Source organism: Brachyhypopomus gauderio, chromosome 5, assembly GCF_052324685.1.
Source record: "Brachyhypopomus gauderio isolate BG-103 chromosome 5, BGAUD_0.2, whole genome shotgun sequence".
In the NCBI taxonomy this organism is placed as follows: Eukaryota; Metazoa; Chordata; class Actinopteri; order Gymnotiformes; family Hypopomidae; genus Brachyhypopomus; species Brachyhypopomus gauderio.
Window position 1 is genome coordinate 171,671 of NC_135215.1, and position 133,863 is coordinate 305,533.

Sequence of the window (133,863 nt, forward strand, 5' to 3'; positions counted from 1 at the left end):
GTGACAAACTCTGGAAGTCTCTGATCGAGAATCCTGAATTTGAACAAATTGTTTTCTATCAGCAAGATAGGAGACAAACCATTGATATACAGTGCCACAGAGGCCAATACCAGCCAGCCGATCCAAAAGAAGCTGATGTGATATTGTATCAAAGGCTGAACTGAGGTCGAGAAGAATTAAAATTGAAACCAAGCCTGAATCAGCAGCACGGAGAAGGTCATTAGTGATTTTGACCATAGCTGTCTCTGTACTGTGTTTAGGACGAAAACCAGATTGAAACTGTTCAAAAAGATTATTGTCATCAAGGTAAGCTTGAAGTTGAGCTGCAACTACCTTCTCAAGAATTTTAGAAATAAATGGTAGGTTCGAAATAGGGCGATAATTATTTAAATCATTGGGCTCCAAACCAGGTTTTTTTTTAAATTGGTCGAATCATAGCAACTTTCAGTGCAGGCGGAACTATAGCTGCAGTCAAGGAAGAATTAATAATTAAGGTTATCAGAGAAACAATAGAAGGTAAACAAGCTTTAACTAAAGTTGTGGGAATAGGATCCAGGTTGCATGTGGAGTTATTTGATTTTGAAATAAGTTCATAGATGTGACTTTCGGTTGGAAGACAGAAATCACACAGAACAGTTGATGGAGACAGATTCATAACACTCACTAGTGGTGAACTAGACTGCATACCATTATCAGAAATTAGCTGCTTATGGATTTCAGCAATTTTAGAATTAAAAAACTTAAAAAAAACAGAACATTGTTCAGTTGAGTTATTACTGCTCATATTTATATCGGAAGGTTTGAGTAATCTTTTCACTGTGCGGAAAAGAGTTTTAGTGTTCCCTGCATTTATGCCGATAATGTTCGCATAATAATTCGTTTTTGCTGTTAAGAGTGCATTCTTATAATGGAGTACATGATCAAAATACATTTGTTTATGAATTAAAAGTCCAGTCTTAGAGTATAGTCTCTCTAGTTGTCGACCTTTTGTTTTTAGCTGATGTAGCTCTGAGGTGTACCATGGAGCACTATGTGTAAATGAAACAACCCGCGTTTTCAACGGAGCTACAGCGTCCAATGCAAGGGATAGACTATTGTTATAATAGTCCACTAGATCAGTAGGTGAGACAGTAGATGGATAAGAGGATTCTGAGCCAATGAAACTTAAAAGATCTTCAGGATTAACATGACGAATGTTGCGATAGGATATTGTACGGTTCACCCTTGATTTACCAGATATTAAGTTGATGTTAAATAGCACAACTTTATGGTCCGAAATGGGTAATTCAGTAGAAGTTATATTATATGGTATGATGCCAGAACAACAGACCAAGTCAAGTATATGTCCCTTATTGTGAGTACAAAAATTGATATACTGTGTTAAGCCAAAACAGTCTAACATTGCTTTAAAATCTTTAGTAAGCATAAGATCAGCATCATCGAAATGAACATTAAAATCTCCAGTTGGGTGATTAGGGGTGGGAATGTCTTTTTTCTATTGTGCAGCACTTTGTTTTAAACGTGCTATATAAATAAAATTTTACTTACTTTACTTACAGTTAAAATGACATTAGGAGATAATGCACTAAGTGTAGTTAAAACAATGATCTAGTGAAAAACTATTTTTTTTTTTGTAATCTGTATTTCAGCAAGACTAACATTAATATCACATATTTTGGAACTCCACATAAAAAAATTGTGTAACTGTGTGTGTGAGTGCACTGGGTCCAACCTTTAAATTTGTGCTAATAATTTTACCTGAATATTTAAATTAACATCATGGGCAGTGTTGTATACAGCTCCAGTCATCTTTCCACATAAATATCAGTGCATTTTTTATTCATGAATTTACGTTTGTTATACTACTAGCAGATTTAATGTCAGTGTCCAGTTGTCGATAGAATTCATTTTTCAAAGCCAAGTTTGACAGCTGTCCACAGAATGTGATTTTGCATACATTAGCTGTCTTTGATTTAAAAAAATCTGACTGGGTTTAAGCAATTTGACTGAGAGATATCTTATGCAGAAAAATGTTGGATGTGGGAATTCTAGACGTGGGAATCAAACCTCCAACGTCTACATGCCTTGCTTGTTATGGGAAGCTGGCTCAACATGTTGAGCTAATGGAGATGACCCAATCACAGTATCAACTCAATCACGTGGCAGACAGAGGGAAGTATGGTTATAGACAAGCAGGGAACAACCAGACACGTGGAGCAGGGAAACCGGAGTGACAGCTAGGAGAGGGGGGCGTAGCCCTACGTGACAGCTAGGAGAGAGGGGCGTAGCCCTACGTGAAACCTAGGCCAGATTTTGGATGGTGCCCCCTGCATCATCAATCATCGGGTTGATTGTATCAGTATTAAAGAAACAAAAAAAAAGCTAATTAATTATAAATATTAGCATATAACAAGAAATAAATATAAAGGTCTTGCACAAAAAATATTTTTAAACTATTTTAAATTAACAACTTTTAAATATTAGTAATAAAAAATAAAAATAAAAACTACCACTAACTACCACTAGTACAAATCAGTGTTTGCCTATTGCAACATTGTTATTATTTCAAAAGTGCATCTGAAATGAACAGAGGTGTGTGTGTTTCAATATATATTTATTTTAAAAAGCTTGCTGAGCTAATCTAATAATAGCACCTACTAGGATTGGGCAGTATGATGACCATGGACGTAATTTTGATTTCAAAATTCAAAACCGTAAAAACTGGAGGGGACTTTTGTCCCCCCCCCCCAAATTACGTCCGTGATGATGACAGTATTCCTCTGTGGCAGTATATTAACCACGTGACGTGACGCAACGTGCCAAATCTGTTCTTTGAAAAATGGGGCATTTAAGACATTTTGCGCATTTATTAAAAAGATCTGTGGGCGGGGTCAGCAATTGGAGCTCACTGGTTGGTTATGGAGTGGCGATGTTTACTAATATAGGGTCTGTCTCAAAACCTAGTGAGCTCTCTACGTAGGCATTGACTATGTAGAGAGCTGTCTAACTAGACAACGATCTAACCGCCATCCAGCCTCATAAGGCACATTATTGGGATGCTCTAGTTAGACAGCGACTGCGTCACGACTTGGCCCCGCCCACAGCACGCGCCCGCTGTTTACTCACCTCAACTGCGGTAAACACCTCGGGTAATCGCTATACCGGCATTATGGACGAACCTGTTGCAGTTTTTATTGCAATTTTAATTGTTTTTGCGCTGGAGGAAGAGCGACGGAGACGTGAAAGCCGACGTGCTGCAGCCAGACGCCGAAATTTAAGAAGACGAGCGCTGATTTCTGTCCTTGAACGGGTAAGATCTGCTCAGATTTTCTCGGAGGTAAAAACTTTCCTCCTGTACTTGATTTCAACAATTAATCCCCCCCTATTATAATGCTGTCTTTTAAGCATAAAAGGTATGTTTTTAAAGGATAAAACTCATCTGCAAATACGCATTTTATACATTTTATTTTATGCAAAGTGATACAAATATACATATGTAGACAATTCATTTTAAATAAATAAATAAATAGATTGATCAAATTAGAACCTGTGTGAACAGTTAATTTACAAAACAGATAAGTGATTTACTTCGTGTTTAAAGAATATCACTTATCTGTTTTGTAAATTAACTGTTTCGGAAAATAACTTCACACACACACACTAAAAGTTATTTTCCCATTTCTTGCAGGGAGAAAGACCTACAAGATACTGTGCTCTGAACACAAGTGTACCACTTCTGAGAATATTACTGGACGACACCCAAATCAAATCAAAGTTTATTTGTATAGCGCTTTTCACAACACATGTCACAAAGCGCTTTACAGGATTTAAAAGGTTAACAATACTATGGGTCCAGAACCCTAATGAGCAAGCCAAAATACCCAAGACACCAAGCATGACTTTCGCCTGAACCGTGAATCCCTGAAAGTGCTTTTACAACTCATCAACCATGAGAGCACCCATGGTTGGGGGGGGAGCCATCAAAGTGTTGGTTTCTTTGTTGGTTGGCCTGTGGCACATCATACCGCATTGTATCCCGTGCTTTTTCTATGCCCCGTTCTACAGTGCACCATGTAATTCACAGAGTGGCCAATGAAATGCGGCGAATCCTTCTGAAAGTTATCCGGCACCCAAAACCAGAAGAACTGCAGAGCATCTCTGATGGCTTTGTGAGGCTGGGAAACCATGGAGCTTTCCACTCTGTAGTTGGTGCAATAGATGGGTGCCATGTGCGAATCAAAGCCCCTGCCTGTGTCACTCTGCACAACATCTGCTTGGGAGCAGGAGATGTTGTTCAGCCTGAGGAGGAAGCAGATGAAGATGAAGCTGATATGCAGGAAGACGACGACATTACAGCTGTCAGTGGCCACCAATTACGGGAGCAACTTTGTGCCAACATTGCTGGTGTCCAGTGATTTTATTAAACCAGTAACAAATAAATCAGTTTTGTTTTCATTAAATGTTATACATTTGCACTGCCAGCATTAAGATGCTTTATAATTCAGGAAAATACAACATTTTAACCTCAGTGTTCTACACAAACGCCTCGAGTGTAATCAAACATTTTGCAATATCTACCTAATTTTAAATAGTTTAGAAAGATGCCTAAATGCATGAATATTAAGCAATTATTAGCTTAATGTTAGCTTATACTGTAACTGACAATGCATTAGTTACGTATTAACTATTTAGTTTTCTAAAGCAGGTTTTCTATCAACTTATTTGCCACAAACCTATCATTTTATTCGAGCCTTTATAAAGGCTTCGATTGCTGATCTGGTCCCTAAGAGTGGAAATCATTTGTATATCTGAACACTGGCTATCACTTTAAAAAGCCCACATACATGTCCTATTAACCCAGCAGGGCTAACAAACTATACAAGAAAGGAATAACTAAGATAACTAATAAAATATTACAGTGACTGATAAAAAACGCTTTTAGATGGGCTGTTAGCATCAGCTGTTAGCATCAGCGCATTCCATGACGTAAGATGCTGTCTATGTAGAGAGCTCACTAGGTTTTGAGACAGACCCATAGAGAATGTTCCTCGGCCACCCCTCCTGGCCCACTGCTTCTCCCTTTATGACGCCTCGTCATCCAGCTCGTATGAGCTGATTCAGGCTGGTCCCTTAGTCCTTCCCAGCTGGTCAACCAGCTATGTCAAGATGGGCCATCTTAAAATCCAAAAAACAAGCAACCTGCTCTCTCTTACTTTGAGGTTATATAATAAATGTTGTTGTTCACACCTCATCTGGGTCTCACGAACGTGGAAATCACTCACACCAAACCAATAGGAAGTTTTGGCCACTAAATGAAAGTCTAGCCAGTGTTGCCAGATTGTGCGGTTACCCGCCAAATTGGACGGATTTTGTTTCAAGTTGGTAGGGAAACTATGCTTTGGCGGGTGAACAAAACTTGGTTTGATTTGTAATTGCAGTTTAAAATACACTTACAAACGGTTTCTGTTCACGTTATGCTCTCACAAAGTGGACAACTAAAAACAAGGTTACCATAAAGAGTGGAAGTTTGGCCCACTAAAGATACTACCCCACACTGCAAACCAGAGGTGTGGGCGTTGCAAAAGGTTACTCCTATTGGTCGAAAAGTTGTTAAATGTTACTCGTATAGGTTGACAATGCTGTCAATCACACAGGGAGACAAAAAGGGGTCTGGTGTAAAAAGAAGGAATTGTGATTTGCAGTATTATTGCAGTATCTTGTAAGAGCTAGCGTTAAATAGCTGTCGAGATACTATCAAAACGCCCAAGTTTTAACACACACACTGTCCTTTCGATATGGCCTCTACTCTGACCTAAGGAAACTAAGGCACACTACAAGATAGGGTCGTGTGTCGCAACAAAAAACGCATTAATAATTTCATACTCTGAAAACATGCAAATATATATGTTTGGGAGATTTTAATGTGTATAGATTTTTGTGCATTTTGAAACACGTTTTGGCTGGAAAGCTCTGCAGTAATCTGGCAACCCGGAGGTTACCATTCACGGACATTGTAGCTACCGTCATTCCCAAAGCAGTATAAACCAGTTAAACATTCAGGCAAGTCAGGAGACACGGGGGACATTAAGACCACATGTGAAAATGTTGGCTATAAAACGGTAGAAATTAATGTTCCTGAATTTGGCTGAGCTCGCTTCATGTACACAGTGCGTGTAGCTAGCTAGATCCTTAACGGTTCTGGTAGAATGACGAATTGTTTCTGGAAGAAACTGGCTTTACAACGACATGGCATGAACCATCTCGCGTTTCTGTTTGCAGGTCGATGAGCACCGCGATCAAACAATTCCCCTTACTTTCGATTAAGCCGACGAGGGGGCTTGTGGATGAGAAACTTCAAATCGTGGTGAAGAATTTAAGACCAAAACAAGAGGTGACACTTCACTCACGGCATCAGTCAGAAGACAAGGATTTTTGGGAAGCTTTCGGACATTATGTCAGCGACGCAAACGGAACAGTATCCGGTGAATACATTTTTAATAGTAAACATTTTTGCTTGATTCAGACAAGGTTACATATCTACATAAACATTTGAGGTTATTTAAAAAAGCGTTTAAAGTGAATGCTTTAAAAAAGGGAATAGATATTCCATTCCCCGCGAAACATGTTGATTTGGGGCATTGTCATATAGCGGGGGTCAGAAATGACTACGGATGACTGCTACTTCTTAATTAGGTTCATGAACAGGGTTGAGCACATTTATGAATTGGTGCATGTGTGCACGCAGTGGTAAAGGACGCTAGTGTGAGCGGCACCTATGTAGGTGTGGAGTCCATGGGACTGATGTGGAGTCTTCGGCCAGTGCCAGGGAGCCGAACAGGACTAAGGTAATACCTACTGGACTACACCTACGTATTAGACAGGTGTTTCATTAGCCTTTAATAAACAGGGTCGTTATTTATAATGTAGTCTACTCATAAAGCAACAGGTTGAAAGCTTGACACTTGTATTTATATGATTAATCATAAGTGTTTTGAAACTATGAATAGTCTTTTTGTTACCTGCTTTCTTTCTCTCTTTTCTCCCCTTTGTCTATTCATTCATGTATTTACACTCAATATAATTTAGGTTACGAAAGAAAGATGTCCTCTCACCACGGGTATTCCACATTTCTGTGTATGACGGACATGTTTCTCAGGGTTTTGCCCAGCTCACAGCATTAGTGAGCCTGGTCATAGAGCGATGGTACATGGCTCCAGGTGTACGAAGAGTGGATATCCGGGAGAAAGGTGTTAGAGGAACTTTGTTCATCCCTCCAGGTACAAACCCAAACCTACAAACACACTCTGTGATAACCTGACGTCTCCACCTTATAGACATCAATGGGCACTTAAAGGGGAGAACAGCCAACCTTGAAGTGCTGATAGATGAAAAGACTGAGTGGTAGCGTCATACTGCTTAAAGAGTATACTGCTTGTTCCTCTTCGTTTGGGAATGTTTGCACAGTAATAAATCAAAACTAGGACCTACGGGGCGGGAGATATGGACCAAAACGCAAAATGCTGCGCTATAGCGCCACCATCAGGCCCATGTGGGTGTCTGTACTTTAGCACGGTCCTGCAAACAGACTACACCATTCTGCCAAGTTTGGTCTCCCTGGGCCTTACGGTCTAGACTGCAGTATGCGTTTTATCCGGAGAAAAATAATAAGAAGAAGAAGAAAAAGAAAAATCCCAGCAATTACAATAGGGTTCCCACACTATGTGTGTGAACCCTAATAAGGGGTCCTAATGATCTAATGCACATGGACATGGTTGACGTCTGTCTGTCCAATAAACCCAGCCTACTCTATCACTGAAGCAGAATGTTGCGTATTGCCTCAAGGGAGAATCAAAATGATGATTGTGTGTGTGTGTGTGTGTGTGTGTGTGTGTGTGTGTGTGTCTAGGCCCTGGCCCATTCCCTGGAGTGCTGGATATGTGGGGAGGGGGGGGAGGGTTGGTGGAGTATCGATCTGCCCTCCTGGCATCACACGGCTTCACTTCTATGGCACTGGAGTATCTGTTTCCAGGGGAATTAAGGAAAATAAAGGCTGACATGAATTACTTTGAGGTAAATCATTTTGTTCTTTTTCCATGACACATTCACACACCTTTATGCCTGTGCTACAGGCCTATAAGTATGGAAGCAAGCTGTTGCTCTGGACTGAACAGAATTGGTCCTAATTTCACACACTTTAAAAATATTGCCATAACTATTCATATAGGAGAGTACTGCAGTTCTGAAAACAAATAGGAACATAGTTAGGAACATGTGTTAGGAACATAGAGCTAACAACAAAATCAATTTGTGTTGTCATTGTTTCTTCTGCGTGCTGAAGTGCACTGTGGTAGTCTCTGTAGAGATTTGTACACATGTGTTACGTGATCAGCATAGTGGCTTCCATATGAATGAGTTGTAAAAGGACTGTAGTAAACCACTAGCAGGCAGAGTTCACCCACTAACCCTTCACCTCAGTGTAAAGTGTGGTATGCATGCACGTGTGTCTGCCTGTGAGCACAAACAGACATTTGCCCCCTAAGAGTAGCACATGGACAAAGTGTTTCTGGATAATGTACATTTAAATGCAGTCATCTTTACAGATGAATAGGCTGATACTGTTAACTCAGTATTTGTCATTTCGAATAAAGTTTGGTTGTGTGTGTGTGTAGATGGCATATCAGATCCTGCAGAATCATGCCATGGTGCGGAGAGACAGATTGGCTCTGTTTGGTCTCTCGTTTGGTGCGTCTGTCACCTTCACCATGGCCGCCAACTCCAAAGTCATCAAAGTGAGTTTCCCTTAAACACACGCTTTATCTTTTGTTTCATGTACTACCACCAAATAAGCATAAATAATACAACCACAGATGCACAAATTGTAATACTAAAAATTGTAATTGTAATATGTGTGTGTGTGTGTGTGCATGTACATGGGTGTTTGTGCATTTGTGTTTGTGTGTAGCCCCAGTGTTGTGTGTGCATCAATGGCAGTCATATTCCAGTAGTCACAAAGTCATTGGATGAAACCTTTGACGACGTAACCAAGTAAGCACTCAGATTATTTCTTATTATGGAATAGATTTATATATTAGAATGTGAGGGAGGGCTAAATCACAGCTATGATGTAATTCATGACACATGACCACATGTGTACTGTTGCTTTTACACAACAGTTCTACAAAATAAAAAATAAAGCTCAAAAGAGATTTTTAGTATGTTTTAATATTGTAATTTCTGTCCTACAAAATGTACTTCTACAATGAATAAATTAAGTTACCGTACTTTCCGGACTATAAGCCGCTACTTTTTCCCCCATGATTTGAATCATGCAGCTTATAATGAGGAGCAGCTTTTCTGTAGATGTTTCTTCACCTGTCAGGGGGCGGAGCAGAAAGTGAATCAGGTGGTAGGTCAAAGGTGGTAGGTCAAAGTTGTAAATCAAAGAAGAAAGTGCTCAATTTCATTTAGCATATGCAAACAGCAGGCACGACGGAGAAATTTTTTCAAACCAAAGTGTTGTGCCAAATTCCGAGTCCCCTCGTTTGCACACACATAAAGACGCTACAGATGATATTAGGCAGTTACAGTGACTATAACTTTGTTCATTGAGCACTCTAGTTTTGTCTCAGAGGAAGCCCATGCAGATATGAGGAGATCTCCACCCACCCACTCCACCCACATGGGGATTTAATCCCACAAATAGGAGAGGGAAATGAAATGCCCCTCCACCCTTTTATCATAGTCTGGGTCTGAGCCTAAATGTTTCCATGAAACTAAAAACATATAAGGACTGAATAAAACAAAAGGCAAAACTGCAATTAAAATACATATGATGTAGTGCACATGAAACATAACTCCACATACTGGTTATTTTGAATTACATTGGTTACAGTCTGTACCAATGTAATTCAAGCAGGCTTTAGAACACTTTGTAGTGATTTTGCACATAAACACAAACATTTTTAGTATGTTTTTAATATTGTCATTTCTGTCCTACAAAATGTACTTCCACAATGAATAAATTGTTATATTTATATTAGTGGTGGGCCGTTAACGGCGGTCGTTAATTTGATACTCTTATTGGGCGATATAAAAATTATCACCGTTAATCTATTCTTAAATTTGGGTTGGGAACTGGGTCAAAATGGGTAAACAAACTAGGATGACTTTCAACTTGATAGTTTAGCTCGGCTGTATTCCTAACCAAATTGCACAGTATGGGCGAGAACGAGTTTTTAAACCTGTGAATTACAAATCGTACGTGTTTTTACATGAATGCAGCCACGAAGTCGCCAGGTTTGCTTCATGGAAAATTCATTTTTAGGAACGTAAAGTGTTACCGGAGTGGAGCTCGGAGCGGTCGTTTTCTGCATGGTCCCAGCGCTAGATTCGTCCGTGAGGTTAAATGTACTAAATGTTGGCTTACATTTCAAATATCATGTTTAGCTGAATAAACATGTTATTTAATGTACAGTATGAAGGCTTACAAATTCATGTTTAACTGAATAAACCGTTGAACACGAGTAGCCTACATTTTATTGAGCATGTTTTTTTTTTCTTCAAGTATCAAAGTAGAACAGCTTCCTCAAGCAGTCATTGATGCATTTTGGAAACAGGAGATGAGCCCCTGGTCTAATGCACCCTCTGTATTAAGAAACCCTATCTCAAAAACTGACTTTTAGTCATTACTTGGGTAGCACGCATATGAGCCATTTTAATATAGATTAATCTAGATTAATTTCAAGATTTCAGTGAGATTAATCTAGATTTAAAAAATTAATCTATGCCCACCCCTAATTTATATTGAACCTTTTGAGATACCCAAAGTCACTTTACAATTAACACAAACACATCTTTTATATCCAGTCAAAAGCTGGTGAGAAGCAGAAGACAACTTTACACAGCATGCTCTCAACCAAATGCCACAGCACCCTGGGGGACTGAATAAGGTGAAGGGAGGGGAGAGAGGGCAACACCCAGAGCACCATCCACCACTGGGCATGCAGACACAGTCACACACACACACACACACACACACATACAACTTTTAATTAGACATGCAGAAACAATCATTCAAACACATTCAGACCAGGACAATTTGGGGTAGCTGGTTTACCTAAGCTCCATGTTTTTGGATGAAACCAGAGACTTCAGAGGAAGCCCATGCAGATATGAGGAGATCTTCAGCCACCCACCCACTCTACCCACATGGGGATTTAATCCCACAAATAGGAGAGGGTCTGAGCCTAGATCTCCACCTTCAGAGTCACTAGCAATCCGAAAAACATCCCAAATTTATTAAAAGGTGCAACATCTTTCCAGTGCCTTCTTTAATGTTTATTACTGTCTCCAAGAAAGCAATCAAATAAAATGACATACTACAATGATGTGAAACTTATCTTAAAATTAGGGGTGGGCATAGATACATTTTTTAAATCTAGATTAATCTCACTGAAATCTTGAAATTAATCTAGATTAAAATGGCTCATTCAGAATATGCGTGCTACCCAAGTAATGATTAAAAGTCAGTCTTTGAGATAGGGTTTCTTAATACAGAGGGTGCATTAGATCAGGGTCTCATCTCCTGTTTCCAAAATGCATTGATCACTGCTTGAGAAAGCGGTTCTACTTTGATACTTGAAGAAAAAAAAAAACATGCTCAGTAAAATGTAGGCTACTTGTGTTCAACGGTTTATTCAGTTAAACATGAAAATAGTACTGTAAGTCTACATAAGAGGGCATATTCAGTCAAACATGAATTTGTAAGCCTACATACTGTACATTAAAAGGGGTTGATAACATGTTTATTCAGTTTAACAGGAGATTTGAAATGTAAGCCAACATTTAGTACATTTAACCTGTTTTCGGCGGTGGTGACTCTTCCCCTGGGCTGCATCAGTGTTTGACCCAGTGTCAGCAGCATTAGCAAACGGATGCTTCACGTTTAAATGATACTTCAGACTGGTAGAACTCCTACAATAAACTAATTCCACGTTGCATAAGGTGCAAACAACTTTAGTCTTGTCAATGTCTCCATTAGGAAGCTTCCTAAAAATGAATTTTTCATGAAGCAAACCTGGCGGCTTCGTGGCTGTATCCATGTAAGCACACGTGTGATTTATTGTGGTCTTGGTAATTCACAGGTTTGAAAACTCGTTCTCGCCCCCTACTGCGCAATTAGGTTAGGGATACACCTGAGCTAAACTATCAAGGTGAAAGTCATCATAGTTTGCTTAAGCCCCCCGCACACAGCGAGTGCATGCCCGTTTGCTCAGCTAGTTGCTCGCTGTGTGCGGGGGGCTTTACCTATTTTGACCCAGTTCCCAACCCAACTTTAAGAATAGATTAATGGCGATATTTTTTATATCGCCCGATAAGAGTATCACATTATCGAACGCCGTTAACGGCCCACCACTACGTTAAAATTAGGCCTGTCACGATAACAAAATTTTCATAACGATATATTGTCCCAGAAATTATCGCGATAAACGATAATATCGCAGTGGCTCCGCCCGTGCACGAGGGCGTCACATGCTGTCGATTCGCGAGGTCGTGCATCTCCAGAGTTGCCAGAGTTGCAATCCCCCCCCCCCCCCCACCCGTCAACAACTTTGGGCTTTGGGCTAGTTTAGGCTTCTGAGGGGCAGGTTTTACACTGACTTTGTGAGGGAAATTTTTGTAGGACCTGGCAACCCTGTGCACCTCTCAAATTTTGTTACTTCGCACGCGCCACGCCTCAGCGCAATGAACAAAGTCATGTTTGCAGGATTCATACACGTTTAAAAGGTGGAATTCAAGCACTTGTACGTCACTTTAAAGGTCCATTTCAATAATACCCAGCACGTTAAACTTAAGTTAAATCTTTATATATATATATATATATATATATATATATATATATATATATATATATATATACTCGAAATAATTTGCTTTTTATCACATTATTTAATGGATGTTTATTTTCAAAACGCCCAATCTTAACGTCTTCACGTTCTCTCATGTTTTGTCCTCGAATTACAAGAGGCTCGTATTTGTTAACGTAATACGAGAAAACTGTTCAGTCAGACAGATATTTGTTGTGAAACGAACAAATTCCAGCACTTTTCAAACCTGAAACACAAAAGCAACATTAAAGTTTGTCAGGTAAATGTTAATTCCCCTGTTTTTGAGGGGTGTTTCTTATACTACCACATATTGTTTCGAACAACACTGCAAAGAAAAGCAAGTATAAACGCTTCCACCGTTCGCGGAGGTAGGCGACGGTCACTATAATAAACAACCACTAAATAATGTGATAATAAGCAAATTGTTTCGAATCATTTCGAGTCCTATTAGCCTCGAATACGTTCGCCAACACGTCTCCGTGTGTGTGTGTGTGTGTGTGTGTGTGTGTGTGTGTGTGGAGGCACTGTTATTGACGCATGCGCTCTCCGTGTACTGCACTCATTTCCTAACCTCTAGATGTCGCTCTCTGATCACAGATTCGTCTTCCCTTAAGGGGGGAGGGTGCGAGAGAGCAGCACTACGTGCCTTTCTGAAATCTAGCGTAGTTGCGGTTTACTCTCGTGTAAACAAATGTGCGCGGATCCCCAATGGCCAAATATCGACATCAGCAAAAATGATCGCGGTAAAAAAAATTATCGTACGATAAGTCGATAATGTAATTATCGCGACAGGCCTACTTAAAATACATAATATTACTCTTGTTGTCAATTCATACCATGTTCTGAGCAAGGTATAAATGGTGGACAGATTATATATAGCAAGTAACATTACAACACTACAAGTAACATTCACACCACTACAAGTAACATTAATCTTACAATAAAAAAAAAAGAGGGAAGCAAAAATAAGTGAAAGAGAAAAACTGAAAGTTACATTTAAGAATGAAAACAATTTAGCTAGGGTTTTTTTCATTATCTGTACACATTCATCTGTACATGTCAGATCACTTTGCAGTTGCAAGACGTGATTTATGCATCGATTTGTATTATGTTTTGTAGTTGTATGGTTTTTTGCTTTGCTTCTTTTTTAAGAAATTCTGACATTTTTCCTGACTTTTAGATATGTAAATAAAATTCGGGTAGAGAATAATCAGATCATCTGGAGAGACATTATCCTGCCAATCCCAACAGATCCCAGTTTGAAAGTGGATGTAAGTTACATGATGATAATTAAAAAGGTCCTATAATAATGTAAAATGTATTTTTTTACTATATTGTGCTTTAGTGTAGTTTGTTTTACTGCAGAATATTGTTAATGACGAATGGGTGTGTATGATATTTTGTGTGTATCTGAATGTGTACAGGTTGAATGTGTTTGTATCTTTTGCCCATAATGAAGTACAGTATAACACACAGGTTGGCCAGATAACTTGTCCAGTGCTGTTGGTGGTTGGTGGTGATGATCAGAACTGGCCCACTCTGGAATCTGCTGAAGATGTAAGATGATACCCGTGTGCCATAATATACATACATAACCTATAGTACACAGTATAATGTTTTATTTGTTCTAGTAATACTGATGTATTTTATGTTGCATAGTGACCACTGACTCATGTCACTGTTAGTACACATCAGGCCAACAAAAAGAAATTTGGGTCCCCTATTAAATAAATAATGAATGTCATTAACCTTCCATTTCCAAACAGGACTATAACAAGATAAAACGATTTTATGTTCTAAAAATGTGATCTAGGTTGATTTTCACATCAGAGTAGCCTACTGGCAAAAAATATAATGAGTTATGATAGCTTGTGTGTTAGCTGGTTTATAAATACATTCACATTAAGAATCGACAAAGTGATTATCTGGGATTTTCTCAATGTCATGCAAAGTAGGTTTGAGGGCACTTTGTGTCTTTTGTTAACTTACCCAGCTAGCTACCACACAGAGAGCCCTCTTGCAGGTACAGTACAACAATGGGAATCAGTCCTTATGTCAGTGGGTGCATAGGTCAGTTGGCAGTCTGGTAGTCAACCAGCTGCTTGGTGAATACTCGATGTTCTAAGTAATCGTGTTGGCGACTAGAATAATGAAGTGAGATGTCATTCCATTCAACTGTGTAATGAAAAGAAAACTTAGCACATTTACAGTGGGTGGTTGACTTGAATTGTCTGCATCCTTCACAACAAAAAAATTAGGCCACCAGACCCCAAGAATCCCTGCATGTATATTGTAACACGTGCAATGTCCCATGGGTAATGAAGTCCATTTTAAGTCCATTTCCTATGTATTCCCGAATAAACTGAATTACAGTCTACTTTTAATCTATTAACATATCTGACACATGAACTGTTAATCTTAACACCAACTTGTGAATTAATTAACTTATTAATGTTGCTTTTAACTATTATTTTTTAATCATGTGATTTAAATAAATTATCTTCCTAACAAATAAATTCTCAACACTCAACAGCCACTTTATAACACTCAATATAGAAACTCTTGTAAGTCTACAATTAAAGTCTGTACTCCTTCTGCTGTGATTCAGAATGTGTGTCATGCTTTAGCCCTTTCTGGCCACAGTTTTTGACCACAGAACCCCTGATGGCTAGGTATTTTTCCATGGTGAACCACTCTTAATTCAATGGTGGACCACCCAAATAATTTCGACTGTTATAAGAGGCTGACAGGATGTGCATATCGTACAGGGTAGTTGTCCATGACAAGACAAATCTGTATATCTGTGTTAATGTTCATATAAAGTGGTGAAGAGGGCTGTAGATTTAAATGTTCAGTATTTATATATTGGTCAAATTCTTCCCAGATTAGACATTTCATTGTTCATGTGCAAAATCACTACAAAGTGTTCTAAAGCCTGCTTGAATTACATTGGTACAGACTGTAACCAATGTAATTCAAAATAACCAGTATGTGGAGTTATGTTTCATGTGCACTACATCATATGTATTTTAATTGAAGTTTTTCCTTTTGTTTTATTCAGTCAGTCCTTATATGTTTTTAGTTTCATGGAAAACTACTAGGCTAACCTTTGTTGTTACACCTTCTTCCACAACTGCTAAGAATGCTAGATAAACAGTAGTATATTGACAGCTTACTGGTAGTCCAAGTGTTTTGCCATGTCTGAGAGTGATATGTTTACACTCAAACCTTGTATCACTACTACTACCAACACAGGAATTAAAACCTGTACCAAGAAGCACAAATAACCATAGACAGAAACATACAATTTAAGAACAAGGACAGCAAGTGCTATCTGCTGAGTTAGTGCTCATTTAAGTACTCAACAAACAGATGAGTCTTCAGTCTACGTTTGAAGACAAGAGACTCTGCAGTCCAAGCAGCTAGTGGAAGATAGTTCCACCATCTTGGAAATAGGACAGAGAATAGTCTTGAGATTTGTGTTCCCTTAGACTTTAAGCAGGTGTTTGGAGTTGAGCTATAACCCATTGTTTGTTTAGCACCATCTATTGTCCACTTCCCTTAGATTCAACAGATAATGGAAAAGGCAGGAAATCGTCATCTGCTCCAAGTCCTCATCTACCCTGAGGCAGGTCACCTGATTGAGCCACCATACACACCACACCACCGGGCCACCAACTTCATAGTACAAGAAAGCAAAGAAAAAGGTACGTGTACATGTGATCTTGCACTTGTACCCTGATATTGTTATGATGTGTATATGCCCAGATCTTGTGTGTGTGTGATTTATAGTGGTCCTGCTCTGGGGTGGACAGACCAAACCACATGCAGATGCCCAAGAGGACTCGTGGGAAAAAATTCTGGCCTTTCTACAGCAACATCTCTATCACACGACCCCACAAGCAAAACTGTAGTGGTGTATCATTTGTAAGGAGGAGTATTTGAATAAAGAAAACCTCAAATAATTTTATAAGTAGAAGCATGATTAACAACGGGAGATGAAGGAGACCTAAAGGGAGGTTGTCCACTCTGGAAGAAAGGAGATCCCCTTATGGGGGGTCTGAGGCAGCTGTGTCTGAGTAATCATCATTCAAGTCTGCTACCTGTAGGAGAGCTGGTAGGCTATACCCACAGCATTCTCAGTTTTGGTGTCTGTATTGTAAGAAGCCATATTAAGTTGTGTTGTTTGGTTCTCACCAAGTAAGTTATAAGGTTGTGATGGCCTACCATCGATCCTGTCATGTGTGGCTAATGTGATAAGAAAACATTCTGCTGATGGTTTTCGACTACAGTTCTTGAAGTTAACTACAAGTTAGTGAAGCATCCAGCTGTAGCTTTATGCCAGTTCCTGATGGTTCTATGCTATAAATTTTTTCTTGCACTAAGTGAAGCAACACTTCATAGTACATATTGTAAATATATGGCTATAGGACTTTGAAATATCAGAATTTAAGCCTTAACTTTATCTACCAAGATTGTTGTTGCCTTCTTCCATATCTTTTGGCTTGGGGTCCTTCACCAGCACCACCTTCCATTGCACCAATAACACAGGGCTGCTCACAGACTTCAATCAATCAATCAAATTTTATTTATATAGCGCTTTTTACAACAGTTGTTGTCACAAAGCAGCTTTACAAGTGCCGAGTCCTAGCCCCCAGTGAGCAAGCCAAAGGCGACAGTGGCAAGGAAAAACTCCCTAGTTTTTGCATGAGGAAGAAACCTTGAGAGGAACCAAGACTCAGGGGGGGAGCCCATCCTCCTCTGGCCGACACCGGTCACCATGACAACAACAACAATATAGACAGAATGTAGACAGAATGTAAAAGATGCAATAATGTCCATTTAGACAGAATATAAAAGATGTAATAATGTCCATCATGGTGTAGGCATCCGGTTAGGCAGGAGGTGGCCGGCCCAGGATGGATCGCTTGTCTCTCCTCATCTCATTATTCCTCAAGCAGGCGGGCAGCCATGTGGAGAAATGAAACAGGGAAAATTAGCTCTGTATGAGGACATATACAGGACAGGTAAAATTATAAACATTTCTGGAGTGTGGCAGCAACTCCGGCACTAAGTTAAATTATTACAGCCTAGCTTAAAAAGGCAGAACCAGAAGGTAACATAGGCTTGGGGGCATTCTGAGACAATGGCATCCGTCCACTGCACTGTCAACAAACTTGAGTGACCACGAGCAGTGACAGGATGACAGCACCAGCACCCCAGTCTACCATAAAACCCTTCGTCTATGAACCCCTGGATCTGTACCTTTATTTGAGGGGGATATTAATTATCAAATGCTAGACTAAATAAGTGGATTTTCAACCTAGATTTAAAGATTGTGACTGTGTCAGAGTCCCGGACACATTTAGGAAGATTATTCCAAAGCTGGGGGGCCTTATAAGAAAAGGCTCTTCCCCCTGCTGTTACCTTGTTAATTTGTGGAACTAATAACAGACTAGCACCCTGTGATCTTAGTTGACGTGGGGGTTCATAGTAGGAAATAAGTTCCTGGAGGTATTCAGGAGCAAGCCCGTGTAGTGCTTTATATGCTAATAATAGAATTTTAAAATCAATACGAAATTTAACTGGGAGCCAATGCAGGGTTGATAGGACTGGTCTAATATGCTGAAATTTTCTAGTTCTGGTCAGAACTCTAGCTGCGGCATTTTGAACTATTTGAAGTTTATTTAGATTCCTATTTGAACATCCTGACAGTAGTGAATTGCAGTAGTCTAGTCTAGAGCTAACAAAGGCGTGCACCAATTTTTCTGCATCATCCTGTGATAATGCATTTCTTAATTTGGCAATGTTGCGGAGATGTAGAAAAGCTATCCTAGTAGTATTATCTATATATTTATCAAATGATAGGTCGGAGTCCAGTATGACGCCTAGGTTTTTGGCTACTGTGCCAGGTGTAATGGCATAGTCTGCAAGATTAAGCATTAAATTTGGAATTTTCTGTCTTGCGGCCTTAGGGCCCACAAGGAGAACTTCTGTTTTGTCTTCATTTAATTGTAGGAAGTTTAGAGACATCCAGCATTTAATATCTCTTACACAGGCCTCAATTTTTCCTAAACTGAGTTTGTCATCGGGTTTGGCTGATATGTAAAGTTGAGTGTCATCCGCATAGCAGTGAAAATTGACAGCATGTTTGTTTATAACTGTGCCCAATGGTAGCATATATAATGTAAATAATAGTGGTCCTAAGATGGAGCCTTGCGGGACCCCATATTTAACCATTGTACGTTTGGATGAAATATTATTGAGCTCCACAAACTGATAGCGATTTGTTAAGTAAGACTGAAACCATGAAAGGGCTGTGCCAGAGACTCCAACCCAGAGACTTGCCTGACTTTTAATCGGCGCTACTAAACACGGATATCAGCCGATGCAGTTACATTATAAATGGCAAATATTGGTCGATATATATTGGCCGCCTTTTAATGCGTGTGATTATATATATATATATATATTTTTTTTTTTTTTCAGGGTCTACAGCAGCTTATGTTGATGGAGCAATTTAAAGTTTTAAGGCTGTCCCATTAAACATCTATGGTGGGATCATATGGGAATCCATAAGACACAGGAGAAGATAGAGGCACAATTATTGGCCCAAAAGGCATAAGATTGTGGTGGCCTACTGTCGATCCAGCCATGTTTAGCCTGAAAATCAGACCATGTTCTCAAAAGGTACCTTTGAAGCCAAGAGAAGCAAGCATTTGTTCTTGACACTACTGGACATGACTCAGGTGTTCTTGTATGATTGTGTCCAGCTTTACTTCATATTTTTTAAACCCAGAAGGTAATATAGATCTGGCACAATAACTGTTCCTGATACAGATCCATTACTGATATCTTGCATTTGAATGTTGCCAAATATTGTTTCATTAAAAAAACCACCATGGAGCTGTAGTTTAGTTAGTTGGGGATTTGTGTTGTGTGAAATGTATTTTATATAAACATACCATGGACTTATAGTTTAGTTAGTTGGGGAATTAGTTGGATAAAAGAGATAGAATAAATAAAAATGTAAAACATTTTGTTCCTTCCATTGACTTAGAATCAGTGTTTCAGTAAAATTGTATCTGCTGCCTTGGTCACCTGCTTGATTCTCACCCTCAATCACAATCACTCCTCCCTCTCTGGATGTCTCTGCTCAGTACAGCTGCCTCACTCACTCCCACCTGAAATTTTAAAATGTAGTTCATCTGCATTTTTACACACACAACCATTGTCAAAATTATGGCAGTGGAAATCACTTGAGTGCATGCATTTGCATTTTAAAATAATCTACAAATATTAATATTCATTAATGTGAAGAAAACGTAAACTCTTCAGCAGTGTGTAAAACTGGGCTCAAACATGGCAAACTTATCATGTTTATTTATGATGGAATCGATTCGTTTCCTGAAACAGTTTCCTTACCAATTTCTTCACTGTAGCACTAAATGTGCAAACAATAACATGGGGCAGTTACAGATGAACAGACACGACAACTGAAATGACAATACAAGCACACGGAACACCAAAACTTAATATGGCCTGGCCTATGGTGTCATTTCCGAGCCAAAACTAGGGGGCGTAAAAACACAGGGCAAAAAACATAATTGTGCACGTTTAAATATTTCGCGAGTGTAAATATTCAACTCGTGAGCATAAATGTGAAAGTGTGTGTTTATGTTAGTGCGGGCACTCAAACCGTCATTTCACAGTATTTTTTTCCCTTCTCGATTTTATGACGTTGTCGCTCGACACATTTGCTTCGGCTTTTTTTGCGCGAGTTTTGACAAGGGGCATTTTTGGCGGTTTGGGGGCGGGATCATGGACAGTTTTTGGCACCTTGAGGGTCATGGGGGAGTTTCTTTCAGTGAATGCTAGTATAGAGCATGGGAATCCAAGTCTGGTCAGCTCTGATGCCCTGTTAGAGTCCTTCTCCCCAATTGGTCGTGAGGAGCTTATTTCACTGGTGGAATCTGCTAAACCTTCCACATGCATACTAGATGCCGTGCCAACCTGTGGCGTGCACACATAGACATCAGGTGCTAAAGCACCATCAACTCTGTCCTTAATGAACGAAAGTGCCCTTTTGAAACTTTTTCAAGGTTTTTTTTTTTGTTTTTTTTTTTATCATTTTACTGAGGTCGGTTTGAAATTATCTTTTGAAAACCTGAGCGATTAAAAACAATGCCCTAAAATGCGCCACCATCTCACACACACCCGAGCTCTCTCCTCCTTTGTCACACCAGATGCGCTGCAGCAGCAGTTCAGTTCAGCGAGTGGAAGGAAGCGTCTTCAGCACAGCACGCACGGTCACAGATAGACTTCTTCTCCCGTGCCCCACCAGCCAGGTCACATACACATCAAGTAAAATCGTACCGTTTGCCCTCTAAGCCCAACGTGAAATCACTTTCTCATACGGTAGTGGTCTGCACTCCCGCGGTAATCCCGCGGGTCCCGACAGAATATCTTGCGGCGCGGGACAGAATTTAATTGTTATTGGCGGGAGCGGGAGTTGAATTAGTCCAGGCGATGCAGGAGCGGGACCACATATACATGTAGAAAAATCCCGCAAATTAATAGTCTAGAAAATTATAATAATAACAATGCAATGATTTCCATGCATAAGGAACAGGACAAAAACAACTAATCATTCAGTACATAAGCAATAAACTAATTCAAAATATTGGCTAAGCAACTGATCACGTGAACATGAAGTGTGCGTCATTTTGTCATTTTAATACAGAAATGGCAGAGACTGTAGACCAGGGGTCGGCAACCTTTGAGACATGGAGTGCCAACTTTAACATGTCCAGTCAATGAGTGTGCCACTATGGCGGCGAGTTTAAATTGTTGACCGAGGAGAGGAGGGAGGGGGGGTGTGTAAATGGACACAAATTAAGTATTATATCGCGATTGATCGCCAAGTATAAACACCTCCGCCGTTCGCGCGAGATGTGCGTGCGGAGTCGCACGCTACGGTCACTCGCGAAAGTATAATCCATTAATATAATAATTTATTAAATTATATATATTTTTGCTGATGCTGGTCCAGCGTGTCGCGTGCCAGTGACTATGCCTCAGCGTGCCAATGGTGGCACGCGTGCCATAGGTTGCAGACCCCTGCTGTAGACAGTCAACCAGTTTCAGCTGTGGAAAATTCTATTAAAACAGGCGAATACACCACAATTAAGCCAACTACAGGAAAGTCTGATGTATGGAAGTCATATTCCATTGTAATTAATGGAGAGGGAAATCGGCTTGTTGTGATTGATATCAGAAAGTGTTGGTGTACGTCACCTGACGGCATGTGTTTGGACTGTGGTAAGAAATGGGACAGCGCGATCCATCGCTATATTACTGTTTTAATAAATACTGTGAGAGAAATTATTGATTATTGACTAATCATTGATTAGATCATGTTTAGTTATTATAAGAGATCATTATGAACTTTATGATTTAGTACATGTCCATTCTGACTAAGCAGAAGGACTACAATAATGAAGTAGTGTGATTCAGTGTAACCATGTTTAGTTCATATTATGCATGTGTGCTATACGTGACCCAGGTCAGGGAGAGTGCTGAGGGTAAGAGCACTCTGTTAACTGGTAGTCACTAGGCTACTAGTCTTGGGTCATTTAGCTTTCTCTGTGTTCAACTGATACATCAGTTGCTTCCGCTAACTCTAGGGAAGTCCATATTAGGAGATACACACGTGAGACAAAGTAGCCTGCTGGACGCTTATGTTTTGGAACATGCTGTGCTAAAGATAACCTGCTCTTAGAACTGCTGAATTGTGTTTAAGATTGTATATAAGCAGGGGGACTGCCCCCCTGTCTTCAGAGTTGTCATGCTTGAATGAGACTCATGTCTGTATCTGTCTTTGTCCTATTATATATATATATATATATATATATATATATATATATATATATATATATATATATATATATATATATATATATATTTGTAATAAATTAATCATTTAACCACGTCTGGGTCCTCATCCATTTATTAGAAAATTTCCACGACAATTTGGCGTCACGAACGGGTCAGCGAGAGGCACCCCGGAAAGGCGGTGACTGATCTTCGAGGACGCTCCCCGGGGGATGAGATCCCTGGCTGGGCTGGGCAAAGTGGGAACCCCACGAGCAAAGGGAAAGTACCTATCCAGGGAGTGATGTCACCGCCAGTCTCCGGTGGTGTTCTCCGCCCGATCTAACGAAAACCGCAGTAAGTTGGAATTCTGTTTCATTTTTAGTTTATAAAATTCTAGGAATTTTTTTTTGTTTTTAAGTGTTAAATATCCGCCAGTGTCCGCCCGCCGGATGATCTCTGTTATATGATAGGGATATGGCATATCGCCTACAGGGATACAGAGAGGTATCGCCTGAAAATATAAAGTCTATACGGTGGGGATACTGCGATATCGCCCATGCGGGATATGTTGGCTAGCTCCGGAGCGGCAGAGATATCCGATAGGGGCGGGTGGAACTGTTTGTTACGTTGGTATGCAGTAGCGGATCTAAATTTTGAGGACTTTTTCTGACGTGTTTAATTGATTTGGGATTTTTTATTTTTTTTTGGACCCCTCACAAAAAAAAAAAAAAAAATGTGAAGGGTCATCTCTGGGATTGTCTAGAATTATGAGTAAACATCATTTGGGTAAAAGTGGTAAAATACATAGTAAGAGTAAAGCATCAGAGGCTCCTATTATAATCATAATAATAATAATAATAACTATACGTGTAATTTACCAAATGACCAGAGATTATTTAGAAGATGTAACTCGACATGTGGGTTTTTGGGCTAAGCATTATGGGTTTGGTTCAAAGGAAACACTGAGTGTAGACTATCTGCGCCGACTAGTTGAGAGAGTAAAAACAGAGCCCAAGGGCGCAGATAGAAAAACACGAAAGTATTTTGTTAAACATAAAGCAGATATGGAAGAAAAAGCAAAATGTTGGCTTGAAGACGCCGAGAAAAGGCAAGCACGACAGGTAGGGATTAAAAAGTGTACTAACAAAAGTCTCTCAGTGTGTTGTAGCCGATCCAGACCTCGATGCTGCCCCGCCAAGATCTGCGCCAGCCATCCCGGCTCAGCAGCCGCACTCTCAGGTGCACCCACAGCCGCTACCCCTGCCTCCCCCACCTCCACCACCAGTTCACCCACAGCCGCTACCCCTGCCTCCCCCACCTCCACCACCAGTTCACCCACAGCCGCTACCCCTGCCTCCCCCACCTCCACCACCAGTTCACCCACAGCCGCTACCCCTGCCTCCCCCACCTCCACCACCAGTTCACCCACAGCCACTACCCCTGCCTCCCGCACCTCCACCACCAGTTCACCCACAGCCGCTACCCCTGCCTCCCCCACCTCCACCACCAGTTCACCCACAGCCGCTACCCCTGCCTCCCCCACCTCCACCACCAGTTCACCCACAGCCGCTACCCCTGCCTCCCGCACCTCCACCACCAGTTCACCCACAGCCGCTACCCCTGCCTCCCGCACCTCCACCACCAGTTCACCCACAGCTGCTACCCCTGCCTCCCGCACCTCCACCACCAGTTCACCCACAGCTGCTACCCCTGCCTCCCCCACCTCCACCACCAGTTCACCCACAGCCGCTACCCCTGCCTCCCGCACCTCCACCGCCAGTTCCAGCGCCACCAGCTCTGGCGCCACCACGACAGCAAACTCTGTCTGCCACACTTGCACTGCGAGCTCCAGTGCCATCAGTTCCGGTATCACAACCACAACCTCTGCCTCCTTCACTCCCACCAGCCTAACAGCTCCCGCTGCACCCAGGGCCGCTAGTCCCGTATGATGACGCCCGCCAGGCGATGGAATGCGCCAGCCGGACGATGGGAAGCGCCACCTCCCCAACGCCACCACCACCCCCGCCGCCAGCTTCACCCGTGGCAGCACACACAAGAAGCAGTGCCACAGAAAGAAAGGGTCAGGTGTTGCTTGAACTGACCACCCCAGGGTGCGCAACGACCTTCCCAATGGTCAAGGTTGCAGGCCCTGACGGAGACATCATGGTCCACCGTCACTGGACAGGAGATGACATCATGAAGGCGGCGGTGGGCCTGGGTAAACCGACAGAGATGGGAGGTAAGCGCTTCGGTGAAGAACTAACAGATTTTGTTCAGTCTTGTCATCCAGTCAAACAAGATAGACCGAGACCAGACACCAGGAGACGTCCATCTCCACAACACTGAGTGGGAACCGCCAGCAGCTGGACAGGAGGATCCAAACGGGCCCTACAGAGAGATTGTAGGACGCCTGGTCGCGAGGCTGGAAGCTGCACATCCAGCCACTATCAACACGTCCAAAATAGCTGCATGTAAACAAGAAGACGGAGGAAGAGGAAGAAGACGAGGTGGAGGGGGACGAGAGAATTACCCCAGAGGAGAGGTGGTGAATGTGACAACTGTGGAAAACTAGGACACTTTGCAAGAGATTGTCCTGAAAATGAAGAAAATGCTGAACAGAGAAACAGAACTTTCAGAGATTGACGGGCAGCGGAGAGGCTGGACGGTACAGGACCACTGGAAGACGACAAAAGGAAAGTAACTGGTTAAAATGATCATTTAATTTATCAATGCTTGCAGAAGATTAGTGAAGGGCCACAGGGCCTGCCTAAAATAAAAGTAATTGTAAATGGTTTTGGTTTAAAAAATAAAAAAAAAAAAAGTTTTTGGTTTATAGTGGTGCCACCCATTCAAAGAAAAAATAATAATAAAAAAAGAGCCTCTCCGATGTAAATGAAATAATACATTTGAACATGAATTTTTAATTTAATTTAATTTAACTGCTATGGGTTGTGACAATGTGTAAATTGGGCCTGAGTAGCAGGCCTGAGGGGTTGTTTATGGAGTGGGAGTTAGCTGTGTTGGGGTTCAGTTATCAGCAGGAGTTCCACTGTCTGCTTATGAGCTGCAGAGTGCAGGAGGAGAGAGTTGGGAGCACTTCATGTGTGAAGTGTGTAGTTTGTTGCCAGGTGATTTGATGTTGAGACCGTAGGGGTCACTGCACTGCACACTGCATGTGAGTGAGGGCCTCAATAGAGGTTTTGAGGATAAATTTAAAGTTTGAAAACATGATTGTTTGGTTGTCACTGCTATTGTGTGGGATTGCGTGTGGGCTGCGGCAATGGTGCAAACCACATTAGAACAGGAAGACCTGTTCTCATTTCCTCGATCTAAACCACACGTGTCACTAGCAAACGTGTGCGAGGAGCAACAATGGCAGGACGTCAGTGAATGGATGACAGAGATGTCTGACATTACTGATTGGGAGAGAGTTCCTGGCAGGAACACCATGTTTAGCCTTAGCAGGAGGCGTGGATGCAGCCGTGCTGGCTCCCCTGCAGGCGGGGAGTGGAACTGATTAACCCCCTTGGAATTTTTTTAGCTGCCTCCCTTACCCTCTCAGAGAAGAAAAACAAGTGAGAGGAAGGGGAACTCAGAACTGTTCCTGCAGCATTATGGGCACAAGGTAAGAGCGATGTTGGGGCTCATACGGGGGGTGTGAGCCCATACACATCACCCCAAAATCTGACTATAGGCCAAAACAACATCAATACCCTTTGAAGCTTGAGGCGCTCAAAGGAAATTAGGCCAGTTTTTCCAATCACTTAGGCAAGCTGGAGTGATCGTACCGTGCCCTGACTCACCCGTGCGCACTCCAATTTTTCCAGTTAAGAAACCAGGGCTGGAAGAATGGCGATTTGTGCAGGATTTGCTGGCTGTCAATGCAGCAGTACACGTTAGAGCCCCAAAAGTGCCAAATCCTCACAATATTCTTTCCCAGATTCCCCCAGATAGCCAGTGGTTCAGTGTAGTGGTCCTAGCAAATGCATTTTCAGTGCATCCAGATAGCCAGTACTGGTCTGCATTTTCCTTCGAAGTTAAAAAAAACATACACATCACCCACCATTTACAATGCAGTGCTGCGAGACAGTCTGGCCTCTCTGAAACTTCCAGAGGGCATTGCACTGTTGCACTACGTAGATGTTCTGATACTGTGTAAACACATGAGAAGTATGCAAAGAGAGCCATAGTGGCATTGCTACATCACCTAGCAAGGGAAGGCCACAAGGTCCCTAAGCAAAATTGCAATATTGCTGACAAAAAGTGCACTTCCTGGGTCATGACCTAGTATGTACTGAAATTCTGACACAGAGATAAAAATAACATTTGTTAAAGAGAATAAGCCCGTTTGAACAAATGAGTCTTAAGAACAGTTTTGAATTCTGAAATAAAAGTTCAGAATTTATGTGTGTGTAGTCAGTGTTTGTATGTGTGTGGGGAGTGTTGACGTTAAAGGACCAGTGTTTTGACTCAAGCCCACAGTGACAGACAGAGGCCAGTAGCCTACTTTTCAGGAAAACTAGACCCCGGGGCAGCTGGGGTGCAGGCACTGGTAGCATTCAGAGATATAGTGGGGTACGCTCAACTCGCCCTTTGGGTCAAACATTTTTAAGGACCAGAGAAAAAAAAAAGCACATTTATCCACACAAGAGGTTTTGGAAACAATATCACTCCCGCCACATTATTCTGCCCAAGCAGCTGAGCTCACCATTCCTTACCAGCTCAAGGTCAAAGATAAAGCACCAACTAATCTCACAACTGCAATCAAATGTGCCGCGCACACCAGAACAGGCGACACAGTAGCAAAAGGCAATGCCTTCACAGACTCCACAGCCCAACATACAGTTTTGCAGGCACCAAACACACAAATGATGCTAACGGATCACAGTAACAGAGAAGACACACCCTTAACAACCAGAGCAATACGAACACAAGCCACAATGTAAGACAAACAGAGATGGGCAAAGGGGGGGTGCAAAACAATGGGGGGAGTCTGGACACACACACGGAGACAGGTAAGAGTGGAGTCACAATGAGCAAAGGGGGGATAGTGGCATGCACTAGCATGCACTAAGAATAACCACACTCACCCAAAATTTTTGTTCACATTGTCTGGTATCCCACCACAGGGGTATAACAGACCTAAACATGCACCCGCCGGACACCTGCCGCCGACTGAACCCTTTCAACACTGGCAAATTGATCTTGTTGAACTAACACCTGCTGAAATACAGGCTTGTGTGTATGTATGTCTAGCAAATGGACGGAGGCCTTCCCCACCACAAAGCAGAATTCAGATACGGTGGCAAAGATGACTTAATAATAATCCCACGATGGGGGTTACCCAGGAGGGTGTCGAGTGACAACGGCACTCCCTTTGTACACGAAGGGCTAAATGAGCTAAATTAACTAAATTTTAAAGGAAATTAACTCAGGAAACAGGATTGAAATGTCTGCCTCTGGTTTTGTGGCAGAGCAGCACTCTGCCCCAAGCTCGCACAGGCTTATCAGCCTTTGAGATTGTGTTTGGAAGGCCTCCAAACATGGGAGTAGTGCCACCGGAATGGGACACACACACACATACACACACTTGTTGAGCCATTAATATGTTATCCTGCACAAGTTTGTCTCTATTTTGTCTGAGCAGGTCAAAGCTGTCAGAGGTGTCAGAGAATCCACTGCACGAGTTCCAGCCGGGAGACTGGGTGCTGATCAGAGATCCACGTGCTGCTAACAACCAACACAGCTGTGAAGACCAGCGGCCGAGCCACGTGGACACACCACACCCACTGCAAAAGAGCTCCAGAGCAGCCGCCGGAATGAATGTTATGCTGTTGTTTTTTACATGATGCTTTTCTCAACAGGAGGGGCAACTGTCATCTCCCCCACACCGGAGGAGAGGTGTGAGGGAAAGAAAGCATGTGTAATGTCCAATGTCACTGCTACTGCAGTGAAACCAAACCAGCCCTGTCTGGTTTGCCATCCTTTCCACATGCCGTGAACACCAACACCACTCACTTATGAAATGGCTACAATGTTAATTAACAGACCCATATGCGAGATTGATAACAGGTCAATTCTACAACATGTCTCACGCCATCATTCACAGTGGTAAGGTTCCTGATTGGGTAGGCGATGATGTTGCAAGTATGGATCATAGGAAATAAACGACTGCGACTCAAATGACGAGGTGTCACGAGCCGGCATTCGCAACATGACGTTTGACACCACCCCTGTTGAGGGAGAGTGGTGTCTATGCTCAGAGGGGGCCTTGAAGGCCATCTTTGGATAGGGCACACCAAGTGCCAGGTTGATCTGGTAGCAACAGCCAGAGATGGATCAACATGCACCATTAGACTAAATAACTCCTCTGCAAAATGGAGTTTCACCTCCTGTCATGGCATTGTGAACCCAGTAACAGAAGGGGCGATGATGTGGGCATGCAGAGAGAAAACCTACTCTGCTCTACCTGAGAGATCATACAACGGGGGTCAGTGTTCCTCGGAGGAGGAACTGCAGCAACAATGAATAAGATCAATGGACTTGCATGGCAAGTTCTGACTTTGGCTTCTCGTACTGAGACTGCCCTGGACATATTAAACAAGAAGTGAAAGAAATTAGACAAGTATAGGTCCAAAATAGACTAGCTTTAGACCTCCTCCTCACAAAAGAAGGAGATGTGTGTAAGAAAATCAATGTTTCATGTTGTTTCAGCATTCCAGATTACTATGATAATATTACTGATTTAATTGATCACATGAAGGCCGAGGTTCAAGAACCTGGTTTGGGTGGATCACTTCATGGCTAGGCCCATGGGGACATTGGATGCTGACTATGATTTTACCAATTGTAATAATCATTTAGTTGTTGTTGTGTTTAGTGCCTTGTATTTTGTCTTGCTGTTCGTCGTGGCTTACTGGCCTTATGCGTCAGTATTTTCAGCTGGCCTTGCACGACGACTTAAAGGAGCCTGAGATAGCAGACTCCTTGGGACATCTGTTTAACGAAGACGTCTGGGACGACCTGGCAACTGGCTGGGTTGTGCCCAATGGCCCTGAGCAGCTTAACTGACTCTAGAGCCTGACTTAAGTTGACGATTTATGATAGACTTAATGATTTATTCTCTCCTTTTTAATGATTACACAGAATCAAAGGGGGGGGGGGGGGGGGGAGTGTGAGAGAAATTATTGATTATTGACTAATCATTGATTAGATCATGTTTAGTTACTATAAGAGATCATTATGAACTTTATGATTTAGTACATGTCCATTTTGACTAAGCAGAAGGACTACAATAATGAAGTAGTGTGATTCAGTGTAACCATGTTTAGTTCATATTATGCATGTGTGCTATACGTGACCCAGGTCAGGGAGAGTGCTGAGGGTAAGAGCACTCTGTTAACTGGTAGTCACTAGGCTACTAGTCTTGGGTCATTTAGCTTTCTCTGCGTTCAACTGATACATCAGTTGCTTCCGCTAACTCTAGGGAAGTCCATATTAGGAGATACACACGTGAGACAAAGTAGCCTGCTGGACGCTTATGTTTTGGAACATGCTGTGGTAAAGATAACCTGCTGTTAGAACTGCTGAATTCTAACAGCAGGATGCTCTAATTGGATGCTCTAAACCAGTGGTTCTCAAACTTTTTACACAAAGTACCACCAACTGTCAAACGAAAAACCTCCACGTACCACCCCCCCCCCCCCCCCCCCCCCAAAAAAAAAAAGAAAAAGCTGTTTGGCGAGTTTAAGTTGTTGACGGGGGGTTAGCGAACGTAAATTGTTACCGGGAGGATGTAAAATGGACACAAGATAAGTATTATATCGCGGTGGTTGGTGCCAGAGCGAACTAGTAACTCATTGAATCATAGATGTGGATCAGAGGTAAATAAACTAGATTTTTTTTGTCGGCGTGAGAAATCGGATGTGTGGCGTGTGAAGACGGTCAAATGCGTGTGTCTCACGCTCAATGCGTGAAAGTTGGCAACCCTGCTCATTACACACATATGTTATAATGTAGTTCTCCTGTAGTTCGTGTTGGTAGGGGTTTACAGCACAAAAAGTCTTCGTGCGACATGTCCTCATACTCATATCGCACGGAAACAAGCAAGTTGGCTAAATCTGCGACATCTATGGATTCATCTAACTGCAGTGAGAAGCATTTACTCATTTTAATTCTCTCGGTCAATGTTTGTCTGACGTTGTTCGCCATTTCATCAATTCTGCGAGTGACTGTGTCGTTTGAAAGATGCACCAGATCGAGCTGTTTAGCGACATTTTCTCCGCAAATAATACGAGTCATCCCTTTTAGTTTCTGAATTTCAGGACTTGTCATAATTCTGTTTTAATAAAAAAATGTGTTGTGTAAAAAAAAAAAAAAAAAACTCAAAGCATCTTTTATTTTCCGAGCTCATCTGGCGTACCACCGCGGGGTGCTCTGCGTACCACCAGTGGTACGCGTACCACAGTTTGAGAACCACTGCTCTAAACAGTCCATAAAGAAGCTACAACTTGTACAAAATGCTGCAGCTAGAGTCCTAACCAAGGCCAGGAAATTCGATCATATTAGTCCTACTCTCGCGGCATTACACTGGCTTCCGATTAAATATCGCATTGAATTTAAATTTCTTCTGTTAACCTATAAGGCGTTAAATGGTCTTGCCCCACAATATCTGAGTGAACTCATTGCTTACTACTACCCATCTCGCCCTTTGTGCTCCCAAAATGCTGGATTTCTCCTAGTTCCAAAATTTGTAATACTACAGCCGGGGGCAGAGCTTTCTCCTTTAAAGCCCCTCAATCCGAGATTCTGACACAGTTTCAATCTTTAAATCTAGACTTAAGACTCACCTATTTAATAAAGCCTTCAGCTAAAAATCCCCTTGTCAGACGTTGAGATTTCTGGTAATCTGAGATGTTGATGCTGTCATCCAGCTGTGTCATGACTTGACTGGAAAGCAACGTCTCAGTGAGCCCTCATGCCTATGGTCACGTCTGAACCCCTCCTTTTAGTTATGCTGCTATAGATTAGCCTGCCGGAGCCACATGCTGATCACTGGCATGTGAGCTATGTACATTTAAATCTATGGTGGTTTAAATTGATGTCCACTCAGTCTGTATTGTCTATCTTTTTGCATGCCTCTACCCAAGACTATTGGATACAGGCACCTGCAGGCACCTGGGGGATGGTCTGGCTTGCCGGTGGATGTACTAAATGCCGGGGTTGGATATGCCATTGCCACGGAGGGTCGTGCTGGTGCTGGTTCCTGCCTGAGGCCCATCGCCTGCACCGAGGGTACTGAGGCTGCTTGGCCGGGGAACAGGAGCCTTGACTGTTGCTGTGAAACCACCCTGCGACCACGGACTTGTGCTAACAGGCCACCCTTGAAAAAAAGTCTAGCTCCACCACTGAGTACACAGTTGAGAAGATGGTGGAGCATGGTGAACGAAGAAAGGCAGAGTTGTATAATCCAGGTTCAGAAAGTAAAAGTCCTCACCAGGATTTTGCTCAAGCTTGCTAGATTTCTAATTAGTGCAATCCAGGTAAAATTAGTGGAATCAACACAATCCAGGAAGCCTGAGCAAAATCCTGGTGAGGACTTTTACTTTCTGAACCTGGATTATACAACTCTGAAGAAAGGTGAGTTAGCTACCCATCTAGGTTAAAAGTAAAATTTGGGTTGATCTAACTTATAAATATAATTTAATTTAATTTAGACAGTCTTAACACGTAATACCCATGATAAGTTTTACTCACGTGGTCATGGAGTTTTGTACTGATGCGTTAAATTGTTGGAAAATTAAGCTAGCTGGTTTAGTTAGATATCTGGTTATAAGACTCAGCACCCTCGTCGTGTTGTCACATTATGGCCCCCGACCCCTCCCTTTTGGGCGTGTGTTTACATTGTCTACGTCTAGTCGTCTGCATCTGTGGATCTCCGTGGGTTCGGTTACGTCGTGTTAATCCGTCTCACCTGTGGCTCGTCTCGTCATCACTTGGGGTTTATGTGGTTTGTCTATTTAATGTGCGTTCGCGCAGTGTCCTGTGCTCGTCGTTGTTTGAGTCAGTAGATGTTATATGTTCTCATGTTATACGTGCGCTGTCTGCGCTTTAGTTGTGTGAAAATAAGTGACGTTAGCCGTACAAGGTCGAACTCATGCCTCGTCCTTCCAGCCGAGCTCAACGTGACACGTGTCACGCGGCCTCTTCTCGCGCGCTGTACGACTTTGTTTTGAAAACATACAATTCACTTCTATATCGCTAAAAATTATGAGATAAAAATATTGTTTCAGTCAACAGTGATTGAGCTCTTTTCTGAAAATCAGCGATTTCTATGTTATTTTAAATATCTTGGTAATGAAGCAAATGACAAGCGTCCAGAAATCAACCCGGGTAGTAAAAAGTTAAGTGGTCATGCAGTTCAGAATTGGTATCTGTTGAGATTGGTGCCTTTATTGATTGGAGACAGGATAAAGAATCCTTTGGAAAGTAGAGTATGGAAGTTGATTTTACTCCTCAGAGAGGTGGTTGGTTATGTGTGTGCACCGAAGATAACTGTTGATCAGCTTACTTATTTGAATGTCCTCATTGAAGAATATATTCAATCTAGATTCGAGCTATTTCCTGCACACACCCTTAAGCCGAAACATCATTATCTCTCCCACTATCCTGAGCTCATACTTAAATTTGGACCTCTCATTCATCTTTGGACATTGAGATTTAAAAGTATCAAATCAAAAATTATTTATATAGCACCTTCCATCAGTGCCTTGCATTGCAAGTGCTTAACAAAACAAATAAAACAATATAATAGCAACCATTCAAAATAAAAGTAGAAGTAATTTAAAGTGTCAAGAATTATATGTCAAAGGCCTTTTTGAATAAGAAGGTCTTAAGTTTGGCCTTAAACAGAACCAGGTCAGAGATGGAACGTAACTCTAAGGGAAGACAATTCCAGGCAATTGGATCAGCAACAGAAAAGGAGAGATCCCCCCAGTGCTTGCATCTAGATTCAGGCCCTTTAAGGAGGTATTGGCCAGCTGACCATAGGGCTCTGCTGGGCTGATGGATTTGTTCAAGTTCTGTGATGGTCATTCAAAGTTTTAAAAACAAAGACCAGCAGTTTAATCTGTATTCTAAACTGAACCGGGAGCCAGTGCAAAGATGAAAGAACAGGTGTACTGTGCTCAGATTTACGTGCGCTGGTCAACAAACGAGCAGCAGAGTTTTGAACAAGCTGTAAACGAAGCTGTAAACGAATTAATTCCAACATGTAAAGTGTTACAATAGTCGAGTCTAGAGCTCACAAATGCATGGATGGCTTTCTCCAAATCAATACGGCTGAGGAAAGGCTTTACTTTAGAGAGCAAACGGAGCTGAAAGAAGCTTGTTTTCACAACTGAATCAATCTGTTTATCAAGATTTAAATTACTGTCAAGCTTCACTCCTAGGTTTTTTACCACCCGGTTAAGGTGGGGGAGCGAAAAACTTCAACTGAAAGAATTGTTACATGGATTCCTGTTAGTGTGAAACAAAATCCATTCAGTTTTGTCATTGTTCAAATGGAGAAAATTGAGACAGCCAATGCTTAATGTCATTTAAGCAGCTGATAACAGAATTAAAATTGAGTGCAAATTTTGCAGCAACAGGCAGATGGATTTGTAAATTATATGCATACAAATGGAAAGACAGATTATGACGTGCAATGATAGGTCCTAGTGGCAGCATGTAAAGTGAATCGAGTACAGGCCCCAGAATGGATCCCTGCGGAACACCAGAGGTCAAAGGAGTCGCCGAAGTGGAAGACATCACCTATCATTACAGAGAAAGTTCTGTCGGTTAGATAGGACTTAAACCACTTAAAAACCACTCCCTGGAGACTGATATGGTGAGCCAGATGAGTAATAATCTGATGGTCCACAGTGTCAAAGCTGCTGAGAGGTTTAACATGACCAGCATAACTGGTTTTTGGCATCAAGGGACAAAACAACATCATTTTGTACTTTACGTAGTACAGATTCTACACTATGACGAGATCTAAAACCAGATTGGAATTTTTCAAACAAGTTATGATATTCTAGAAAAGACTGCAACTGAATAAAAACAAGCCTTTACAGAACTTTTCCAGAGATTTGCCTGAAGTTAGAAAGAACTTTAGGATCTAGATCTGTTTTTTTAAGGAGTGGCCTGACCACAGCGTGCTTAAAGACGGACGGGACAAAACCTGAACTTTGACAGTGTGCTGTCTTTTGAAATTTATTAATAGCTGTCTAAGCACTGCTTGAACATCTTGGAAGGAATGATGTCCAGAGGTCAGTTTGTGGATTTCATATGTTCATCTGAGCCATTTAGTAGGAACAGGAAGCTGGGAACAAATTATGGAGTTAAGGGAATATTGAGATGAGGACAGCTCAAACTGTGTCCACAATGGACAGTCAATGGAAGATTTACCCACATTTCAATAGATTATTTTATGGATATTGCAACCCAATTGTAATGCCGAAAATTAGGTAAGGCCAATCCCCCCAATCAGTCTTCCGAAGCTGAAGCGATGCCCCTTTCAGACGGGCAGGTTTGTTAAACCAAATAAAGGGAGTCAGTACACCATCAAGTTTATTTAAAAATGCTTTGTTTCCAGCACTCAATAGCAAAATTAAAGGAGTCCAGTATGAGAGGCCCTACCAAATCCCAAAGATCAAGGTATAGGGGGATCACGTGACCTCTCGGCCGCGATGCACGAAAAGTTTTGAGCTCTGCTTATAAACCCATAATTTTTCATCTATCCTGACATATACTGGACTTGCTTTCACTCAGTGCCTTGCTGATATCAATCTCCACATGGAGCACCGAAAAAGAGAAAGTGAGCATTCGCCATTAAAGAAAAAATTCAAGGATCATTCTCTCTCTAAAGAGGAGCTGGATGAAGCTATTGCTAACGGCATTAGGCTAGCCCTTAAAGAGCAACAGGCTACCTTGGATTCTGCCGTCGCTGCGGCGGTACGAGAGGCTGTGGACTCGATTCTGACTCCTAGGTTTCGTGATATCCAAGTTAGTTTGCAGAAAAACAACGAAGCCATTCAGAACCTGAGCTCTGAACTCGAACTACAGGCGAAAGCGGTTAAACAAACCCGCGATAGAGTGGACTCCATGCAGGCCGCGGTAAGGGAAGATAGGCGTGCAGCTGCAGACCTCAAAAGTCACGTCGATAAACTTACCGACAAAATTACAGACTTGGAGGACAGAAGCAGGAGGAATAACATAAGACTGGTTGGGCTACCAGAATTGGCCGAAGGGTCAGACGCAGCAGGTTTTCTTCGCGCTAACATCTCTAAATGGATCCCTGCATTAAAGGGGAGAGACATTGAGATCGACCGCGCACACCGCGTTTACAGCGGTAAAGAGAACGACACCGGCCGGCCACGTACTCTGATCTTTAGGGTTCTAAGATGGCAAGACAGTCACTATCCTCAACGGAGCTCGGAAAGCTTATCCGGTGAAGCACGCACAAAACACATTATTGGTTTTCCCTGATTTTAGTCCAGCTACAACCGCAAGACGAAAAAGCTTCAAACCAGTCATGAAAAAAATGAGCGCAATGGGTTTACAGCCTTTTCTCCTCTATCCTGCAACGATTAAACTGCAACATCATGGGAAAATGGTAACGTTTGATGATCCTCAAAAAGCAGAGAACTTCGTTCAATCACTGTCCCAGCACTCTATCAACGAAGAACAGAGTACATCAGAACCGCGAGTAGTTGCTGGTGCCCATGTGGGAGATATGGATGAAAGTTAAGTGACCACTAGGCTGTAATGCTTATTCAAACACGAACTATAAAGGCACACTTGGGCTATTTGAATACATATTGGTTTACAATGGGAGTAAGACCAGTTATTAATATTGACACTTCTTTTTGATGGGTTATATGGGTTGATCTCGGTTGTCGTGGGTTGCAGCGGTCATGCCACGGATCAACAGCTGTTTTTGTTTCTTACAGACCTATAGAATTTATATCTGTGCGGTCTCTGCTTTTCTTGTATATAGTTTTCTTATTTCCCCTAGCGACAGACTACAAACTGTATTACTGTGGGTACATCGCTACTACTTTTGCATATGTGCATGTATGTGTACGTATATATCTATATGTGTATATTTTGCTTTATTTGAAGGACCGGTCTCCACCACCCATTCTATTATACATTCAAGGACAATTTGATATAGATTATGGCAACAATACCCCTGAATATATTAACACAATGTAAATGGGCTTAATTCAGCAGTAAAACGAACACGAGTTCTGGAGTACCTCCATCGGAAATCTGTCTCGATAGCTTTGATACAGGAAACACACCTTAAACAATGTGATATCCATCGCTTCCAAAATAAGTGTTATAAAATTGTTGTGTCCTCGTCCGCTCCTAATAAAACTAAGGGTGTTGCTATATTGGTTCAAAGGAGACTACCCATCACCATTGACCATGTAGAAAATGACCAAGAGGGTAGATATGCTTTTATTAAAGTAAGACTAGGCACAACTCGACTTGCCTTAGTTTCAGTATACTGTCCCAATGAATTGGATAGAACATTTTTAAGTGGGCTCTGCAACAAACTGCTGGAATTATCAGACTCTCATTTGCTGGTCGGTGGTGATTTCAATGCTGTGATAGATCCTGTAATCGATAAGTCCTGTCCTGATAGCTCTATCATTAAATTCCAAACTTCTAAATACATTTATTAAAGAGCTTGATATTATTGATTTATGGCGTTTTAAAAATAATGCAACTAAAGCATATACATTTTACTCACATAGACACAAGTCTTTTTCTAGGATCGATTATATTTTTGCTAGTCCTCCCCTTGTTTCAGCAGAAACGTCCATCACTATTTTACCTATGTTGTTATCTGATCATTCAGCTGTTTTTGTAGTTTTCTCCTTCCAGAAATAACCAAAGCCCCCAGGTGGAGGTTCAATAGCTCACTCTTGACTAACTCAAATTTTCTTAGTTCAATTAAAACGGAGTTACGTATCTTTATTTCCACTAATAGTTCTCACAGTTGTAACCCTCAAATCCTGTGGGAGGCAACAAAGTGCTTTATAAGGGGGTTTTGTATATCATTCTCTTCAACTCTCTCCAAATCACAAAGACAAACACTTAATGATTTAGAAAATAATATAGAATTTTTAGAAACCCTGCAAAAACAATGTTTTTCTGAAGATCGAATGGTCAACCTAAGATCCTTAAAGGAACAACAAACTTCTTTCAATTGCTAAGGCTGAGTTTATTTTACATAGAACCAGATATAAATACTATGTTGATGCAGAAAGGCCCAGTCACTTGTTGGCTCTCAGACTGAAGGAATGTGAAGCTAAAGCCTACATAAACGGAATTACAAACTCGAATGATCAACTAATCACTGATCCTCCAGCTATCAATGATGTTTTCAAAACGTTCTATACAAATCTATATAAATCAGAGATAGCTTATGATGCCACTCAATGTCAGAAATTCCTGGGTGGGTTAAAGCTTCCAGTCCTTTCACAATTGGATAGAGATCTCCTTGATGCTCCTATAAAATTGGAAGAACTTCACAAGGCTATTAAAGACCTTCAGAAGAACAAATCACCAGGCTTAGATGGGTTGCCACCTGAGCTATACCTTGATCTTTGGGATTTGGTAGGGCCTCTCATACTGGACTCCTTTAATTTTGCTATTGAGTCTGGAAGTTTTCACAGGGATCAGAAAACTGCGTTAATATCCCTTTTACTGAAAAAAGGAAAGGACCCGTTACAATGCTCAAGTTACAGACCCATATCACTTATTTGCAGTGATGTGAAATTATTCGCCAAAGTTCTTGCCTTACGTTTAGAAACTGTGATATCTACATTAATTAACGAAGATCAGGCTGGGTTCATTAAGGGACGTCTTGCCTCAGATAACATTCGCAGGCTGTTCCATATTTTAGATGCTGCACACGTTCTCTAGCCCCTGTGCTGTTTTCTCTTTAGATGCAGAGAAAGCTTTTGATAGGGTTGAATGGAGTTATATGTGGGCTGTCCTTGAACACTTTGGTTTTGTACAATTCACCTTTGGCATCTGTACTAACTAACAATATCATATCACCTGCATTTCAACTTGAGCGTGGAACTAGGCAAGGATGCCCAATCTCTCCCCATATTTTCTGTTTATCCTTGGAACCTTTAGCGCAAGCCATTAGACAGTCCTCAATATCTCCCATCAATATTCGAGGTCATAGCAATTTTATATCACTTTACGCTGATGACATTCTCCTATATTTAGACAACTTGGGCACTTCTATACAAATTGCAATGAAAATATTTGACAACTTCAACAGTTTATCAGGGTATAAGATTAATTGGTCCAAATCAGTTCTAATGCCGATAAATGACCTATGCAGAAATGTTACTATCCCTTCAATAATTCCGATTAAGCAGTCATTCACCTATCTTGGCATTGTTGTACATCTTGACATTCACAAATCAACAAAGGAAAATTTTATGACTACGCTGGATAGACTTAAACATGATCTGGAAAGGTGGAATAGTCTTAAGATCTCCCTGCAAGGAAGAATTGCGACAATCAAGATGAATGTACTGCCTCGACTCAACTTCCTATTCTTTATGCTACCACTCCCACCTCCTCTAAAATATTTTACTGAGATTGACTATTGTTTCAAAATTCTTGTGGAACAATAAACGACCTAGAATCCGGCTGACAACATTACAGCTGCTGAAGTCCATGGGAGGTTTAGCTGTACCAAATTTCAAAGTGTACTTTCTGTCCTTTCAGTTAAGAGTTTTACGTGCTTGGCTCGACCCAGAGTGCAAAACCACATGGGGGGCTATCGAATCTGCCCTTGTAAGGCCACATCGTTTACAGGATCTGTTATTTACAGGTACTGGCTCTAAAAATACCCACCTGAAATTTGGTTGTATTATTGCTCATTCCCTCAAGATCTGGTTCCATGTAGAAAAACTAATTGGGGGACCCTTTAAAATCTGCTTTTCCACTCCGTTATGGCACAATTACAAGCTCTTGAGAGGCACACAACCCTTTGTAGAACCCTCTTGGTCTTCTAAGGGTATCAACATCTGTGGCGACCTCTATCATAACAGAGGCTTCCACTCTTTTCAATCACTAAAGGTTACTTTTGATTTACCAGCATCTACTTATTTTGTGTATTTACAACTGAGATCAGCACTCAGGGCCTATGGAGTCCCCTGGGACTCTTGTATACCCAGTCACCCAGTGGTGAACTGGATACAACCTCACTTACCTTCAAGAGGTTGTGTTGCTAGGATCTATCGCAATCTAATTGAAGTCTCCATAAAACCTCTTTCTGTTACAACATTATGGGACAGGGAACTCGCCACCTTAGGTTGTACTCCAGAATGGGATACTATTTGGTCCAATCTTAGCAGGACATAAAAAAAGTAGCACATCAGCTCATTCACTTTAAACTTATTCATAGAGCATACCTTACACCATACAGAAGATTTAAAATGAACATTCAAGCCGACTATTACTGTCATATATGCAACACATCTGCCCCTGGTACATTTCTGCATATGTTTTGGGAGTGTGTGAACTCAGGGCTGCGTGATATCTTAGACATAGAATACAATTGGGATCCATGTTTATGTCTCCTGAATGACACTTCCAATTTGGAGCTGAAGATGCTACACTGTAAACTATTGTTCTCTGGATTTACTGCTGCTAAAAAGACAATCCTACAAAACTGGATTACGCCTGGACTTCACATGGAATCATACTGGGTAATGAATCTATTAAATATCGCAAAACTTGAAAGTACTGCTGCCCGACTTCATAATGCTAAACCCAAGACAGTTGAAACTTGGCAAATCTTTGTGTTGAGTATTCTGGACTTTCTGCAAAATATACATTGAATATAGATACTTCCTTCTATTTATCCTTTTTATTTATTTATTTTTTTTTCTGTGTTTCTGAAGCTGAATGTACCATTCAAATATGTAAAACTTTCTTTCTCTTACAATTGTACTGTTTGTCTGTCGCTCCCCACCCCTCTGTTATTGGAATGTTGTGTGAAAAATAAAAAAATTTGATCAAAAAAAATAAATAAAAATGCTTTGTTGATTAAGGAATTGATTCTGGATTTCAGGAATCTGTGTGGAGAGGGTCAGCTCCATCAGGTTCCTGGGTAACAACAGTGGTGAAGAAAGACCAGCAGCGACTCCACTTTTTGAGGGTTCTCAAGAGGAACAAGATGGAGGAGAAACTGTTGGTGCTCTTTTATAGATCCATCATTGAGAGCATCCTTATGTATTGCATCACGGCATGGTACGGTGGGTGCTCAGTAGCAGACAGAAAAGCGCTGCAGAGGGTGATCAACATGGCCCAGGGGATCACTGGTTTCTCCCTGCCCCGCCTGGAGGACATTGCCACCTCTTGCTACCTCAGAAAGGCGGTCAGCATCACCAAGGATGCATCCCACCCCAGCAATCACCTATTTGACCTGTTACCCTCAGGCAGACGATACAGGTTGCTCAAAACTCATACAAGTAGGCTCAGGGACAGCTTTTACCCAAGAGCCATCACTGCACTGAACAACATGTAAATAACAGCAATAATGTAAATTCCCAACCCATGTAAAATACTTCCCACATGCAATAGTATGTAACATACACTGTAAATAGCTTGTGCAATATTCAACATATCACGGAAACAATCTACTGAACCATTTGTAAATGTGACACTACTTTTAACTTGTCGTTTTATGTCATTGTGTGTATTTATTGTCCCATCAAGCACCTTGGAGTAGAATCAAATTTCATTGTAATGCAAATTGACAATAAAGGCGATTCTGATTCTGAAGATAGGGATATGCTGAAATAAGTATAAATTGTAGCTCATTCATTTTAATTAAATAAATACGGCCAATCAGTGATAAGGGTAATGATGCCTATCTATCCAGGTCTGATATAGTTTTGTCAAGTAGAGGAATAAAATTTTCTCCCAGTAAATCATTAAATGAGTGCATAAATGTAATGCCCAAATATCTAAATTTTCTATGAGTGACCCTAAAAGGAAAGGAGGATAAGAGAAGCGACTGAGCAGCTGAATTGACCAAAAATAACTCACTTTTCTGGAGATTCAATTTATAACCTGACACACTACCAAAAAAGGGAGGAGCTGGGGTTAGAAACATATAAAAGATCATCAGCATATAAAGAGACTTTATGCACAGAATTGGAGCATGAGATTCCTTCAAAACCCTGATGTTCACGCAGCCATATAGCCAGGGGTTCCAAAGCCAAATTGAACAGTAAAGGTGAAAGAGGACAGCCCTGACATGTTCCACGCTGGAGAGGAAAGGAGGGAGAGATAGTGCCGTTAGTAAGAACAGAAGCGGTTGGAGCCGCAAACAAAAGACGGATCCAAGAGACAAACCTAGAGCAGCTAAATAGTGCTATTCCACCCTATCAAAGACCTTCTCTGCATCGAGAGAGATGATATCCTCTGGAGAGTCAGAAGGATGAGAGTATAAAATATTTGCCAGTCTTCTAGTGTTAAAGAGTGAATGTCTACCCTGCATGAAACCAGTTTGGTCCTGAGCAATTAAGTCAGGTAGAACCCGCTGAAGATGAGAGGCAAGAACCTTGGCCAGGATCTTAAAGTCCACATTAAGAAGAGATATCAGTCTGTAGCTAGCGCAGAGGATGGGGTCTTTGTCATTTTTGAGTAGAAGTGAAATGGTGGCATGAGACATGAATGTGGGTAGAAGACCAATGAGAAGTGAGTTATTATATACCCTGGCCAAAACAGGAGCGAGAAAGGAGGAAAATTCATTATAAAATTATATTGTAAACCCATCTGGGTCAGGAGATTTTTTCAGAATTCAAAGACTTTATAGCTTATAAAGTCTATCTCTTTAGAAGAAAAATCTCCTGTGCTTTTGCTACTGGTTGTTCCCAATGCATTTTTTTCCCCACACTTTTTTTTATAATAAACTGCTTACATTTTAAAATACATTGTCAGTTATATTGTAATTTTTAAGTTACTGACCATGCAAGTATGAAATAACCATATGTAGAAATAATTTTGATGAGCTGTATGTAGCCTCCGAGTATGAACATCAAGATACACATGCATATCTGAGCGTGTAGTGTGCTTGAGTCATAGACAGTGATGTCAGTAACGCGTTACTTAGTAACGCGTTACTCTAATCTTACCACTTTTTTCGGTAACGAGTAATATAACGCGCTACTATTTCCAGTCCAGTAATCAGATTAAAGTTACTTATCCAAATAACTGTGCGTTACTATTTATATTTTCCCTAGTAAAATATATATTTTTGCTTTCTTCTTGGCTCAGTTCTACTTTTGCGTCTGACCGTAGCGCTCGACCCTGTGAGAGCGCGAGCACGTTTTACAAGTCATTCTGTGCAGTGTCCTCCCGTAACGATATGTGGTAGTATAAAGAAACACCCCTCAAAAACGGGAAGGAACATTTGCCTGACCAATTTTAATGTTGCTTTGTGTTCCACGTTTGAAAAGTGCTGGAATTTTGACTAACGTCGCCTACTTTAAAATGCTTGAAATTGTAATGGTATTTCGTTTCACAAGCTGTCTGACTGAACTGGGGTGGGTTTCCCGAAACGTTCGTAGCGCTAAGTACTTCTTAACCTCGTACGTTTCACAGTTATTTGGATAAGTAACTTTAATCTGATTACTGGACTGGAAATAGAAGCGCGTTATATTACTCGTTACCGAAAAAAGTGGTAAGATTAGAGTAACGCGTTACTGACATCACTGTATATAACTAATACACTACTCAATAGACTACTAATTAACTCATTGATTATAATTCCCTTTATGGGCATCCTGCTGTACATAAAGCAGGACTGGATTTTAATAAAACAATATTTAGATAATAGTTGAACCAAAGTTGATCAACTGTCCAGTGTCAACCGGTTTTCAACGTTGATTCAACGTAGAACCGTATGTGCACTTTAGCGTTGAATCAACGTCACATTTCAACGTTGATTCAACATTTCTACGTTGAGCAAGACAACGGTGAATCAACGTTGAATCAACGTTCTTTTGCTATCTGGGAAGTTGTAAAGTATCTAGTCCCACCACTAGGCCACTATATGAAAGTCTAGCTAGTGTTGCCAGATTGTGCAGTTAACCGCCAAATTATACGGATGTTGTTTGAAGTTGGTAGGGAAACTATATGCTTTCCAAACTAAGGCACACTACAAGATAGGGTCGTGTGTCGCAACACAAAAACGCATTAATAATTTCATACTCTGAAAACATGCAAATATATATGTTTGGAAGATTTTCATGTGTATTGATTTTCGTGCATTTTGAAACACGTTTGTTTTGGCTGGAAAACACTGCAGTAATCTGGCAACCCGGAGGTTACCATTCACGGACATTGTAGCTACCGTCATTCCCAAAGCAGTATAAAACCAGTTAAAGTAGAAACATTCAGGTAAGTCAGGAGACACGGGGGACATTAAGACCACATGTGAAAATGTTGGCTATAAAACGGTAGAAATTAATGTTCTTGAATTTGGCTGAGCTCGCTTCATGTACACAGTGCGTGTAGCTAGCTAGATCCTTAACGGTTCTGGTAGAATGACGAATTGTTTCTTAAAGAAACTGGCTTTACAACGACATGGCATGAACCATCTCGCGTTTCTGTTTGCAGGTCGATGAGCACCGCGATCAAACAATTCCCCTTACTTTCGATTAAGCCGACGAGGGGGCTTGTGGATGAGAAACTTCAAATCGTGGTGAAGAATTTAAGACCAAAACAAGAGGTGACACTTCACTCACTGCATCAGTCAGAAGACAATGATTTTTGGGAAGCTTTCGGACATTATGTCAGCGACGCAAACGGAACAGTGCCCGGTGAATACATTTTTAATAGTAAACATTTTTTGCTTGATTCAGACAAGGTATCTAGATAAATATTTATTTGAGGTTTAAAAAGCTTTGACTACCGATGACTGCTACTTCTTAATTACGTTCATGAACAGGGTTGAGCACATTTATGAATTGGTGCATGTGTGCACGCAGTGGTAAAGGACGCTAGTGTGAGCGGCACCTATGTAGGTGTGGAGTCCATGGGACTGATGTGGAGTCTTCGGCCAGTACCAGGGAGCCGAACAGGAGTAAGGTAATACCTACTGGACTACACCGACGTATGAGAAGGTGTTTCAGTAGTCTTTAATACACATGGTCGTTATTTATAATGTTGTAGTCTACTCCATAAAGCAACAGGTTTATTTGCAGGAGCACCACTAACACAGCAGGAATCCAACGGTTGCAACATAGAAATAAATTAGACGAAATCCTTCCTCAGCCTCTAGGGCAGGGGTACTCAACTGGCGGACCGCGGTCCGGATCCGGACTCGAACGCAGTCCTGTCCGGACCCAATCTCATTCCTGATTAACTGGATACGGACCAAAACAAAACCGTAGCATTTATTTCAGGGCTATTGAAAAAAATACTCCGTCACGAGTGTTACGTTCGCACCGCTCACAACAACTTACGTTCGCCGCCAACATCACCCCCCCCCCCGCGCTCAACAATTTACGTTCGCCACATCCCCCCCCCACCCCCACCCCCGCTCAACAACTTACGTTCGCCACCCCCGCCCGCACCGGACCTCGGGTCACAGGTATCTGCCAAAATTGGACCGCGGACAAATTTAGTTGAGTACGCCTGCTCTAGGGCATATTCATTTTAATAAACAAACTGCTCTAACTGCCATCACGTTGGGAGAGGGCCAAGAGAGAGAATCAAGTGCAGTACATTCGTATATATATATATATATATATATATAAATAAAAGGGTAGGGGCGAGAACGAGTTTTCAAACCTGTGAATTACAAATCGTACGTGTGTTTACATGGATGCAGCTTCATGGAAAATTCATGTGTAGGAACGTAAAGTGTTACTGGAGCGGAGCTCCTAGCGCTAGATTTGTCGTTTTTAAATATTTCTTTTTAACCGTTAAAACTGCAGAGGACCAAAACCGGCTTTTGAAAAAGTCCCCCCCGAATTACGTCCGTGAGGTTAAATGTACTAAATGTTGGCTTACATTTCAAATATCATGTTTAGCTGAATAAACATGTTATCAACCCCTTTTAATGTACAGTATGTAGGCTTACAAATTCATGTTTAACTGAATAAACCGTTGAACACGAGTAGCCTACATTTTATTGAGCATGTTTTTTTTTCTTCAAGTATCAAAGTAGAACAGCTTTCTCAAGCAGTCATTGATGCATTTTGGAAACAGGAGATGAGCCCCTGGTCTAATGCACCCTCTGTATTAAGAAACCCTATCTCAAAAACTGACTTTTAGTCATTACTTGGGTAGCACGCATATGAGCCATTTTAATATAGATTAATTTCAAGATTTCAGCAAGATTAATCTAGATAAAAAAAAATAATCTATGCCCACCCCTAATATATATATATATATGTATATATGTATATGTATGTATGGGGTGTGACGTCACCAGTCATATTACAACCATCAAATTGATAACTCCCCCTTGTGGTGTGAACAGATATACATTACAGAATACATCACATGTCAATCATACACATGTCTCAACACTCCCACTTATGAGTGACTTGTATCCTGTACAGTTTTTAACAATCAGGAAAAACCCAGAAAGAAATCAAACATTTACAGTACATACAATACTTAACATACAATTCATCAAACACTTGCACCAAACATAACTCCCGAGAATTTCATCAATGTAACCTTTGAGACAGGCTTGGTCACAGAATCTGCTATCATTTCATCTGTAGGACAGTAAACAAGTGTCATCTTTCCTTCTTTAATGGTTGACCTTATGAAATGATACTTGATGTCCACATGTTTACACCTTTGTCTGCACACAGGGTTCTTCACAAGTGCAATAGTGCCCTGGTTATCCTCATGAACAACAGTTTGAACATGTTCATAGGAATCCATACCCTTCAGTAATTGCTCTAAATAGATACACTCCTGTATTGTTAGAGCTAAAGCCATGCATTCGGCTTTGCATGTCGATAACACTAGTGTGGGTTGCTTTTTGCTTCTCCAAGATACCAGTGAGCTGCCTTTGCTCATGCTCACACAGTAGCCAGACGTGCTCCGTCTGTCACTTGTGTCTGCCCCCCAATCTGCGTCACTGTATGCGCGGAGGCCTAAACCATCGCTGCTTTTCCTGAAAGTCAGCTGCTTGTCTGTGGTACCTCTTAGGTTACACAGTACAGTACATGTTTTACTGTAATCCAGTTTTCCTCTGTGGGATTTGCAAAATGTTGTAATAATTTACCTACCGCAAAACATAGATCAGGTCTCGTACAAGTAGCTAAGTAGATGAGACTACCTACAGCTTCCCTGTATTTCCTTACATCAGCCATCTTAGATGCATCATCAGTGTAGTCAACCTTTTGTTCACATGGTGTCTCGTGTGTTCTGCACTCCTGCATCTCAAATCGGTTGAGAATCCTTTCAAAATACCTCTGTTGTGACATTGTTATACAATCATCAGATTGGCTGAAGTCTCAAACGAAACCAAGGACACCAGCAGAAGTAACTGGCAAAAAACGCTGCAGCAAAATAAAACCCTTCCCAAAAATAAAGGCAAAACGGATAGGAAGACATACAGGATTGGGAAAACTTGAGATGGGTCAGGAAGCGACGCATGAGATACTCGAATAAGTAAAGAGAAAGCATAACGGAGAGAGGTGGCGAGACACCATTAAACGATAAGCAATCACAGAGAAAGCAGAGACTGGCTGAGAACGTACGGTTACGCCGGTTTAGTCTGGGACTGACTGGTGCCCCTAGCGACGGCTGGGGGAACTGCATCTGAGCCAGCCCTGACAGCTCGCAAAATGAAGCTCAAGAATTTTGGTAACAACAAAAACCATTTTATTTTACCAAAGCACTTAATTTTTGTTAATTAAATGTGAAAGACACTTAGTTTTCTGTATTTATTGTTCTGTCTTGCAAAGTAGACTGTAGTAGATCATGCAGATTTTATAGACTGAAGCAGACATTTTTATAAATCAAATAGTGTTTTGAATCGAAAATCGATTTTTGAATTGAATTGTGGCCCCCAAAATTGGAATCGAATCGAATCGTGAGATAGTAAACAATTCCCACCCCTATTGTAAATTGTTTACGGGGGGAGGGTGTTGAGTGTAGATTGTTGACGGGGGGGGGGTTTTAATGGGCAAAAAATAAGTGTGTGTGTGTGTGTGTGTGTATGTATATATATGTGTATATATATATATATATATATGTGTATATATATCTATCTATCTCTCGATCGATCACCAGTAGTTGGCGAATTAGTAACTCGTGTGAGCCGCAGGTTGGCCACTACTGTTCTAGGGCATATTCATTTTAATAAACAAACTGCTCTAACTGCCATCATGTTGGGAGAGGGCCAAGAGAGAGAATCAAGTGCAGTACATTCATGTGTGTGTGTGTGTGTGTGTGTGTGTGTGTGTGTGTGTGTGTGTGTGTGTGTACACACATGTGTAATGTATGTATGTATATATATATATATATTAGTGGTGGGACTTTAACGCTTTAATTTCGATTAATTAATTACAGGGAAAATAACGAACTAAAAAAATTTACGCATTTAACGTATGAGAAACTTGCACCATGGAATGTTTCTCAGTGCACAAGTTCCAGACATACAGATTATATGGATGCACAATAAGATGAGCATGATGGAGATGACTGAAGAGGCTTTGCTGGTGGATGGGAAATTTAAATATAAGAAACTTCCAGATGGAAGTACAAACAAAAATAGTGTTATTTGCACTTTATTTAGGAAGGAGTTCGCTTATCATAGGAGCACTTCCACCCTTCGTTACTACCTCAATGCAAAACATGTTGGGGCTAACGCGAAGGTCAGTAATAACTTGGCTGTTAAATGTATTCCTAGTACGAGCAAACAGTGTTGCCAGTCAACACTCGACCACATGTCGGGGTTCAAATTAAGAAACAAAATGTTAAAGTCCACGTCAAATTGACCAATTCACTGCACTCATCTATTGGTCTGTGTAGTAGACTGGTGGAAAAATAAACAATATGTTGAAGTTTATGATTATGTTCCCTGATTCATTCATCATTCAAACTTAAATTAATATTTCTCATGTTAAATACTGAAATGCGATAAAAATGCGATAAATACGATTAATTTATTACAAAGCTACTAATAAATTTTTTTAATCGCGTCCCACCCCTAATATATATATATATATATATATATATATATATATATATATATATATATATATATATATATGTATATATATATATATATATATATATATATATATATATATATATATATATATATATATATATATATGTAATATATATTAGTGCTGTCAATTCCAGGTGCCGCAATTAAAAGTCCTCACCAGGATTTTGCTCAAGCTTGCTAGACAGCACTAATATATGTGTATATATATATATATGTGTGTGTGTGTGTGTGTATGTGTGTATGTATATATATATGTGTGTGTGTGTGTGTGTGTATATATATATATATATAGGCTATATTACACATACACACCACCGTTCAAAAGTTTGGGGTCACATTGAAATGTCCTTATTTTTGAAGGAAAAGCACTGTACTTTTCAATGAAGATAACTTTAAACTAGTCCTAACTTTAAACAAATACACTCTATACATTGCTAATGTGGTACATGACTATTTTAGCTGAAAATGTCTGTTTTTTGCTGCAATATCTACATAGGTGTATAGAGACCCATTTCCAGCAACGATCACTCCAGTGTTCTAATGGTACAATGTGTTTGCTCATTGGCTCAGAAGGCTAATTGATTATTAGAAAACCCTTGTGCAATCATGTTCACCTGAAAACAGTCTAGCTCATTACAGAAGCTACAAAACTGACCTTCCTTTGAGCAGATTGAGTTTCTGGAGCATCACATTTGTGGGGTCAATTAAACGCTCAAAATGGCCAGAAAAAGAGAACTTTCATCTGAAACTCGACAGTCTATTCTTGTTCTTAGAAATGAAGGCTATTCCATGCGAGAAATTGCTAAGAAATTGAAGATTTCATATTCATTTATATGGTTAATCATGAGTGTTTTAAAACTATGAAGTCTTTTTGTTAGCTGCTTTCTTTCTCTTTTCTCCCTCTCTGTTGTCTATTCATTCATGTATTTACACTCTATGTAATTTAGGTTACGAAAGAAAGATGTCCTCTCGCCACGGGTATTCCACATTTCTGTGTATGACGGACATGTTTCTCAGGGTTTTGCCCAGCTCACAGCGTTAGCGAGCCTGGTCATAGAGCGCTGGTACATGGCTCCAGGTGTACGAAGAGTGGATATCCGGGAGAAAGGTGTTAGAGGAACTTTGTTCATCCCTCCAGGTACAAACCCAAACCTACAAACACACTCTGTGATAACCTGACGTCTCCACCTTATAGACATCAATGGGCACTTAAAGGGGAGAACAGCCAACCTTGAAGTGCTGATAGATGAAAAGACTGAGTGGTAGCGTCATACTGCTTAAAGAGTATACTGCTTGTTCCTCTTCGTTTGGAAACGTTTGCACAGTAATACATCAAAATAAGGGGTACCTAATGATCTAATGCACATTGACGTCTGTCTGTCCAATAAACGTATTGCCTCAAGGGAGAATCAAAATGATGTGTGTGTGTGTGTGTGTGTCCAGGCCCTGGCCCATTCCCTGGAGTGCTGGATATGTGGGGAGGGGGGGGAGGGTTGGTGGAGTATCGATCTGCCCTCCTGGCATCACACGGCTTCACTTCTATGGCGCTGGAGTATCTGTCTCCAAGGAAATTAAATAAAACAAAGGCTGACATCAATTACTTTGAGGTAAATAATTTTGTTCTTTTTCCATGACACTTTCACACACCTTTATGCCTGCGCTACAGGCCTATAAGTATGGAAGCAAGCTGTTGCTCTGGACTGAACAGAATTGGTCCTAATTTGACACACTTTAAAAATATTGCCATAACTATTCATATAGGAGAGTACTGCAGTTCTGAAAACAAACACTAGGAACATAGAGCTTCTTCTTATCAGTTTGAGTTGGCCGAGTTACAGAACTGTGATGTTCTGAAAGACATGTTCAAGCCCAACAGTCTTATTGACTTCTATGCCGCACTCCCAAACGACACGTACCCTAACATAAAAAAACACGCAATGAAGATGTCCACACTTTTTGGAAGCACGTATATCTGCGAACAAACATTTTCGCACATGAAACTCCTGAAAACTTCGCTGAGATCAAGATTGACAGATGAACATCTGCATCAGTGTTTGAGACTGGCTGTGACTAGAATGGAACCTGACATTCAACTTCTCACCAGCCAAATGCAGGCCCACAGTTCACACTGATGAACATACATAGGTAAGCTCACTTTTCTGACTTGAATGAGTCATTCTGAGTATAAACAAATATGATCATAAAATCTACTGGGATAAAATGCATAAAAAATGTATTGTGCTGTGTAGGTCACAAGGAAGTTGATGAGAGAGAAAGGTATCTACAAGCCTTCTAGAACCTACAATCTACAAAAGGATTATAAGGAAGGAACACGAGAACTTTGAGGGACTACTCATATGAGTCATTTAAGGAAGAAATTCTGTTCTGACAACTTTACCTGTTAAGATGTGCACGGCACAACAGAAAGTTAATGTTCCACAGACTTTTTTTTTTCTGTGAAGAACCCAGAGAGCATTTTTTGGTGTTATTTATTTTAATAATGGTGTTATTTTTTTCTTAAATAGTGTTATTTAGTTGGTTAATAGTGTTATTATTTATTACCAGACTTTTTTCTGTGAAGAACCCAGAGAGGATTATTTAGTTATTATTTCATAAATATTGTTATTTATTTTGTTAATGGTTAATATTTAGTTTGTTAATAGTGTTATTGTTTATTTCTTGACTTTTTTGTGTGAAGATCCCGGAAAGTGTTATTAATGTTTGGTTATGTGTCGCTTTCTGAAAACAATAAATGTTGCAGCACCCCTGTGATTGTCAAACTTTTCTGTTTCAAACTGACCCCGGCCCCCCATCAGAGAAGAGAAAAGTTATTTGGCCCTCGCAGGAAAAAGTTTGGGGACCCCTGATTTAAATGCAGTATTCATGTTGTTGGTCATGTTTTCTTGTGCCTTGTCATCTTTACAGATGAATAGGCTGATACTGTTAACTCAGTATTTGTCATTTCGCATACTGTGTGTGTGTGTGTGTGTGTGTGTGTGTGTGTTGTAGATGGCATATCAGATCCTGCAGAATCATGCCATGGTGCAGAGAGACAGATTGGCTCTGTTTGGTCTCTCGTTTGGCACGTCTGTCACCCTCTCCATGGCCGCCAACTCCAAAGTCATCAAAGTGAGTTTCCCTTAAACACACGCTTTATCTTTTGTTTCATGTACTGCCACCAAATAAGCATAAATAATACAACCACAGATGCACAAATTGTAATAATTTTTGTGTATGTGCATTTACATGGGTGTTTGTGCATTTGTGTTTGTGTGTAGCCCCAGTGTTGTGTGTGCGTTAATGGCAGTCATACTCCAGTAGTCACAAAGTCATGGGATGAAACCTTTGACAACGTGACCAAGTAAGCACTCAAATTATTTCTTATTATAGAATAGATTTACATATTAGAGAGGGAACATTATCACGTTCGACTAAATTACAGCTATGATGTAATTCATGACACATGACCACATGTGTACTGTTGCTTTTACAAAACAGTTTTACAAAATAAAGAAAAAATTAAGCTGAAAAGAGATTTTTAGTATGTTTTAATATTGTAATTTCTGTCCTACAAAATGTACTTCCACAATGAATAAATTAAGTTACCGTACTTTCCGGACTATAAGCCGCTACTTTTTCCCCCATGATTTGAATTATGCAGCTTATAATGAGGAGCAGCTTTTCTGTAGATGTTTCTTCACCTGTCAGGGGGCGGAGCAGAAAGTGAATCAGGTGGTAGGTCAAAGTTGTAAATCAAAGAAGAAAGTGCTCATTTTCATTTAGCACATGCAAGCAGCAGGCACGACGGAGAAACAAACGTGTTGTGCCAAATTCCCAGTCCCCTTGTTTGCACACGCATAAAGACGCTACAGATAATATTAGTGAGTTACAGTGACTATAACTTAGTTCATTGAGCAGTCTAGTTTTGTCCTAGTTTTGTTTGAATGTTTTGTGCTAAGCGCGATTCAAACCAAAGGATTCTTATTTTCAGCATAGGAATTCAGCATAGGAATAATTACCTTTGCGCTATAAAGAAAGATAGATTCACAGGTTGTAACTTTGAACTGCTTCTTGAAGCTGTGTCAAAAGTAGTGTTGCACGGTATACCGATACTAGAGTAGTATCGCGATACTTCGTCATTAAAAACGGTACTATACCCAGTTTGCGTAGTATCGGTGCTATAGGACTAAGTGCGTTTTTTTTTTTTTTTTTTTTAAGAGCATTATTTCCAAAGAGTGCCACACGGGGGCAGTGTGCGTGTACAGCAGTGCAGCGCTTGCCTCCTCTCTGCAGAATAAGAAGAAACCGTGTACGATGGCTGATAATACAAGCAATATTGCGGACCGTCCTCAGCTTGTTGAAAAACTACACGCACGAAGCGAAATATGGAATTATTTGCATACATTTCAGACAGTCATGGCAACCCCGTGGACACATCAAAACCGGTCTGCAAATGGTGCTTTAAAGCTGTACCAACCAAAGGAGCCAATCGATTCTTTTGACATAAAATGCGCTTTCGTTTGACCCACCCAAGGTGCCGTAATGCACAGAACAGTTGGTAATGCTGAAATGGCAGCTAAAACAAACGCAGTGTGTTCGCAGCCCGTCTTAATTAAGCAAGGAAAGCAGCAGAAGTGCTGTGTGGAAATACTTTGGATTCGAAGCAGATACAGATGGAAAACCGAAGGACATGAACAAGCCAGTTTGCAGGCGGTGCATTCGGAACATTTCAACGAAGGGCGCTAAAGCCTGGTTTATACTTGACGCGCCGCGAGCAGCGCGAGGGTCTGCGCGGCGAAAATGATGTAATCGCGGTAGCCTCGCGCGCTGTCAATTCGCGAGGTCGTGCACCTTTTTAGAATTTTGTAACTTAGCGCGCGCCGCAGCGCAATGAACAGTCATGTTTGTAGGGTTCATACACCAACAAGGTGGAATTAAAGCACTTGTACGTCACTTTCAAGGTCCATTTCAATATTTCCCAGCACGTTAAACTTTAGTTAAATATGTATACATATACTCGAAATTATTCGCTTTTTTATCACATTATTTAATGGTTGTTTATTTTCAAAACGCCCAATTTTAACGTCTTCACGTTCTCTCATGTTTCGTCCTAGAATTACAAGAGGCTCGTATTTGTTAACGTAATACAAAAGAACGGTTCAGTCAGACAGCTATTTGTTTCAAGCATTTTCAAGCACGCGGACAAGGTGTGCGGACTTGCGCGCTACGGTCACTCGCGAAAGTTTAAACCTAACTTAACACAACGAATCTGGCCAAACACCTGAAGGCACGCATATTTGTACAAAACATTCCAAGAGGTTGGTGATTATTCCCATTTCTAGTATTATAGCTTACAAAATTATGTGTCCAATTATGGTACTCTAGCAAATGTCATATTCTTGGTTTAAGAGCCGTAAGTGCGACAGCATACAGGGAGAAAAAAAGTGATCGTACTACAATGGATCAATCATCTATGAATACTGAACTCTAATACTGAAGTTTTAGTTACATAAAGAGTTAAAGTTGTTTAAAGTATACTTAAAATACACGTTTTGCACTAGCCTTTTTTAACTTCTAAATGTGAATTCCAGAGTGCACTAGTATTATTTATGTTAATTTATATTAATGTGCAATTATTTATTTTTCTGTTTTAATGTGGTAGGGACTACACCTTTTATTTATTTGACATTTGTGAAACAAAATACAATATTCATTTGTTTGTTTATAAAAAATAAATAAAAAGCCTTTAAAACGGAAATGAGCACAGTATCTGACTTTGGTATCGAAAATCGTATCGAATTTCAATACTTTTTAAAGTATTGTATCGAAGTTGTAATTCTTAGTATCGTGACAACACTAGTCAAAAGTGCTATACAGATGAGCTGGCCAAGTTAGATTTCCTTGGAAAGGAGAGTGGGGGTCAGCGATTCCAACACGTACCATGTCATTAGCAAGACAAAGGGCACTAATCGCCTCACAGCAGGAAAGTGGGCTACTCGGTGGCTGATTTTCCTCGTGAAGATTTTTGTGGCGTTTGCAGTCCTAGTGTTAAGTGAAACAATATTTTTGTTCAGTAGTAGCTAGCTAGGTGGCACAGTCCGTATGCTCGACCCCGTCTATACTGGTGGGGGTATCCTAACGAATGTGATCAGAGTTGGGGCGGAAATACTGTCCTGCCTAGCAGTTCTAATGCGCATGCTCTGTCTCCAATTTTCATCTACTGCGCAAGCGCATCCAAGATGAGAGCGTCCGTGCGGCCATCTTGGTGGCTTCAAAAATTCACAATGGCAGTCAACGGTGACGTACCGTCCATTATATATACGGTCTCTGGTTGAGGCCAAGACGAGCTTAGGCTTTGCCCTCAGTATATCAGTGACAATGCAGATATGTCTCTTTCCAAGATATGTGATTTATGATTTATGTTTTTTATTTTTTATTTATTTTTTGCTTTTTTTAAAGAAATTTTGACATTTTTTTTCTGACTTTTAGATGTGTAAATAAAATGCGGGTAGAGAATAATCAGCTCATCTGGAGAGACATTATCCTGCCAATCCCAACAGATCCTAGTTTGAAAGTGGATGTAAGTTACATGATGATTATTATAATAATGTAAAATATATGTTTATTTACTATATTGTGCTTCAGTGTAGTTTGTTTTACTGCAGAATATTGTTAATGACGAATGGGTGTGTATCATATTTTGTGTGTATCTGAATGTGTACAGGTTTGAATGTGTTTGTATCTTTTTGCCCATAATGAAGTACAGTATAACACACAGGTTGGCCAGATAACTTGTCCAGTGCTGTTGGTGGTTGGTGGTGATGATCAGAGCTGGCCCACTCTGGAATCTGCTGAAGATGTAAGATGATACCCGTGTGCCATAATATACATACATAACCTATAGTACACAGTATAATGTTTTATTTGTTCTAGTAATACTGATGTATTTTATGTTGCATAGTGACCACTGACTCATGTCACTGTTAGTACACGAAAATTCTTAAAACGCAAACACAACACACTGATTGTATTTTTTTTAACTAGTATAACATCCTGCATACCGATTTTCAGCCATCTCAGGGTACCCGCGGGTCCTTAAAAAGTCTTGAATGAATGATCATTTTCATATATGTACAACTTGAGATATCTAGTTTTATAGTGGACTATGTCAGGCATCTGAGGAATTTTAAAAATGGCCGCTGGAATGTAGCTGCACAAAGGGGTTAACCTTCCATTTCCAAACAGGACTATAACTAAGATAAACGATTTTATGTTCTAAAAATGTGATCTAGGTTGATTTTGACAGCAGAGCAGCCTACTGGCAAAAAATATAATGAGTTATGATAGCTTGTGTGTTAGCTGGTTTATTAATACATTCACATTAAGAATCGACAAAGTGATTATCTGGGATTTTCAATGTTGTGCAAAGTAGGTTTGAGGGCACTTTGTGTCTTTTGTTGGTGTAGCCGGCAGTCCCCCTCCTGGCCGCTAGGGTGCGCTTTGCCCAGCCAGTAGTAGATGGCTAACCGGAATGTAGAGCCTCAGTCTTGTATTGTACTGTGTGAAGGTAAGATGTGAAGAGAAACATCCAACTAAATGTAATGGTTTAAATAAACCATCCGTCTTCAGACATCTTTATTATTATGTTCTAAAGCTGTTTTGGTTCGATATAAAAGATCATATTGTTGATTTGAAGACGTTTTGTATGGTATGTTTTAGTGCATTACATTGAAAGTGTAGCGCCAAGAGTCGTCACGTACAGCCACAGTGCTAATTCGCTAACGTTCGTTATTCATGTTCCAGGGTAAAAAACATTGCTGTATGGTTTTATATTGAAAATTTGTAGTTCTGTGCAGTATTCTTGTGGTTAGTGAGCAGTCGGTGACGATATGCATCTAGTGAGAATTCTGTAGTAAAATCAGTCTTGTATTGTACTGTGTGAAGGTGCCAGAGAGAAGTGATGCTGCATTATTGCTGTATGAAGAGAGAGATCGTCGGGTAATAAAACCGCTGCGACTGCACGGCGATTGAAAAGAATACTTCTGGTGTCCAGTCTCCCTTCTTTTCCCCTACGACAACCAAAAAAAATACACAACGCAGAGCCAGCGGGAAACTCAAGGCGGACTGAGTGCGTGGTGGTTAAGCGCAGGACACAACGGGTTACATCTTTGGTGCCGTGACAACCCGGATCGCAGTCAGCAGTCACAGATTTGGTTTCTATATCCTTTGAACTGATATCTGTTATTGGTTTTGAATAAAACAAAAAATAATAATTTTGTGTATATATATATAATACTAATAATATTCGTTTTTAGTACAGTGGTTGTGATCCTGTATCTAGAAATAGATGATGTGCTTGTGATTTAACTGGTAAGCCCATAAATATTTGGGTGTATTATGCTAGATGGTGGCAGTTGTAGTAGCACTTGTATGCTGAAGTTCGTATAGGCTACTGGTCTGAAAAAATTATTCTTTTTTTTTTTTTTTTTTCTCTTCAATTGATTTTATTTATTTATTTTTTGTCGCAAAGCACATACACTGTTTATACACGCATATGTATAATATATATATATATATATATATATATATATATAAGCACCCTGCTGTACAAAGTTAACTCCCCCAAGCTTAATCAGCAAAACAAATGGCTAGTGGTGGCACCCCTCACCGACCAACCTCAGTAAGACAGCGGCTTGCCTCTGAAACCCCATGGCTTTCTGTCAGACATGACGCGGCCCAGTCACACTCAGGTAGCCCCAGGTATGACGAAGCAGTGTGCATCGTAGAGGGTGTAGCACCCGAGCCTGTTAACCGGCCCAGCCAGCCTCACACGCCTCACACCAGCCCTAACCCACCAGCGAGCTCAGCCGTTCAAAACTTATTTGATGCCCACATTCCTGCTACTGCCCCATTGCCTCATTACAATCCACCAGTCCAAACGTTCCAGTATAGCCATCAACATGGGCCCACCCCAGATGAGTACCCAGGGCATCCAGCTGCCCACCAGACCTACTACTCTCCTCCGGCTGTGCCCCATGCTGCTCATCTGGTGACAGCTCCTAGTCAGCAGCAGGCCTACTTCGCATCTCCTCACTACTCCAACCAGGCTCAAGCACTACACGCCCCCCCAGCTAATTATCTACCAACCCCAACCACAGTACCTGGGGTGAGGTTCCCAGCACACGTCCCTGGTAGGCCAACCCTAGCATGCGGGTTCACCCAGACACACCAAATAAAGAATGTCCAGGTGTTCAGTGGAAATGTGGAGTGCAAGATTTTGGTGGATGACTGGATAAGAGACATGCAGTATCTGCTGAATGCTGGAGGCCTTACGCCGGACATTGACTTTGCTACAGTGGTTCGACATTTAAGTGGTGAAGCCAGGAAGCTGGTTTTGAACTTGCCCACAGATGAGCGATCTCCGAGGAGAGCATTTGAGGAACTGAGGGCAGAATATGGTGATATTCAGTCGTCTCTTGACCCACTTGCGGACTTCTATGAAAGATCGCAGAAGCCAGGTGAGACCGCATGCTCGTATGCCATTGCCCTAGAGTCCATTCTTTGCACGGTGGAAGAAACACAAAATGGCGGTTACCCCTTTGCTGACAGGGATGGAAAGTTAACTCGTCAATTCCTGAGAGGATTACATGATGAGGAAGTGTACATGCGTATTTCCCCAATGAAACCCAGACTCATGAGTTTTCGGGAACTCCAGTCTGAACTGCGCCTCCTAGCCAGGGAATCAAGAAAATCCCTCTCTCAGCCGAGAGTAAAAAGGCCAATTAACCAAGTCCATGTAGCAAACGCAGTAAGTGAGCAAAATCATAAACCAGAGTATGTGAGAAAGCGGGATGCTGATCTAGCTGAGTTGACGGCTTTGGTAAAAAAACTGGCCCTGACACAGGAGGAGCATATTACCAGAATGGCGGCATTGGAGTCAAAAATTGCTGCCACTCCCCATCCATCTAGTGCAGTGGCACCGAAGACTGGTGACAAGGCTGCCTTGGTGTGCTTCCGCTGTGGCGAAGCAGGGCATGTGGCTAGAGTGTGTAGAGCAGTGCTGACCAGTGATGACCAGCCTCAGGTAGGAAGACAAGCTAGCCAACAGTTAAACGCCTAGAGCCCGTGGTTGTAGGGGAGACTGCGGGCATGGTTCATGAGTCCCCCAAAGACAAGGAACATTCACATGCTACTCCACTAATTGGCCCAACGAATGAAGGCAATGTCAGAGTGAATGGGACGATGTGCAGAGCCCTGATTGATTCAGGGTCACAAGTGACCACAATTACTGATGAGTTCTGGCACAGACATCCAGAATTACGCTCCCAAACGCCCCATCCGACGGACATTCCCATAGAGGGTGCTGGGGGCCAACGGGTGCCTCACTTGGGCATCTTGCATATCAACCTCTCGTTCCTGGAGAGGTCATACAAGGGAGTACCGGCCTTTGTCGTCCCAGTCTGCAGCTATAGAGCCTCAGTCCCGCTGCTGATAGGCACAAATATAATACGGGCTTCACAAGAACACCTGAAATCTGAATTTGGTAGGCAATACCTGTCAGTTGTACAGCAGTCTCATCCTGAGTGGTACTCTGCCCTTGTGGAGATGGAGGGAGCAGAATCAGAGGAAGGGACTGGTAAGGTGGGGCCGGTGAAGTATATTGGACAGAGGGCAAAGGTCATTCCTGCGGGGAAAGAAGTTAATGTGATCGGTAGAGTCTTTGGGGGCCCTAAAAGACGGGAATACACTGCTCTTGTTGAGGGGTTATCTCCCCTAAGGCTCCCTGATGGCCTAGCTGTCGCTCGGGTCTTGGCAAATGTAAAAAAAGGCTGCGTTCCTGTTCGTATAATGAATCTGTCTGGGCAACCTATGAGAATAAATCCGCACACCTCCATAGCTGAAGTCTCCCTCATAACACAAGTGTATGAGAGGGGGAAGGAGGTGAGCGCAGAGAGAATCAGCTCTCGGGCCCACACTCTCCAAACATGTCCGGCCCAAGACCAGTCCCAAAACGAGCCTGAGCAGGATATTGTGTCCTTATTAGACCTCAGCAATGCCTGCTTCGAGACAGATAATCAATACCTGCAGATGATAGAGGTAGTAAAGCAGAATAGTGATGTGTTTTCCAAACATCATTTGGACTATGGCCACACGTCGGTCGTTAAGCATGAGATCCCCCTGGTGGACCCCAAGCCTTTCCGGCTACCCTACAGGAAAATACCTCCATCCCAGTACCAGGCAGTGAGGAAGGCCATCACAGAAATGGAAGAAGCAGGTGTAATAAGTCCAAGTAAGAGCCCGTACGCATCTCCTATTGTGGTTGTCACAAAAAAAGATGGCTCCCTGAGAATATGCATGGACTACAGAAAACTGAACTCCTGCAGCACCCGCGATGCTTTCCCTCTTCCTAGAGTTGAGGAGGCCCTGGAGGCCTTGGGGCAAGCTAGATATTTCTCCACATTAGATTTAACCTCCGGTTACTGGCAGGTAGAGGTGGCAGAGGCAGACAGGCACAAGACAGCATTCAGCACACCGATGGGTCTTTTCGAGGCAAATCGGATGCCGTTCGGGTTACAGAACGCGCCATCGACGTTCCAAAGATTAATGACCTGCTGCTTTGGTGACCTCAACTTTGAAAGCTTGCTCATCTATCTGGATGACATTGTTGTTTTCTCAAGAACCTTCGAGGAGCACCTGGAGAGGCTGCGGATGGTCTTTAGCAGACTGAGGGAGTATGGCCTAAAGTTGAAGCCTCAAAAGTGCCACCTGCTAAGACGAGAAGTGCGCTACTTAGGCCATGTGGTGTCCAGCGAAGGCATTAAAACTGATCCTGACAAGATCAGTAAAGTGGCGGAATGGAAGGTGCCAGGAAACCGGCACGAGGTGTTGCAGTTCCTGGGCTTCGCGGGGTATTACCGCAGATTCATTGAAGGCTATGCATCTATTGCAGCACCACTGTATCGGCTGACCTCTGGCGACCCAAGGAAGAAAAAAAGAGGCAAGAGGGGAATCCCAGCAGCTGGACTGCCATTTGTCTGGACAGAGGAGTGCGAGCATGCCTTTCAGTCCTTAAAGACTAAGCTTACTACAGCTCCAGTGCTTGGCTATGCAGACTATACTCTACCTTTTGTGCTCCAGACGGATGCATCCTTAGTGGGTCTTGGTGCAGTGTTGGCTCAAGTTCAGAATGGCCAAGAAAGAGTTATTGCATACGCTAGTCGTGGTTTGAGCCCTGCTGAAACACGGTACCCTGCACACAAGCTGGAGTTTTTAGCCTTGAAATGGGCAGTGACGGGAAAATTCTACGATCATCTGTATGGGCACAAGTTCTCAGTTCTTACCGATAATAATCCGCTGAAGTATGTGATGACTTCTGCAAGGCTCGATGCAACAGGCCAGCGCTGGGTGGCACAACTGTCAATGTTTGACTTTGACATTCGGTATAGACAGGGAGGGTGTAATGCCAATGCAGATGGCTTATCACGAATGCCAGCCAGTGAAGTAGCTGAGGCCCTGCACACATGCCCGCAAAGAGTGGACACGTCACCCCAGAGGTGGGCACAAGGGCATGAGAATGCTGAAGTAGCCGCTGATGCCACGCAAAGAGACTGTACCCCAAATGAGGCAATGAGCACTGCAAGCCAGTTTTGCAGTGTAGGTAGTGACGCCCTACCAAGCATGACGAAACAAGAGATGAGGGTGGCTCAGAGAACTGATCCTGTGATTGGACCCATCTTGTACTACAAATCACAGTACACCAAGCCAAAACGTTCATCGAGAAGCCAGAGCAGTGAGCATGAGAGGCTTATTAGGAAGGAGTGGAAGAGACTCGTGGTGAAGGAAGGCATCCTGTATCGGCAGGTGGGGGACAGGCAGAGAGGATCCTTCTGCCAGTTAGTGCTGCCAGAGAAGTTCCGTGGCTACATTAAGTCATCACTTCATGATGACTCAGGGCATTTTGGTGTGGAACGCACATTGGCTCTGGTCAGAGAACGATTTTACTGGCCTCGGATGTTCAATGATGTCAAGACATGGTGTGAACAATGCGAAAGATGCTGCCTAAGGAAAACACCGACAGCCGGTCTCCGAGCCCCCCTTGTCAGCATCCACACTAATGCCCCATTAGAGCTTATCTGCATTGACTTCTTGACAGTAGAGAAATCCAAAGGGGGATTTGAGAACATCTTGGTGGTAACAGACCACTTCTCTCGCTGGGCGCAGTCCTATCCTACCAAAGACCAAAGGGCAGTAACTGTAGCGAAGGTGTTGTGGAGGAACTTCTTCTGCAAGTTTGGGTTCCCAGCCAAGCTTCACGCAGATCAGGGGCGAAATTTTGAGAGTGCAGTGGTCAAAGAGATGTGCAGGCTGACAGGTACCCAAAAGACACACACCTCCCCCTACCACCCCCAGGGCAACGGGATGACAGAGAGGTTCAACCGTACCCTGATGGACCTGTTGGGCACACTTCCTCCCCAGTCCAAGGGGCAGTGGCATGAATACATTGATGCCCTGACTTACGCTTATAATTGTACACGTCATGACTCCACAGGCTACACACCTTACTATCTGATGTTTGGCCGACACCCACGGCTGCCTATTGACCTTGTGTTTGGATTGGCCTCAACTACTGACTACTGTGAACACTCAGAGTATGCCAAGACGCTTCATGACAGCCTCAAATATGCTTGTGAGCAGGCAAATCTCTCCTCAAGACATTCCAAGGAAGCTCAAAAGAAATACTATGATGTGAAGGCAAAGGTCAGACAATTTGCACCAGGCGACCGAGTACTGATCAAGGTCTGCCACACCGAAACCAGACAGAAGCTGGCTGATCGATGGGAGCCGAAGCCCTACTTGGTCATAAAGAAGCAGTCTGGAATACCCGTGTATGTTGTTCGGTCAGAAGAAGGCTCAGTAGAGCGAGTGGTCCATCAGAATCTCATGACTCAGTGCATGTTCTTTCCCATGGAGTCTGAGCAGACTCGGGACAATGTGGGTGAGGCGCAAGATTCGAGCGGCAGTGAAGACTCAGAAGCAAGTGACTGCGAGGTGGAAAGGCATGAGGGGAGATGGGAACTTGAAGAGCAGATGGGTGATGTCTCTGAGCAGGACAACAGCCTGATTGCCATGGGAGGTAGCTTGGATGCTCAGGATTGTTCTGGCAGAAGTCAGAATGATACCCTCACTACGAGAGAGCCAGAGGAGACTATGACCAAAGAGGTCCGGACCTCACAAGAAGCTAATGGGTGTACTGACAGTGGAGATGTTCCTCGCCGCAATCCCACAAGAAGCAGGCGAGCCCCGAATAGACTGTCGTATCAGCTGCATGTCCCTGGGGTAGAAACAGTGGAGGACAAGATAGAGAGAGGACGGAAAATTTGGCAGCTGGCAAGAATGGGGAATGGCAGCAGCACTACATTGAATACACCACACACACACACACACACACACACTTGAAGTGACTGATTTAAGTAACTCAGGGACCCAGGGTATGTTCTACATTCTGGAAGGTCTGTTACTTAGATGGCGGGGACGCCATCACCCAACGGAGGGGTGGGTGTAGCCGGCAGTCCCCCTCCTGGCCGCTAGGGTGCGCTTTGCCCAGCCAGTAGTAGATGGCTAACCGGAATGTAGAGCCTCAGTCTTGTATTGTACTGTGTGAAGGTAAGATGTGAAGAGAAACATCCAACTAAATGTAATGGTTTAAATAAACCATCCGTCTTCAGACATCTTTATTATTATGTTCTAAAGCTGTTTTGGTTCGATATAAAAGATCATATTGTTGATTTGAAGACGTTTTGTATGGTATGTTTTAGTGCATTACATTGAAAGTGTAGCGCCAAGAGTCGTCACGTACAGCCACAGTGCTAATTCGCTAACGTTCGTTATTCATGTTCCAGGGTAAAAAACATTGCTGTATGGTTTTATATTGAAAATTTGTAGTTCTGTGCAGTATTCTTGTGGTTAGTGAGCAGTCGGTGACGATATGCATCTAGTGAGAATTCTGTAGTAAAATCAGTCTTGTATTGTACTGTGTGAAGGTGCCAGAGAGAAGTGATGCTGCATTATTGCTGTATGAAGAGAGAGATCGTCGGGTAATAAAACCGCTGCGACTGCACGGCGATTGAAAAGAATACTTCTGGTGTCCAGTCTCCCTTCTTTTCCCCTACGACAACCAAAAAAAATACACAACGCAGAGCCAGCGGGAAACTCAAGGCGGACTGAGTGCGTGGTGGTTAAGCGCAGGACACAACGGGTTACATTAACTTACCAGGCTAGCTACCACACAGAGACCCCTCTTGCAGGCACAGTACAACAATGGGAATCAGTCCTTATGTCAGTGGGTGCATAGGTCAGTTGGCAGTCTGGTAGTCAACCAGCTGCTTGGTGAATACTCAGCAGCCACTTTATAACACTCAATATAGAAACTCTTGTATGTCTACAATTAAAGTCTATACTCCTTCTGCTGTGATTCAGAATGTGTGTCATGATTTAGCCCTTTCTGACCACAGTTTTTTACCACAGAACCCCTGATGGCTGGGTATTTTTCCATGGTGAACCACTCTTAATTCAATGGTGGACTACCCAAATAATTTCGACTGTTATAAGAGGCTGACAGGATGTGCATATCATACAGGGTAGTTGTCCATGACGAGACAAATCTGTATATCTGTGTTAATGTTCATATAAAGTGGTGAAGAGGGCTGTAGATTTAAATGTTTAGTATTTATATATTGGTCAAATTCAACAGATTAGACATTTCAGAGTTCATGTGCAAAATCACTACAAAGTGTTCTAAAGTCTGTTTGAATTACATTGGTACAGACTGTAACCAATGTAATTCAAAATAACCAGTATGTGGAGTTATGTTTCATGTGCACTACATCATGTGTATTTTAATTGCAGTTTTGCCTTTTGACTTCATATAGTCCTTAAATGTTTTTAGTTTCCTGGAAAACTACCAGGCTAATATTTGTTGTTACACCTTTTTCTGCAACTGCTAAGAATGCTAGCTAAACAGCAGTATTTTGACAGCTTGCTGGTAGTCCAAGTGTTTTGCCATGTCTGAGAGTGATATGTTTACACTCAAACCTTGTATCACTACAACTACCAACACAGGAATTAAAACCTGTACCAAGAAGCACAAATAACCATAGACAGAAACATACAATTTAAGAACAAGGACAGCAAGTGCTATCTGCCGAGTTAGTGCTCATTTAATTAAGTACTCAACAAACAGATGAGTCTTCAGTCTATGTTTGAAGACAAGAGACTCTGCAGTCCAAGCATCTAGTGGAAGATAGCTCCACCATCTCAAAAATAGGACAGAGAATAGTCTTGAGTTTTGTGTTCCCTTATACTTTACCAGGTGTTTGGAGTTGAGCTATAACCCATTGTTTGTTTAGCACCATCTATTGTCCACTTCCCATAGATTCAACAGATAATGGAAAAGGCAGGAAATCTTCATCTGCTCCAAGTCCTCATCTACCCTGAGGCAGGTCACCTGATTGAGCCACCATACACACCACACCACCGGGCCACCAACTTCATACTGCAAGATGGCAAAGAAAAAGGTACGTGTACACGTAATTAGAGATGCGACCGATCCGATATAATATCGGTATCGGGGCTGATAATTACGTAATTTAACATATCGGATATCTGCCGAATGCGGCCGATCTACTTACCGATCCATTATCCAGTCTGCAACTTCAGCTGGACAATAAATGTGCCGTAACGTTAACACGAAATGTTCCAGTGATCCGGACTCCACAGTTTACCTTCAACCCCCAGCAGCTTCAGTCTGCAGCTGGCTGAAAAATGACCGTGATAATGAACTAAAACAGTGATTCTCAACTGGTGGGTCACAGACAGCTTGTAAAAAATGTAATAGTCTATTCTTCTAATTTTGTACTCGTCTTTTATCTTGAGAAAAGGCAGAGACACATGCCAGGGCTCCAGACTGTGACTAAAATGGTCGCAATTGTGACCCAAAATACACTGCTCAAAAAAATAAAGGGAACAGTTAAACAACACAATATAACTCCAAGTCAACCACACTTCTGTGAAACCAACCTGTTCAGTTAGGAAGCAACACTGATTGTGAATCAATTTCACCTGCTGTTGTGCAAATGGAACAGGACAACAGGTAGAAATGAGAGGCAATTAGCAAGACCCCCCCTATAAAGGAGTGGTTCTGCAGGTGGGGACCACAGACCACTTCTCAGTACCTATGCTTTCTGGCTGATGTTTTGGTCACTTTTGAATGTTGGTGGTCCTTTCACACTCGTGGTAGCATGAGACAGACTCTACAACCCACACAAGTGGCTCAGGTAGGCGAGCTGTGGCAAGAAGGTCTGTCAGTGTAGTGTCCAGAGGCTGGAGGCGCTACCAGGAGACAGGCCAGTACACCAGGAGACGTGGAGGAGGCCGTAGGAGGGCAACAACCCAGCAGCAGGACCGCTACCTCCGCCTTTGTGCAAGAAGGAACAGAAGAAGCACTGCCAGAGCCCTGCAGAATGACCTCCAGCAGGCCACAAATGTGCATGTGTCTGCACAAACGGTTAGAAACCAACTCCATGAGGATGGTATGAGGGCCCGACGTCCACAGATGGGGGTTGTGCTCACAGCCCAACACCGTGCAGGACGCTTGGCATTTGCCAGAGAACATTAGGATTGGCAAATTCGCCACTGGCGCCTTGTGATCTTCACAGATGAAAGCAGGTTCACACTGAGCACATGTGACAGACGTGACAGAGTCTGGAGACGCCGTGGAGAGCGATCTGCTGCCTGCAACATCCTTCAGCATGACCGGTTTGGCAGTGGGTCAGTAATGTTGTGGGGTGGCATTTCTTTGGAGGGCCGCACAGCCCTCCATGTGCTCACCAGAGGTAGCCTGACTGCCATTAGGTACTGAGATGAGATCCTCAGGCCCCTTGTGAGACCATATGCTGGTGCGGTTGGCCCAGGGTTCCTCCTAATGCAGGACAATGCTAGACCTCATGTGGCTGGAGTGTGTCAGCAGTTCCTGCAAGATGAAGGCATTGAAGCTATGGACTGGCCCGCCCGTTCCCCAGACCTGAATCCGATTGAGCACATCTGGGACATCTCGCTCCATCCACCAACGTCACATTGCACCACAGGAGTTGGCGGATGCTTTAGTCCAGGTCTGGGAGGAGATCCCTCAGGAGACCATCCACCACCTCATCAGGAGCATGCCCAGGTGTTGTAGGGAGGTCATACAGGCACGTGGAGGCCACACACAATACTGAGCCTCATTTTGACTTGTTTTAAAGACATTACATCAAAGTTGGATCAGCCTGTAGTGTGTTTTTCCACTTTAATTTTGTGTGTGGCTCCAAATCCAGGCCTCCATTGGTTAATAAATTTGATTTCCATTGATGATTTTTGTGTGATTTTGTTGTCAGCACATTCAACTTTGTACAGAACAAAGTATTCAATGAGAATATTTCATTCATTCAGATCTAGGATGTTATTTGATCGTTTATTTTTTGAGCAGTGTATTAACTTGCAAGTAATATAATTATTTCACTCGTCAGTGGCGACAGGTGATACAACATGGGTTTTTATGGGTTAGGTTTTTTTGTCATTGTAAAAATATCCACCATTTTCTTTTGAGTTTGTATTTTAAAAGTTAACCGATATGCTGCAGCTCCCAACTTGGTAAATTTCATTTCACATTCGCATATTCAGAATTCTTTCTTCAATAACTAAGTTAAAAGTGCCAAAAGACAAACATCTACAACTTTGTTTACATCATGAATAGATGATGTAAACATCTAACTTTTTTTCTTAGGTCCAACAGCACAAGTTAGGTGCACCCAAATTTTTCGACTGCATCACATTTAACACCGCAGTTTTACCGGTTTCACTTTTTTTATTGCTGTCCATATAGACAATATTGATTTGTAAATAAGTAACTAACAATTTGTTGCACACGACATCATTGCTGTACGTTGGGTTTACATTCAAGCCATTTTTCTTCTGAAGAATTATTTCTGACTTGAATTTAGTGAAGGGAAGTTCTTCTTTTGCAATATTGTAGGCAACGTTAAACTTGATTATCATCTCTGCCTCATCTGATGATCTGTGTGCTGCTGCCTGCCGGTGAAAGGCAGAGGGGAGCAGTGTTAATTTTGACAGCAATTTCTGATTTAGTTTTAGTCTTAGTCTTTTGACTAAAATGTAATTTAGTTTTGGTCATAAATTAGTCATTGGAGTTGTTTTTAGTTTTAGTCGACTAATTATCATTAGAATTTAGTTGACTAAAATATAAATGGTCATTATATACACTTGCACAAAATGAAATTTAATAACCAGTTACATAATATTATTGTTTGTATGTGCAATATATACAAAAACAGATTTCCAAACAACTTTATTGACCTGAACTTGTAGCTATTGAGCATAACAATAACAAAACATTGAAGACCAGTAGGCACGCTCTACCTAAAAACATATGGAGTTTGTTATGAACAATACATATTACATTTTATATAAAATGGTGTGCCGTAAAAACAGCAATGCCATAGCCCGCAGATGTCGTTTCATTTGTCGCATTTTTCCCGACGTCGTCGTCGTCCCACATGGTTTACACACCGACTTGTTTTTCTCAAAGTCAAAGGAGAAATGTGTCCATATATCGCCGCTCATCTTTCTCCCTGCTGACGTTGTCGAGTTAACTTGGAGTTGAATTTCATGAGTGACCACAGTTCACAGGCTAGTATGGTCTTCCCAGGTTCTGAGCGATGTGAAGACTTTAGTTCTGATTGGACAGTAACCCGGTTTGTCCCGCCTCTCCGTGTACGCTAAAATAGTTATGGTTGGATCTCTCCTTAACTTATCCCTACCTTTCTCAAAATAAATCAGGTCTGATTGGATGTCGTCGCTGGCCAATATTTTCGTCTCGTTTTTATTAGTTAATGAAAATGTCCATTAATTTAATCATTGTTTTTATCCCTTCGTATAGTTTTTATTTAGTTTTCGTCATGAAAAAAATGTTTGTTGACAAACTATGACAAAATTTATGAAGTCGCACTCTAGAGCCCTGCTCCTGTCACCACTGCAACGTCTAAGGCACCGTCTACAAATGACCTTAATATGTATACAACTTGTTTTTATCTTATGAAGAATAATTTAAAAACTATTGAAATTATTGCAGAATTATTGCCTTTACAACCACCGTCCATGTTAAGGTAATTTGTAGACGGTAACATTTAAAATAACATGCCTAATTCCGAATATGCGAACATGAAACCAACTTAACCAGTTACAAGGAAGACAAAGACATGTTGGATGGCAGAGATCCTAAATAACAGTTGATCTGTTGCTTATTAGTTTGTATATTATTATGGCGCCTAGAAAAAGTTATTGGTGCCTGATTTTTTCCTTTTAGGACCTACTGGCTCCTTGAGTAATTTATTTGTCTGGAGCCCAGCATGCAAACCAATCCTGTTGCCATGGTAACCACCAATTGTTTACCCTTTTAATTTGTTATAACATTATAATGTTCTGTATAAAATTGGGTCACGACTTTATGACGATGAGAAAATGTAGGACCCGGGATGAGACAGACCAGTTGAGATCCCCTGAACTAAAGAGCTCTTGTATCGGTATTTGTATCGGTGTCGCTATCGGTATTGGCAGTTATATATCGGTATCAGATCGTAACTGAAAAACACTGGATCGGCCCATCACTACACGTGATATTGCACTTGTACCCTGATATTGTTATGATGTGTATATGCCCAGATCTTGTGTGTGTGTGTGTGATTATAGTGCTCCTGCTCTGGGGTGGACAGACCAAACCGCATGCAGATGCCCAAGAGGACTCATGGGAAAAAATTCTGGCCTTTCTACAGCAACATCTCTATCACACAACCCCACAAGCAAAACTGTAGTGGTGCATCATTTGTAAGGAAGAGGATTTGAATAGAGAAAACCAAAATAATTTGAGAAAAACTCAAATAATTTTAGAAGTAGAAGCATGATTAACAACGGGAGATGAAGGAGACCTAAAGGGAGGTTGTCCACTCTGGGGGAAAAAAGGAGATCCCCTTATGGGCAGCTGTGTCTGAGCAATCATCATTCAAGTCTGCTACCTGTAGGAGAGCTGGTAGGCTGTACCCACAGCATTCTCAGTTTTGGTGTCTGTATTGTAAGAAGTTGTCTCACTCATTTTTTTGTTGGTAAGTTATAAGGTTGTGATGGCCTACCATCGATCCTGTCATGTGTGGCTAATATGATAAGAAAACATTCTGCTGATGGTTTTCGACTACAGTCCTTGAAGTTAACTGCAAGTTAGTGAAGCATCCAGCTGTAGCTTTATGCCAGTTCCTGATAGTTCTATTCTATTCATTTTTTCTTGCACTAAGTGAAGCAACACTTCACTAAGTGAAGCAACACAACTAGTTTACTAGTAACATATTGTAAATATATGGAAAAATCGGAATTTAAGCCTTAACTTTATCTACCAAGATTGTTGTTGACTTCTTCCACGTTTTGGCTTGGGGTCCTTCACCAGCACCACCTTCCATTGCACCAATAACACAGGGCAGCCCACAGACTTGCCTGACTTTTAGTCTGCGCTACTAAACATGGATATTGCCCGATGCAGTTACATTATAAATGGCAAATATTGGTCGATATAGGCCGCCTTAAAAAAAAAATATATATATATATATTTCAGAGTCTACAGCAGCTTATGTTGATGGAGCAATTTAAAGTTTTAAGGTTGTCCCATTAAACATCTATGGTGGGATCATATGGGAATCCATAAGACACAGGAGAAGATATCGAGGCACATTTACTGGCTAAAAAGGCATAGGATTGTGGTGGCCTACTGTCGATCCAGCCATGTTTAGCCTGAAAATCAGACCATGTTCTCAAAAGGTACCTTTGCAGCTAAGAGAAGCAAGCATTTGTTCTTGACACTACTGGACATGACTCAGGTGTTCTTGTATGATTGTGTCCAGCTTTACTTCATATTTTTTTCTGATACAGATCTATTACTGATATCTTGCATTTGAATGCCAGATATTGTTTCATAAAAAAAAAAACACACACCATGGACGTATAGTTTAGTTAGTTGGGGAATTAGTTGGATCAGGGTACCTGCAGGTCCTTAAGTCTTAGAATGTCTTAAATTTAGTTTTACATATTCAAGGTCTTAAAATGTCTGGAATTTTAGGAGGGGAGGCATTAAATTATTATAAGTGTGTGTTGCTCAGTTTTTCTGTTTTATTTTACCGACAATATCATTACCATATCCCACAATATCATTTCCGCAATGGCCGTATACTCCGCCTGGTACATGGCAGTAGTCACCTAACAGGTGGAAACAGCAGACGAATGCTTTAGCTGCCTAACAAGCTGCTTTTCTTATTTGAGTGCTGCGGCGGGAACAACAATACAAGGCTCCAATGCAGACATGAGTAAATGTCGATTCAGTGAAGTGGCTGGAGGATGAAAAATATTGTGGCTGGCTGAAACCTTCCAGTGATTTGTATGAGGCGCGATGTGAACTTTGCTGAAAAACATTCAATCTTGGTACAATGAGCTGTAAAGCACTTGATTCTCATGAAATCTGAAAAACACAAGCGATATGATAGCACTCATAAAAGTAATATGTGTAACCCAGGTATAAATATTGCTCAGTGGATTAAATGTAAAATAATTAATTATTCGCAGTAATTATATAAGCATATTTATTTTACTTCTTTGAACCAAGGAAGTAGGCTACTAGCCAATCAGGTTTAAGCCCCTCCTACCACACTCACAATTTTAAGGTTGGTACAAACTTTCTCTCTTTTTTTCTCTTTGTACTTGTTCAGCACGGACATGCAGCTGAGCTTTCCGTTTTAATTAAACTGTTAAGTTTTGACTGAACGAGAGACCATATCCAGAAGGCCCTAGAACCCCATCTTGACATTGAATGTGTTTAACGAGCTTTGGTCAGGTTTTATTGGAGCTTTGAGACAGTCCAGCAGGGTCAAAGTGGAATCCCTTCCCATTGGCAGCAACTCGAACGATCCTGATGCCTCCTGTCAGGTTTCTTGAACGTGCGGAACCTTGAGGGATCTAACAGCTCTGATAGCAGGACACCCCATCCACTGGTGCCATTCTTGAATTCTGATTTCTCCGGTAAGGAGTGGCGAGCCAAGTCCTGAAACAGGAAATAAAGAAATTGCATGCAGAAGAGAACACTACAGAACTGGACTGAGACACACGTTTCTATTTATTATTTTATTCTGTTTACCCATTCACCTGATCCATGTGCATTGTGTACTGATGTGCTGATAATCTCCAGGTTTGTAAGATCCCCAAATTAAAATTTTCTTTACATGGTCTCAGTCGCTGAATTCGTCCTCCAAAACTTACCAGCTCTTTCACAAGCCTAGATCTGGTCCAAACAGTATACGGAACACCATTGCCAGTGTTGAACCCATTACACTTACCCATGATGTAATGGCCCTGAGACGAAACTTAGTGAGGCAGGACACTGAAAACACACTGCCTTCTAACATCAGTCTCCCCCTTAGAACCATGGCAGATTTGGATCAGACAGAGGTCATCCTAAGAGATCTGAAGGAACTTCAAAAGATGGTAATTTTCCTTACATAAAATTTAAACTTTGTGACAGGATCTAGCAAGAGTAATAAATTACAACCAATAACTCACCTCTTCCGTCCTCTCCCCAGTATGCACAGTGCTGAAAATAAAAACATCTCTTATTAGCATAAGCGTGCAGACATAGACATCATGTGGTGCTAAAGCACCACCAACTCTGCCCTTTATCAACAAAAGTGCCCTTTTGAATCTTCAGTTTAAAAAATATATATTATTATTAACATTTTACTGAGGTCTTTTGAAAACCTGAGCGATTAAAAACTGCCCTGAAATGAGCCACCACCTTGCACACACCTGACCTCTCTCTTTCTTTAACACCAGATGCGCTGCAGCAGCAGTTCAGTTCAGCGAGTGGAAGGAAGCGTCTTCAGCACAGCACACACGCTCACAGATAGACTTCTTCTCCCGTCCCCACCAGCCAGGTCACATACACATCAAGTACAATCGTACCGTTTGCCCTCCAAGCCCAACGTGAAATCATTTTGTTGTGCAGTAAAATGTCTCATACAGCACCAAACTACTAAGCATTTTAGCCGACTGGTCACCTGATAAACTAGTCACTCTAGCCCAAAGATAACGTGAGGTGACCACATACAAATAATTAAGGTAGAGTTTGAAAATCTATGTTCAGCTATGTTAAGCTGAACATTTTCTGTTGTATAGGTTTTGTTAGGCAACATAAATTAACACATTCATTTGTGAAAGAAGAAATGGGAAGTTCCCCATTACCTGTGAAAAATGCCCATCTACATTCATGTAGACAACATGACAACACTCAGTAGCCTATAACTCCTTCTCCTACTTTCTGGTCTTTTTACTGTCTTAATTGTAGGCCTATATTGATTTACTAATTGCAAAATATATGCAACAAGGCCTGCAGACAGTGGAACAGAAATTCTTAACAATGAAAGACTTAACAATGACTGTAGGCCTATATAGTTAATATTGTATATGGATTTTATCAGTTGGTGGTGTGACTTTTTTCCATTGAAAACTCGCGTTTAGAGAATATTCCAAATAAAAGTTACATTTCATTCAACATATGCATGCAATTTTTTTAATAATGAAGTGTTCCACGTGTGCTAAAAAGTGCCCTTTTACCTCCCTGAGCACTTGCCCCCCAAAATGTCTGTGCACGCCACTGCTTATTAGTATACCGGTCAATAAGGCATATAATAGAAACTTTTTGACTGGCTTATCATTCATTACATACCATTGTTAAAGCTCCCTTTGTTATTACATAGTTTTTTGTTACGCATCATCAATGCTATCTTCTTAGGTGTCTTACCTTTCCATCATGGGTGGACACACACAAGAAATGGTTGTGAGACTGACGCTGACCCATGCCCTTTTTAATGGTTTGGGAAGTCAGCTGAATTGAGCTGGTAAAGGCCACAAGAGTGTCACGTTGTGGGGGGGCCCCCTGCCGGTCGCCCCGTGTACAGCGGCAGCTGTCCTGTTTTGGTCACGTGATGTTCGTCCCTCAGGTGGGCGGGACCCGTGATCCGTCTCACCTGAGGGTCGTTTGTTCGTCTATATATGTCTTGTCTTTGTACCAGTTGACTGCTGGTTATTATTTCCTTAATCTGGATCTATGTCACGGGTTTTTGGTTTGCGCACTTTCAATTAAACCATCCTCTTTCCCTAAGACTTGGCGTGATCGCTTCCTTTTTAGTTGCTCACCCTGCCCGTCACAAAGAGGGCTTTCAAAGATACTGCCCTTCATGACATAATGTTTGGTAAGTTCATGCATGCACATGAAACACATTAGCTGGGCATTTGCAAACCCAAATAATATATAAATATAGGCCTTAAGCAGGTACATTAAGCAGGACTGGATTTAAAACAATATTTAGATATTGGTTGAACCAAAGTTGATTAACCGTCCAGTGTCAACCGGTTTTCAACGTTGATTCAACGTAGAACCGTATGTGCATTTTGGCGTTGAATCAACGTCACATTTCAATGTTGATTCAACATTTCTACGTTGAGCAAGACAACGGTGAATCAACGTTCTTTAACTATCTGGGAAAGTTTTAAAGTATCTAGTCCCACCACTAGGCCACTATATGAAAGTCTAGCTAGTGTTGCCAGATTATGCAGTTACCCGCCAAATTGTACGGATTTTGTTTGAAGTTGGTGGGTGAACAAAATTTGGTTTGATTTGTAATTGCAGTTTAAAATACAAACGGTTTCTGTTCACGTTATGCTCTCACAAAGTGGACAAATAAAAACAAAGTTACCATAAAGAGTGGAAGTTTGGCCCACTAAAGATCTACTCCCACACTGCAAACCAGAGATGTGGGTGTTGCAAAACGTTACTCCTATTGGTCGAAAAGTTGTTAAATGTTACTGATATTGATTGAAAATGCTGTCAATCACACAGGGAGACAAAAAGATTCTAGTGTCTTAATTAGCATGGTAAATAAAAAGAAGGAATTGTGATTTGCAGTATCACAGAGCTAGCGTTAAATAGATGTCGAGATACTTTCAAAGCGCCCAAGTTTTAACACCCACTGTCTACTCTGACCTTCTCCAAGGAAGGAAACTAAGGCACACTACAAGATAGGGTCGTGTGTCGCAACACAAAAAACGCATTAATAATGCCATGGCTCAGAAGGTGCTGCTCTGTCAGGAGACCTGACCTTTGGGATGGACCCCTGAGCAGGGAGGAGCCCCTGTACCCCTTTGTGTAGGCAGAGGATGCCTGGGGTGTATGGACAGGGTGTCTCCTCATGCCAAGAAGGGGTCCCCTCCCCCCTGGGTAAAAGGGGGTTCAAAGGTCAGGGCAGAGCGCGTTTTGTGTTGTGTGTTGTCTGTGTGTGTGTGATGTGTTGCAGGTTGCTCCTGGTGGTGGACTGCGGCAATCCCGGACCTAGTGGGGTCTCCAGAAGGAGACCCTCCCCTTCTAGCTCGGGGTGACCAGTGTATCCCTGTTGCGCATTGCCAGGGCCCTGGTCTCTGGCGCTCCTGGGTTGGGTGGAGGAGTCCACCGTGCGATGAGGGGCCCCTAGCGAAAAGATACTGCCCTTCATGACATAATGTTTGGTAAGTTCATGCATGCACATGAAACACATTAGCTGGGCATTTGCAAACCCAAATAATATATAAATATAGGCCTTAAGCAGGTACATTAAGCAGGACTGGATTTAAAACAATATTTAGATATTGGTTGAACCAAAGTTGATTAACCGTCCAGTGTCAACCGGTTTTCAACGTTGATTCAACGTAGAACCGTATGTGCATTTTGGCGTTGAATCAACGTCACATTTCAATGTTGATTCAACATTTCTACGTTGAGCAAGACAACGGTGAATCAACGTTCTTTTACTATCTGGGAAAGTTTTAAAGTATCTAGTCCCACCACTAGGCCACTAGATGAAAGTCTAGCTAGTGTTGCCAGATTATGCAGTTACCCGCCAAATTGTACGGATTTTGTTTGAAGTTGGTGGGTGAACAAAATTTGGTTTGATTTGTAATTGCAGTTTAAAATACAAACGGTTTCTGTTCACGTTATGCTCTCACAAAGTGGACAAATAAAAACAAAGTTACCATAAAGAGTGGAAGTTTGGCCCACTAAAGATCTACTCCCACACTGCAAACCAGAGATGTGGGTGTTGCAAAACGTTACTCCTATTGGTCGAAAAGTTGTTAAATGTTACTGATATTGATTGAAAATGCTGTCAATCACACAGGGAGACAAAAAGATTCTAGTGTCTTAATTAGCATGGTAAATAAAAAGAAGGAATTGTGATTTGCAGTATTACAGAGCTAGCGTTAAATAGATGTCGAGATACTTTCAAAGCGCCCAAGTTTTAACACCCACTGTCTACTCTGACCTTCTCCAAGGAAGGAAACTAAGGCACACTACAAGATAGGGTCGTGTGTCGCAACACAAAAAACGCATTAATAATGCCATATTCTGAAAACATGCAAATATATATGTTTGGAAGATTTTAATTTGTATTGATTTTTGTGCATTTTGAAACACGTTTTGACTGGAAAGCTCTGCAGTAATCTGGCAACCCGGAGGTTACCATTCACGGACATTGTAGCTACCGTCATTCCCAAAGCAGTATAAAACCAGTTAAACATTCAGGCAAGTCAGGAGACACAGGGGACCTTAAGACCACATGTGAAAATGTTGGCTATAAAATGGTAGAAATTAATGTTCCTGAATTTGGCTGAGCTCGCTTCATGTACACAGTGCGTGTAGCTAGCTAGATCCTTAACGGTTCTGGTAGAATGACGAATTGTTTCTGGAAGAAACTGGATTTACAACGACATGGCATGAACCGTCTCGCGTTTCTGTTTGCAGGTCGATGAGCACCGCGATCAAACAATTCCCCTTGCTTTCGATTAAGCTGACGCGGGGGCTTGTGGATGAGAAACTTCAAATCGTGGTGAAGAATTTAAGACCAAAACAAGAGGTGACACTTCACTCACTGCATCAGTCAGAAGACAAGGATTTTTGGGAAGCTTTCGGACATTATGTCAGTGACGCAAACGGAACAGTGCCCGGTGAATACATTTTTAATAGTAAACATTTTTGCTTGATTCAGACAAGGTTACATATCTAGATAAATATTTATTTGAGGTTAAAGTACTTTAAAATGCTTGAAATTGTAACTACTTGGTTTCACAACAAATCTGTCTGACTGAATAGTTCTCTTGTATTAGGTTAACAAATACGAGCCTCTTGTAATTCCAGGACGAAACATGAGAACGTGAAGACGTGAAGATTGGGCGTTTTTAAAATAAACAACCATTAAATAATGTGATAAAAAGCGAATTATTTCGAGTATATGTATAAATATTTAACTTAATTATGTTTAACATGCTGGGAAATATTGAAATGGACCTTGAAAGTGACGTACAAGTGCTTGAACTCCACCTTATAAAGGTGTATGAACCCTGAAAACGTGACTTTGTTCATTGCGCTGAAGCGCGGCGCGCGCGAAGTTACAAAATTCGGGAGGTGCACGACCTCGCGAACCGACAGCGCGCGAGGCACTCGCGCACACGCGGAGCCTCAGCGATTACGTTATTTTCGCCGCGCTGACCCTCGTACACTCGTAACGGGGGGGGGGGGGGGGGGGGGGGGGGGGGCAAACGTAAGTTGTTGAGCGGGGTGGCAAACGTACACTCGTGACGGAGTGTTTTTTCAATAGCCCTGAAATAAATGTTACGGTTTTGTTTTGGTCCGTATCCAGTTAATCAGGAATGAGATTGGGTCCGGACAGGACTGCGTTCGGGTCCGGATCCGGACCGAACCGCCAGTTGAGTACCCCTGATCTAGAGCAACTTAAACGGGATCCCGTTCTCATTCAGGACTTTTTTCTACTTTAAAGTAAAAACCTAAAACACTCAGATAAATGAATAAACATGGTAGGTTGGCTTTATTCAGCTTTTATATTTACTTATTTATTTTTTAATAAAACGTTAGAAAACATTAACAAAAAAAGTCACCGTCAGTGCGCAGTGCGCATATCGAACTGTCAGACCGGCACTGTGCAAAATGTCAAATATTTTAAATAAAATATGCCTGCCTGAAAATATTTAAATATTTAAAATAAATTGTCACACAACAGCAAAAAAAATTATAAGGAAAGGTTCAAGTAACGGGGTTTAAAAAGCAAACAACAAAAAATGTTTATAGGGCTACTTGCCGAGACGCGACGAGACGACACGACCGAAACGACAAACGGCTGAACTGGTTTTTTTCGCCTTACGCGTTTTAAATGGCCATGTTGGTTGTTGTCGTGCAAAATGAAAGACGTTGATGACATAACTTGCACTTTACTTTGTTTGATTCATCTTTATCTTTTTCAAAATACTTCTGAAGTTTTTTTAGTTGCCATAATCTCGGCAGATATCTAGTTCAGCTCCGCTCATTTGGATTGTGCAACTGCACGGTGTGATTTATTAATGTGTAGTAAGGAAGATGTCTATTGTTAATTAATGCGCACACATCATTAAAAAATATTTATTAACAAAAATTAGGATGATTTTATTTGACCAAAGGCTATATATAACGAAAACAAAGACGTTTCATGTAACAACTAATTCTTAGCAGCATCCTTGGGCACCCCCATGCAGTTAGAATGGTACATTTGACTATGACGTTCATAGTCGACTAGGGGGTATAGTCGACTATAGTCGAATCAGCGACTATTGCAGGTCACCCCTACTGTCCAATAAACCCAGCCTACTCTACCACTGAAGCAGAATGTTGCGTATTGCCTCAAGGGACGATCAAAATGATGCGTGTGTGTGTGCGTGTATGTGTATGTGTGTGTGTCCAGGCCCTGGCCCATTCCCTGGAGTGCTGGATATGTGGGGAGGGGGAGGGGGAGGGGGGGGGGGGGTTGGTGGAGTATCGTGTGTGTGTGTGTGTGTGTGTGTGTGTGTGTGTGTGTGTGTGTGTGTGTGTGTGTTCTGACTGCACAGATGGATTAAAAGCGGAGGACAAATTTCGATTGGGGTGTAAAAATTGACAAAATATGGCACATTTCATTAACAATAGGCATCTTCCTTACTACACATTAATAAATCACACCCTGCAGTTGCACAATCCAAATGAGCGGAGCTGAACATGCTACAGGATCAGCATCTGCCGAGATTATAAAGTCTACTAAAAAAACTTCAGAAGTATTTTGAAAAAGATAAAGATGAATCAAACAAAGTAAAGTGCAAGTTATGTCATCAACGTCTTTCATTTCACACGACAACAACCAACATGGCATACCATTTAAAACGCGTAAGGCGGAAAAAAAAACAGTTCAGCCGTTTGTCGTTTCGGTCGTGTCGTCTCATCTCGTCGCGGTGCGTCTCGACAAGTAGGCCTATAAACATTTTTTGTTGTTTGCTTTTTAAACCCCGTTACTTGAACCTTTACTTATTTTTGTATGTTGTGTGGCAATTTTTTATATATTTTCAGGCAGGCACATTTTATTTAAAATATTTTTTACATTTTGACAGTGCCTGTCTGACAGTTCGATATGCGCACTGACGGTTAATGTTCTCTAACGTTTCATAAAAAAATAAGTAAATAAATAAAAGCTGAATAAAGCCAACCTACCATGTTTATTCATTTATCTGAGTGTTTTAGGTTTTTACTTTGAAGTGGAAAAAAGTCCTGAATGAGAACGAGATTCCGTTTAAGGTGCTCAAGATAAAAATAAAAACCCGATTCGACTATTGGTCGGCTAAAGGGAAAATCTGACGAATCAGATTCGACTATGAAAATCCTTAGTTGAATACACCTCTAGACACAACCATTGTTGGCCTTTTCAGCAAGAACGATGAGTCAGCATACAGGGAGGAGGTGCAGTGGCTAACAGACTGGTGCAGGACCAACAACCTATCCCTAGATGTGGATAAAACCAAAGAGATGGTTGTTGACTTCAGAATAGCACCAGGTAACCACCACCAGCTGAACATCAACGGCTCTGCTGTGGAGATTGTGAAGAACACCAAGTTCCTCGGTGTCCACATCGCAGAGAACCTCACCTGCTCCCTCAACACCAGCTCTATAACAAAGAAAGTCCAGCAGCGCCTCTACTTCCTGCGGAGACTAAGGAAAGCACACCTTCCAGCTCCCATCCTCACCATGTTCTACAGAGGGACTGTAGAGAGCATCCTGAGCGCCTGCATTACCGTCTGGTTTGGGAGCTGCAACACCTCGGAGCGCAAGACCCTACAGCGGATAGTGAGGACTGCCGAGAAGATCATTGGAGTCTCTCTCTCCTCCATCAGTGACATCTACACCACACGCTGCATCCACAAAGCCACCAGCATTGTGGAAGACCCATCCCACCCATCACATGGTCTCTTCACTCTGAGGCCGTCCGGCAAAAGATACAGGAGCATCCAAGCCTCCACTTCCAGACTCTGCAACAGCTTCATCCACCAGGCAGTCAGGCTCCTCAACTCTCAGATACGGACACACACATACAAAAAGTCTGCACTGAACCCCACCTTCCGCCCCACACACACACACACACACAAAACATACAACATACATGTCTCCATCCCCACTCTACCTCTACCACTCTAACTCTACCTCTGAACCGCTGTGTTCATGTATGTTCCATATGTCACAGTATGTCACTCATCTCTGACACCACTTACACTACATTGCACTGTACCAGCACTACACTGTCATGTCTGTCAATTATCTCTGGTCTGTTGTATTTATTGTAGTGTTTTGTTGTGAAATTTGCCCCATGCTGCACATTTTGCACATTGTATTGTTACCCTGCTGCACTTTGTTGTCTGTTGTACTGTTGATTTGTGTTGCACCACGGTTCCGGAGGAATGTAATTTCGTTACACTGTGTACCTGTACACAGATGTAATGACAATAAAAAGCCTCTTGACTTGGATAAAGAGGGGAGTCGGAATTCGACACAACACCGGCTGAAAGCCAAAACTGTTGCGCATGAAATGCTACAGGCACCATTGAGAAACTAATCAGTTCAGATAAATGGACAGTATTCAATTCAGTAGATATATGCGGCTTATAGCTCGGTGCAGCTTATACGACATTTTCCATAAAAAAAAAAAACCTGAAAGTTACATTTATTAAGAATGAAAACTAGGGGTTTTTACATTATCTGTACACATATCTGTACATGTCAGACCACTTTGCAGTTGCTCTGTAGGCAGACGTCCAAGATATGTGATTTATGCATCAATTTATGTTATATTTTGTATTTGTATTTTTTTTTGCTTTGCTCTTTTAATGAAATTCTGACATTTTGCTTGACTTTTAGATCTGTAAATAAAATGCGGGTAGAGAATAATCAGCTCATCTGGAGAGACATTATCCTGCCAATCCCAACAGATCCTAGTTTGAAAGTGGATGTAAGTTACATGATGATAATTATCATTAAAAGGTCCTATAATAATGTAAAATGTATTTTTATTTATTATATTGTGCTTCAGTGTAGTTTATTTTACTGCAGAATATTGTTAATGACGAATGGGTGTGTGATATTTTGTGTGTATCTTTTTGCCCATAATGAAGTACAGTATAACACACAGGTTGGCCAGATAACTTGTCCAGTGCTGTTGGTGGTTGGTGGTGATGATCAGAGCTGGCCCACTCTGGAATCTGCTGAAGATGTAAGATGATACCCGTGTGCCATAATATACATAGGCCTACATAACCTATAGTACACAGTATAACGTTTTACTTGTTCTAGTAATACTGATAAAATATATGTTGCATAGTGACCACTGACTCATGTCACTGTTAGTACACAAAAAGAACAAAAAAGAAATCTGGGTCCCCTATGAAATAAATCATGAATGTCATTAAACTTCCATTTCCAAACAGGACTATAACCAAGATAAAACGATTTTAAGTTCTAAAAATGTGATCTAGGTTGATTTTCACACCAGAGCAGCCTACTGGAAAAAATATAGTGAGTTATGATATGAGTTATGAGTGTGTTAGCTGGTTTATTAATCCATTCACATTAAGAATCGACAAAGTGATTATCTGGGATTTTCTCAATGTCGTGCAAAGTAGGTTTGAGGGCACTTTGTGTCTTTTGTTAACTTACCCAGCTAGCTACCACACAGAGACCCCTCTTGCAGGTACAGTACAACAATGGGAATCAGTCCTTATGTCAGTGGGTGCATAGGTCAGTTGGCAGTCTGGTAGTCAACCAGCTGCTTGGTGAATACTCAGCAGCCACTTTATAACACTCAATATAGAAACTCTTGTAAGTCTACAATTAAAGTCTGTACTCCTTCTGCTGTGATTCAGAATGTGTGTCATGCTTTAGCCCTTTCTGGCCACAGTTTTTGACCACAGAACCCCTGATGGCTAGGTATTTTTCCATGGTGAACCACTCTTAATTCAATGGTGGACCACCCAAATAATTTCGACTGTTATAAGAGGCTGACAGGATGTGCATATCGTACAGGGTAGTTGTCCATGACAAGACAAATCTGTATATCTGTGTTAATGTTCATATAAAGTGGTGAAGAGGAGTGTGGATTTAAATGTTCAGTACTTATTTATTGGTAAAATTCTTCGCCAACAGATTAGACATTTCAGAGTTCATGTGCAAAATCACTACTAAGTGTTCTAAAACCTGCTTGAATTACATTTGTACAACCTGTAACCAATGTAATTCAAAATAACCAGTATGTGGAGTTATGTTTCATGTGCACTAGGCCTGTGTTGAAAAAATCGATTTTCCGATTCGGAATCGATTCGCATATGATGATCTGATTATCGATTCGTACGTCCAAAGATCGATTTTTTAGTGAACTTTTACCCCCGCCTCGTCACTGAATTCACGCAGGCGTGCTCGGTCTAACTAACTGTAAAACAACATGGCGACGGACAGTGACGGTAACGACGATAGTCAAATCAGCAATCTAAAAACAGAAGGACAGTTTATCCAGTGTCAGTGACTATTTACATTTAGTCCATGTCACTGACAGTTTACCCAGTGTTTTTACAGTTTAAAAAAGTTAAAAATGCTCTTGTAACGTTGGGCGCAAGACGATGGACGAGACAGAATCCTTTGCACTTTCCAAATCGTTACGTTTATTACATTTACCGAAGCGCAGACAGCGCACATAAAACACGTTTACATAGAACATGTGTGACTCAAACAACGACGAGCACAGGACGCTGCGCGAACGCACATTAAATGGACAAACCACATCAACCCCACGTGATGACGAGACGAGCCACAGGTGAGGATTATCACAAGACGCACCCGCACCCATGGAGATACGCAGACGAGTAGACGCAGACAACGTTAACACACGCCCAACAGGGAGGGGTCGGGGACCGTAACGTGACAGTTCTGTTATTATATTCTTATTTTAAAGAAAAATATGCGTTTACATTTTATACTTTCAGTTTATTAATTGTGAGCACTTTTAAAATAAAAATGCATTTGGTAGCAACAGCTTTTGGGTGACTTCTTAATTATTTCAATCATAATAATAATGCACTGGTTAGTGTCCCAGTAGGAGTCCACTGTTGCAGATATAGACACCTCAAAGATGTCCTCTGTTTATTGTCCTGGATTACCTTTCTTGAAGGTAGATTTATGATTACCCTTTTCACCAGTCTTCCAGCCATCAGTAACTACCAACTACCAGTAACTATTTGCTGATTAATATTGATATAATACTAGTTTTAACATGTTGCTTCTGTACATAGTCAGGAAACAGCTCAAATAAATACATTTTTAATAACACTAAACCCCGAATTGGATCGAATCGGATCGAATCGATTAAATCGGATTAAATCGAAATAAATCGATTCTTAATCTTCAGAATCGGAATCGGATCGATTCTTGGAATTTGAATCGATACCCAGCCCTAATGTGCACTATATCATATGTATTTTAATTGCAGTTTTGCCTTTTGACTTCATATAGTCCTTAAATGTTTTTAGTTTCCTGGAAAACTACCAGGCTAATATTTGTTGTTACACCTTTTTCTGCAACTGCTAAGAATGCTAGCTAAACAGTAGCATATTGACAGCTTGCTGGTAGTCCAAGTGTTTTGCCATGTCTGAGAGTGATATGTTTACACTCAAACCTTGTATCACTACTACCAACACAGGAATTAAAACCTATACCAAGCAGCGCAAATAACCATAGACAGAAACTAGGGGTGCACAATATGACGATATAAAATTGTGAATGGCAATAACGAGTGGAGAATCGCAGGCGATCTACCAAATTAGAGAAATCGTATAGATCGCCTTTGCCAATCAGCGCAATGACTTTTTTATGCTGGTTCCCACCGATGCGTCAGACGTAGGGCGTATGACTGACCAATCACAGCGAACTGTGCGTCTTCCACACCTCCATGTTGTGTTTGTAAAAACTAAAAACTGCGTGAACAACGACGGCTGAGAGCCAAACCGAGGAGCTGGTAACGAAGAGGAAATCCACCTCTGTAATCTGAAATTGATTCGGATTTTCTTCCACTGACCAAGACCAAACTACAGCGATATGTAAAGTGTGCAAAGAACACGTGAAAACGTCCGATGCCAGTACAACAAATTTATTAAATCACTTGAGACGTAGACATCCCAAGTAATATGCCAAAAGTGAAACAATGCGGGCAGCCGTCTCACAAGTGACCGTAGTGCGTGACTCCGCCACACCTCGCGCGAACAATATGTGGTAGTATAAAGAAACATCCCTCAAAAACAGGGGAATGAACATTTACTTGACGAAATTTAATGTTGCTTTGTGTTTCAGGTTTGAAAAGTGCTGGAATTTAGGCTAAGTAGCCTACTTGAAAATGCTTGAAATTGTAACTACTTCGTTTCACAACAAATATCTGTCTGACTGAACAGTTCTCTCGTATTACATTAACAAATACGACGAGCCTCTTGTAATTCCAGGACGAAACATGAGAGAACGTGAAGACGTTAAGATTGGGCGTTTTGAAAATAAACCACCATTAAATAATGTGATAAAAAAGCGACATTTTGACTATATGTATAAATATTTAACTTTAAGTTTAAAGTCCTGGGAAATATTTAGTGCAATAGTGCACTTTAACAGTGTAAGGAACTGCGTGACGCAGAGCAGGGAGGCGGACACAAACGCTGAGGAGAGCGAGATTTATTGAATGGACAGAATCATAATACCGGGCAGGGGTCATAACAGGTAGGCAGTCCGAACATGAAATATAAATGGGCATGGTGGCACAAAGAACAAAACAAGGCAGGGGAAACAAAGACTAGGCTGAACGTACTTACGACGAAGACGAAACAGAAACAGTTAAATCCACTAGAGCGCGAACGAGGCAAGAGAACAAACAGGTAAGTAGCACAAAATAACCGATACCGACATGGGAGACACGGGGACTATAAATACATTGAACTAGACTAGAAACAGGCAGGGTTGCCAGGTCCTACAGGTGAGAGTTTAAAATGGAGACAAATATAAGTATTAAGTATTATTAATAAGTATTATATCGCAATCGATTCTTTGTGTTGACTTGTAACCCCCGTGGTGGCCCAACTCAAAAGTAGCCCAAAGAACCGCACCCCGCGACCCCAGAATTTTTACCCGCGGCTGGATTTTCAAACAAGCCCAATTTGGCGTGAAAACCGCAAACCTGGCAACTATGGAAACAGGTGAAGACAATAACGATATGGGCGTGGCAGATGTGGGGAAACCATAGAAACACACAACAAGGTGGGCTCAAGGAGCAGGGAACAACAGACACGAGGAACGGAAACCGGAGTGACAGCTAGGAGAGGGGGGGCGTAGCCCTACGTGACACAGTGTCACGTGTGTTGTTTACATTTTTTGTTTACAATGTTTGCACATGGAAAATTGCAATATCATTCATTTAAATCTGCTTAAAAAGAAAGCTTTGTAGCCCCAATTTTTTTTTGTTTTTTTTTTTTTTTTGGATGGAAGATTGTGATAAAAAATCGAAATCGTGATTTTATGAAAAAAATCGTGATACTATTTTTTTCCCATATCGCCCACCCCTAACAGAAACATACAATTTAAGAACAAGGACAGCAAGTGCTATCTGCTGAGTTAGCGCTCAGTTAAGTACTCAACAAACAGATGAGTCTTCAGTCTACGTTTGAAGACACGAGACTCTGCAGTCCAAGCAGCTAGTGGAAGATAGTTCCACCATCTCGGAAATAGGACAGAGAATAGTCTTGAGATTTGTGTTCCCTTAGACTTTAAGCAGGTGTTTGGAGTTGAGCTATAACCCATTGTTTATGTTTAGCACCTTCTATTGTCCACTTCCGTTAGATACAACAGATAATGGAAAAGGCAGGAAATCGTCATCTGCTCCAAGTCATCGTCTACCCTTTGGCAGGTCACCTGATTGAGCCGGCATACACACCACACCACCGGGCCACCAACTTCATACTGCAAGATGGCAAAGAAAAAGGTACGTGTACACGTAATTAGAGATGGGATATCTCTACAATATCGGTATCGGGGCCGATATTGACGTAATTTAACATATCGGATATCTGCCGAATGCAGCCGATCCACTTACCGATCCATTATCCAGTCCGCAACTTGAGCTGGACAATAAACGTGCCATAACGTTAACACGAAATGTTCCAGTGGTCCGGACTCCACAGTTTACCTTTAACCCCCAGCAGCTTCAGTCTGCAGGTGGCTGAAAAATGACCGTGATAATGAACTAAAACAGTGATTCTCAGCTGGTGGGTCGCAGACAGCTTGTAAAAAATGCAATAGTCTATTCTTCTAATTTTGTACTCGTCTTTTATCTTGAGAAAAGACAGAGGCACATGCCAGGGCTCCAGACTGTGAATAAAATGGTCGCAATTGTGACCCGAAATATTAACTTGCAAGTAATTATTTCACTTGCCAGTGGCGACAGGTGATACAACATGGGTTTTTATGGGTTAGGTTTTTTTGTCATTGTAAAAATATCCACCATTTTCTTTTGAGTTTGTATTTTAAAAGTTAACCAATATGCTGCAGCTCCCAACTTGGTAAATATCGTTTCACATTTGCATATTTAGAATTCCTTCTTCAATAGCTAAGTTAAAAGTGCCAAAATATGCAAATTCTTATTTCTGGCAACCAAGGCAAACATCTACAACTTTGTTTACATCATGAATAGATGCATTTAAAAAACGTGTTATTTTAAATACACTCCTGTCACCACTGCAACGTCTAAGGCACCATCTACAAATGACCTTAACATGGACGCATGTTATGGTTAATGATGGTGGTCCATCTAAGACCACCAAAGAAGTTGTATTACATTAAGTGCATCCTAAATAACAACCTACAACTAAAAGATGGGTAGCCTATTTATACCTTGCACCAATGTGTGGTGGTGAGTTTTTGTCAAATATTTCAATAGCTTTTAAACGGTCCATCACAAGTCCACAAAACAAGGTTGTTGATTAGGATGCACTTAATGTACTATAACTTGTTTTATGCTCTTATGATTTTACATTTTAAAACCTATTGAAATATTTGACAAAATGTGCACCTAATATGTATACAACTATGTATACAATATGTTTTTATCTTATGAAGGATCATTTAAAAACTATTGAAATTATTGCAGAAAAACAGTGCACAGTGCTTTGGGGCCTTTACAACCACCGTCCATGTTAAGGTAGTTTGTAGACGGTAACATTTAAAATAACATGTCTAATTCCGAATATGCAAACATGAAACCAACTTAACCACAGTTACAAGGAAGAGAAAGACATATTGGATTGCAGAGATCCTAAATAACAGCTGATCTGACGTGAGTGTTTAAATTCTTATTAGTTTGTATTAGGGGTGGGACGCGATCAAAAAAATTAATCGAATTAATCAGAAGCTTTGTAATTAATTAATCAAAATTAATCGCATTTTAATCGCATTTCAGTATTTAACATGAGAAATATTAATTTAAGTTTGAATGATGAATGAATCAATGAACATAATCATAAACTTCAACATCTTGTTTATTTTTCCACCAGTCTACTACGTAGACCAATAGATGAGTGCAAAAAACAGTTCAGAACACTGGAAATTCTGACCAAAAATGTTGTTTAATTTTTGAAGTTTTGCTCAGGATATTGGAAGAATTGAAGTAAATCAGAAGATGTTTTTTAATACCATTTTAGATGGTATATTTTTCTTTAATTTCCCAGGCCTCTGCCACAGGGATCTCCATAGTGCCTATAAGTGGTCTTCTGCATGCTCAAAGCAAATTACTGGATCTTCATCATCTATAATATGAGCTGTCACAGACACCAAGATAATTCTTGTTGCTAACAGAGGTCCAGTGATCCCCAGTCAGAGCCACATTTGTTTCTTCACAATAACCTGTTTTACTTCCCTTTCCTCATCATACAGCTGCTGGATTTTCTTCGACATTGTCTTTCTGGACGGCAGTTCTTAACTTGCATCAGTTGACACAATTTGCAGTGCTTCTTGTAAGCCTTTAGCTTCGACCACAGAGAGCGAACAACACTGTAAATAATATGACGCGTCACGTATAAACGCGTGCGGAGTCGCGCGCGACGGTCACTCGCGAAAGTTTAATCCAGTCTTAATGGTCCAATGAAGGTAATTTAAAAACCAGGGGTGAGTTTCCCAAAACGTTCTTAGCGCTAAGTACATCTTAACCTCGTACGTAAGAACGAGGTTACGAAGTATTTAGCGCTAAGAACGTTTTGGGAAACTCACCCCAGGACATTTCCTCACTTAAAAAAAACCCGCGACGCCCGAGACAGGATATGAAATACGGACATGTCCCGGAAAATACGGACGTTTGTTCACCATATCGTACTAGGAATACAATTAGCAGCTAAGTGGCTAAGTGATCATTACTGACCTGCGCGTTAGCCCCAACATGTTTTGCGTTGGTGTGGTAACGAAGGGTGGAAGTGCTCCATGTGATAAGCGAACTCCTTCCTACATAAAGTGCAAATAACACTATTTTTGTTTGTACTTCCATCTGGAAGTTTCTTATATTTAAATTTCCCATCCACCAGCGTAGCCTCTTCAGTCATCTGCATCATGCTCATCTTATTGTGCGTCCATATACTCTGTATGTCTGGAACTCGTGCACGGAGAAACATTCCACGGTGCAAAAGTGTCTCACGCGTTAAAATGCGTTAATATTTTTAGTGCGTTAATTTTCCTGTAATTAAATAATCGAAATTAACGCGTTAAGTCCCACCACTAGTTTGTATATTATTATGGAGCCTAGAAAAAGTTATTGGTGCCTGATTTTTTCCTTTTAGGACCTACTGGCTCCTTGAGTAATTTTTTTGTCTGGAGCCCAGCATGCAAACCAGTCCTGTTGCCATGGTAACCACCAATTGTTTACCCTTTTAATTTGTTATAACATTTGTACTGTATAAAACTGGGTCACGACTTAATGACAATGAGAAAATGTGGGACCCGGGATGAGACAGACCAGTTGAGATCCCCTGAACTAAAGAGCTCTTATAGGCCTATCGGTATTTGTATCGGTATCGCTATCTGTATTGGCAGTTATATATCGGTATCAGATCGTAACTGAAAAACACTGGATCGGCCCATCATTTTGCACTTGTACCCTGATATTGTTATGATGTGTATATGCCCAGATCTTGTGTGTGTGTGTGTGTGGTTGTGTGTGTGGTTGTGTGTGTGGTTGTGTGTGTGTGTGTGTGTGTGTGTGTGTGTGTGTGTGTGTGTGTGTGTGTGTGTGTGTGTGTGTGTGTGTGTGATTATAGTGGTCCTGCTCTGGGGTGGACAGACCAAACCACATGCAGATGCCCAAGAGGACTCATGGGAAAAAATTCTGGCCTTTCTACAGCAACATCTCTATCACACGACACCACAAGCAAAACTGTAGTGGTGCATCATTTGTATGGAAGAGTATCTGAATAGAGAAAACCTCAAATAATTTTAGAAGCATGATTAACAACAGGAGATGAAAGAGACAAAAGGGGAGGTTGTCTGCTTTGGAAGAAAGGAGATCCCCTTATAGGGGGTCTGAGGCAGCTGTGTTTGAGCACAGACCTCAGCAATCATCATTCAAGTCTGCTACCCGTAGGAGAGCTGGTAGGCTATACCCACGGCATTCTCAGTTTTGGTGTCTGTATTGTAAGAAGCCATATTAAGTTGTGTTGTTTGGTTCTCACCAACAGAAAAGTGAGTAAGTTATAAGGTTGTGATGGCCTACCATCGATCCGGTCTTGTGTGGCTAATATGATAAGAAAACATTCTGCTGATGGTTTTTCGACTACAGTTCTTGAAGTTAACTGCAAGTTAGTGAAGCATCCAGCTGTAGCTTTATGCCAGTTCCTGATAGTTCTATGCTATTCATTTTTTCTTGCACTCAGTGAAGCAACACTTCATAGTTTACTAGTAACATATTGTAAATATATGGCTATAGGACTTTGTAATATCGGAATTTAAGCCTTAACTACATCTACCAAGATTGTTGTTGCCTTCTTCCATGTTTTGGCTTGGGGTCCTTCACCAGCACCACCTTCCATTGCACCAATAACACAGGGCTGCCCACAGACTTGCCTGACTTTTAATCTGCGCTACTAAACACTGATATCGGCCGATGCAGTTACATTATAAATGGCAAATATTGGTCGATATATATTGGCCGCCTTTTAATATATATACACACACACACACACACTCACATATTTCATGGTCTACAGCAGCTTATGTTGATGGAGCAATTTAAAGTTTTAAGGTTGTCCCATTAAACATCTATGGTGGGATCATATGGGAATCCATAAGACACAGGAGAAGATATCGAGGCACAATTATTGGCCCAAAAGGCATAAGATTGTGGTGGCCTACTGTCAATCCAGCCATGTGTAGCCTGAAAATCAGACCATTTTCTCAAAAGGTACCTTTGCAGCTAAGAGAAGCAAGCATTTGTTCTTGACACTACTGGACATGACTCAGGTGTTCTTGTATGATTGTGTTCATCTTTACTTCACAGGGTTGCCAGCTCTCACGCAATGAGTGTGAGACACACGCATTTAATTGTCTTCACACACTCACACGCCATACATCCGATTTCTCACGCTGAAAAAAATCTAGTTTATTTATCTCTGATCTACATCTATGATTCAATGATTTACTAGTTCGTTCTGGCGCCAACCACTGGTGATCGATCGCTTTAGCCACCCCCCCGTCCACAAAAAAAAAATTAAAAAGCTGAGACATTTAATTTATCTTTTAGGTTAGTTTATCACCGTTTAGCAGTTTTACACAGTATTAGCATTTATGCTAGCGGAGTTTGAAGCTCGAGCTCAAGCTACTGTTGTGGCTAGCCAGCAGTGGTGGATGAAGTACAAAACAAACCACTTTGAGTAAAAGTACAGACACACACCACCCCCCTAAAATCTCACTCCAGGTGATTTTGAAAAGTTGGCAACCCTGCTTCATATTTTTAACCCAGAAGGTAATATAGATGTAATATAGATATATGGCACAATAACACTGTTTCTGATACAGATCCATTACTGATATCTGATATCTTGCATTTGAATGCCAGATATTGTTTCATTAAAAAAACACCATGGAGCTGTAGTTTAGTTAGTTGGGGATTTGTATTGTGTGAAATGTATTTTATATAAACACACCATGGACTTATAGTTTAGTTAGTTGGGGAATTAGTTGGATCAGGGTAGGCTTACCCGCAGGTCCCTAAAAAGTCTTAAAATGTCTTCAATTTAGTTTTACTTATCAAGGTCTAAAATGACTCTAAGAAAAGGGGAGGTATTCAATTATTATAAGTGTGTGTTGCTCAGTTTTTCTGTTTTATTTTACCGACAATATGAATATCCCACAATATCATTTCCGCAACGGCCGTATACTCCGCCTGGTACATGGCAGTAGTAGGGGAGACCGGGGTAAGTTGAGCCACGGGGTAAGTTGAGCCACCCACTGTTTCTAAAAAACGGTACACAAATGTGACCATGTGACCCCATTCAAAGGTGGGTGGGGCCATTTCCTTACACATGTGAAGAGGAGAACCACATGTCAAACAAGGTGAGGAAGATATTTATAAAAATGTGTTTTTAAGCTCTTTTTGTAAATTTCATGTGTGCCCATAATGAAGATGATTTGGAGAAGAAAAAAATAGAACAACATGTAGACACATTAGGTTTCAATTCTTGCCTTTCTAAGCTATGATATGAATGCTAATCAAAATATTTTTGATTAGCATAATCCACTTTATTAGCACTTTTCTACACAATGGTGGCCACGGGGTAAGTTGAGCCATTAGATATGGGGTAAGTTGAGCCACTGGCTGTAATATTGTAGGATCTATATCTAGCTGTCTACCTATCCCCCTCTCTATCCATCTATCTATCCCATCCAACAACCCATGATATATTGAATGGTTAATGGATATAATAGGCCTACTGATTTTTAGCCAGGTAAATTAATGAATTGTTGTTCTTGTTGTAGGCCTACTGTTTTTAAGTCCCCTATCACATCTAACATCCCATGATATATTGAATAGTTAATGGATATGTAATAGGCCAACTGATTTTTAGCCAAGTAAATTAATGAATAAGTTGTTCTTGTTGTAGGCTTACTGTTTTTAAGTCCCCTATCCCATCCAAGACCCCATGACCATGATATTGGATGGTTGATGTATATAATAGGCATACTGATTTTTAGCCAGGTAAATTAATGAATAAGTTGTTCTTGTTGTAGGCCTAGGCCTACTGTTGTTATATCTAACATTGAATAGCTGCCATTCCCTCTGTACATCTACCCATCCCTCTATATTTCATCTACCCATCTCGATCCCCTCTCTGTTCTTCTTCCCTTCACTACAACAACCACAATAGACACCCCCACTTGATTTATATTCACTTGATTTGAGGTAAAAAGGAGGAGAATTTGAGGTCAATTTCACTTGAACTGATTGTTGTTTTTCTAATAAAGTTGTTTACCTTGTTAACCTGACATTCTTTTGTGCTGGCTCAATTTACCCCGCATAGTGGCTCAACTTACCCCGTGCACAGGGTAAGTTGAGCCGCTTGAAAAAAATGTTTTAAGAGGCAATATCTCTCTAAGCATTAAAGCTTATCAATTGGTTTTTGCTCAGATAGTAGCAGTACACTTTGAACTTTGGTATGGTGTGTTAACTGGATGCAAAAATGGCTTCAACATGTAGCTATGATGAAAAATGTAAAAAGTGGCTCAACTTACCCCGGTCTCCCCTACATCACCTAACAGGTGGAAACAGCAGACGAATGCTTTAGCTGCCTAACAAGCTGCTTTTCTTATTTGAGGGCTGCGGCGGGAACAACAATACAAGGCTCCCATGCAGATATGGGTAAATGTCCATTCAGTGACAAGTGGCTGGAGGATGAAAAATATTGTGGCTGGCTGAAACCTTCCAGTGATTTGTATGAGGCGCGATGTGAACTTTGCTGAAAAACATTCAAACTTGGGACAATGAGCTGTAAAGCGCTGGATTCTCATGAAATCTGAAAAACACAAGCGATATGATACAGGGTTCCCACGCCTTGATTAACATCAAATTCAAGGACCTTTCAATGACTTTCCAGGACCAATTTGCTCAAATTCAAGGACCCCAACTGGCGGCATTTACTTAGTGCTACCACTGAATATGTTATCAAAATAAAACAGTGTTATTGCAAATTCAGAAGACTTTGAATGGCATATAAGGTCAGAATCAATACAAGACACACACACACACACACAGTAGTGATGACTAGGGGGCTGTGGTACACACGGTTACCGTAACAAGTAAAACTGACACTATTAGTATAAACTAGGGGTGGGCATAGACTAATTTTTTTAATCTAGATTAATCTCACTGAAATCTTGAAATTAATCTAGATTAATCTATATTAAAATGGCTCATATGCGTGCTACCCAAGTAATGACTAAAAGTCAGTTTTTGAGATAGGGTTTCTTAATACAGAGGATGCATTAGACCAGGGGCTCATCTCCTGTTTCCAAACTGCATCAATGACTGCTTGAGAAAGCTGTTCTACTTTGATACTTGAAGAAAAAAAACATGCTCAATAAAATGTAGGCTACTCGTGTTCAACGGTTTATTCAGTTAAACATGAATTTGTAAGCCTACATACTGTACATTAAAAGGGGTTTATAACATGTTTATTCAGCTAAACATGATATTTGAAATGTAAGCCAACATTTAGTACATTTAACCTCACGGATGTAATTTGGGGGGCACTTTTTCAAAAGTCGGTTTTGGTCCTCTGCAGTTTTAACGGTTAAGAAGAAATATTTAAATAGCGACGAATCTAGCGCTAGGACCATGCAGAAAACGACCGCTCCGAGCTCCGCTCCGGTAACATTTTATGTTCCTAAAATGAATTTTCCATGAAGCAAACTTGGCGACTTCGTGGCTGCATCCATGTAAACACACGTACGATGTGTAATTCACAGGTTTGAAAACTCGTTCTCGCCCCTACTGTGCAATTTGGTTAGGAATACAGCCGAAACTATCAAGTTGAAAGTCATCATAGTTTGCTTACCCATTTTGACCCAGTTCCCAACCCAACTTTAAGAATAGATTAACGGCGATAATTTTTATATCGCCCGATAAGAGTATCAAATTAACGAACGCCGTTAACGGCCCACCACTAGTATAAACCCTGTTTTTAATTCAACAACACTTGATACACCAGTTTCTTTTCTTAAAAAATAAGTCCCTACCTTTCCAATATGGTATGAAACTTTATACCATAGTTTGATTTGTTTGTGACCGATCAAAAAGCCCTTTGGTTTTGCATTGATTCTTTCATTTGTTTTTCAGTTCCTTTAGTTTCTCATCAAGCAGTTTTTCCATTTCAGCCATTGCCTCCTTTTTCTCCTTTGCTCCTCTTCGCAGACTGTTTGACTTGACAATAAGGGTAAGTTTGCCTATTTTCTCTGCTTCAGGTGCTAGTTTATCAGCACTTGTCTCAATAGCAGCCACATCCTCTTCAAATCTTCTTTTCTTATTTTTCAGGTCATCAATTTCATCTAGGACATGCTTTCTCTTTTTGTCTTTTTCCTCTACAGCTTTTTGCTTTCGCATGTCTTCAAGATGTAAGACATATCGCTGTCTTGCGGCACCAACACTCATTAAGAGCGGCCTGTCTTATTACGATATTATGGAGGCCATCTACTGCCCTTAGGTGGTCTAGTATGCACCTCAGTGCAACATAAGAATCCTCTGCCAAATTCTCAACTTCAATCTTATGGTTGATCGAGAATCCTTGTTCTACAGAGGCTTGTCCATGTGAAATCAAGAGGAGTTGGCGGCAAAGTATCCATAGCTTACCATATGGTTCCTGTTCCGACATCCTGTCATGCAAAAATGTGTCTACCCTGTCTCTGTATGGGTTGAAATTTGAGAAATCAGAGCACTGAGGCTGGGCAACTTCATCTATGAACTGATTGTAGAGACGGATCAGGTCATCACACTCATCTTCATTAACACGGTGGACATGTGCTACAAGGTTATTCCACGCCCTCTTAAAATTTGATCTGCCAACACTCACATTGTCACCTGCCATATTCCTAGGGTCCAGGAATGCAAGATGAGACACGAGAATATTTCAGGGGAGATTTCTCACTAAGCTTCTGAGTGGTCAAAAGCAAGCACTTTTTACAGGCATTTTTGAAGAGTAGTGAGGTTTTTTGGCTGATTGCTTTTGTTGTAGATAAATCCCTCACAATCCTTCCGGCAACAAATCCTATATCGACCTGTGAGGAATCAAGATGGCAGGATGGATCGTTCACCTCAATGTCTAGGAGTTTTTTAGGGGTCGATGCCGCCTCCATTTTATCAGATTTAATAAATCTGAGCATCAGGCTCTTCAGTATTTTGTACAGATCTTTGGCCAGGAATGGCACCATTGGTTTGTCAGTTTGTTAATCTTTCAGAAAGGGGGTGACTTCCCTACATACTGACAAAATAAAATTCAGTTTTGCTGTCATAAGTGGGTCGCCAACAGCCTCCTTGACAACATCAAATGATTTGGTGTCTGGCTTTGGACACACATTTTCATTTACGGAACGTACATAAGCAGACATGTACGGTAGGACATCCAAAGCCCTTTCAAGCACAGGCACATTTTCAACCCACCTAGTTTGACAATACTTCAGGGGCTTTGGGGCACCTGACCCCACTATCTTTTCATACTCCTCCCTTCGGGCTGGACAATCTTTTAGAAGCTAATGCATTGCTCGAAGCACACTGTCAACTTTCCAACCAGTACCTTCCATGCCTATTTTAAATGCCCCATGGACTATGTGAAGCCCACAACTTCCAAAGTTGATAAGACGAGTGTTGTGTACATCTTGCAGGGATTTTTCAACTTTGGAATAAAATGCCCAATTAACAATGGGACCATCCATTGAGATCTGTATAAGTTTCTTCTTGGGTAAATTTTCAGTGGTTTTGTCATACATTGACTGGAGGTTTAGGGCTGTCGCATGTCTCAGGAATTTTGCATCTAGGAACCTGGTTACTACTTTGTCTCCATCCCACAATCTAACATGAAAGTCACATTGTTTTGTTTGTGTTTTTTTATTCAGGCTTTCATCAAAAAGTAGCACGTAATCCTCCTGACCTGTAGAGAGTTTCTTGCTTAGCAGAGTCCTGAAATGAGGGGCCAAACCATGAGTGCATATATGCAGTCCAATCTCAGTCCAGATTCCTCTGACGCCAGTTACACACAAACAAGGACATAATTACAAATAAATCACTGAACCGAATCACTTATCAACCTTATTCAGTTTTTCTGCTAATCAGAAGGACATGTACTAAATCATAACATTCTTATGTGATCTTAAATGACATTAGCAAATTTCCCTGACAGCGGGCACTCCTTGTGAGTTGAAAGCCGCAAATTTCTCGTGTTTGTAGATGAGGATGACCTGCGTCAAAATGGTACATCTGGCGAACCGGAGAAACAAAGAGACCTTGGCCCGATGACTCATGTTAGAGTTTAGAGTTTATTTAGGTTTTTAAAGAAACGTACATATATACGTACATATACATATAAACATATATATAAACACATATGTACACAAATACATTTACATGAAAGAAAAAGAAAGTAAAATAATAATATTTAATAAATAATGATGGTTATAATAGTGAAAATAATAACAATAACCGAAAAAGGTATAGTCTGAAGCATTAGGTTATATTGACTACCCTTTTTAATCAAATATATATATATTTTCCAATTGTTATTAATAATACACTTTGCTCATCTCCAGAACAATCATACATTATTATTAAAAATCAATAACAAGTTATATATATATAACATTATTTCTCTTTTTATAAGTTTCTATTACCTTATTTTTAAGCATGTTTTTAAATTTGACAAGTGAACTGCACATTTTTATGTCCTTGTCACAACTGTTCCACAAGTTTACCCCTTTGACAGATATACATCTACTTTTTGCATTAGTTCTTACTCTTATTTTTTTAAACATACCTGTTTCCCTGAGTTCATATGTAGTCACTTTAGTTTCTGAATATTGGTCGGAAGCATATTTTTTTTTAGCTTTGTACAGTATCAAAGCTGTATGGAGTTCAACTAGGTCACTGAATTTTAAAGTTTTAAAATTAATAAATATTTTGTTGATTCATGATAATTGGATCGGTTTATAATTCTTATAGCTTTCTTCTGTAACATGAATATTGGTTTAGTGTTGGTTTTATATGCGTTTCCTCATATCTCCACACAGTAGGTCATGTATGGGATTATGAAATAATAGAGTGATGATTGATTTAGAATATCTTTAGTTTTATGTAATATTGCAATAGTTTTAGCCATTTTTGTTTTTACATAGTTTGTGTTGTTTCCAGCATAATTTGTGATCGATTATAACACCTAGAAATTTGTTTTCATATTTCCTCTCTATATTAACATAATCAATCCTAATTTTTATATTATTCTTGATTTGTCTATTGCCAAATACTATAAAATTTGTTTTACTCAAATTCAGTGACAATTTGTTCATATCAAACCATTTTTTAAACTCTTTTAATTCCCGTTCCACTGTATTCAGAAGTTGTTCTAAACTTTGTCCAGAGCAATTTAAATTGGTATCATCATCATCATACATTCAGATACTTTACAGATGTCATTTATGTACAATATAAACAGTTTTGGTCCTAGTACTGATCCTTGCGGAACCCCACATGTGATCTTCAATAGATCAGATTGAATATTGCTTATTTGTACATATTGATGTCTATCTTCTAGGTAACTTTTGAGCCATGAATATGCTAGTCCTCTAATCCCATATCTCTCCAGTTTATTCATGAGTAAGTCATGATCTACAGTGTCAAAAGCCTTCTTTAGGTCTATAAACACCCCAACAGTATACTCCCTATTATCTATTGCAGTGGAAATCTCCTCTACCAGTTGCATCACTGCCATTGAGGTGGACCTATTTGCTCTAAATCCATATTGATTATCACTTAGTAATCTGTGTTTATTTATAAAATTATCAAGTCTGTCTACAAAATTTTTTTCTAAAATCTTGGAGAACTGGGGCGGCACGGTGGTGTGGTGGTTAGCGCTGTTGCCTCACAGCAAGGCGGTCTGGGTTCGATTCTCGGTCTGGGCTGCTCTGTGTGGAGTTTGCATGTTCTCCCTGTGCCTGTGTGGGTTTTCTCCAGGTACTCCGGTTTCCTCCCACGGTCCAAAGACATGCGTGTTAGGTTGGTTGGTCACTCTAAATTGCCCGTAGGTGTGCGTGTGTGTGTGTTGGCCGTGCGGTGGACTGGCGACCTGCCCATGGTGTACCCTGCCTTCGCCCGGAGTTGCTGGGATTGGCTCCAGCTCTCCCGTTACCCCGACTAGCGGGATTAACTGGTTCAGATAATGGATGGAAGGATGGATCTTGGCGAACTGATGGAGCTAAGAAACAGGTCTATAGTTGGTGAGTTTGTGTCTGTCTCCATTTTTATATATAGGTATGATTTTAGCTGTTTTCATTTCATTGGGAAAAATACCTGTCTTAAAAGATTGGTTGCAAATATGTGTAATTGGTTTTACTGTGCATTCTATAGTATCTTTTATCAATGACATATCAATGTCAGTCGAATCGGTGGATTTTTTGTTTTTGAATTTATTTACAATATCCAAAATTTCCTTTTCCTCAGTTCCCCTAACAAAGATGGAGTGAGTTGTTTTGTTGATATCTTCACCTATTTCTTCTGTATTTCTTGTTTTCTCGATCGCTTTTGCTAAAGTGGGCCCAACATTCACAAATTATGATTAAATTCATTTACAATTTCTTTTATTTCATTTATACTTGTGTTGTCATCTTTTAAAATGTAATCTATATTGTCTTCTCTTCCTCGTCCATTTTTAATAATGCTGTTTAGAACACTCCAAGTCTGTTGAGTGTTGCTCCTATACCTTTCTAACAGTTTCTGGTAATGTTCCTTTTTGCTAAATCTCATCACACTTATTAATTTATTTTTATATATTTTATATTTAATCTCCACTTCTTTTGTTCTTAATTAAAAAAATTTCTTATATAATACATTTTTCTTGCTATTAGCATTAGCAATCCCCTTCGTAATCCAAGGTTTGTTAGCATTTTTAGTCCTTTGTGTTAGTTTTTTTAATGGACAGTTTTTTTCATATAACATAATAAAAGTAGACAAGAATGCCTGATATGCTTTGTTTGGATCATGATTTGCATATACCTCTGTCCAGTTTTGTTGCATTAAGTCCATTTTAAGGGCAGTGATAGCTTTTGGAGTTCTGTGTCTTTTCACTTTATTGATACTTGGCCTGTGTTTATTTTGTACATCAACTAAGTTTTGGAAAACTGCAAAAACCGGTAGGTGATCACTTATGTCATTTATGAGCAGTCCCCCAACTATTGCACTATCAATCTTGTTAGTGAAAATGTTATCGATTAATGTAGCAGAATATGTTGTTATTCTAGTAACAATTTTCTGGTTTCATTATCACCGGAAATAAATTGTAGCTGTACATCACATATGTCAAAGTCAAGGCCCGCGGGCCAGATCCGGCCCGCGAATTGATTATCTATGGCCCCCTGGATGATATTTAATTACTATTAGAACCGGCCCGCCGGCCATAGCCGCCCGATGGTGTTTTGCACGCACAAACACTACATTCCCCACAATGCAACGGTTGCCCGCGAAGTCACTGCATTGCACACAAGCGGCGAGGGTCTGCGTGGACGATAATGACGTAATCGCAGTGGCTCCGCCCGTGCGTGAGGGCGTCGCATGCTGTCGATTCGCAAGGTCGTGCACCTCTCGAATTTTGTAACTGCGCGCACCAGTTAAACTTAATTAAGTTAAATATTTATACATATACTCGAAATGATTCAAAATAATTCGCTTTTTTATTCACATTATTTAATGGTTGTTTATTTTCTAAACGCCCAATCTTAACGTCTTCACGTTCTCTCATGTTTCGTCCTGGAATTACAAGAGGCTTAATGTAATACAAGAGAACAGTTCAGTCAGACAGATATTGGTTGTGAAACAAAGTCGTTACAATTTCAAGCATTTTCAAGTACTTTAGCCTAAATTCCAGCACTTTTCAAACCTTTATTACTTTATTCATTTAATGTACAGGACATGTTTTCTTTGAAGGAAGTTTGTTTTTATCTGTTTGCTTGTTGAAAAATGTTTTCACTTGAAATTACTGACAGATCCATAAGAAAATATTGCTTTATTCATTTAACACTAGAAGTCCCAGAGAAGGGTCTTTCAACACTTCTACCATCGGAACCCAGAGAAGGGTCGAGAGAACTGAAGGATTTTAGCTAACACCCTATTATCAGCTGTAAGCAGGCACTTTTGTTCTGTAAATAAGGCCATTACTGGCGCACCACAGGAGGGGGCATGCTTCAGCTCACAACTAATTGTTGTTTTCCATTGAGTTTGGCAATTTAGTTTCTAGTTAGTTCTATTTAGTTTATTGTATTTTATAATATAAAGGTTATATATTGTATTTAGTTTAGTTTTATTTGAGCAACAAAGCACAAACAATAAATTATTTTTTTATATTTTAAATAGAAAATTAGAAATTTTATAGCCAGGTACATGTGAGCAATGACCAGAAGCATTTGTGTCTAAGTCAGGAGGACTGAAATTTCAGCATGAGAAACATACAAAAGAACAACTGTTATGTTTCCATGCTTTTTTATGTTCCATGCTTTTTATTATTGCCATAAAATTATACAAAAAATACAAGGAATAAAACAATTCCACACATATTTACAATAGGCTGCAGTGCAGGGCTGTGTGTGTGTGTGTGTGTGTGTGTGTGTGAGTGGCATGTCCTTCTTGTGTGACTAGCACTTCAGCAGTCTGTCAGAACATGCCTGGCACTGCCAGGGTATCTCCCTGGTACATTTGCCACACGTGTATCTGTAGCAGTCGACACATCTCACATTTGCACAATTGTTCATGAGCAGGCCCGTTGACAGTCTTGCTAGGGCCCGGGACAAGAAAGTTTAATGTGCCCCCCCTTCCCCCGGCGCGCGTCATTTGAATTTCGTCATTTGACAATCCTTCTGTTAGGTCATATAGTATATAATATAGCCACACATCAAAGCTGTTTCTGACAGCTGACTGGTTTATATTTGACGCGTCGCGAGCGGCGCGAGGGTTCGCGCGAAAATGACGTAATCGCAGTGGCACCGCCCGTGTGCGAGGGCCTCGCGCGCTGTCCATTCGCGAGGTCGTGCACCTCTTGACTTTTGTAACTTCGCGCGCGACGTGCTTCAGCGCAATGAACAAAGTCATGTTTGCAGGGTTCATACACCTTTATAATGTGGAATTAAATCACTTGTACTTCACTTTAAAGGTCCATTTCAATCATTTCCAGCACGTTACTTAATAAAGTTAAATATTTATACATATACTCGAAATAATTCGCTTTTTATCACATTATTTAATGGTTGTTTATTTTCAAAACGCCCAATCTTAACGTCTTCACGAGAACTGTTCAGTCAGACAGCTATTTGTTGTGAAACGAAGTAGTTACAATTTCAAGCATTTTCAAGTACTTTAGCCTAAATTCCAGCACTTTTCAAACCTGGAACACAATGCAACATTAAAATTCGTCAGGTAAATGTTTTCCTTTCTTTTCTGCGCTCCAGATTTCTGTATTTACTTTAACTATCCACCACTATATTTCCCGCTGCTGTGCGGGTACCAGCCGGTTACGGTCGGTGCTGGATCAAACCATTTTCAGTGGGATGCGGGGGTGTATGCACTTAATGGAAAATATGCAGATAGGTAAAAAAAAACATATATATTTTAGCCATTGAGTTTATTTTGAGTACAGAATTTTATATTAATGAAAGATTTCAAGATTATTTAAAAATTATAGACTTTAAATAAAAAATAAATTGCTGGGCTCTTTGATGGGCCCCCCTGGCCCTGGGGCCCGGGACAACAGACCCGGTTGTCCCCCCCCTGTCGACGGGGCTGTTCATGAGTGTTCTCATCAGAGCATTCACATACAACTATCTACCCACTCTGCCAGTCCCTCATTTGGGGAGAAAGCTACAGTACTGTGGCTATTCCCACTTTAGTGACCCCATTTTGTTTCTCTTTCACTCAGACAATAAAATATTCCAATACAGTGAGGACATGCACCTAAGACGAAAATTTCAGACCCCTCCATGATTAAAAATTGTCTAAATTGTCTAAAGTGGGGAATAGCCACAATAGTGTAGGTTTCTCCCCAAATGAGGGAGTGGCGGACTGAGTGGATAATTGTATGTGAGTGCTCTGTTGAGAACATTTCAACTTTATTGTATATATTTCTAAACTTATATCATGTCCTCTGTAGCTGCTGCTCTCAGCCAGGCCCTCTGACTGCCTCTCTCACCTTATGCATGTCCCCTGCACAACAATGCAGCTGGGGGATGGGCAGACACACTCAGGACCAGCTTACAGACTTTTGCATGACCTTTTTTGAGGTGGATCATCACAATTAATTTGGTCATTTTTTTCAAAAATTGTTATTTTGAACCCACTTATCTTTTTTAGAAGAAAAACATTACTAACATTACTACATTTCTACCTGAGCCTGCCAAAGCCAGTGCTGAGGTATTTTGCATCCCATGAGGCCATCCTTTGTCATGCAGCCATTTCTAGGTAGACGGGGGGATGGGTGATAGTGTGAGCTATGTTGATCCATTGACTCAGACGGAGAAGAAAAGACCCTTTCAGAGAAATCTGAACTTTAGCTATTTTGACCAATAATCATGTCACCTTTTGCAGTGAGAAAAAAATCCAAAATTAGTACAAAGGAGGTAGACTTGATATGTTTTGGAATTATAGTTCAAATAATGTCTGTCAGTTTTATAATAAAGAGAAAGATGACTGTAGCCACCTACATGTGGATGAAAATCCATGTCACCACACATTTCACTTACTCTGTTGACTGAGAAGCAAGGATAGCAAAGGTTTCCAGTACACAGCAGGCTTTGCACATGATCCTGGAGGGGCTGTGGGCGGGTGGGGTTCCCTGGTCGTTCTCTGCCTGCCTCTGGCCTCTGGGGCCTTGCTAATAAGTACATTATGTACATTTATCCTATGTTGCACTTACATAAACACACACACTCACACACACATACATCAGTCATTTGTGCTGTATGTCTTACTTTCTGCTCTTCATTTAGTAGCAGCAGTTGGTGAATCATTGCAGTGGTCATTTGAGCTGTTTTTTCTGCTCTTCTGTCTTTTCCCTTTTTACTTTCTCTCCCCTTGTTTTCTCTCCTCCTGTTTTCTCTCCTGTCCTGTATGGTTCACCTAACCCCAATTGTTTTTATCACTATTGTACTGTATTATACAGAATTGTTTTCTTTTGATCCTTACATGAAAACAAAGTTGTCCTCCAAAGGTGAAAGGTTGGAGGTGGGCCAAAAAAAAGTTTGAAAAGCCCATATGAAGCAATTTTCAAGCCTAGGGTCACAAACGTCACAGAGTAGTGAAAATCTGTAGTAGTGAAATCTCTTTTGGTAAGATTTCCTAAATTTCCTATTTTTGTTTGCTGGTTATGGCTGTATTTGGAAGAGACACACTGCAAAATCTTGATCTTGATAAGTTAAAATTGCTCAATAATATTATTCTATTTTAAGTAGCTGAGGGTTTTTTGTATACATTTATGTAAAAACATTTATACCTATTAGCAGTTTTTCAAAAGACAAAACTACTTAAAATAAGGTTAAAAATATCAGAGCCATTTTGACTAATCAATATGCCACCTATATGCCATTATAATTCAAATATTATGTTTGTGTCAATTTCACATTATTTCAACCTTTCACAAATCAAATCTCAAACATATGGTTCTGTAGATGAGGAGACTTCTTGCAAGAGATCTTGCACAGTCTCATATGGCAGCCAAGGAGGTGCAAGCTTTCAGCAGCAACCACCCATACCTGACACACGCCTCATTTACATAACACTGGAGGCAAGTTCAGCTCTTCTCCCCCCTGCTGATTCCTCAGGCAGTGGACACTTTTGCAAATGAATGGACGGTAATTGGAGCCACCAGAGGTGTCAGTTTGGACTAAGGTTCTTTGGACCCTCTTTAGGGACTTCAGGGGGGTGGTTGAAATTTCAGGGACTTCTAGTGTTAAACAGCTCCCCGATAAACTTGATGTTACCGAGGGAACGGTGGCGGGCCTCGTCCTTCATGGCGTCCAGCTCCTCGATCAGGCGCTGACGCTCCTCATCCTGGCGGGAAATATCGGGGGGTTGGCGTTAACACGAGACGAGGCCCGGATATACGGCACATTTAACACAACTAAAACGACTGGACTTCACGCTAACAATACACATCCAATGATGTGCACTTGGAGGGAAGGTGCACTATCAAGATGGTGAGACTGTCGCACCTCTGATGCGGCTTCCAGCTCCTTCTGCTTGCGCTCGTTGCTGTCCTTGTCCTTCGCAAACTCCTTCTGGCAGCAGTTGAGCAGCAGCCTTCCAAAATTCACTGTGCCTCCTGACTTATCAGAGGTGGGCACTTTCAGCTGGGTACCATGAAGAGCAAGCAACAAGCACACGTGAATAAGAGGTTTTTTCATGACTAGCAACATTAACACAGATGAATGTAGCCAGGGTGCAAATTTTGCTTTCTGACCTGTGTGCAAATTTAGGATAAGCTTGAAATATCACTGCTCAACACATACTACTTTAACTGCCATCACAGATAAGAAAAAGTTGCCTTTTGTTAATTTATGTACATTGGCATCAGTCAGACAGTCAGTCAGTCAGTCAGACGTACAGACAGACAGACAGATAGATAGATAGATAGATAGATAGATAGATAGATAGATAGATAGATCTCTTCAGACACTCTGCTAAATTATGCTCTTTCATTATTCTGTGTCCTTGGCCAGTAATTGCACAGCATGGACAGAGGACACAGATCAAAGCAGTTCATTCCTCCCTTTCTGACCAATCAGAAGTCTTGGGAGGGCAGTTGCTGTTTCTGAACACTTGGTGATCTCATGACAGTCAAAGGAGAAAGACACGTACAAACCGGTGAGCAGCACGGCCTGATCTTGCGTCAGAATGGTACATCTGGAGAACAAGGAGACCTTGGCCCGATGACGAAGAGGAAGGGTGATGGTTACCTCACCCCATCACCTCACCTCATGTGGGTCACCAATGAGACCTAACATGCTTATCTCATGTCACTGAAGTATGATGTAATAGTAAGCTAATAGTAAAACTGAAGTATGATGAGTAATCGTCAACTGTTGGGAAAGATTCAGTCTGCTGAAAAATACGCCCAATATGAGGTGGACTGAAAAGTATCAGCCATAGGCTTAGTGTACAATTTTTTAAATGACAAATACAAAGAATATTTTTAAAATTTTGTATTTATTTTTTAGGCTACCATTTTTATTTAGTAAGTAAAGACATTGAAAAGAAGAACACAAACACTTTGACTTGGTGAGAAAGAGCCACACATGATTTATCACAGCACAGAATGTCATGGGAATGTGTAATTGTGTTTTGCACATTTTAAATGTAAAAGAGTTCAAATAGCCTTTATGGGCATTGTTTTTTTCCTGCAGTGTTTGTTAAGGGCCAGTAAAGCTTTTTTATATAAATATCAACTATATGCCCATGCTGAGGTGTCCTCTTTTTCACCATCTCTGATCCGGTCACCCTAAGTGAACACTTCAGGAACCAGGAGAACAGATTCACAACACACAAGTATCAGGAAAGAGTTCTAAAGTTTAATGATAATATGTGTAGTTGAATACAGAACAAAATAGATGTGTCTTAAGACAATTTGGTAAGAATAATAAACCATATGTGTGATTGGTGTTCTCCTTATCAGGAGAGGAGGTACAGTAGACTGGATGTAGGGCAATGGAAAAGTCCAGGGAGAGAGATTCTAAGTGAGGTGCAGACACACAGATAAGGGAATGAACAACATGTCAGTGTGTTCTGATTAAGGATTTGCTGGGTGTACGTATGTCTGAAAAACATCTGGCACAGGAACATCTGTCCAGCGCAGTGGAGTTGGGGTGAAGCAGGGGGACCATAACAGCTGGAACAGGTTGAGACTCAGTAGCAGCATGATGTCAGGAGTAGGTTTACCTCATCAAGAGGAGAGACAAGATCATTAGACATGTCTTAGTACAGAGAAGTATAAATTAATGGACTATAGTGTGCAAGGCTCCAGCAAATCTAGCTATGGCAGCACAGCTAAAAGGGTGGAGCTAGAAAATAGCACAGGCATGAGGGATCCATGAGACATCAGGAATAGGTTTATCTGCAGGCAGAGGCAAAGAATAAGACATGTTAACATGAAAAACAATGTTTTTATATGAGGAGAGAGGTGCATTCGCCCACTAACACATCCAGGTCACCTAAAAAGAACACCATGAGTGACCTTAATCTTAAAAATGAAACACCAGAAGAGTTCTTAACCCATGTGGTGTAAATACTTGCCCAAAACATGCTCAGGTATGACCAGTTTTTTTGTTAGTATGATTTGTTAGGGTTGCATCTTGCACAGATGAAGCATGCGTCTAAAAGTAACAGTTCTACAGGTGATGCTTCTACAAAATTAATCACAAATCATTATTGACCCCCCTTTGGGTGCCATATGAAATGCCATGAACATGTCGCACAAGAAATGGTAGGCAAGACTTGTGGAGTGCTATCCTACCGTTGGGGGCAGGAATGGCCTCAAGCAGGCAGGCATGCCCTGTAAAAACAATCAAGAGATTTTTAAAGATATGCAACACACCTATATTTACCACCGTGCTCTTGAGGCAGGACCCTCGCCATGACCCCATTGCTCCTGATTACATCCAAGAACTTATTTCCAATTACGAACCCCCACATCCACTAAGATCACAGGTTGCTGGCTTCTTATTAGTTCCAATAATAGCTAATAAATAATAATAAATAATGAGGTAACAGCAGGGGGAAGATGAAATGGATGAAGGATCAACCCACTGCCCTGGCCCCTCTTACCACCCCAAATTACCCCCTGCTATGGCTGTATCACCACAGCCCTGGACTACCATTACTGACCATCAAGAATTCTAGGACTCTTAAGAATAAGAATTACACAGATAACACATGTATACAAATATCGCACATATACGCAAATTCTAACACAATGTGCAAGTATGTTTCATTACAACAAATATAATGAATATAATGAACATCAAAACGAAGTTTGCAGCAAGTGTGATTCAATATATATTTTAGTTTACTTTTTAGCAGGATTCAGTGAATTGGCCATTGCATTATACGTACCGCTAACACATTTATTCTTTAGCACGAAAAAATATGTGTAAAATGCTCATGAAACACATATAAAATGAGCTAGTCAGTATCTGCTTTGCCTTTCGAAAATCCTCGTAGTTTTAGGCATATTAGTGCTAGAGCTGCATCCTCAGTGATTTGATGTATGCATTGATATTGATTATTGATGCATTTGAATAATAAAAGATGGATAATTTCTCTGTAATTTCTGGCACGAAGGAGAGGTGATGTCCTGGAGATCCTGAAATTTCAGCCTTGGCAGGGTTAATTCTACTAGGTCTGAAATAATACAATGTCAAATCAAGCAATTAGACAATAGCATTCACCCAATTTTAAATGATAGTTTTCTGTCTTTTTGTCAGACGACTATAGGCTATCTTGCTCTGAAAATGACAATAGTTTCTTTATTTAAAATTAGGGGTGGCCATAGATTAATTTTTTAATCTAGATTAATCTCACTGAAATCTTGAAACTAATCTTAATTAATCTAGATTAAAATGGCTCAATCGGAATATGCGTGCTACCCAAGTAATGATTAAAAGTCCATTTTTGAGATAAGGGTTCTTAATACAGAGGATCTCCTGTTTCCAAAATGCATCAATGACTGCTTGAGAAAGCTGTTCTACTTTGATACTTGAAGAAAAAAAAACATGCTCAATAAAATGTAGGCTACTCGTGTTCAATGGTTTATTCAGTTAAACATGAAAATAGTACGGTATGCCTACATACTTTAAGAGGGCATATTCAGTCAAACATGAATTTGTAAGGTTAACTTAAATTTAATTTGAACTTAACAGGCAGCCAATGTAGGGAGGCCAACACTGGAGAAATATGCTCCCTTTTCTTAGTTCCAGTCAGGAGCCTAGCTGCTGCATTTTGAACAAGCTGAAGGCGTGACAGAGCTGATTGGTTGATACCCAAATACAGAGAATTACAGTAATCAAGCCATGATGTAATAAAAGCATGAACAACTGTTTTCATATCTTTAAAAGTTAAAATAGATTTGAGCTTAGAGATTTTCCTTAGCTGATAAAAACTGGTACTATCTGTTTATCAAATGTAAGTGTGGAATCAAAGAGAACGCTGAGATTCCTTACGTAGCTCTGAGTATTTATTAATAAAGGCTCCAGATGTTTAGCATTTGGTGTAACACTGTCTGGATAAAAAAATAATAATAATACCCTCTGTTTGGCCATCATTCCATTTTTAAAAATTATTGGACAGCCAAATTCTTATGTCCTGCAGGCAATGTCAATGTCGATGGGCCGCGTCTTGCAGAGTATCTGCACATTGTTGACCTACAAATTTAATGACTTAAGACCTCCAAGAATAAAAATTAAGACCATTACCATGGCAAAAACATGAATTCTCAAGCTGGGCCCCTCCAAAGCTTTCAGGTAGTCCATGTTAATGTGAGACCTGCTTTGCCTTGCAAATTATTAGCACAATGTCTGATAAACACAGCCTCAAATCATCAAATAATTTGTGCACGATTGCAGTATTTACTTTTGAATGGTCATTTTTGAGAACCTTGCCTCAAATATGGCAATATTTCTACAAATATGTTGAAGCAAAAGGTAGGAGAATCTTTAAGGCGACATCACCAAGTTGAGGGTATTCCTGCATCAGCCCTTGGTTTTTTAAGTACATAAATTGATTTTAAGATGGATAACAAATAGCAAGACATGGCACACATGCACTTGGCAAGAGAACTAGAGTGAATGGCGCTACTGTGTGTATGTGAATGTTTTTATAGAAGAACAGTCACGGGTTCAAAATACTACTGTTTTAATTGGTATTTGAATTGAATTTGAAATGAAACTGGCTGATTTAGCCGTGTTATACTAGTCCAACCATGCTTCTTTTTTACTGTGTGGTTAGACTGAGACTTGCGCTGTAGAAGTAGAATTGAAAATATTTTTTGTCTTTTTGGACATTAATAGCTTTTTCACTCCCCTTAGATGAAATTTAATGCCACTCTTCAAAAAAGAATGTAATTCAATACATTTAAAGACCTTAAAAATCTTTTATTTAAGCCTTTTAAAGGACCCGCCGAGACCCTGGTCTTGGTAATGATGGGCACCGAATTCCAGGCATCTTCCTGAGGTTGGGTGATGCGGCCTCCAGACGGGTGGGCCCCGTCGCGACCAACACGCCCGACTGGAGTCCTTCTTAGACAGGAGCTGCTCAGGTACCTTGATCTGCTCCCTCTGCTCCTCCAAGTTTGCCTCTTTGTGGATCTCGACGATGGTCTTGGGGCCCTGGTCACCCCTCCGGGGCACCCAGTTATTCTACCGTAGTTGGAAAGAGAGGAGCGCTTTCAAAATGCATTCAACAAGGCAGCCACCTTGTCAGGATGGGCAATTAAGAAAAGCAAACCTGCAAAAGGAAAGCAGTCCAACCACCTCTGCATGACTAGCAATGAAACCTCCACACTCAAATACTGAAGCTGGTCAATGGCTGTTCTATAAACTATACTTGTACAGTAAGCATTCGAGTATAAATTAATGAAAGCAAGGAAACATTTGTAGAGACACTGAAGAAGTCCAACGGATGGGTGTGTAACACTTACCTGTCTGAGGTCCAGGACATCTTGCAGTTTGCAGCGGATCCTCAATGAGGTCTTCCTCGCGTTTATTATTTTGCTTATGTAGCTGCAATAGTGGTCCATTTTGGGCTGATTAGTCAAAAACAAGACTCTCGTTAGCATGCTTGTGGCTACCGCCTGGTAAAAACTACCGCCAAGAGTTAACAGCCAGGTAGGAGGAACATAAGCGCATGATACCTTGGCCTTCTCGATGTCCTTGCCAATGGTGGAGAGTAGGATGCAGAGACACTCTAGTCTTTCCTCGCTGTGGCTCTTCTGGAGCAGCTTGACTATACAGTCATGCAATATAAGCTCCGACAGCATCTCCACCTTAAACAGCTCCCCGATAAACTTGATGTTACCGAGGGAACGGTGGCGGGCCTCGTCCTTCATGGCGTCCAGCTCCTCGATCAGGCGCTGACGCTCCTCATCCTGGCGGGAAATATCGGGGGGTTGGCGTTAACACGAGACGAGGCCCGGATATACGGCACATTTAACACAACTAAAACGACTGGACTTCACGCTAACAATACACATCCAATGTTGTGCACTTGAAGGGAAGGTGCACTATCAAGATGGTGAGACTGTCGCACCTCTGATGTGGCTTCCAGCTCCTTCTGCTTGCGCTCGTTGCTGTCCTTGTCCTTCGCAAACTCCTTCAGGTAGCAATTGAGCAGCAGCCTTCCAAAATTCACTGTGCCTCCTGACTTATCAGAGGTGGGCACTTTCAGCTGGGTACCATGAAGAGCAAGCAACAAGCACAAGTGAATAAGAGGTTTTTTCATGACTAGCAACATTAACACAGATGAATGTAGCCAGGGTGCAAATTTTGCTTTCTGACCTGTGTGCAAATTTAGGATAAGCTTGAAATATTACTGCTCAACACATACTACTTTAACTGCCATCACAGATAAGAAAAAGTTGCCTTTTGTTAATTTATGTACATTGGCATCAGTCAGACAGTCAGTCAGACGTACAGACAGACGTACAGACACAGACAGACAGACAGACAGACAGACAGACAGATAGATAGATAGATAGACAGATAGATAGATAGATAGATAGATAGATAATCTCTTCAGACACTCTGCTAAATTATGCCCTTTCATTATTCTGTGTCCTTGGCCAGTAATTGCACAGCATGGACAGAGGACACAGATCAAAGCAGTTCATTCCTCCCTTTCTGACCAATCAGAAGTCTTGCGAGGGCAGTTGCTGTTTCTGAACACTTGGTCATCTCATGACAGTCAAAGGAGAAAGACACGTACAAACCGGTGAGCAGCACGGCCTTATCTTGGGTCAGAATGGTACATCTGGAGAACAAGGAGACCTTGGCCCGATGACGAAGAGGAAGGGTGATGGTTACCTCACCCCATCACCTCACCTCATGTGGGTCACCAATGAGACCTAACATGCTTATCTCATGTCACTGAAGTATGATGTAATAGTAAGCTAATAGTAAAACTGAAGTATGATGAGTAATCGTCAACTGTTGGGAAAGATTCAGTCTGCTGAAAAATACGCCCAATATGAGGTGGACTGAAAAGTATCAGCCATAGGCTTAGTGTACAATTTTTTAAATGACTAATTTTGTGCCAATACAAAGAATATTTTTAAATTTTGTATTTATTTTTTAGGCTACCATTTTTATTTTGTAAGGACAAACATTGAAAAGAAGAACACAAACACTGACTTGATGAGAAAGAGCCACACATTGTGACGGTGGCGCCAGAGAGACGGACGAGACACGAGTCCGGTTGTTCACACACAGTCACTTTAATTTAACAACAAGTATTGCGCAATCAGCGCACGATAAACACTCACACACAGCACACAACGTGCAGACTGTAGACAACGACGAGCACAGGACACTGCGCGAGCGCACATTAAATAGACAAACCACAGTAGCCCCATGTGATCACGAGACAATTCACAGGTGAGACTTATTAATCACACAACAAAACCCTACCCACGTATATACACTGACGCAGACAAAGCACGTGGACTACGTTGACACACGCCCAAAAGGGAGGGGCCGGGGTCCTCAACGTGACAGACGCCCCCTCCAAGGGCACTACCCGTCCCGGGGTGCCAACAGGACCGAGTGCCCCGAACCCACGACGATGGGCGGATCCGACGCGCTCAGTCCTGCGTCTGGGAGGTGACCGCCCTTGGTGAAGCGTCCGCCACGGACCGCCTAGAACACCCTCCCTGGGAAGACGGGGGAAAAGACGGAAGACACATTAAACGGAACGTTCACAAACACACACACAGGCACGTTCACACACAGTGGCACAAGAGGGAAAAACGGGTTTGGTAAACAAAGGGGAAGACTGACAAACACGGGAACACACACACACGACATAGGTACCAGGCTGCGCGCCAGGAGAAGGGCGAGTAGGGGAGAAAGAGTTGGAGCTACTGGCGCGGCAGGTGCTGCGGTGGGCGGTGTTCCTCCTGCCCCTGCTGCATACCCTCCACCGGGCGCAGCGCGGCTGGCGGACGTGCCCGGCGCAGCGCGGCGGGCGGACGTGCCCGGACCAGCGCGGCGGGCGGACGTGCCCGGAGCAGCGCGGCGGGCGGACTCTCCCCGCAGCTGGTCGTAGGGGACGTCCCTCTCGCCTCGCGACCGCTCTCCGGAGTCGGCTGTGGGCTCTTCCACCTCCATCTCTTCCGCCTCGCTGCCCCGGCTCCAACTCATGGGCTGCTCCGGGCTGCCATCCCGAGAGCAGTCCATGTTTTCTCCTCCGGAGCGACCGGAGGGTGTACTCCACCCTCCCTTTACCGTCCCAACCGAACACTCAGAGGGGGGTGGACTGACCTCCTCCTCGGAATATATGTCGCTGTCCGTGCACTCGGAAACACCCGAGTGCACGGACAGAGGACGATCGTCCTCCTCATACCCCTCCTCCTCCTCCTCTCCGTAATCAGTGGGGTGTGCAGAGCGCTCAGAAGGCGGGTAGTCCTCGTCGTCGTCCTCCTCCCCCTCCTCTACGACGGAAGAGGGACCTACGGGCGGAGGGAGGTAGTCCTTTTCCTCTGACTCCTCCTCTTCCTCACCCCCGTAGTCTATCGTGGACGCGTCGTCCAACGAGGGAGCATAGGCCTCCTCCCCCTCCCCACCGTAGTCTACGGTGGAGGCATCGCACAGGGACGGAGGGTATGACTCCTCCTCTTTGTCCTGCTCCTCCTCCTCCTCGGAGTCCCCCTCCCCAAACTCCGCCTCCGGGGTCGAGTCAGCGACGCAGATCTCCCCGGGATTTCTCTCCGTCGGCGCGGGATGGAGGGGAGTGTCGCTCCATCCAAATCCTGACCGCTCCCTGGCGGAAGAGCTCCGCCAACTCGGGGTCTCTGTCCTCAACCTTCTGGGCTGAGGTCAGCTGGAGGGCGCATACCGGGTCTGACAGTAGCTGATCGCGAGTCAGCGGGGTTATGCGGCGCGGGGGAGAAGAGGAAGAGCGGTGATGCCTCTTGCTGGAGCGTAACGCCTTCTTAGGCCGGGTAGCGTACCCTGGCATCTTCGGGTGTCTCAGGTCGGCTCGTCGTTCTGTGACGGTGGCGCCAGAGAGACGGACGAGACACGAGTCCGGTTGTTCACACACAGTCACTTTAATTTAACAACAAGTATTGCGCAATCAGCGCACGATAAACACTCACACACAGCACACAACGTGCAGACTGTAGACAACGACGAGCACAGGACACTGCGCGAGCGCACATTAAATAGACAAACCACAGTAGCCCCATGTGATCACGAGACGATTCACAGGTGAGACTTATTAATCACACAACAAAACCCTACCCACATATATACACTGACGCAGACAAAGCACGTGGACTACGTTGACACACGCCCAAAAGGGAGGGGCCGGGGTCCTCAACGTGACACACATGATTTATCACAGCACAGAATGTCATGGAAATGTATAATTGTGTTTTGCACATTTTAAATGTAAAAGAGTTCAAATAGCCTTTAAGGGCAGTGTTTTTTTTCTGCAGTTTTGTTAAGGGCCAGTAAAGCTTTTTCATATAAATATCAACTATATGCCCACGCTGAGGTGTCCTCTTTTTCACCATCTCTGATCCGGTCACCCTAAGTGAACACTTCAGGAACCAGGAGAACAGATTCACAACACACAAGTATCAGGAAAGAGTTCTAAAGTTTAATGATAATATGTGTAGTTGAATACAGAACAAAATAGATGTGTCTTAAGACAATTTGGTAAGAATAATAAACCATATGTGTGATTGGTGTTCTCCTTATCAGGAGAGGAGGTACAGTAGACTGGATGTAGGGGGATGGAAAAGTCCAGGGAGAGAGATTCTAAGTGAGGTGCAGACACACAGATAAGGGAATGAACAACATGTCAGTGTGTTCTGATTAAGGATTTGCTGGGTGTACGTATGTCTGAAAAACATCTGGCACAGGAACATCTGTCCAGCGCAGTGGAGTTGGGGTGAAGCAGGGGGACCATAACAGCTGGAACAGGTTGAGACTCAGTAGCAGCATGATGTCAGGAGTAGGTTTACCTCATCAAGAGGAGAGACAAGATCATTAGACATGTCTTAGTACAGAGAAGTATAAATTAATGGACTATAGTGTGCAAGGCGCCAGCAAATCTAGCTATGGCAGCACAGCTAAAAGGGTGGAGCTAGAAAATAGCACATGCATGAGGGCTCCATGAGACATCAGGAATAGGTTTATCTGCAGGCAGAGGCAAAGAATAAGACATGTTAACATGAAAAACAATGTTTTTATATGAGGAGAGAGGTGCATTCGCCCACTAACACGTCCAGGTCACCTAAAAAGAACACCATGAGTGACCTTAATCTGAAAAATGAAACACCAGAAGAGTTCTTAACCCATGTGGTGTAAATACTTGCCCAAAACATGCTCAGGTATGACCAGTTTTTTTGTTAGTTTGATTTGTTAGGGTTGCATCTTGCACAGATGAAGCATGAGTCTAAAAGTAACAGTTCTACAGGTGATGCTTCTACAAAATTAATCACAAATCATTAATGACCCCCCTTTGGGTGCCATATGAAATGCCATGAACATGTCGCACAAGAAATGGTAGGCAAGACTTGGGGAGTGCTATCCTACCGTTGGGGGCAGGAATGGCCTCAAGCAGGCAGGCATGCCCTGTAAAAACAATCAAGAGATTTTTAAAGATATGCAACACACCTATATTTACCACCGTGCTCTTGAGGCAGGACCCTCGCCATGACCCCATTGCTCCTGATTACATCCAAGAACTTATTTCCAATTACGAACCCCCACGTGCACTAAGATCACAGGTTGCTGGCTTCTTATTAGTTCCAATAATAGCTAATAAATAATAATAAATAATGAGGTAACAGCAGGGGGAAGATGAAATGGATGAAGGATCAACCCACTGCCCTGGCCCCTCTTACCACCCCAAATTACCCCCTGCTATGGCTGTATCACCACAGCCCTGGACTACCATTACTGACCATCAAGAAGTCTAGGACTCTTAAGAATAAGAATTACACAGATAACACATGTATACAAATATTGCACATATACGCAAATTCTAACACAATGTGCAAGTATGTTTCATTACAACAAATATAATGAATATAATGAACATCAAAACGAAGTTTGCAGCAAGTGTGATTCAATATATATTTTAGTTTACTCTTTAGCAGGATTCAGTGAATTGGCCATTGCATTATACGTACCGCTAACACATTTATTCTTTAGCACGAAAAAATATGTGTAAAATGCTCATGAAACACATATAAAATGAGCTAGTCAGTATCTGCTTTGCCTTTCGAAAATCCTCGTAGTTTTAGGCATATTAGTGCTAGAGCTGCATCCTCAATGATTTGATGTATGCATTGATATTGATTATTGATGCATTTGAATAATAAAAGATGGATAATTGCTCTGTAATTTCTGGCACGAAGGAGAGGTGATGTCCTGGAGATCCTGAAATTTCAGCCTTGGCAGGGTTAATTCTACTAGGTCTGAAATAATACAATGTCAAAACAAGCAATTAGACAATAGCATTCACCCAATTTTAAATGATAGTTTTCTGTCTTTTTGTCAGACGACTATGGGCTATCTTGCTCTGAAAATGACAATATTTTCTTTATTTAAAATTAGGGGTGGCCATAGATTAATTTTTTAAATCTAGATTAATCTCACTGAAATCTTGAAACTAATCTTAATTAATCTAGATTAAAATGGCTCATTCGGAATATGCGTGCTACCCAAGTAATGATTAAAAGTCCATTTTTGAGATAAGGGTTCTTAATACAGAGGATCTCCTGTTTCCAAAATGCATCAATGACTGCTTGAGAAAGCTGTTCTACTTTGATACTTGAAGAAAAAAAACATGCTCAATAAAATGTAGGCTACTCGTGTTCAATGGTTTATTCAGTTAAACATGAAAATAGTATGGTATGCCTACATACTTTAACCTTATACTGCAGATTCGCACGCCTGGTGGCCATTTTTAACATTTTTGACATAGTTCACATTAAAACTAGATATCTCAAGTTGTACATATAGGAAAATTATCATTCATGGCTCAAACTGAAGTAGGCAGTTGGGGGAACATATTAATACACTTCAATATCATATTCACATAATTTGGTTTATTTTAGAGCCTCTATTGCAGATGCTAATATGCCAGGAATGTCACAAATGCTGACTTGAACTTGAACATGACTGGAATGTATATTCACATAGTTATTCAAATGTGGTATCAGAAATTACAATAAATTTCGCTAGGGTCTTTTCTAACAACACAGAAAAAATGGAGCAAATCCATGCAAGCATTGAAAAGTTATTCAGCTTTATCCAAGGTATGTCAAGTGCACCACACCCATGTCTAAATATGCCACACCCGACACACACCATTAGCCAACTAAGCTAACATGCCAACAAATTCCTTACACGAAACCGAGGAGCTACGACAAACAACAATGCTGCACATATTACAGCAAGACCAGAAAATTCCAATGACTAAATTTCATGTCCAAATATGAACGTTATGATATCATATTTATGTCCAATATAGTCCGACAGCATAAGCTAGGTTACCGTAGCCAACTCCGGTAGCATCCGACACGATACAGAGTGCTGCAGCACTCAAACGCTCTAAAACTGTTTATAATCTAACGCTTAGTTAATGTTTAGTATTAGAATATATATTTTGTACAATATCGCTTATGAAAAATTATCCATTGTTACTCACAGTACGTAGAATCGCGTCGTAGCCGGTGTACCGTCTCACTTCCGGGTTGGCGAAAATTCCGAAAATTGCTCATATATTCCACACAAAGTAATCCGTTTATGTTCAAAAGTATCCACAATCCGCATAAAAACGAACAAAATAATCCATGGCTGCTTCAGTTTCGCCGAACAGTGTGTTCTGGGGAGCTTAGCTTAGGTTAGCAAAGGGTTAGCTTATGTTGCTATGCTAGCGGCCGAAATTGGAAATGAAGCGCCAGTTTCCGAGGGCTCAATTTAAAAATATACTTGACCAATCATGTCATATGAGGGCTGGTTAGCTTCGGAAGGATGTACACTATTGGTTAGAACAGCTTTCAATCACTTCTGAGGCGCCAGCTTGTCTCTGTGGGCTTATTGGTTCACCCTCCCCCCCTCCCCTTCGCACCTCGCCGTGGGAGAGGTTGTAAAACCTGTCATTCAAAGTCACTACCCCACTTTAGACCAATAAAAACCACTCAAATCAAAGCAGAACCGCTGCAGCTTTGTAATGAGGGGTCAAATCAGCGTTAAGAATGCTTCTGTGACGCTTAGGGGGCAGATTTGTCGGAGTGTCTCATTCAGGAAGCGGATTTTGGAAAATTTTGCAGTGAGGTGAGCAAGCTTTTTAAGGTACTTAACCACAACGGATCTACGCTGTTAAGGTCTTAAATTAAAGCCTTATTAGTAAACGATTTTTAGGTGACAAAACATTAAGACATTTCACAACATAAATATGTTTTGTAAACGGATATGTCGGGAGACCCCCTCGCGGGGTGCACTTTTGTGGTCAACTTCAAAGCCGGATATCTCGCGATCGGCTGCACGTAGACGGCTGAAACTCGGTAGGCATGTAGATGGGATAGGAAATTTTGATTTAAGCGCTTTTGTTCGGAGATTCATTAATGTTTAATATGTTTTATATCGCCGTAAAGGAGCTGGGCCCGCCGGCGGGCCCACTAGGGGGCGCTTCTGCATATAAGAGGGCATATTCAGTCAAACATGAATTTGTAAGGTTAACTTAAATTTAATTTGAACTTAACAGGCAGCCAATGTAGGGAGGCCAACACTGGAGAAATATGCTCCCTTTTCTTAGTTCCAGTCAGGAGCCTAGCTGCTGCATTTTGAACAAGCTGAAGGCGTGACAGAGCTGATTGGTTGATACCCAAATACAGAGAATTACAGTAATCAAGCCATGATGTAATAAAAGCATGAACAACTGTTTCCATATCTTTAAAAGTTAAAATAGATTTGAGCTTAGAGATTTTCCTTAGCTGATAAAAACTGATACTATCTGTTTATCAAATGTAAGTGTGGAATCAAAGAGAACGCCGAGATTCCTTACGTAGCTCTGAGTATTTATTAATAAAGGCTCCAGATGTTTAGCATTTGGTGTAACACTGTCTGGATAAAAAAATAAAAATAAAATAGCCTCTGTTTGGCCATCATTCCATTTTTAAAAATTATTGGACAGCCAAATTCTTATGTCCTGCAGGCAATGTGGATGGGCCGCGTCTTGCAGAGTATCTGCACATTGTTGACCTACAAATTTAATGACTTAAGACCTCCAAGAATAAAAATTAAGACCATTACCATGGCAAAAACATGAATTCTCAAGCTGGGCCCCTCCAAAGCTTTCAGGTAGTCCATGTTAATGTGAGACCTGCTTTGCCTTGCAAATTATTAGCACAATGTCTGATAAACACAGCCTCAAATCATCAAATCATTTGTGCACGATTGCAGTATTTACTTTTGAATGGTCATTTTTGAGAACCTTGCCTCAAATATGGCAATATTTCTACAAATATGTCGAAGCAAAAGGTAGGATAATCTTTAAGGCGACATCACCAAGTTGAGGGTATTCCTGCATTAGCCCTTGGTTTTTTAAGTAAATAAATTGATTTTAAGATGGATAACAAATAGCAAGACATGGCACAAATGCACTTGGCAAGAGAACTAGAGTGAATGGCGCTACTGTGTGTATGTGAATGTTTTTATAGAAGAACAGTCACGGGTTCAAAATACTACTGTTTTAATTGGTATTTGAATTGAATTTGAAATGAAACTGTGGCTGATTTAGCCGTGTTATACTAGTCCAACCATGCTTCTTTTTTACTGTGTGGTTAGACTGAGACTTGCGCTGTAGAAGTAGAATTGAAAATATTTTTTGTCTTTTTGGACATTAATAGCTTTTTCACTCCCCTTAGATGAAATTTAATGCCACTCTTCAAAAAAGAATGTAATTCAATACATTTAAAGACCTTAAAAATCTTTTATTTAAGCCTTTTAAAGGACCCGCCGGGACCCTGGTCTTGGTAATGATGGGCACCGAATTCCAGGCATCTTCCTGATGTTGGGTGATGCGGCCTCCGGACGGGTGGGCCCCGTCGCGACCAACACGCCCGACTGGAGTCCTTTTTAGACAGGAGCTGCTCAGGTACCTTGATCTGCTCCCTCTGCTCCTCCAAGTTTGCCTCTTTGTGGATCTCGACGATGGTCTTGGGGCCCTGGTCACCCCTACGGGGCACCCAGTTATTCTACCGTAGTTGGAAAGAGAGGAGCGCTTTCAAAATGCATTCAACACGGCAGCCACCTTGTCAGGATGGGCAATTAAGAAAAGCAAACCTGCAAAAGGAAAGCAGTCCAACCACCTCTGCATGACTAGCAATGAAACCTCCACACTCAAATACTGAAGCTGGTCAACGGCTGTTCTATAAACTATACTTGTACAGTAAGCATTCGAGTATAAATTAATGAAAGCAAGGAAACATTTGTAGAGACACTGAAGAAGTCCAACGGATGGGTGTGTAACACTTACCTGTCTGAGGTCCAGGACATCTTGCAGTTTGCAGCGGATCCTCAATGAGGTCTTCCTCGCGTTTATTATTTTGCTTATGTAGCTGCAATAGTGGTCCATTTTGGGCTGATTAGTCAAAAACAAGACTCTTGTTAGCATGCGTGTGGCTACTGCCTGGTAAAAACTACCGCCAAGAGTTAACAGCCAGGTAGGAGGAACATAAGCGCATGATACCTTGGCCTTCTCGATGTCCTTGCCAATGGTGGAGAGTAGGATGCAGAGACACTCTAGTCTTTCCTCGCTGTGGCTCTTCTGGAGCAGCTTGACTATACAGTCATGCAATATAAGCTCCGACAGCATCTCCACCTTAAACAGCTCCCCGATAAACTTGATGTTACCGAGGGAACGGTGGCGGGCCTCGTCCTTCATGGCGTCCAGCTCCTCGATCAGGCGCTGACGCTCCTCATCCTGGCGGGAAATATCGGGGGTTGGCGTTAACACGAGACGAGGCCCGGATATACGGCACATTTAACACAACTAAAACGACTGGACTTCACTCTAACAATACACATCCAATGTTGTGCACTTGGAGGGAAGGTGCACTATCAAGATGGTGAGACTGTCGCACCTCTGATGCGGCTTCCAGCTCCTTCTGCTTGCGCTCGTTGCTGTCCTTGTCCTTCGCAAACTCCTTCTGGCAGCAATTGAGCAGCAGCCTTCCAAAATTCACTGTGCCTCCTGACTTATCAGAGGTGGGCACTTTCAGCTGGGTACCATGAAGAGCAAGCAACAAGCACACGTGAATAAGAGGTTTTTTCATGACTAGCAACATTAACACAGATGAATGTAGCCAGGGTGCAAATTTTGCTTTCTGACCTGTGTGCAAATTTAGGATAAGCTTGAAATATCACTGCTCAACACATACTACTTTAACTGCCATCACAGATAAGAAAAAGTTGCCTTTTGTTAATTTATGTACATTGGCATCAGTCAGACAGTCAGTCAGTCAGTCAGACGTACAGACAGACAGATAGATAGATAGATAGATAGATAGATAGATAGATAGATAGATAGATAGATAGATAGATAGATAGATAGATAGATAGATATATAGATAGATAGATCTCTTCAGACACTCTGCTAAATTATGCTCTTTCATTATTCTGTGTCCTTGGCCAGTAATTGCACAGCACGGACAGAGGACACAGATCAAAGCAGTTCATTCCTCCCTTTCTGACCAATCAGAAGTCTTGGGAGGGCAGTTGCTGTTTCTGAACACTTGGTGAAATGCATGCATTACAGTGTCCAGCTTTAACAATAAACAAAACATGAACAACCTCCTGAACTCCTCAGTCCCATTGGTGCAGTTTAGCTGCAGAAACACATGGGACAAGATAGAGGTCACATGTGGAACTGGCCATTCGCGCGTGGGCATGTGCACACTTACCATCATCAGGCAGCGACACAATTTAGCATAAGTCACGGAGAACTTGGGCTCAGAGATGGCCTTCTCATATACGAGATCGACGACTCCCTTGAGCCGCTCCTCCGTGTCCATGCTCAGCTCCGTCAGCTGCTTCATCAGTGGCTGGAACATCTGTGGCGTGAGCTTGTTCAGGATGCTGCGCACACGTCGCAGCAGGTCCAGGGTCTTGGCCACCTCCAGGTTCTCCTCGTCAGCTTCAGCCTTGTGGGCGCGCACCTTCTTCATTGAGGGCCTCCACGCCTTCTCCGCCTTGTTCAGCTGGATGTCGTTGCTGAATGAGACACTGGTGATGATCTTGCGTGGACTTTTGCGCTGGCACTGTGAGGACCTCGAAACTGGAGGCTGGGGGGGGGGGGGGGGGGTGGGGGGGCAATCTTAATTAAGACAATCAGCTCAACTAAGTCCCCTATAATTCACACTAAGGGTGTAACCAACAACTCCAAGTGAAACTAGCATAAACCAACAACACCAGCATGGCTAGTAAACAATCTAGACTCTAGAGCAAATCCCATGATGCTCTACAATGTAGAATGTCCATTTACATGTGCCTTTAAAGCAGGAGTGTCCAAAGTGTGGCACTCATCTCAAAAGACGAGACATGATATTGGGTTCACGATAACGAGACGAGACTTTTAAATATTTTTAAGAAAACTTCAAAGATGACAAATATATCTGGAAAAATAGTTTTGGCAAAGTCAAAAAATGCTAATTCAACAGGTTTCTCTCCTGTATGACAGAGTCTCTTAAGACTCATTAATGCAAACAGAGACTGTCCCAAAAACAATTTCTTCAAAAACAATAGAGTTGTATACATCCCCACTATATCTGCCTTAAATATTAGTGAGGATTGCGCTCTTTGTCTGAATTTCCTCCAACTCTGACATGACATTACCCCTTGTACATGTTCAACTATGGAAACTGGTCGAATAGCAATGGCAGCGACTGCAATTTTGGCTTTGGATAGACATTTGCCAAATGTAGATGTTTTCAGCTTTCGGCCCATCAGCAGAAGTAGCACATACCTCTGGCTCCAAAGGGGCCTCAACAGGCTCCTTCTCTGCTTGGGGCACTGCTTCCGATACCAATGGCGCATCCATACTCTCACCCATCTTGGGCTCAAGAGCAGGGATGTCTGCTGGAGGAAGGTCCGTCAGAGGAGGTGGCGGGGAGGCAGACGCTCCGAAATCAGGGTCTTGTCCAACAGGCACTGTGCTCAGTGGTGAGGCCAGTTGGAGACCCTGGGACAGGTTAGGCTCCGTTGTCAGTTTTGAAGGAACCACCAGCTCGGGCACCTTAGATGGAGGCGGGGGGGTTGAGGCAGCTGCTGGCATAGACACAGGTTTCCCATGGTCATCTGAACAAGGTGCAATTTCAATTCGGTTTCCAAGTTAATAAAATACAAAAACATGATATAATAACATTAAGAAAACACACTTACCGGGTGGAATCACTACAGTAGCTGTAGGTGGCGTGCTTTCATCATCGGTCTGCACTGCGACCACAGTCTGAGGAAAAGAGTGGGGAACATTGTCAAATTTGGAGCAATTACAAACATTTTAACGTAATGTAAGCATATACATAGGCCTTTCGTATTGAGCTCAGCTGAATGGGTGTGGGCGTAGATGCGTTTCTTGCCCCGGACATAATCTCTTCCGTGACATCACATCCACCCTGTTTGGGGTCTGGTATTCTAATCTGTGGGACATGGTTTTTGGGAGTGAGACCAGGTTCAAGCAGGCAACCTTTCCAGCTCCTCACCTGCTGGCACTCTCTCCTGCGCTGTTGGGGCAGGGCATACTGAGGGGGTGGGGCCTGCTGCTGCAGGGCAGAGCTCAATATGATGGGCCCTGAAGACTGGTACTGGTCCTGCGTAGGGTAATACGGCACACCTGGAGGAAACAAGGCACAATCAGATAACACCTTAGGCTCCACCCCAATGTGGAGAGGGAAAGGAAGTCGTTTTTTCTCCTTCATTTACACTGGCCATTTAACATTTAACAAAATCTATGTTGAGTTAAGAGCCTCTCCTCACCGTACGCAGAGCTCCAGTCAGCATAGGTGCCGTAGTAGAAACCCGTGGGCTCATTGGCCACAAGGAACTCCTGGGGCGGGGCATACTGAGGGGGTGGGGCCTGCTGCTGCAGGGCAGAGCTCAGTATGATGGGTGTAGTTGGCCCTGAAGAAAGGTACTGGGCCTGCGTAGGGTAATAATACGGCTCACCTGGAGAAAACAAGGCACAATCAGATAAAACCTTAGGCTCCACCCCATTTTTTTTCTCCTTCATTTACACTGGCCATTTAACATTTAACAAAATCTATGTTGAGTTAAGAGCCTCTCCTCACCGTACGCAGAGCTCCAGTCAGCATAGGTGCCATAGTAGAAACCCGTGGGCTCATTGGCTACAGGGAACTGCTGGGGCAGAGCATACTGAGGGGGTGGGGCCTGCTGTTGCAGGGCAGAGCTCAGTATGATGGGTGTAGTTGGCCCTGAAGAAAGGTACTGGGCCTGCGTAGGGTAATAATACGGCTCACCTGGAGGAGACAAGGCACAATCAGATAACACCTTAGGCTCCACCCCAATGTGGAGAGGGAAAAGAAGTCTTTTTTTCTCCTTCATTTACACTGGCCATTTAACATTTAACAAAATCTATGTTGAGTTAAGAGCCTCTCCTCACCGTACGCAGAGCTCCAGTCAAGATAGGTGCCATAGTAGAAACCCGTGGGCTCATTGGCTACAGGGAACTGCTGGGGCAGGGCATACTGAGGGGGTGGGGCCTGCTGCTGCAGGGCAGAGCTCAATATGATGGGTGTAGTTGGCCCTGAAGAAAGGTACTGGGCCTGCGTAGGGTAATAATACGGCTCACCTGGAGAAAACAAGGCACAATCAGATAAAACCTTAGGCTCCACCCCATTTTTTTTCTCTTTCATTTACACTGGCCATTTAACATTTAACAAAATCTATGTTGAGTTAAGAGCCTCTCCTCACCGTATGCAGAGCTCCAGTCAGGATAGACCACAGGGAACTGCTGGGCCAAGGACACGTACTGAGGGTAGTACTACGACACACACACACTAATCATTTCAGCTTGGAAAGGTAACAAGGTGTTTTTAAATTCACGTTGAACACTATCATTAGCATTACCTGTCCAGCTGGAAGGAAGTAGGCAGCGTCCTCGGAGATGGGGAACTGCAGCTGCTGTTGAGAGTTCATCATCTGCGAGTTCTGGTTTATTACTGAAATGTTTTAAAGTCAGAGGTTTTGCACTTAAATCAATTAACAGTGACCACGCTAAAATATGAATGACAGCACATTAATATGAACATATGGCACTAAACCACAAAATTGAAGAAATATACTCTCCATGTTACACTACAGAGAATTTGTTGAGTTAAAATAATGAGCCATCTTTTGCGCCCGAGCAGTCTCAAAACCCTGTAGACAGCTCCTCGTGAAAACATTGGTGTCCCGCATCACAGAAGCGCACATACACACAACTGTGCTGTGTGCACGCTTTTGACTGCAGATGTCACACTGGCTTTGATTTTATCGTCGTGGATTACCTCGTCTAATATTACAAACATGCAGTCTCTGACAGTTTCAGAATCAGTGAAGGGTCATTTTTTCTTTGCTAAATTTCATGACACTCGCAGTGAGGCGGCTGTGGCCTCTCTTGTGCTGTAAATGTCTTTAGTAATGTGGAACAGCTCCTGTTATAAGAAGCTAGCAGGCTCTGCACCTTAGTTGCCCTCTCCTCTGTCCCTTCAGGCAATGCTGTCCCAAAAGCTTGGTGTTTCTCAACATGGTGCCTCCAATTGTTATATTCTTTTAACACTGACAGGCTTTCATTGTAAATCAAGCATACCGGCTTAGAGTTCAATCTTTGAGGTAAACTAGACTTGCATTTCCTGAAGGAAATACTATAGGGCTTGAAAAGGTGTGCCCCCTCTGCTCCATCTGCCCCTCTGCTCCATCACCCCCTCTGCTCCATCTGCCCCTCTGCTCTATCTGCCCCATTTGCCCCTCTCCCTCATCTGCCCCTCTGTTCCATTTGCCCCATTTGACCCTCTGCTCCATCGGCCCCCTCTACTCCATCTGCCCCATCAGCCCCTCTGCTCCATCTGCCCCATTTGCCCCTCTCCCTCATCTGCCCCTCTGCTCTATCTGCCCCATCTGCCCCTCTGCTCTGTCTGCCCCATTTGCCCCTCTCCCTCATCTGCCCCTCTGCTCTATCTGCCCCATTTGCCCATCTACCTCATCTGCCCCTTTGCCCCATCTGCCCCTCTGCTCCATCTGCCCCTCTTCTCCATCTGCCCCATCTGCCCCTCTGTTCCATCTGCCCCTCTGCTCTAGCTGCCCCTCTGCTCCATCTGGCCCATCTGCCCCTCTGCTCCATCTGCCCCATCTGCATGTATGTATGTGTGTGTGTCTGTGTGGCGTATATGTGTGTGACTGTGTGTAGTGGGTATGAGAGATGCATGTGTGTGCGCGTGCGTGTGTAGGGGAGGGGGAGAGACATTCAAAAATAACTGACACTCTGTCTCTGCCACTCTGAGTGGAGAAGCCTTGTTTTATGTGATTTGCACCCTCCGATCAAACGGTCGTAGTTCGGGACCCATTTAACCTATCGCTTCACCGAAGAGATTGTGTGAGAGAGGACCCCTTGCTGATGATTTTGATATATATTGGTGTGGTTTGACCCAAAAATGACTGATTTATGACAAGTTAAAAACACACAAAAATCTCAACAAAGCTGATTCTGATTCTGATATATTTATATGGGGGCCAATGGGGCAGTTTTCTGTGTCTAGTGCCAAACAAATGCTCATAACTCTAAAACTAATTCATCAAATGATTAGATATCTCGGCGTGCCAGAAAGGACAAGTTTCTCTCCCATTTAAAATTTAAATGGAGCGTCTAGGTCAAGGTGTAAGGATTTTACAGCAGTTTATCCAAGAACGTTTTGATCATTTTTTATGCCAGCTCACACTCTAACTGGCAGTGATGATTTGAAATTCTGAACATTCCACCATTCATTTTAATAGGGCCATTTTTCATTTTAAACTCAATTCTATTAAAATCTATAACTCTAATCGACTCCAAAAACGGATAGCACACCACACAGAGCCGAGACCTTCGAAACGCAGTTCGAACGGAGTCTGTACGTTAAGCGGTTCGGGCCGCATTCATTGCAGAAATTTGGAGAAAAGGAATAACAATATAGGGCTTTTCAAGCCCTATAATTAAAGTCAAAGGAACGTCAGAAATCCTTAGCGCTAAAAGTCCAAAAGACATACATACCTCTGCAGCAATCTGCGTAGCTGAAGTCTATATGCTGTCGTAAATAAATCTTGTAACTATGTCCAAGACCGCGTACTGCTCTCCTCTGTCTGTATACCGCAAATGACTCTCAGCACGAGTTTATATACAGTTGCCGCTTTGTGACATCATGCTAATAAAACAAGGGGTGCTATGGTAACGGATATAAAACAAGGGGGCTGTTTTATCAACCAATCATATTTCGAATTAGAATGGTGGGGGCTTGTCCAATGGTCTCAGGGTATTCTCACTGGCAGTGTTGTCAACTTAGCGACTTTGTCGCTATATTTAGCAATTTTTCAGACCCTCTAGAGACTTTTTGTAGTAAAAAGCGACTAGCGACAAATCTAGCGACTTTTGGAGACTCTGAACACACACGCTCTTCAGTTGCTGTCCTCTGGGGCGGGTGCTGCCGTGAGCCCCGCCCCACAACACTCAGTGCAGTCTCCACGTCCACACTGCAAATGAACTGCGCATGCCCAAAGCTGCCGCTGACGCCCCGCCCCGTATTTACAGAGCGGGATGTAAATATAAATGCTTTAGTCTTCAGTGAGACACGAAAAGAAATCACTGCATTTAACTCACCCAGTCTCAGCCATTCTTCACCTCATTCAATCCTGCTAACTGCTACTCTTATACTAACATTTAACAACACAGCAAAAAATCGTTGTAATTTACGTAAAAATTATTTATACAAAACATTAAAGCCATGTTCTTTTGAGAAGTGACTGCCTATTTCAAAGGCAACAGATGTTGTTCATTTGTAGTTCTAACATATTTAGGGTGTTTTTTTACTCATTTTCTCTCCCAACGTTATTCCTTTACAACTTCAAAAACATGTATTATGCAAATTAAGTGGTGACGTCATTTAGCGACTTCTAGCGACTTTAAGGACAACCAATAGCTACTTTCCTTACTGAGGAGTTGGCAACACTGCTCGCTGGTCCTCGTGCGTCGTGGTTGGTGTCTCGTGAGCTTTTAGCTCGTGTGCTAGCTAGTTAGCAGCTGCTAGCCAGCACTAGCGTGAGGTTTTACAAGCGGAAAGCATGGAATCGCAGGATAACAACCATTTTCAAGACGGCCATTCAACGAAAAAGTGGATATTATGAGAAAAGGCTGACCAACACCTCATCTTCAGATTGTAACACAAGGCGGTAAAGGGTACGTTAATGACAACAGTGTTGTGGACGCATTTTTAATACTATGCTCATGTTTTCATTTGGCTGTGTCTAGTGGAGGCCATGGCCAGTAAGTACGCTTCACCAAGATGTGTGTGTGTGTGTGTGTGTGTGTGTGTGTGTGTGTGTGTGTGTGTGTGTGTGTGTGTGTGTGTGTGAAAATAATGTAGCGTCGGGCCAATGGGGGGTGCCGGAGGGTGACACCATTACCCATGAGCCCTTGCGGCCCCGGCCCTGTTGTGTTTAATTATGCGATGTTTATGTTTGTATAGTGTTTTTAATGATTATTTATTGTGTTTTATTAGTTAAGTCACCCCGGTCCATCCTTTTGTGTACCTGTGCATTATCTTAGTTTCCCCTCCATGTATGTGTAACGTTGCCGTCGTCATGACCTCCCCCTGTGTTTCATGTGCAAGGCGTACCTCATTTAGGCCTCGAGTTATACTGATTGTGCCTGTGAGTGCCAGTTTTATTACAAAGAACAATAAAACCTCTGTTCTGTTTGGAGAATGGACTTCTCTGCAACTTCTTTCTACCACACCACGCCACAATTGGTGTCAGAAGTGGCTCTCCGTGATGAAATATTCCACCTTTCCGGAGAGCTCGAACGGCTTGAAGCAGGGCTGAGAGAGAAGCGAAGGAACGGCAGGAAATCGGTCAGACATCATCTTGACGGGCCAAGCGACATCGTACCACCGTCCCTCGGACGCAGAACGACACCCGCCGGGACGCGCCACACGCGCGACGAGATGTTACCACCACCCGCTGGGACGCGCCACACGCGCGACGAGATGTTACCACCGCCCGCTGGGACGCGCCACACGCGCGACGAGATGTTACCACCACCCGCCGGGACGCGCCACGAGACGTTACCTCCCGCCGCCACGCGTACATCGGCAACGGAAGCGACGACCGGCCCGACACGCCGGCTCAGCCTGCCTGGCTATGACGGCGAAGCGGATTGGGCAGCGTTCGAGGCTCAGCTCGATGCCGTCGCCAACTACGAAAGCTGGTCGGACGCTGAGACGGCGGTTCAACTGTGCCTGGCGCTACGGGGACCTGCGCTCAGGGTTCTAGTCGGGCTCCCAGCGGAGGACAGGAACGCGCTGACGCCACTCAAAGCGGCACTGAGGAGCAGGTTCGGGCGGCAACCGGACGAGTCGACGGCGAAGCAGCTCTTGGCGGGACGTCGCCGTGCTCGGGGAGAAGGCCTGAGAGTGTTGGCGTCGGAGCTGGCACTGTTGGTTCGCCTGGCCTACCCCCTGTTCCCACGCGAGGCCCAACGGCAGTTAGAACTAGATTTTTTTCTGGGCGCGGTGGAGCCGGCTGAGCTGAGGAGACACGTCCGCCTGTACAACCCGACCACTCTCGACGCTGCCGTGGACGAGGCCGTCAGGGCAGAACAAATCTTCACCGGTGACTGCCTTAACAGGATGCCCCGTCAGACCCGCCCACACGACCGCCAAGCAAGCCACCGACTGGTCTGCTGGAATTGCGGGGCTCACGGCCACAAAGCCAGCCAGTGCAACGGCTCGGGAAACGAGCAAGGAGCCGCCCGGTGAGGGGCGCGGCGACTCCGGTTCTCACTGGCCACCCCTCTTTCGTTGTTTCGAGAATCGCCGGACAACGTGACTGGCATATTTCATGTAAGTTTGGCGATATCTCTGTTACCGCTCTGATTGACACGGGGTCTTCGGTCTCCTTAATTAGGCCTGAACTGATTAATGATTGCTCGGGGGGGCCCGATGCTGTGGAGTGGGTCCGGGGGAATTTAATATCAGTAACCGGCGAGCGGTTTGAGCTGCTAGGGCGCACCAATGTCTCCTTTGACTTCGGGCAGGGACCCGTGGCGCATGAGTTCTGGGTCGGGGATGTGTTTGATCGCTGCATCCTCGGTAATGACTTCTTGGGGAAGAACGGGGCTGTTATCGACTATAGACAGGGGGAGTTGTCGCTAAACGGGCGAAGAGTTGACGTGTGCTGTGGAGATGATGCAGCCTCACGTTCGTGCGTTACATCAGCTGTGCCAGTGAGTCGAGAAATGCTGTCTCCGTCACCGGGGGACCCGGTCCATGAGCTGTGGCTTAGATGTAGCGTGGGCCTGTCCGCGTCGCAGGGCGAGCTACTCAGCGAGCTGCTGAATCGCTATAGGGGACTGTTCGCTGTGAGCGAGCGTGATTGTTCGAGGACGGGGCTGGCGAGCCACGCGATTGACACGGGCGACGCAAAACCTGTCCGCCTGAGACCGCATCGCCTCCCTTTAACCAAGCGTGTGGCAGCCGAACGCCAAATCCGCGAAATGGCAGCGGCCGGCGTAATTGAGCCTTCAAATAGTTCATGGTCTGCCCCCGTGGTCCTAGCCAAGAAGAAGGACGGTTCATGGCGGTTTTGCGTCGACTACCGACGTTTAAATGCTGTGACTAAACTCGACTCTTACCCGATGCCGCGAGTAGACGACACACTCGAGCGGTTAGCTGGCTCAGACTGGTTCAGCTCCCTGGACCTGCGTAGCGGGTACTGGCAGGTCCCGTTGGACGAGTCAGCGAAGGAGAAGACTGCGTTTTCGATCGGTGCAGGTCTTTGGCACTTCAAGGTCCTCCCCTTCGGGCTCTGTAACGCGCCGGCCACTTTCGAGCGGTTAATGGAGCGAGTGTTGTCTGGGGTTCCGAGCAGTAAATGTGTGGTGTATTTGGATGACGTGCTGGTCCATGCTACGGGCTTCGAGTCTGCGCTGGCCAACCTAGAGTTGGTACTGGGCTTAGCGAAGGAGGCCAATCTGTCCCTCAACCCGGCTAAATGTAACCTCCTTCAGCGTCGCATTAATTTTCTCGGGCATGTGGTCAGCGGAGAGGGCATAGCCACTGATCCCGGCAAGACGGCCGCGGTCCGTGAATGGCCCACTCCGCGTACGGTGCGACAAGTTCGCAGTTTCCTCGGGCTCGCGTCATACTACCGCCGTTTTGTAAAGGGCTTCGCGGACATTGCTGCCCCCCTTCACCACCTGACAAGGGGTGGCGGAACGAGATTTAGCTGGCCTGACGACGCCGAGTGTGCTTTCCGTACACTAAAGCAGAGACTGTGCAGTGCGCCTGTTCTGGCCTATCCTTCCCCCACTGAGCGCTTTATTGTCGACACTGATGCAAGCGACCACGGGTTGGGTGCTGTACTGTCACAGGTCCAAGAGGGCTCAGAGCGCGCAATAGCATACTTCAGCCGCCGCCTGGACAAAGCTGAGAAAAATTATTGTGTGACACGGCGCGAGCTGTTAGCAGTGGTTGAAGGGCTTTGGCATTTCCGACCTTACGTGTACGGCGTACCTTTTCTGCTGAGGACAGACCATGCTTCACTGCAATGGCTGTTGAACTTCCGGGAGCCTGAGGGCCAGCTAGCGAGATGGTTAGCCAGGCTACAAGAGTTTAACTTTGTGGTAGAGCACAGACCGGGCAGAATCCACGGGAATGCTGACGCACTGTCTCGCCGGCCGTGCGCTTCCCACGATTGCAAGCACTGCCAGCGCGCTGAGGGAAAGGCAGAAACTGTCGGTGTATGTGCAGCGGTGGGCCGGACTGCTGTTGCCCCTCCTGTGTCACCCTGTATCTCCACTGCGGAGCTGGCTGCGGCTCAGAGGGCCGACCCGGACCTGGCATGGGCGCTGGACGCTTTGGAGGCGGCCGCCGTGCCGGACTGGGACGACGTGGTACGACGGGGACCCGTAGCTAAGGCGTTGCGATCCAACTGGGACAGCCTGAGAATCGCTGGGGGCGTCCTGCACAGAACTTGGGAGGACCCGAGCACTGGAAGCCGCTTAACTCAAACTGTAGTACCGCAGGGCCTACGTGACACTGTTCTGCAGGCTGTCCACGGTCTGCCAGGCTCAGGCCACTTTGGCATCACAAAAACTCTTCACAGACTGAGACAGAGATTCTGGTGGCCGGGCTGCAGAGCTGGAGTTGAACTGTTTGTCCATTGTTGTGACACGTGCGCTGCCAAGAAGGGACCGGCGAGAGTCTCACGTGCGCCCCTCCACCCCATGCAATCCGGCTGCCCCATGGAGAGGGTGGCAGTGGATGTACTGGGGCCGTTTCCAGTGACTGAGTCGGGCAACCGCTACGTGCTCGTGGCCATGGACTACTTCACGAAATGGCCCGAGGCGTATGCGGTGCCCGACCAAAGCGCCGTTACTACAGCAGAGACCCTGCTCCATGAGTTTTTCTGTCGCTTCGGCGTCCCAGAGGTCCTACATAGCGACCAAGGCCGAAACTTTGAGTCGGACGTCATGACCGAGGTTTGCCGCCTGCTGGGGGTGCACAGGACTCGAACAACTCCTCTTCATCCACAGGGTGATGGCCTGGTCGAGCGGTTCAATCGAACCCTGGCTACTCAACTGGCCATGGCTACACAGGAGAACCAGCGTGACTGGGACAAACAACTGCCTCTCGTCCTGCTGGCATGCCGCTCCGCCTTACAGGAGACTACTGGTTTCACCCCCGCCATGCTTATGTTCGGCCGTGAACTGCGATCACCTGTGGACCTGGCATTTGGGGCACCTCCCACTGATGATGTTAATGTTGAACCTGGCCCTGTGTTCGTTTCTAGGCTGCGGACAAGACTACTCGACGTCCACAAGCGAGCCAGGGGTAGCCAGGCGGGGGCCGGACTGCGCCAGAAACGCGCCTATGACATGCGCTGCTACGGCGGGCCCCTGCCCGTGCACTCTGAGGTTTGGCTGTACAATCCCCGTCGAAAGAAGGGACTGTGCCCCAAGCTGCAGTCCGCATGGGTGGGGCCTTGCACTGTGCTCGCGCGTGTCAGTGACGTGGTCTACCGGATCCGCTGGGGCCGGCGGCGCCTCGTGGTGCACCGCGACCGCCTTGCCCCGTACCAGCCTAAGGTGCAGGGTGCTGGACGCTGCCCGGACTCTTCACCGCCTGTCTCCCCGGTTATTGGTCCTGCTGCTTCCCCTGTGGCCGGTCCGGCCAGGCCACAGCGCACGCGGAGGCTACCGCGGCGCCTGCAGGACTGTGTGACATAGATTGTTCTGTGAACTGCATTGTTAACATTCTCATGCCGAGTTATGGACTGTTCTTTCTATGTGTGTACATGTATATATATATATATATATATATATACGCATTTTTAATTGTGTCTGTAACTATTGATTGCCTTATTTACTGTTCTCCCTCTGTTTGTTATGCCAAGTCCGTTATGTGCCAGGTGTTTATTGT

The 133,863-nt window shown here is 42.3% G+C and overlaps 4 protein-coding genes across 10 annotated transcripts; 3 read left to right on the forward strand and 1 right to left on the reverse strand.

Annotated features, from left to right (window-relative positions):
- Nucleotides 1–6,057: 6,057 nt before the first annotated feature.
- LOC143513985 (acyl-coenzyme A thioesterase 1-like) lies at nt 6,058–21,729 on the forward strand. 3 transcript variants are annotated; one of them, XM_077004674.1, is made up of 12 exons: nt 6,058–6,167; nt 6,280–6,482; nt 6,746–6,845; nt 7,087–7,277; nt 7,907–8,070; nt 8,670–8,789; nt 8,963–9,045; nt 14,068–14,158; nt 14,364–14,444; nt 16,453–16,594; nt 16,680–16,814; nt 19,377–21,729. In XM_077004674.1, exons 1-11 carry the CDS (start codon nt 6,130–6,132, stop codon nt 16,799–16,801), a joined length of 1,335 nt encoding a protein of 444 aa, XP_076860789.1. In that variant the 5' UTR covers nt 6,058–6,129; the 3' UTR covers nt 16,802–16,814; nt 19,377–21,729. The 3 variants fall into 3 exon arrangements, with proteins under 3 accessions (XP_076860789.1, XP_076860788.1, XP_076860790.1); XM_077004673.1 differs by lacking the exon at nt 19,377–21,729 and having other exon boundaries at nt 16,680–16,895; XM_077004675.1 differs by lacking the exon at nt 19,377–21,729 and having other exon boundaries at nt 16,703–16,895.
- A 22,455-nt stretch (nt 21,730–44,184) lies between these two features.
- LOC143513986 (acyl-coenzyme A thioesterase 1-like) lies at nt 44,185–72,429 on the forward strand. 5 transcript variants are annotated; one of them, XM_077004677.1, is made up of 11 exons: nt 44,185–44,258; nt 44,478–44,680; nt 44,849–44,948; nt 50,013–50,203; nt 50,509–50,672; nt 52,075–52,194; nt 52,344–52,426; nt 55,555–55,645; nt 55,844–55,924; nt 65,498–65,639; nt 69,865–72,429. In XM_077004677.1, exons 2-11 carry the CDS (start codon nt 44,482–44,484, stop codon nt 69,984–69,986), a joined length of 1,293 nt encoding a protein of 430 aa, XP_076860792.1. In that variant the 5' UTR covers nt 44,185–44,258; nt 44,478–44,481; the 3' UTR covers nt 69,987–72,429. The 5 variants fall into 5 exon arrangements, with proteins under 5 accessions (XP_076860792.1, XP_076860795.1, XP_076860791.1 ...); XM_077004680.1 differs by having other exon boundaries at nt 44,239–44,258; nt 44,478–44,589; XM_077004676.1 differs by lacking the exon at nt 44,185–44,258 and adding an exon at nt 44,269–44,317.
- A 4,610-nt stretch (nt 72,430–77,039) lies between these two features.
- Nucleotides 77,040–97,377, forward strand: LOC143513987 (peroxisomal succinyl-coenzyme A thioesterase-like). Its single transcript, XM_077004681.1, has 5 exons — nt 77,040–77,144; nt 81,491–81,581; nt 81,762–81,842; nt 86,492–86,633; nt 89,950–97,377. The coding sequence occupies exons 2-5, from the start codon at nt 81,504–81,506 to the stop codon at nt 90,069–90,071; spliced, it is 423 nt and encodes a 140-aa protein (XP_076860796.1). The 5' UTR covers nt 77,040–77,144; nt 81,491–81,503; the 3' UTR covers nt 90,072–97,377.
- A 23,409-nt stretch (nt 97,378–120,786) lies between these two features.
- LOC143513734 (eukaryotic translation initiation factor 4 gamma 1-like) lies at nt 120,787–124,116 on the reverse strand. The gene is made up of 7 exons (XM_077004469.1): nt 123,901–124,116; nt 123,581–123,647; nt 123,165–123,466; nt 122,104–122,484; nt 121,285–121,422; nt 120,891–121,124; nt 120,787–120,840 (listed from the first exon to the last, which is right to left on the reverse strand). Exons 1-7 carry the CDS (start codon nt 124,114–124,116, stop codon nt 120,787–120,789), a joined length of 1,392 nt encoding a protein of 463 aa, XP_076860584.1.
- Between the last annotated feature and the right edge of the window lie 9,747 nt (nt 124,117–133,863).

What these genes read in the sequence shown, in the direction of transcription:
- LOC143513734 (XM_077004469.1), bottom strand. Translation starts at nt 124,116, where the DNA reads ATGAAGGAGAAAAAACGACTTCCTTTCCCTCTCCACATTGGGGTGGAG. An exon ending in GCAGGAGAGAGTGCCAGCAG is followed by an intron (nt 123,648 to 123,900) that starts GTGAGGAGCTGG and finishes TCTTTTCCTCAG; the next exon opens with ACTGTGGTCGCAGTGCAGAC. An exon ending in AGGCCCCTTTGGAGCCAGAG is followed by an intron (nt 122,485 to 123,164) that starts GTATGTGCTACT and finishes CCCCCCCCCCAG; the next exon opens with CCTCCAGTTTCGAGGTCCTC.
- LOC143513987 (XM_077004681.1), top strand. Translation starts at nt 81,504, where the DNA reads ATGCGGGTAGAGAATAATCAGCTCATCTGGAGAGACATTATCCTGCCA. An exon ending in CTCTGGAATCTGCTGAAGAT is followed by an intron (nt 81,843 to 86,491) that starts GTAAGATGATAC and finishes CACTTCCGTTAG; the next exon opens with ATACAACAGATAATGGAAAA. An exon ending in GCAAGATGGCAAAGAAAAAG is followed by an intron (nt 86,634 to 89,949) that starts GTACGTGTACAC and finishes GTGTGATTATAG; the next exon opens with TGGTCCTGCTCTGGGGTGGA.
- LOC143513985 (XM_077004674.1), top strand. Translation starts at nt 6,130, where the DNA reads ATGTTCCTGAATTTGGCTGAGCTCGCTTCATGTACACA. An exon ending in CCAACTCCAAAGTCATCAAA is followed by an intron (nt 8,790 to 8,962) that starts GTGAGTTTCCCT and finishes GTTTGTGTGTAG; the next exon opens with CCCCAGTGTTGTGTGTGCAT. An exon ending in CTCTGGAATCTGCTGAAGAT is followed by an intron (nt 14,445 to 16,452) that starts GTAAGATGATAC and finishes CACTTCCCTTAG; the next exon opens with ATTCAACAGATAATGGAAAA.
- LOC143513986 (XM_077004676.1), top strand. An exon ending in ACCTTTGACAACGTGACCAA is followed by an intron (nt 52,427 to 55,554) that starts GTAAGCACTCAA and finishes TCTGACTTTTAG; the next exon opens with ATGTGTAAATAAAATGCGGG. An exon ending in GCAAGATGGCAAAGAAAAAG is followed by an intron (nt 65,640 to 69,864) that starts GTACGTGTACAC and finishes GTGTGATTATAG; the next exon opens with TGCTCCTGCTCTGGGGTGGA.